General features: G+C 41.1%; 1 protein-coding gene and 1 long non-coding RNA gene across 2 annotated transcripts; both read left to right on the top strand.

Moving 5' to 3' along the window:
- Positions 1-41,370: 41,370 nt before the first annotated feature.
- On the top strand, positions 41,371-115,684 carry LOC140718532 (uncharacterized). Its single transcript, XM_073032495.1, has 13 exons — positions 41,371-41,672; positions 44,908-45,039; positions 49,364-49,503; positions 50,288-50,372; positions 55,206-55,348; positions 61,868-61,893; positions 69,912-70,014; positions 77,865-77,990; positions 91,060-91,185; positions 102,476-102,619; positions 104,253-104,346; positions 114,780-114,958; positions 115,494-115,684. The coding sequence occupies exons 3-13, from the start codon at positions 49,374-49,376 to the stop codon at positions 115,682-115,684; spliced, it is 1,347 nt and encodes a 448-aa protein (XP_072888596.1). The 5' UTR covers positions 41,371-41,672; positions 44,908-45,039; positions 49,364-49,373.
- A 1,184-nt stretch (positions 115,685-116,868) lies between these two features.
- On the top strand, positions 116,869-125,325 carry LOC140718410 (uncharacterized). Its single transcript, XR_012096681.1, has 3 exons — positions 116,869-117,796; positions 119,286-119,355; positions 123,521-125,325. It is a non-coding gene; the product is annotated as an uncharacterized lncRNA (long non-coding RNA).
- Positions 125,326-144,179: the final 18,854 nt, after the last annotated feature.

Genomic DNA, 144,179 nt, shown 5'->3' with positions numbered 1-144,179 from the left:
GTAGCTCTGTGTTATGTTTCGCTATTCCCCAGTTCGCATACTCAGTTCCTTCTGCTCTAAAATCAATGAGAACACAGAACCTTATTCACTGAGACGATTACAATCCAGCAGCAGCTGATGGTACTGGAAAAAAGCCACAGTACATTGAAACCTTCATTCCCAGTTGCAGGCCAGATTGCCTACATTATGGGAGCACACTATAATTGCCAAGCTTGCCCTTTGAATCGATTCCAATATGAAAGTGAGAGAAATTAGATTCAGAAGATTTGGTTGAAGTCAATCACTTGAGTTGAGTATGATATTTACTTGAAGAGTTGTCTATTGGTGGATCCTTAGGTGGCTGTAGAGACTGAACCGGGATCCAAATACATAATAGATAGATAGATAGATAGATACTTTATTCACCCCCATGGAAATTCAACTTTTTTTCCAATGTCCCATACACTTGTTGTAGCAAAACTAATTACATGCAATACTTAACTCATTAAAAATATGATATGCATCTAAATCACTCTCTCAAAAAGCATTAATAATAGCTTTTGGGGGGACATCACGTGATGACGTAGGATCGAGACGCAGGGACCCAGCTCTCCCGTAAAAAGTTAATAAATTAATGTTTAAATGAAGAAAAGTTAGTCAATACTTTCTAAAAGTTACTTATAAATTACTCCAGACTGTGTCAAGCTATGCCTCAAGGAAGGAAGATGAAGAAAACTAATACCGGGAAGACTACGCAAGTTGGAACAAGAACAAGGCCCATGTCTACCGAGGAACCGCGGTCTCAGGTACATTATATCACCGGCGATACGGAACAGGAGACTGTGGCAACATTGGCCACAGGAAAAGACCATCGTGAGCTGCGCAAACGCGAAGGATGGAGCATGCGCAAACGGGAGCAACAAGAACTACAAAGCCCAGCTACCACTGCAACTGAAAGTGATAGCGAATCGGAGGGAGAGTCAAATCTCTCGGAAGGATCAGCTGAAGAAGGAGATAAAAGTCCTTCTAGAAATATAGAAAAGACTTTGAGGCAAATAATGCGTAAATTAGACACACTAAAAGTAATTAAAAATAATCAAAAAATACTAGGAAAAAAATGACCAAAATGGAGACTATGCTTGATAAAATGGCAAAGAGACAGGAAAAAATGGAAAAAAGAATTACGGACTTGAAAACTACAACGGAAGATATGGTTGAAAGAATGGACAAAATGGAAAAGGAAAATACTGCTTGGACATCAGAAAGAAAACAATTTATGGAAAAAATTGATAAGCTTGAAAATCTCAGTAGACGAAATAATATTAAAATTGTTGGACTTAAAGAAGATATAGAAGGAGAAGATCCAATAAATTTTTTTCAAAAATGGATCCCTAAAAAATTGAAAATGGAAAGAGAAACTCCAATTGAGATTGAAAGGGCGCATAGATCCTTAAGGTCAAGACCTCGAGCTGATCAAAACCCACGATCAATTTTGATAAAATGCTTACGATACCAAGACAAAGAAAAGATCCTGAAGGCCGCTGCCCAAAGTGCCAAAAATAGAAACGGGCCACTGATGATAGCAGGGAAACCAGTTCTTTTTTATCCGGATATAAGTTACAACCTGTTGAAGAGAAAGAAGGAATTTAACCCAGTGAAAAAAGCCTTATGGGAAAAGGGTTATAAATTTACAATGCGTCATCCAGCAACACTGATAATTTTTTTGGAGGAGGGAAAAATTTTTTTTTCCGATTATCGAAAAGCGGAGGAGTTTGTACAAGAACTTCCATCTATTCGCTAATTACACATAGAGGCTTCCAAACGTAATGGATTAAAGATGAAGATAGACCCAAGGAACAGAAGTGATGGACATTTATGGATATTATAGAAGAGAAAAGCAAAATTTTAGAAATACTAAATGAGAATAGTATTTTTTTTCTCTTCTTATACATATACTTTTTTATGTTGCGGGGGGGGGCTGGGGAGCTTTGGATCGATTACTGTGGGATTCACGTGTGTAATCATGGCGGTTGCCATGACCCGTACAGCAGAGGGGGGTAATGTTGTGTTTTTTTTCCACAACATTAGTAGGGGGGTATTTTGTTTTTTTTTCTTTATATTTTAATTTTTTTCTATCTTTTTGCCTGGATGATTGGTGGGGACACACATGGCAACATGGAGATTTTTATAAAGATTCCCCAGGATACCACGAAAGTGGAAAGATTAGGTATTATTATAGATTGGAGTAATATAATAAAAAAATAATGACTAATCTACTAAATTTTTTAAGTTTTAATGTTAATGGGCTTAATGGGCCAGTAAAAAGAAAAAGAATTTTAACATATATTAAAAAAAAAATGAGAACTCCGTGGAGCATGTGGAGATCTTCCAACATCCAGGCATTCCCTTTTTTTTCTTTCTTATTTTTTTAATAGGGATGTTAGGGGGGAGGGGTTAAGGGGAGGGGGGGCTGGGTAACACTTTTTTTTCATACACATTTATTCTGTAACTATTTGAAAACAATAAAAAAAGTTTTAAAAAAAATAATAGCTTTTAAAAAGTTCTTATGTAGTTTACTTAAATACATTAAATACAATCAACCCCGGCACTTTAACATATCTTACTCCTGGCGGTTGAATTGTAAAGCCGAATGGCATTGGGGAGTATTGACCTCTTCATCCTGTCTGAGGAGCATTGCATCGATAGCAACCTGTCGCTGAAACTGCTTCTCTGTCTCTGGATGGTTGTCTGGATGTGAGGACTTGGTTGGACCGCTGTTTGTCTGGAACATCCCCCTTGACCTTACCGCCATGGGGGACCCTATCAGGAGCTAAGTGCCAGACGGCATCACTTTTGGGATCTCAGGAACTCACAAACCTCTCCACCTCGGAGAAGAATTACAGAGAAAGGCATGCACAGGTGCCTGAGCAATTAAACTGGTGTGTAAAACATCGTGAATTGGTCTGTAAAAGGTTGCCAGTGTACAGTACTGAGCAGTCAGGTTGCATTTTCAGGCGAAAGCAGTGGCTTTTCCACATGTTCACAGATTACCTGGGCCTTATGGTCTCTGCCTCCACTTCAGGGAGGTTCCCGTGCATACGAGAACTAAAAAGCCAAACATAAAAGTGTTTGAGTTGGTCACCTTATCTACCCCCTAGTTTGTGCCACTTGCTCTCCCTCTGCCTGGATCCACAGTTTGAGTGTGTGTCTCAGTTTCTATAACAACCCATCATACCATGGGACACGTTAACTTAGTTTTGATCACAAAACGATGGAGAACAAGGAACTCAGAAATGAGAAACGTTGAAACTGCTGTTTCAGACTGATTCAGAAACACTACCACAAACCACAGGAAATCTGCAGATGCTGGAAATCTGAGCAACACACCCAAAATGTGGGAAGAGCTCAAGAGGCCAGGCAGCATCTGTGGAAAAGATACAGTCGGCGTTTTGGGCGGAGACCCTTCGGCAGGACTGGAGAGAAAAAGATGAGTAGATTTAAAAGGTGTGGGAGGAGTGGAGAGAGAAAAACACAAAGTGATTTTAGTGAAACCTAGAGGGGGAGGGATGAAGTAAAGAGCTGGGAAGTTGATTGGTGAAAGAGATACAGGGCTGGAGAAGGGGGAGTCTGATAGGAGAGGACAGAAGGCCATGCAAGAAAGAAAAGTGGGAGGAGCACCAGAGGGAAGTGAAGGGCAGGCAAGGAGATAAAGTGAGAGAGGGAAAAGGGGATGGGGAATGGAGAAGGAGGTGGGGGAAGGGGGTGGGAGGTATTACCGGAAGTTTGGGAAATCGATGTTCGTGTCATCAGGTCAGAAGCTATCCAGACGGAATAGCTGTCTGGATAGCTATTCCTCATAACAACATTTTGCTGTTCCTCCAACTTGAGTATGGCCTTATTGCAACAGTAGAGGAGGCCATGGATGATCATATCGGAATGCGAATGGCCACTGGGAGATCACGCTTGACAGACAGAGCGTAGACGCTCAGCGAAGCGGTCTCACTGATATACAAGAGGTCACACCAGACACGGTACATGAAACCAACAGACTCAGCAGTTTCTCCAGCATTTTGTGTATGTTGCTCAGAATCACTATTTCCACTGAATCGACAAAAAAATTAGTTCTAACCAATGCTTTATACAGTCTTAGATCTTTATAAAATACGGAGCTCGACATTTTATGAGGAGATAGTCTCGCCCTGTGTAGTTTCTTACAATGTTATTTGCAGATTAAATCTATCCTTAATCTCTTTTAATCTAAAGATAATAACTCAACCTGAAAAATATTTTGTCTTAATTATATTTCCTTTGGCCTAGCAATGTCATCATGAATTTCCCCAGCACCTGTTCATACAGAGCCACATTCTACCCATATTGGCCTTGATTCTTCCTCTGAGAATAATATTTAAGACCAGAAGTCATAGCAGTAGAATTAGGCCATTCAGCCCATTGAGTCTGCTCCTCCATTCCATTATGGCTGATCCCGGATCCCATTCAATCCCATACACTTGCCTTGCTATATCCTTTGATGCCCTGACTGATCAAGAAACGATCGACTTCCACCTTAAATGTACCCACAACTTGGCCTCCACCGCAGTCTGTGGCAGAGCATTCCACAGATTCACTACTCTCTGACTAGAAACATTCCTCCTTACTTCTGTTGTAAAAGTTTGTCCCTCAATTTTGAGGCTGTGCCCTCTAGTTCTGGATACCCACAGCATAGGAAACATCCTCTTCACTTCCACCCTATCTAATCCTTTCAACTTCCTGTAGGTTTCAATGAGATCCCTCTGGATTCTTCTAAATTCCAGCGAGTCCAAGCCCAAAGCTGCCAAAAGCTCCTCATATGTTAACCCCTTCATTCCCGGAAACATCCTCGTGAACCTCCTCTCCAATGCCACAAGTTTACTTGGTCATTGTGAAGAGATTTGAGATACTGATATTTCTGTTTGAAAACACAACTTGCATACTTATTTACCAGCAGTAACCATTCACTCACCTACTTTTCTGGAATCTGAACCATATGAGACTGATTACGAGAATACGACAAGTGAGCAAGTGGCCGATTGATCGCGTGGTGAATCGATTGGGTCCTATGCGCAGAGGGCTCTGTCATCTGGCACGGGCTTTCATGTGCATGTGTTTTACATCCTGAGCTTGGTTCAGCACTCCCAACTTACACCTTTACTAACGTGACTCAGAGAAAACATTTCATCATATTACTCCGTTGTCATTCTTGCTCTGCGTTTACGTAATAGAATCTATCTTAATATTCAAAGATTCCACCATCCTTTGATAATGGGCTTCCATAGACTCATGACCCACGAGAATCAGTTTTCAATGATTTATCTTAAATGGGTGACCATTTATTTTTAAATTCTGACTCCTTGTTCTAAATTCATTCACAGGAGGAAACATCTGCCCTGCCAAGACACTGATAAATTTCAATTAAGTGTCCCCTCTCACTCTTCAAAACCCCGAAAGCTACAAGCCCAGCCTGTCCAACCTTTCCTCTTAACCTGCAATTTTCCAATTGTAGTACCTTTATATTCATCATTTGCAAATCCTGTACAAAGTCACACATCTCCCTCTGCATCTCAGATTTGGGCAATCTCTTACCATTCAGATTGAAGGCATTTTTATTCAATGGGCAAATTCATATTTTCCCAAATTATATTCTGTTTTAATCTTTGCCTGATCACCTCCTGTATCTCATAAAGTGACCACTGAGTTTGTATGTTCGTGATCTTCTGCTGCTGTAGCCCACCCACTTCAGGGTTCAATGTGTTGTACATCCAGAGATGCTTTTCTGCACACCACTGTTGTAACGCATGGTTTTTTGAGTTACTGTCGCTGGTCTGTCGGCTTGAACTAATTTGCCCATTTTCCTCCAACCTCTTTCATTGATAAGGCATTTTAACCACAGAACTAGTGCTCACTGCATATTTTGGGGTTTTTTTTAAACTGTTCTCTGATAGTTATTGAGACTTCATGAAAATCACAGGAGATCAGCAGGTTCTGAGATACTCAAACCACCCCATCTGGCACCAACAATCAGTCCACGGTCAAATTGGAACACTTTTCCTCCCTATTGTGATGTTTGTTCTGAACAAAAACGGAAACTCTTGACCTTGTCTGCACGCTTTTAAGCATTGGATTTCAGCCACATGAAGGGCCTCTTTACAACAAACCTTTACTGTCCTCTTTACAACTAACTTTTCCAATTCCCTTTGTGATTGATCTAAAGACAGTATAATAAGTCTAGTATGGCTTTGATGCACCATCAATAACTCTCTGAGACGTGAGGCGAGATATCGGCTTTTATTGACTGGAAGAAAGAACAAGCAGCAATTGACCACCATGCTACATCCTGGCGACTGAGCAGCTGAGCTCAGGCCCCAATCGCCTTTATACCGGGGTCTGTGGGAGGAGCCACGGTCAGTGGGAGGAGCCACAGAAGCAGACAGCGGGGGAGGGGGGGCGTGTCCAGACAGGTATATGTAGTTCACCACAGGCTTCAGCTGGGTTTCTATGAAATCAGGCAAAATTGAGAAGGTCCCAGGAGCAAGCATGAAGTGGGTCAAAGGCACAGCTGGATTAGGGAAGAGGATCAGTTCTAATGACCCAGCAAAATCTCCTGGATTGTGTTTTTTCTGAATGCAGGAACTGAAATCAGGAGGCTAGAGGGAAGAAGAATTGTCAAGGGAGATGTGGTGCATGGGGGAGAGAGAGACCATAAAGTTCTTATCTTTTACCCTTGTCCCAGAATGTCCAAAAAATTGATACAGCTTTCACTTTCACCTAAGCTCTTTCAAGCCTGACTTGATTTTGCACTTTAACCTTGTAAGTTGTTTACAACTTCACAGGAAAAAGCTGCACAGATACACTTCCTCATACCAAAGAGAAATACAGGCAATAATTGTTCTAAGCTCCCCTGTTAGTTGACTTTAGCACTGCCATATCAGCTCACATGTACTTTAACATGGCCTGGAGTCAGCAAAGCTGCAGAGTACTGCAAGATGACTTTAAAGTAATACAGCATCATTCTCTTTCTATTTAATTATTTTGAGCTGGTATTGGAGGCCAGAGGCAACCACAATAAGAGCAAGTCCATGCTCTTTGATAACCTGCCTGGCTAATCTGATGTGCTCTTTACCATTAGGTACTGGGGTTCTGGTTCGGCAGATCTGAGGTATGTAACAGGATTTGGCTGGAGCAAATCAAAAATTGGTCCGTGGAAACGGCATTCTCTGTCAATAACTGGATAGAACTAGGTTATGAGGTGTGAAATGCTCTGAGGCTGCTGTACTTGTTGAGGTGTGGCATTTCCTCCACTACCCTGCCTCAGTAATCATCAGAGATATCTTCCAGTTTACTTAGGAGTCCAAGTGGAGCTAGACCAACGGGTCATGCTGGACAAGTACCCGGAGAATCAGGGCCAAAGTGTCCCTGGTGTTGCAGAAGATAGGCCTGACTCAATTACTGTGCAACGTGCCAGTCAGCTGGGCGTTGTTGCTCTAGAGGTCCTTGGTGGAAGAGTTCTTCCAGTGAACATCTTTGACCACAAGTTCATCAGACAGTAGTCAGCACGGAATGTACTACAGACATTGTGGGAGAAGCTCACTGTGGGCTTGTTTACTAAGTACAAAATATCTGGCAGAATGCTGAATCACCGGATCTGGCCAACACAAACAAAGATTACTCCTGCAGATATCAATGTTTGCTGTCCTTGAGGTTGCTGTGGTTGGGAAAAAAATGTTTGTAGGCTGTGGATTTGTTGTTACGAACCCCGTAACTGGGTCACTTACCAGCAAAGATAGAGAGGTCCGCTGAAGTCTGATGGTACTATTTTTAAAAGTTTTTATTTATAAAGGGGCACAAAAGTAAGGTTAATACAAACATTCAGATAATATACGTCGTCAATACTCAATCTAAAGCGCGGGTATAGTAATAATCAACAATAAGAAGTAGCTCTATCGTTTGTCTAGGGGTAAAAATATTGTCCGATGGAAATATCAAAGTCTCTCGAGTTCATGCAGGCTTTTAGCCTTTTTGGGGACCGCTGGGTTTCATGTGTTGGAGAGAGAGGGATTTTTGGTGAGAAAATAAACTTGCCAGCCTTTTGGACTCAAATTGTTGAATCGGGAACGTGGGTTCCCTGTTGTCAGTTCGAAGTCCTTTTCGGGGTTATCAGCCACTCGTTCCCCAGGATAGGGGAACCGAATCACACGTGGCTCCTGAACGGCTTCTCGTCATCACGGGAGCGATGAGCGATGGTGTCTCCTTCTGGTGCGTCGCTGGGGTACTGCCTCCTGCAGTCCCCTTTTTATCTTGACTTGCAGAGTTGTAGATGTCAATCAAGGTGGGGTGATACAATCCCCACCCCACATTGCCCGAGGGTGTCCATGTAGCCCTGATAGCTGGCACGTAGTATAGAGTCGCAATCCACAAGGGTGTCTCCAAGAAACAATGGTCAAAATCCGTTGCATTGTCTCTCGTTTCCTGGGTCCAAGACCCGAATTAATAGCGATCTTGCGATTCTCAGGAAGGAGGGGGCTGGGATCATAACATTGTGAAGAGAGTGCGAGACAGTTTCAAGGGTCCATGTCCTAATTCATCTTCAGAGACTGCGAAACAAAGACACTCTGCTCGCTGGGATATTCCTGCGGACACACACCAACACAGACATCAAGTGTTGCTGGAAGGTCATCAACGCGGTGAAGGATGCCCAAAATGTGTTGTTCTTCCAGCACAGTAAGATGTCTGTAGAGGAATGCTGCAGGCTGGCATGTTCCAGGCTGTGCTGAGGGATGCACTGAAGTTTGGTGCAGCCAGTACGAAGGCTTTGTGGGAAAGGACCATGGTCTAGATCAGGGGTTCTCATCCTGGGGTCCACAGACCCCTTGCTTAATGGTATTGGTCCATGCTGTGAAAAAAGGTTGGCAAGCCCTAGTGTAGAATCTTTCCACTACTGCACATGGACATCATCTCAGGGAGCGGCAATAGTGCTATGTTTGTTTAGTGTTCCTTGTGAACCACACCACCAGGTTCAGGGACAGTAATTAACCATCAACAATCAGGCTCCAGAACCAGTGTGGATAACTTCACCCGCCTCAACATTGAAATGCTGACTGAAAAACAACCGATGGACTCACTTTTAGGGACTCAACAACTCATGTTCTCAATATCATCTATCTATCTATCTATTCATTATTAGTTTTTTTTTGTTTTTGTGTAGTTTGTCTTCTTTTGAACATTGATTGCTTGTCAGTCTGTGTGTGCTTTTTCATTGATCCTATTGTATTTCTTTGTTCTACTCTGAATGCCTGCAAGAAAATGAATCTCAAGGTTGTATATGGTGGCATAGAGGTACTTTGATAATAAATTTACTTTGAACTTTATTTTATTCTTTAAAAGTTTATCCTACTGAATGAAATGACCATAAGAATGTAAAATGTTTTTGCAGCGTTTCAAAGTACATTTAATATCAGAGTATGTATACAGCCTGAAATTCCTCTTCTGCACAGACATCCATGAAACAAAGAAACCCCATAAAATGATAGAAACATTGATACCCCACTTCGTCTGCACAAGCAGTAGCAAAAGCATCAGCCACCCTTCCACCCCCATCTGCGCCAGCAGAAGCTCCCACCACCCACCATGCAAGCAGAACTAGGAGCACCGAAGTCTCCATTGATCCAGAGTCCATCACACTACAGTCCACAAACCACACCTCGGTATCTCAGACAGGTTCTCTCTCTGCAGCGACGGGGAGAGTGGTCACTGCTGAAACAATGAGAGCACACACCAACAACTTGCTGTTCCGATGTTACGATCTTCCACATCGCTCTCCAAGTCCCGCGTCTCGAGGACTGACAGAGTTTCTCTCGACTGAAAGAGAGAGGGATCGATCGAGTACAGGGGCCTCCCTTCGACAGCAGATGGCATTTAGCAAACACACCGCCTGCTGACTCGATGTTTCAGCTTCCACCATGCTTCAGATGTCGAAATCGGCAAGGAAACAGGTCACTTCCCAACTTCTGACCTCCCAGCCCTGAGGGCGCACATCAAGTCAAGCCAAGTCACTTTTATTGTCATTTCGACTATAACTGCTGGTACAGTACATAGTAAAAATGAGACAATGTTTTTTCAGGACCATGGTGTTACATGACACAGTACAAAAACTAGACTGAACTACGTAAAAAACAACACAGAGAAAGCTACACTAGACTACAGACCTACCCAGGACTGCATAAAGTGCACAAAACACTGCAGGCATTACAATAATTAGGGCAGTAAGGTGTCAGTCCAGGCTCTGGGTATTGAGGAGTCTGATGGCTTGGGGGAAGAAACTGTTACATAGTCTGGTCATGAGAGCCTGAATGCTTTGGTGCCTTTTTCCAGACGGCAGGAGGGAGAAGAGTTTGTATGAGGGGTGCGTGGGGTCCTTCATAATGCTGTTTGCTTTACGGACGCAGCGTGTAGTGTAAATGTCCACAATGGGGTGAAGAGAGACTCCGATGATCTTCTCAGTTGACTTCACTCTCCGCTGCAGTGTCTTGCGATCCGAGATGGTGCAATTTCCGAACCAGGCAGTGATGTAGCTGCTCAGGATGCTCTCAATACAACCCCTGTAGAATGTGGTGAGGATGGAGGGTGGGAGATGGACTTTCCTCAGCCTTCGCAGAGAGTAGAGACATCTTCAGCAAGTGAAGCAGTGGGCCTCACAGTTGCTCAGAAAACCCACAGCTTGCAAAGACTGGTAGTTTGAACTGTAGATCAGAGATTCTGACAGAACCACAACCACCTTGTGTGTGTGTGTGTGTGTATATATATATAGATATATAGATATATATATATGTGTGTGTGTGTGTGTGTGTGTGTGTGTGTTCCTTTATATATGTATGTATTTATTTATTTATTATGAATAACATCTTTTTTATCACTAATTTTTATTGCAACACCAACAAATTACATTCAATACAACCAGTTGCCAATTACATTTTGACTGTTTTACCCAGCCACCCCCAACCCTCATCGCCATACCCCCTCTATCCCTCATCCTTACCCCTCTCTCCATCCCTCCACCCCTCTCCCCTCCACCAACCAACTGAATAGTGGTACATACACAGGCAGAGCATTCCTATTTTAACAGAAGATCTTTTATGTTCGATATCAAATAAAAAGTCAGAATCAGAATCAGGTTTATTATCACCGGCATGTGACGTAAAGTATGTTCACTTCGCAGCAGCAGTTCAATGCAATACATAATATTAAGGAAAGAAATCAAAATAAAATAATACTTAAAAAATAACTAAATCAATTACAGTATATGTATATTGAATAGAATTGTGCAGAAAAAAATAAATACAAGTGTTCCCCGTTTTTCAAACATTTGTTTTACGACACCTCGCTGTTACGAAAGACCTACATTAGTTACCTGCTTTCGCTAACAGAAGGTGTTTTCACTGTTAGGAAAAAAGGCAGTGCGCGCGCCGAGCAGCTGTGCTCCTCCCCTGGAACTGCATTCTAGCCGGCATTGCTTAAACACGTGCCTGTGAGCATCTGTGCTTTATGTCGATTTATTTTGTGCATCAATTAGCAAGATGAGTTCTAAGATATCGGAAAAGCCTAAAAGAGCGCGTAAGGGTGTTACACTTAGCGTAAAATTAGACATAATAAAGCGTTTTGATCGTGGTGAACAAAGTAAGGATATAGTGAGTTTGGCTTGTGGAAGTTGACGAAGATGATGTTGAAGAGGTTTTGGCATCCCATGACCAAGAACTGACAGATGAAGAGGAAAGGATAACAATTGAAGCCGAACACAGTAGCGAACGGACCGAAAGTGAAGTCGTCCAGGAATTGCGTGAGATTTTCGTTGCGATTGACAATGCTGCAAAGGTTGCAGAAAAGTATGACTTTAATTTTGAAAGGGTACGTAGGTTTTGGGCATATTTGCAGGATGGTTTGAGTGCTTACAAAGAACTGTATGATAGAAAAATGCACGAGGCTAAGCAGTCAAGCATACTGTCGTTTTTCAAGCCTTCCACATCAGCCACTCGACCTTCAACATCGAGGCAGGCAGACATAGAAGAGGGTGACCTGCCTGCCCTGATGGAAACAGACGACGATGAGATGACACCCCAGTGTCCCACCACCCCAACCTCCGACGACTCAGCCTAACACACCATCATCAGTGTGCTCACTATCTACCCGATTCCAGGAAGTGAAACTACACTGGACGTACATTATTTCTACTTTATATAGGCTGGGTATTTTTATGTGTTATTTGAAATGATTTGGCAGCTTCATAGCTTAAAGGTTACTGGAAAGAGTGTTTCTGCCAACAGCACTTGCGTGAAATTTTCGCTATAGTGGACAGTGCTGCAATAGTTGCAGAAAAGTATTCCTGTGTATTTATCAGATCATTCCTACTTTTACTATACGTTACTGTTATTTTAGGTTTTAAGCGTTATTTGGTATGATGTGGTAGGTTATTTTTTGAGTCCATGAACACTCACAAATTTTTCCCATATAAATAAATGGTAATTGCTTCTTCACTTTACGACATTCCGGCTCACAAATCATTTCATAGGAATGCTCTACCTTTGAATAGCGGGGGAGACCAGTATATTAAAAGAGTGAGGTAGTGTCCAAAGCTTCAATGCCCATTTAGGAATCGGCAGAGGGGAAGAAGCTGTTCCTGAATCGCTGAGTGTGTGCCTTCAGGCTTCTGTACCTCCTACCCAATGACAACAGCAAGAAAAGGACATGCCCTGGGTGCTGGAGGTCCTTAATAATGAACGCTGCTTTTCTGAGACACCGCTCCTTGAAGATGTCCTGGGTACTTTGTAGGTTAGTACTTAAGATGGAGCCGACTCAGCTTACAACCCTCGGCAGCTTCTTTCGGTCCTGTGCAGTAGGCCCCCTCCCCCGCCATACCAGACAGTGATGCAGCCTGTCAGAAGGCTCTCCATGGTGCATCTATAGAAGTTCTACAGTGTATTTGTTGACATACCAAATTTCTTCAAACTCCTAATGAAGTATAGCCACTGTCCTGCCTTCTTTATGACTGCATCAATATGTTGGGACCAGGTTAGATCCTCAGAGATCTTGACATCCAGGAACTTGAAACTGCTCACTCTCCCCACTCGTGATCCCTCTATGAGGACTGGTATGTGTTCCTTCATCTTACCCTTCTGGATTGCACAATCAGCTGTTTCATCTTACTGACTTTGAGTGCCAGGTTGTTGCTGTGATACCACTCCATTAGTTGGGATATCTCGCTCCTGTAGTCCTTCTTGTCACCATCTGAGATTCTACCAACAATGGTTGTATCGTCAGCAAATTTATTGATGGCATTTGAGCTATGCCTAGCCACACAGTCATGGGTATAGAGAGAGTAGAGCAGTGGGCTAAGCACACACCCCTGAGGTGCACCCGTGTTGATCATCAGCGAGGAGGAGATGTTATCACTAATCCGCACAGATTGTGGTCTTCCGGTTAGGGAGTCAAGGATCCAACTGCAGAGGAAGGTACAAAGGCCCAGATTCTGCAACTTCTCAATCAGGATTGTGGGAATGATGATATTAAATGCTGAGCTGTAGTTAATGAACAGCATCCTGACGTAGGTGTTCGTGTTGTCCAGGTGGTCTAAAGCCGTGTGAAGAGCCATTGAGATTGCATCTGCTGCTGATCTATTGTGGCGATAGGAAATTGCAATTGGTCCTGATCCTTGCTGAGGCAGGAGTTCAGTCTAGTCGTGACTAACCTCTCACAGCATTTCATCGCTGTTGATGTGAGTGCTACCGGATGATAGTCATTCAGGCAGCTCATATTATTCTTCTTAATTGTTATAATTGTTAAACTGGTATAATTGTTACCTTTTTGAAGAAAGTGGGAACTTCCACCCATAGCAGTAAGAGGTTGAAAATGTCCTTGAATACTCCCACTAGTTGGTTGCCACAGGTTTTCAGAGCCTTACCAGGTATTCCATTGGGACTTCCCACCTTGTTAGGGTTCACTCTCTTTATCGACAGAGATCACAGAGTCATCAGGTGCAGCAGGGATCTTCAATTTGTTCTCCCTTTCAAAGCAGGCATAGAAGGCATTGAGTTCATCTGGTAGTGAAGTATTGCTGCCATTCATGCTATTGGGTTTTGCTTTGTAGGAAGTAATGTTTTGCTACCCTGCCAGAGTTGCCGTGCATCTGATGTCACCTCCAACCTTGTTCGAAATTGTCTCTTCACCCTTGAAAAAGCCCACTGCAAATGATACCTTTTTTTCTGATACAGGCCTTGGTCGCCAGACTTGAATGCCACAGATCTAGCCTTCAGCAGACAACATACCTCCAGGTTCATCCACGGCTTTTGGTTTGCAAATTTACAGTAAGTCTTTGTACAGTGAAAAAGTTTTTTTTCTGGTGTTATCTATTTTTCTCAGCTCAATTATGCTTTTAAAATGTGATCAGACTCTTGATTAACAAGGTCTTGGCTGGACGTTCTTGAGGTTTGAACGTTCTTTTATATTTAGCAGCCCAGGAACAGCTACTTTCGTTCAGCCATCATGTTCTTGAACCTAGCAACACAACACTAACGATCCGCAGCAATGTAACACCATGGACTCTTGCACGATCGTGGATGTGCCTTCAATCGCTGCAAGCAAGTTTTTCATTATACTGTACCTCACAGTACTTGGGAACATGGCAATAAATTCATTTTGAATAGGTCTTGCTGATCACATGCATATATTGTAAGGCAACTGTATGTGATCTGACTCTTGATTAATAAAGTCTTGACCGGACATTCTTGAGGTTTGAATGTTCTTTTATACTTAGCAGCCCACAGCTCGGTGTTATTTTGGGTCATGATCTGTGTAGTGTGGACAACTTTATTGCTTGAGGACTTACAGACAGGCTTAATCTTTGTGCATTTGTCAGTTAAAATTAACCCCTCCACTCTCTTCACCACCATTTTGACTTTAATGTTGGCCTAAGATCTGAATTTTTGTCTCACGTTTTAGGACTTCAACAACCTTAATCAGCTGCTATGGCAATTGCTGTCCTCCGGACTGTTGGGACCTACAGAGAGCGGGAAACTCTGATTGTGGCATCCAGGCCTTGCATCAGGAACACCAACAGCTTGTCAACGATTCAAGATTGTTCAATGTCATTTCATCTACATGAGTGCAAAGGAGAACAAAATAATTGTCATTCCAGATCTGATGCTGCACCAAAAAACCTACGTAAGGTTATGAATGCAATAATAATAAAATCTCAATAAATATAAATACATACATAGCTTATATACATAGATTGCAGGTTCAGAAAATCATGTTAGGCTGTACAAAAGGTGACTAACAGGAAATACATAATAAAGTAGTGATGGAGTTAATGGATGTTAGCGTTGATCAAAGTTCAAAGTACATTTATTATCAAAGTGTCTTCGCAGTATACAGCTCTGAAATTTCTCTTCCCCTCAGACAGTCACAAAACAATGAAGAACTATGGAACCAGTCCACCCACCCAAAGAAAATCATCAAACACCAAACCTCCCTCCCCCAACGCAAAGAAAAAGTTGCGCAATCGGCTACAGAAAAATTGAGTGGAAACACGGAATATAAAAAACACAAAATCAGAAGGCATAATTCAGCAAGTATCAGCCTTACTGCTTGGGGAAAGTAACTGACTATGAGTCTGGAGTTCCTGGTGTGGATACCGCATAGCCACCTCCCAGATGGGAGTGGGACAAACAGTCCATGAGCAGGGTGTGTCGGATCCTTCACAATGTTACTGGCCCTTTTCTGGCACCTTTCTGCCTATATGATGCCAGGTAGGTTCATGCCAGTGATGCACTTGGCAGTTTGGACTACCCATTGCAGGGCCTTCCTGTCCACTGCAATGCAGTCTCTGTACCATGCAGTAATGCAGCTTGTCAAGGTGCTCCCGACTGCACATCTAGAGAATGCTGTGAGTAGTCCAGCTCTCCTTGGCCTCCTCGGAAAGTAGAGGCATTGCTGAGCTTCCTTGACTGTGCAGGATGTGGCTGCCATTCTGGCCATTCCCTTTTCCTCCTCCTACCTTTGAGGAAAAGAGAAAGGAGAAAAGGAAGCCCAGACAACCTGGCTCAAGAATAGCTTCTTCTCCATTGATATCAAACTGCTAAACCAATCACCTCTTTCCAGTGTTTTTGCCATGTTCTCGAACCTTTATTCTTCCTTGTGTGAAGTCTGACTTTAGTTATTAGCATGGATCAAGGGTCGTGACAAGGTCAGGGACCAAGTGGTCCAAGCAAAGTCTAAATTGGGAATTGGACCAGTTTATCAATCAGTAAGTACCATTTGGTGGCACAGTCGATGACAACATCAAATTTTTTGGTTCCTTCGTACCTAGTTTAAAGAAACCATTGGTTGTGTGCTGTTTTTTTGTGCCAGGCTCCAGAAACAATGGCTCAGTGTCTTAAGTACCAATTATGTTTCACTTTGAAAAGATTTCCCAATCCTTTTCCCAATAACCTATCAATTTTATATGTCTTCTCCAAAGTTTTTAGAACATACAACACTATGAAAAAGTATATAGAGCCAGAGTACTTACCTAAGATTTTTGCATATACTGCCACAAAATAAAACAAATTTCATGACATATGTGAGAGATGATGAACCTGATTCTGATATGGGTCTATATTGTGGATTGAGAGTGGGAAGGGGACAGGGTAAGGGAAATCATGGTTGGGAGAAGGGGAGATAAGGGGGACGTGGCATTGCTAATCAGGGATAGAACCACAGCTGGAGAAAGAGTGGACTTTGTGGAGGGATCGTCTACTGAGTCAGTGTGGGTGGAAGTCAGAAACAGGAAGGGAGCTATCACTCTATTGGGAGTATTCTATAGACCGTCCAATAGCAACAGAGACACTGAGGATCAAGAGGCAGATTTTGGAAAAGTGCAAAAGTAACAGGATTGTTGTCATGGGTGTCTTCAGCTTCCCTAATGTTAATTGGCATCTCCTTAGTGCAAAACATTTAGATAGGGCAGAATTTCTTATGTATGTCCAGGAAAGATTCCTGACACAATATGGAGACAGGTGGTCTAAAGAAGAGGCCATACTGGGTCTGATGTTCGGCAATGAAACATGACAGGTGTCAGATATTTTGGTAGGTGAGTATTTTGGTGACAGTGATCACAACTCCCTGAATTTACCATTACCTTGGACATGGATAGGAGCAGACAGTACTTAATTAGGGAGGGGAAATTGTGATGCTATAACTGTGAGCATAAATCGGGAAATGCATAATGGAAATGGGAAGGTTTTTAGGGAGCACTTGCATGGGATTCTGGATATGTTTGTCCCATGAGGTAGTGAAAGGATGGTAGGGTAAAGGAACCATGGTTGGCAAGAGATGGAAAACATCTAGTCAAGCGAAAGAAAGAAGCTTGCTTAAATTTTGGGAAGCAAGGGTCAGACAGGGCTCGAGAGAGTTACAGGATAGTCAAGAAGGAGCTGAAGAATGGACTTTGGAAAGCTAGAAGCGGGGAAGAGAAGGTGAGTAAGATTAAAGAAAAGCCCCGGAGGCATTTGATATGAATGTGAAGAACAGGAGGATAACTAGAGTGAGGATAGGACCATTCAGGGATGAAAGAGGAAACAGGTTCCTGGTGTCAGAGGAGGTAAGGACCAGATGGGATATATCCAAGGCTACTATGGGAAGCAAGGAAGAGATTGCTGTGCCCTTGGCATTGACCTTTGCTTCCTCACTGGCCACAGGAGTAGTACCAGATGTTTGGAGGAAAGGATAACCCAGGAATTATCGATGGTGAGCCTAACCTCAGTGATAGGCAAATCATTGGAGGAAATTCTTAGAGACAGGATCTAGAGCACTTGAAGCATAGTTTGATTGGCAGTAATCAGCAATGGTTTGTGAGAGGCAGGTCATGCCTCACCTCACAAGCCTGATCAGATTCTTGGGGATGTGACAAAGCACATTGATGAGGGTAAATCAGTGGATATCTTCTGAGGTTAGCTTTGAGCGAGCTAGGTCTTTTCTCTTTGGAGCAAAGGAGGATGAGAGGTAACTTAATAGGCGTGTACAAGATGATAAGAGGCATAGATCAAGTGAATAGTCAGAGACATTTTCCAAGGGCGGGAAAGGCTAACAGCAAGGGCATAATTTTAAGGTGATTGGAAGAAGGTATAGGAGACATGTTTTTTTTAAATACAAAGTGGTGGGTGAGTGGAACATTTTGCTGGGGGTGGTGGTAGAAGTAGATACATTAGGGGTGCTAAGTAACTCTTAGATAGGCACACGGATGACAGAGAAATTGAGAGTTATGTAGGAGGGAAGGGTTGCATTGATACTAGGGTAGGTTAAAAGGGTAGCCCAACAGCATGGGCCAAAGGGCCTACACTGAGCGTTAGTGTTCTATATTCTGTTTTCTCTGTACAATTTTAACGTTATTGCTTTCCTTCCTGTAGATAGGTGACCAGAACTGCACACAATACTCCAAATTTTGCCTCTACAACATCTCATCCAACTTCAACATAATATCCCAACTGCTATGCTCAATGCTCCGATTTATGAAGGCCAATGTGCTAAAATGGCCCATTTTTTTGCCACAATGAGGATACTCTCAGGATGGAGGAGCAACACCTCATATTCCATCTAGGCAGCCTCCATCCTGATGGGCCGAACATGGATTCCTCCTTCCGGTAATATTTTTCCCTCCCCCTTCCCTCTTCTTCTATTTCCACATTCTTGCCTCTTCCCTCTCCTCACTTACCTATCACCTCCCTCTGGTGCCCCTCCTTCTTTCTTTTCACCCACAGTCTACTCTCCTCTCCTATCAGATTCCTTCTTTTCTAGCCCTTTACCTTTCCTACCCAACTGACTTTGCCTAGTGTCGTCCTCCTCCCTCTCCCCCCACATTTTAAATTCTGGTGTCTTCCCCCATTCTTTCCAGTCCTGAAGAAGGGTCTTGGCCTGAGACGTTGGCTGTTCATCCATTTCCTAGATGCTGAGTTCCTCCAGCATTTTGTGTGTGTTGCTCTGGATTTCCAGCACCTGCAGAATCTCATTATGCTAACAGCTCTCTTTACAGCCCTATCTATCTGTGATGCACTTTGAAGGAATAATGGATCAGTATTGCCAGATCCCTTTGTTTAATCACAGTCACTACTGCCCTACCATTCCCTGTGTAAGTCCTACAAACACAAGAGGAGGGGTTCTGATGAAGGATCTGATAGAGGTTCTGATGATGTTAAAATTATACAAGGCATTGGAAGGCCAAATTTGGAGTATTGTGTACAGTTCTGGTCACTGAATTATAAGAAAGATATGAACAAAATAGAGAGAGTACAGAGAAGATTTACTAGAATGTTACCTGGGTTTCAGCACCTAAGTTACAGGGAAAGGTTGAACAAGTTAGGTCTTTATTCTCTGGTGCGTAGAAGGTTGAGGGGGGACTTGATAGAGGTATTTAAAATAATGAGGGGATAGATAGAGTTGATGTGGATAGGCTTTGTCCATTGAGAGTAGGGGAGATTCAAACAAGAGGACATGAATTGAGAGTTAAGGGGCAAAAGTTTAGGGGTAACACGAGAGGGAACTTCTTTACTCGGAGAACGGTAGCTGTGTGAAACGAGCTTCTAGCAGAAGTGGTAGAGGCAGGTTTGATATTGTCATTTAAAAAATAAATTGGATAGGTATATGGACAGGAAAGGAATGGAGGGTTATGGGCTGAGCGCAGGTCGGTGGGACTAGGTGAGAGTAAGCATTCGGCATGAACTAGATGGCCTGTTTCCGTGCTGTAATTGTTATGTGGTTATATCTCGGCCCAAAATATCAACTATTTACTCTTTTCCACAGATGCTGCCTGACCTGCTCAGTTTCTCCAGCATTTTTTGTGTGTTCTGTGAAAATCCTCTCAAAGAGCAAAGCCTTACACTTGTCTGCATTAAATTCTGTATGCCAATCTTCTGCCCATTTTCCAGCTGGTTTCTTCTTTGATTTTCAAAGCCAATTTCTCATTATTCTGTAAAAGCCCACCTGACTGGGTCTTGTTTTAGTCACTCTAATGTTACTAGCATTAATTGTTGGGTTTGATGTGGAGTGTGTGGGTGAAATAGAGATACAGATGTTTTAACAAGGGCAGGAAAATCAAGTCTAGAATTTGGTGCTTTTGGTAATATAGCTTAATACAAAAGGTTGATTTCAGATCTGCCTTGCACATGACACGTTAACACCTTGGAAGGGTTTCAATGCACCCACTTGCATCCTGCAATAATAATAATGAAGGTCGTATCTGATTCAATTTAAAATTGTACATCATTACCATTTGACAAAGGAGAGACTTTCTAAAATATTTCCCAATGTTGACAAGTATTGTGATGGATGTAAAGCTGAGATAGTTACACTGACACACATGTTCTGGTCATGTTCTATATTAAAACAGTTTTGGAAGTCAGTCTTTTCAACAATTTCTAAAGCACACAGAATCAACTTACAACCTAATAAATTGACTGTGCTTTTTGCAATAATTCCTCAAAATATCCATGGTATTTCTGTGTCTGACCAACACGTTATTACGTTTGTTACATTGATAGCTAGGAGGGCCATCTTGTTGAAATGGAAGGATATATCAGCTCCTACTTTGTCACAATGGTTCTCTCAAGTGATGCTGTGTCTTAGCTTGGAGAAAATTAGAAGTCGAACCTTTGAACCTTTATTTGATTTTGAGAAGAGATGGGGCTCATTTGCTCTTTATTATCATTTCAGTTAACTGATAGATTTCCTCTACGATCTAGGTGTAATTTTTTTTTCTTGATATATCTTTCTTTTTTGTTGGCGGCTTGATGTTTATTTTTAGAAGCGTTTTGTATGACGCGTGGCTCCGGGGTTGTACCCCCAATGGGTTTCTTTTTTCCCCTCACTTTTCTTGCTTAGTAGGGTTTATTTTTATTTACAAAAATTTTCAATCTTTAAGATAATTTCTTTTTTTTTGAGGCATTGTAAGTGTTGTTACTTCAATGTACCTGTGTTATTTTTAAATAATAATTAAAAAAATTTGAAAGGAAAGGAACTTACTGCTACTTATTTCATCCTGTGCAGTGTCCCCACCACATATCAGAGAGTGATGCAGCCAGTCAGAATGCTATCCACAGTACATCTGTAAAAATTTGCAAGTGTCTTTGGTAACATACCAAATCTCCTCAAACTCCTAATGAAATTTCTAATGACCTGCTGGGTGTTTCCAGAATGTTCTGTTTTTATTTCAGATTACTAGAATCTGTTTTTTATGTGTTAGTACATGACTGATATGCTAAATTGCTGGTGTTGTTTGCTGAAAGTAGAAGGTATCAGAAGAAATTACATATCAGAAGAAATGCACAAAAAATAATTTGACCTTTCTTTAGTTCCTTCATTGGATGTGATAATGCCAATGTTGTGCATTTAATATTTCAGTAATGTTTGAGTAATATTTTAAATATATTGTTTAATTAAGCATTCTTGTTTAAATAATTCATTATGAGCTATATGTAAAAGTATGTAAATGGCATACGTCATCACGCCACCATGAAGTGAAAACAAATTGTGGACTATTCTCCAGGGCTCCCGTGTCCTTTTCCTTCCAATTAGTTTTATTTGTTAGTTACAAAACATACCAGCTACAAAGGCCAACAGTATTGACCATCATTTACTGCCCTTGAGTAGGTGGTAGCAAGACGGGTTTTCAAACCATTGAAATTGTATTGAAGAGAGATTGTGGCTCTAGGATTCTGACCCAGTGATAATGGAGAAGCAGTTCTACATGTCCTGCCTTAGTCAATAATGATCTGTGAAGACCAAAAGAATAAATTCAATAAAGATTCCATAGCCACCTACCTGAACTTTGGTGAAACCTTTGGGGACAATATCAGCTTAGTCATATATTCCTCTGTGGTTTCCTTTAAGGTCATGCCAATAGATTGGGCAATGTCTGAAGAAATACAGTCAGCAATCTATTAAATTGTACTGGGGAATAATAAATGGCAAAGAAATTAAAGAAATATTTTGTATCTGCTTCATGAAAGATGAAAATATTTCTTTAATTTCTTTACCACAGAAAACCCAGAAGAAATAAATATTTATAGGAATAGATTAAATGAGGAGATGCAATAAATTAGCAAATAATATATTAGCACTGGAGTTGTGTATGAGTGAAACCGCAAAGAGACAAATCCCCAGGACTCGATGACTTTCATGTTAGGGTTTTGAAGGAGCAGCAACAGAGATTGCCAAAGCACTTGTGTCACCTCCCAAAATTCGAGAGATTCTTTAACATCTCCCATAGTTTAGAAAATCAAATGTAATCTTGCCATTTAAGAGAGGATGAAGAGACATAGATCAACCAGATTGACATCAGTAGAAAAGAAAATGCTGGAGTCCTTAAATTTTAGGAGCTTTCGATAAGATTATTAAAAGTAGAATGGATCTTATTAGTGGAAGAGGATAATCCATGGTGTGGATAAACAGAAAGTGTATTACGTATAGATTGCCAGGCTCTGACAAATGTTGTGGCACAATGATTGGTGCTGGAGCTCCAACTGTACACAACGTCTATCAATGATCTGGATGAAGGATCTCAGTGTCAGAAACACTAATTTGCTAATGTGCAAATATAATCAGCAGATTGGGCTGTGAGCCAGATGTAGTGGTTTCAGGGAGATACAGGTGAGGCAAGTGAATATAATCTGGAAAAATATAAGGTCATCTCTTTAGTAGAAAAATATAAAAGAGTGCTTATTACACAGAGTAAGTTTAAAAATTGTTAGAGCAGGGGTTCCCAACCTTTTTCATGCCAGGGACCCCTATCATTAACCAAGGGGTCTGTGGATCCCAGTTAGGAACCCCTGTGTTATAGGAATCTGTACACATATGCCTTAAAGTCAATATGCGGATGCAGAAAGATTAGTAGTGACCTTATTTAGTTAGGTGCATACATGAGAGACCAATTGACCTACTCGTGCTTTTATTTCTTGTATCCTTAGGTACAGAATAATCTTCAATTTCAAAACAGAGAATCTTCAGCATTTCAGAGAAAATTAATTTCAAGTTACATCTGGGTTTATAATAAGGTATTTATTAGAACCTTTATCTATTAACAAGCATTTATTTCACAGTTACCACTTTGTTCATTATGACAGACAATATGTCAGAATTTTATTTGTCATTCATAAAGTATGAGTTAGAACTGAACTTTGTTGCTTTACAGCCACGATAGTGTATTCACCAAGGGGTCATTGAAAGAGCATTCTCCCTATTTATGTCTTATATTAACTCTGATATAACTGATTCCTTCAGAATTTCCTGTCTTCAATAAGACACCTATGCTCACACACTAGTTGCCTACCTTACTGTGCAGTGAGAGCTATTGTATTAAAGTCATCCTGGTCTTCACTGGTTTTATCCCAATGAAGAGGCCATAACTCTACTTCCAGAAATTTTGGCAGCAGGCAAAATCGGTTCCCTGACTTGGGCTGTCAAAGAGTTGTGAATATGAATGAATGCTTAATATTCAAAGCTAAACAGTTGATGAAGTATTAAAAGTAAAATCAATCAAAACATTTTTGTAAATGGATTTTCAAGTAGTAAAATGTTCAAATATTACTTTTCTCTGAGCCCCCTTTTTTGACAAGGGTTCTCCATCCCACACCAATGACCCCTTCTCCAGTTCAAACTCAAAGAGTTCCCTTACCCCGTTCTGCTTGCTTCTACCTCCTACCCAAGATCCACAGAGCTGACTGTCCAAGAAGGCCCATTGTCTATGCCAGCTGCTGCCCAATGAACCCATGTCCATATACCTCGACTCCATTCTATTATCCTTGGTTCACTCCCTTCCCAGCTACATCATGACACATGCATTTCAGCTCCTCAACAACCTCCAGTTCCCTGACCCTGACAGCCTCAAGTTCACCACAGATGTCCAGTCGGTGTACACCTCCATCCCTCATCAAGAAGGCCTTAAAGCTCTTTGCTTCTTTCTCAACAAAAGACCTAACCAGCTCCCCTCCACCATGTAGTAAGGATCATTGATGATGGATGCTGCTTTCTAACGACAGTGTTTCATGTAGATATGTCAATGATTGGGATGGCTTTACCCGTAATGTACTGAGCTGAATCCACTACCTCTTGTGGGATTTTTCCACTCAAAGGCATTGGTGTTGCCTTTCAGGCCATAATGCAGCCAGTCAACACACTTCCCATGACACATCTATCAAAGTTTGTCAAGGTTTTTGATGTCATGCCGAATATCCACAAACTCCTAAGAAAGTTGAGGTGCTGTCAAAAAAGCTCAAGGTACATTTATTATCAAAGTATGAGTACATTGTACAACCCTGAGATTTGCCTCCTAACAGGCAACCATGAAAAAAAGAGCTCAACAAACCCATAAAAGACTGTCGAACACCCAATGTGCAGAAAAAAAACTAATCATGCAAACACTAAACGCAAGCAAACAGCGTTCTGAACTGAAGTCTACAGAGACTTCAGGATAGAACCAAGTAAACATTGCAGAGCAATGAGTTGACCTGGCCTGTCCCTCGCCTAGGGTCTCAATACGCTGACCTTTCAATCTGGCCCAGTGCTTACGTCTTCGTCCAAACATCGAGTTCAGTGACTTCGCCTAGATTCGGTCTGTACCCAACCTAAAAGGGTCATAGCTGAGTCATTTCATTTTTGTTATTTATTTATGATTTCAACTTAAATTCAGAGGCAAGGAATTTGCAGGTGACTCAAAGTTGGCTCCCTGGTTGATGGGTGGAAAGAAATTATCTCGTCATTTTGGGAAGAAAGGTAGCAGAAGCAAGTTAGTTCAGATAAGTGTGAGGTGGTCAAACAAGGCAATGAAATACCCAATGAACTGCGGAAAACTGAGAAGTATGGAGAACAAAAAGGGAAATAAATGGCTCAGCAGGAACTAGATGGTCCAAAGGGTCTTTCCCTGTGCAGTACTTTTCTATGATTCCATGGCTATCGTGTATATGTCAACAGATTCTTAAAGCTGGCAAGATAGTTCTAAAGATGTTAAAACAGAAATAGAACATGGAGGTTATGCAAAGATTGTATGGAACTCTTGATGGACCATAGCTTCAGGATGCTGTATAGTTCAGGTCAACATATTGCAGAAAACATGTCATTATACTGGAGAAGACATTTATGAGAAAGTTGCTAAGGGCTGGAAATTTTCATTATGTGGAAAGATTGGGTAGGCTGGGGCAGTTCTCTTTGGAACAATGAATGTTGAGACTAGAGGCAGAAGGGGTCAAAACTGATAAGCACAAGTTAATGGTAATTCATAGAAAGATTAGAAGGGAGATGAAGACTATAACTTTCACCCACAGAGCGATGGGGGACTTCACTACCTGTGAAGGTGGTAGAGGCAGAAATCCTCATTGGCTGTGTACCTTTCTATAGCTGTGAAGCTGATGGCTTTTCAGGTGCTAGAAGGTAGAAGTAAACAAAATAGTTGTTTTCAGCTGGTACAGAAATGATGGGCCTAATGGCCTCCTCCCGTGTTCAAACTTTTCTATGTTTATACATAAAAATTCCAACAGAATATTGGTGGCTCAACCGAGTGACACCGAGAGATGAAACATTCTCAAAACTAGGACCCTGCGGTAGGTGCTAATCGGGAGTATACTTAAATAATCACAGAATACGGAAAACCCATGCCAGTCAAATTCAACTGAAAAAGATTAAACAGAAAACAGGATAGTGGCTCTTGTCAAGGCAAGAATGAAAAAATTCAGGTGCTCTAGAAACCTCGGAGCCCAACACTCTCCAGCTACCTGCACGGACCCAGAGAGCTCATTAGAGTGGGACTAGGATTGAGATGAGTACTCCCTTCACTCAGAGAAGATGGTGGACCTTTGGAATTCTCTACTTCAGAAGACCTTGGAGGCTCAATCATTGAGCTCAATCAAAACAGAGATTGATAGACGTCAAGATATTAAAGAAATCCAGAGTTGTGAGAATAGTCTGGAAAAATGGAATGAAGATTAAGGATTAGCCTTGATGATGAATGGAGCTAGGAGGAGGAGGAGGGAGGGAGGAAGATGATTAGTAATGTATAGAGAGACTCTTTATGGTCATCTTTCAATGCCTTGTGAATTCCCCAAGAAAAATCACTCTGATGAATGGTCTATAACATTCACAAGCACGAAGGCAGTAACAATTTTCCTTTGACATTCAATACTAATAATTTTAATGAACTGCATCTCACCTCCAACTAAAGTCTTGGAGATTACAACTGAACCTGAAGTAGTTACTGTGGCAGCAAGTGCTGATTGTGGTAACCATCTATTGCATTTGATAAATAAGGTCAGATCAACTCAGCTTCTAACCAAGGGGTTCCAAACCTTTTTATGCCATGGTCTCCTACCATTAACCAAGTGGTTTGCAGACTGATTCCAAGCTGGAAACCTTGTTCTAAACTATAATTTTAAACTGAATTGAGCAAAAAATATATAAAAAATCATTCCGTCTCTCTGTCCCTTTGCCTACCTACACAGTGAAATACTGTCTCTATACCCTTGTCCATCTACACACTGAAATACTGTCTCTGTACCCTTGTCCATCTACACACTGAAATACTGTCTCTGTACCCTTGTCCATCTACACACTGAAATACTGTCTCTGTACCCTTCTCCATCTACACACTGAAATACTGTCTCTGTACCCTTGTCCATCTACACACTGAAATACTGTCTCTGTACCCTTGTCAATCTACACACTGAAATACTGTCTCTGTACCCTTCTCCATCTACACACTGAAATACTGTCTTTGTACCCTTGTCAATCTACACACTGAAATACTGTCTCTGTACCCTTGTCCATCTACACACTGAAATACTGTCTCCGTACCCTTGGCCATCCACACACTGAAATACTGTCTCTGTCCCCTTGTCCATCCTCACACTGAAATACTGTCTCTGTCCCCTTGTCCATCTACACACTGAAATACTGTCTCTGTCCCCTTGTCCATCTACAGACTGAAATACTGTCTCTGTACCCTTGTCTATCTACACACTGAAATTCTGTCTCTGTACCCTTGTCCATCTACACACTGAAATACTGTCTCTGTACCCTTGTCCATCTACACACTGAAATACTGTCTCTGTACCCCTGTCCATCTACACACTGAAATTCTGTCTCTGTACCCCTGTCAATCTACACACTGAAATACTGTCTCTGTACCCTTGTCCATCTACACACTGAATACTGTCTCTGTACCCTTGTCCATCTACACACTGAAATGCTGTCTCTATACCCTTGTCCATCTACACACTGAAATACTGTCTCTGTACCCTTGTCCATCTACAGACTGAAATACTGTCTCTACCGTTGTACATCGACACACTGAAATACTGTCTCTGTACCCTTGTCCATCTACAGACTGAAATACTGTCTCTATACCCTTGTCCATCTACAGACTGAAATACTGTCTCTGTACCCTTGTCCATCTACAGACTGAAATACTGTCTCTGTACCCTTGTCAATCTACACACTGAAATTCTGTCTCTGTACCCCTGTCAATCTACACACTGAAATACTGTCTCTGTACCCTTGTCCATCTACACACTGAAATACTGTCTCTGTACCCTTGTCCATCTACACACTGAAATACTGTCTCTATACCCTTGTCCATCTACACACTGAAATACTGTCTCTGTACCCTTGTCCATCTACACACTGAAATACTGTCTCTACCGTTGTCCATCGACACACTGAAATACTGTCTCTGTACCCTTGTCCATCTACACACTGAAATACTGTCTCTATACCCTTCTCCATCTACACACTGAAATACTGTCTTTGTACCCTTGTCAATCTACACACTGAAATACTGTCTCTGTACCCTTGTCAATCTACATGCTGAAATACTGTCTCTGTACCCTTGTCCATCTACACACTGAAATACTGTCTCTACCGTTGTCCATCGACACACTGAAATACTGTCTCTGTGCCCTTGTCCATCTACACACTGAAATACTGTCTCTGTACTCTTGTCCATCTACAGACTGAAATACTGTCTCTGTACCCTTGTCCATCTACACACTGAAATACTGTCTCTGTACCCTTGTCCATCTACAGACTGAAATACTGTCTCTATACCCTTGTCCATCTACACACTGAAATACTGTCTCTGTACCCTTGTCCATCTACAGACTGAAATACTGTCTCTGTACCCTTGTCCATCTACACACTGAAATACTGTCTCTGTACCCTTCTCCATCTACACACTGAAATACTGTCTCTGTACCCTTCTCCATCTACACACTGAAATACTGTCTCTGTACCCTTGTCCATCTACACACTGAAATACTGTCTCTGTACCCTTCTCCATCTACACACTGAAATACTGTCTCTGTACCCTTGTCCATCTACACACTGAAATACTGTCTCTGTACCCTTGTCCATCTACACACTGAAATACTGTCTCTGTACCCTTCTCCATCTACACACTGAAATACTGTCTCTGTCCCCTTGTCCATCTACACACTGAAATACAGTCTCTGTACCCTTCTCCATCTACACACTGAAATACTGTCTCTGTACCCTTGTCCATCTACACACTGAAATACTGTCTCTGTACCCTTGTCCATCTACACACTGAAATACTGTCTCTGTACCCTTCTCCATCTACACACTGAAATACTGTCTCTGTACCCTTGTCCATCTACACACTGAAATACTGTCTCTGTACCCTTGTCCATCTACACACTGAAATACTGTCTCTGTACCCTTCTCCATCTACACACTGAAATACTGTCTCTGTACCCATGTCCATCTACACACTGAAATACTGTCTCTGTACCCTTCTCCATCTACACACTGAAATACTGTCTCTGTACCCTTGTCTATCTACACCCTGAAATACTGTCTCTGTACCCTTGTCCATCTACACATTGAAATACTGTCTCTGTACCCTTGTCCATCTACACACTGAAATACTGTCTCTGTACCCATGTCCATCTACACACTGAAATACTGTCTCTGTACCCTTGTCTATCTACACACTGAAATACTGTCTCTGTACCCTTGTCTATCTACACACTGAAATACTGTCTCTGTACCCTTGTCTATCTACACACTGAAATACTGTCTCTGTACCCTTGTCCATCTACACACTGAAATACTGTCTCTGTACCCATGTCCATCTACACACTGAAATACTGTCTCTGTACCCTTGTCTATCTACACACTGAAATACTGTCTCTGTACCCTTGTCTATCTACACACTGAAATACTGTCTCTGTACCCTTGTCTATCTACACACTGAAATACTGTCTCTGTACCCTTGTCTATCTACACCCTGAAATACTGTCTCTGTACACCTGTCCATCTACACACTGAAATACTGTCTCTGTACCCTTGTCCATCTACAGACTGAAATGCTGTCTCTGTACCCTTGTCCATCTACACACTGAAATACTGTCTCTGTACCCTTGTCAAACTACACACTGAAATACTGTCTCTGTACCCTTGTCTATCTACACACTGAAATACTGTCTCTGTACCCTTGTCTATCTACACACTGAAATACTGTCTCTGTACCCTTGTCTATCTACACACTGAAATACTGTCTCTGTACCCTTGTCTATCTACACCCTGAAATACTGTCTCTGTACACCTGTCCATCTACACACTGAAATACTGTCTCTGTACCCTTGTCCATCTACAGACTGAAATGCTGTCTCTGTACCCTTGTCCATCTACACACTGAAATACTGTCTCTGTACCCTTGTCCATCTACACACTGAAATACTGTCTCTGTACCCTTCTCCATCTACACACTGAAATTCTGTCTCTGTACCCCTGTCAATCTACACACTGAAATACTGTCTCTGTACCCTTGTCCATCTACACACTGAAATACTGTCTCTGTACCCTTGTCCGTCTACACACTGAAATACTGTCTCTATACCCTTGTCCATCTACACACTGAAATACTGTCTCTGTACCCTTCTCCATCTACACACTGAAATTCTGTCTCTGTACCCCTGTCAATCTACACACTGAAATACTGTCTCTGTACCCTTGTCCATCTACACACTGAAATACTGTCTCTATACCCTTGTCCATCTACACACTGAAATACTGTCTCTGTACCCTTGTCCATCTACACACTGAAATACTGTCTCTGTACCCTTGTCCGTCTACACACTGAAATACTGTCTCTATACCCTTGTCCATCTACACACTGAAATGCTGTCTCTGTCCCCTTGTCCATCTACACATTGAAATACTGTCTCTGTACACCTGTCCATCTACACACTGAAATACTGTCTCTGTACCCTTGTCCATCTACACACTGAAATACTGTCTCTGTACCCTTGTCCATCTACAGACAGAAATACTGTCTCTGTACCCATGTCCATCTACACACTGAAATACTGTCTCTGTACCCTTGTCCATCTACAGACAGAAATACTGTCTCTGTACACCTGTCCATCTACACACTGAAATACTGTCTCAGTACCCTCACCTATTTACACACTGAAAATAAAGAAAAAATGTGCAACATGAAATGAAAGGTGAGAAGTCTGAAAAAACTCTGCAGTGAGTTAATATCAGAATCAGGTTTAATATCACTGGCATACTGTATATTGTGAAATTTGTTAACGTTGTGGCAGCAGTTCAATGCAATACATAATAGTTAATTTAACTACTTGAACTAATAATTATTTAAATTAAGTAAGTAGTGCAAAAATAGCAATAAAGAAGTAGTGAGGTAGTGTTCATGGGTTCAATGTCCATTCAGAAATCGGATGGCTGAGGGGAAGAAGCTGTTCCTGAATTGTTGAGTGTGAGTCTTCAGGTTTCTGTATTTCCTTCCTGATGGTAGCAATGAGAAGAGGGCATGTCCTGGGTGATGGTGTCCTTAATGATGGACGCTGAGTTTTTATGGCACTGCTCCTTGAAGATGTCCTGGATGCTATGGAGGTTAGTAACCATGATGGAGCTGACTAATTTTACAACTCTCTGAAGCTTATTTTAATCCTGTGCAACACCACACCCCTCCTACCTCATACCAGGTTGTGTTGCAGCCGGTTTTAATGCTCTCCACAGTGCACCTGTAGAAATTTGCGACTGTTTTTGGTGACATACCTGTGGAAGAGGATAGAGAGTTAATGATTCGCATCTGAAAAATTTAACTCTGCTCCCCTTTCCACAGATACTGCTACATCTGTTGAGTGGTTCCAGCATTTTCTGCAGTCATATCCAACACAAGTAACTGCAGCATAGCCATTCGAAGTCTGCTCACTTGTGGCGGAAGAGGCTGCACAAGATCCCGAAGGGATTAACTCTTCTTGCTGAACTGTTAGCAGCTAAAATGTGAGCCCGCTGGTAAATTGATAACACCATTGGTAAACAGAATTCAGGAATGCTGTCTTCCAGGGAGAAGACAGCAACTCTGGGTTTCAGATTCAAGGTCACTTTCTGAAGCAAAACCTCCTAGAGATCTGTTGGAATATTATGATATGGTAACCAGAGACATCAGGGCAACAATCTGAGCTTGCATATGGTCATAGAAAGGTACAGCTCTTCATCCTATCTAGTCCACTTTGAACCATTTACTCTGCCCACTCCCATCAACCTGCACCCAGACCATGGCAGCACCCTCCCCCCCATACCGCTACCATCCATGTACCTATCCAAACTTCACTTAAACATTGAAATCAAGCTCACATGCACCACTTGAGCTGGCTGCTCATTGCACACTCGCACCACCTACCGAGTGAGAAAGTTTCCCCTTGTGTTTCCGTGAGCTTTTCACCTTTCACCCTTAGCCCATGATCTCTTGAGGTAGTCCCAACCAACCTCAGTGGAAAAAGGCAGATTGCATTTACCCTATCTGTACCCCTTATAACTGTGTATACCCCTATGAGATCTCCTCTCAATCTTCTACGTTCTAAAGAATAGTCCCAACCTATTTAACCTTTCCTTATAACTCAGGTCCTCCAGATCCAGCAACATCTTTGTAAATTTTCTTTGTGCTATTTAGACCTTGTTTACATCTTTCCTGTAGATAGGTTATCAAAACTGCATATAATACACCAAATCAGGCTTCACCAATGTCTTATACATCTTCAACATATCATTCCATCTCCTGTACTCAATATTTTAATGTATGAAGGCCAATGTGCCTAAAAGTTTCTTTATGACCCTGTCTACCTGTGACACCACTTTTAATGAATTATGGACCTGTATTCCCAGATCTCCTAAGTGCCCTACCATTCACTGGTTAAGACAATGAGTTTGTATTATATGTTTGAGTTTCCAATTCAGTGCTAGGTATTTAGCGGCTTTTGCCAATTTTGCATTGGAAAGTGAGATATTGGCCATCAGACACTGCATGATGATTAGTTCCACAAGTGTTAAAATGGAACAAATGAAAGGAGGTTATAGAACATCGAATAGTACAGCACAGTACAGGCCCTTCGGCCCACAATGTTGTGCTGAACCTTAAACACTCCATATACCTGTCTGGTAGTCTCTTAAATTTCACTAGTGTAATTACCTCCACCACAGACTCAGGCAGTGCATTCCACTCTCTGAGTACATAGAACATAGAATAGTACAGCACATTACAGGCCATTCGGCCCACACTCTGCCTCCCATATAACCCCCACCTTAAATTCCTCCATATACCTGTCTAGTAGTCTCTTAAACTTCACTAGTGTATCTGCCTCCACCACTGACTCAGGCAGTGCATTCCACGCACCAACCACTCTCTGAGTGAAAAACCTTCCTCTAATATCCCCCTTGAACTTCCCTCCCCTTACCTTAAAGCCATGGCCTCTTGTACTGGGCAGTGGTGCCCTGGGGAAGAGGTGCTGGCTGTCCACTCTATCTATTCCTCTTAATATCTTGTATAAAAAACCTTCCTCTAATATCCCCCTTGAACTTCCCACCATGTCCTCTTGTACTGAGCAGTGGTGCCCTGGGGATGAGGCACTGGCTGTCCACTCTATCTATTCCTCTTAATATCTTGTATACCTCTATCATATCTCCTCTCAACCTCCTTCTCTCCAAAGAGTAAAGCCCTAGCTCCCTTAATCTCTGATCATAATGCATACTCTCTAAACCAGGCAGCATCCTGGTAAATCTCCTCTGTACCCTTTCCAATGCTTCCACATCCTTCCTGTAGTGAGGCGACCAGAACTGGACACAATACTCCAAGTGTGGCTTAACCAGAGTTTTATAGAGCTGCATCATTACCTTGTGACTCTTAAACTCTATTCCTTGACTTATGAAAACTAACACCCCATAAGATTTCTTAACTACCCTATCTACCTGTCGGGCAACTTTCAGGAATCTGTGGACATGTAGCCCCAGATCCCTCTGCTCCTCCACACTACCAAGTATCCTGCCATTTACTTTGTACTCTGCCTTGGTGTTTTTCCTTCCAAAGTGTACAACCTCACACTTCTCCGAGTCGAACTCCATCTGCCATTCCTCAGCCCACTCCTGCATCCTATCAATGTCTCTCTGCAATCTTCGACAATCCTTTACACTATCCACAACACCACCAACTTTTGTGTCGTCTGCAAACTTGCCAACCCACCCTTCTACCTCCACATCCAGGTTGTTAATAAAAATCACAAAAAGTAGGAGTCCCAGAACCGATCCTTGTGGGACACCACCAGTCACAACTCTCCAATCCGAATGTACTCCCTCCACCAGGACCCTCTACTTTCTGCAGGCAAGCCAATTCTGAATCCACCTGGCCAAACATCCCTGGATCCCATGCCTTCTGACTTTCTGAATAAGCCTACCAAGTGGAACCTTGTCAAATGCCTTACTAAAATCCATGTAGATCACATCACTGCACTACCCTCATCTACATGCCTGGTCACCTCCTCAAAGAACTCTAACAGGGTTGTTAGACACAATCTGCCCTTCACAAAGCCATGCTGACTGTCCCTGATCAGACCATGATTTTCTAAATGCCCATAGATCCTATCTCTAAGAATCTTTTCCAACAGATTTCCCACCACAGACATAAGACTCACTGGTCTATAATTACCCGGACTATCTCTACTAACTTTTTTGAACAAGGGGACAACATTCGCCTCCCTCCAATCCACCGGTACCATTCCCGTGAACAACGAGGACATAAAGATCCTAGCCAGAGGCTCAGCAATCACTTCCCTTGCCTCATGGAGCAGCCTGGGGAATATTCCGTCAGGCCTCGGGGACTTAACCGTCCTAATGTATTTTAACAACTCCAACACCTCCTCTCCCTTAATATCAACATGCTCCAGAACTTCAACCTCACTCATATTGTCCACACTGTCATCAAGTTCCCTCTCATTGGTGAATACTGAAGAGAAGTATTCATTGAGGACCTCGCTCACTTCCACAGCCTCCAGACACATCTTCCCACCTTTATCTCTAATCGATCCTACCTTCACTCCTGTCATCCTTTTGTTCTTCACATAACTGAAGAATGCCTTGGGGTTCTCCTTTACTCTACTCACCAAGGCCTTCTCATGTCCCCTTCTTGCTCTCCTCAGCCCCTTCTTAAGCTCCTTTCTTGCTACCCCATATTCCTCAATAGCCCCATCTGATCCTTGCTTCCTAAACCTCACGTATGCTGCCTTCTTCCATCTGACTAGATTCTCCACCTCACTTGTCACCCATGGTTCCTTCACCCTACCATTCTTTATCTTCCTCACCGGGACAAATTTATCCCTAACATCCTGCAAGAGATCCCTAAACATCGACCACATGTCCATAGTTCGTTTCTCTGCAAAAAATCATCCCAATTCACACCCACAAGTTCTAGCCTTATCGTCTCATAATTTGCCCTTTCCCAATTAAAAATTTTCCTGTCCTCTCTGATTCTATCCTTTTCCATGATAATGCTAAAGGCCAGGGAGCGGTGGTCACTGTCCCCCAGATGCTCACCCACTGAAGGATCTGTGACCTGACCGGGTTCATTATCAATACTAGATCCAGTATGGCATTCCCCCTAGTCAGACAGGAATCTGTCCTGGACACACTTAAAAAACTCTGCCCCATCTAAACCATTGCAACTAATCAGGTTCCAGTCAATATTAGGGAAGTTAAAGTCACTCATGATAACAACCGTTATTTTGCACCTTTCCAAAATCTGCCTCCCAATCTGCTCCTCGGTATCTCTGCTGCTACCAGGGGGCCTATAGAATACTCCCAATAGAGTAACTGCTCCCCTCCTGTTCCTGACTTCTACTCATACTGACTCAAAAGAGGATCCCTGCTACATTACCCACCCTTTCTGTAGCTGTAATAGTATTCCTGACCAGTAATGCCCCTCCCCCATCCGTTTTAAAGCACTGAAATTCAGGAATATTGAGAATCCATTCCTGCCCTGGTGCCAGCCAAGTCTCTGTAATGGGCACTAACTACATCATTAGGTTATCAGGCTCCATATAAAGCCTGATACATACATACACACATATATGGATGTGTATAATTTGAAAAAGAGTTGTTGAAGTAATTAATTACGGGTTGCATGTAAAAATGTTAAAGACGTCATCAAGCTATCACGTGATCGGTTTCTCTCCTCGCTTAAAGTAAACAGGAAGTTACACCGTATTTCAGACTCCTGTGTCTTCTTTGAATTACAGTAATTTAATGTTTTAAAAAAGAGAACATTGTCAACGAACCCGAGATGTCCGAACTAAAATCAAACAGCCCAGCAGGCGCGGAGTCGTCGAGTTGGAAACAGAAGCGGTAAACGGAAGAGTTCACGGTTCATAGAGTCAGCAGCGAGTGGTAATAATTGTTAAAACATCAGCAATGGCTGGCTACATCGGGAAGAGTGACGAGTTTGATTAACCAACGGGTAATCACCTCCGTGTATACCGGGTCATTGAAACTATTCTGATGAAATTTCCCTCCCACATCACCATTGAGTTTCCCGATTGAAAAATATGTAAAGGCAGCGCCCACCAAACTCAGGTCAGGCGGCATCTTTGTGTAACACTTACCCAAAAGGCTGGTATATGTCTAGGGGAAAAGGAGATCCAGCCACTCACCAACCCACCTCCCGTACACGCAGGTGCTGTGAGAATCGAGTTTATGCCTCGCGCCCGCCAACAGTATCAAACCCACAACAAATACCGTTATGAAATACACTTTAAAGAGTTTACTAAAATTAAAAGAGTATTAGGCAATACAATATATATATACAAGGAAAAAAACAAAAGGCGCCAACTTATCAAAGTTCAGTCAGTTTAGTGCACTCATTGGAGCTCAACCAGCGAACCATTCGACCCCTCGTCGCTTGCCTCCGACTTCCACATCTTCCACCTCGGACTCCCCGGTGGTCTTCTGAGCGCACGTCCACCTCCCTCGGCGTCTTCCTCCCGACTCCCTTCACACCACAAGCCCGCGCAACCCCTCCCCCAAGTTCCCAGCCTCACAAAACACAATAACATTCCCCATTGATTAACAAATGAATACAATTACCATATCAGCCATTCTAAAGCGAAACAACGGCGAGAGAAACACTTATCAGACAAAGAAGCATTCCTACTCGTAACAAACCAAAGAAGCCATTTTGAGTAACATACACAGGATATTGTACATTCTCTCCCCACCAGCAAATGTCATGCCCTCATGGCATTACTAAAGTTCCCCAAAGCTTCTTGCAACACACAAAACCGAACCCAGGTGCAGAAAGCAGTGACATAACTACCCAGAGCAGTAGAAATCACACTTGGTTCTCCTGGTACCACATATGTCAACCGCTCCGGGGGGGCGCCTAATTCTCTGAGATCTCCATACCCCTTCTGCCCCACTGGGCTCCCTCTCCACCTGCGAACCCACTGTCTCGAACACCCCAGGTCTTCCTGACAGACCCTCACCCCCTTCCTCACAGGGGTCCTCCCTCACCTGAGATCTCTCCGGCTCACGCTCGGGTTCCACCCTCTCTCCCCCCAACACTGGCTGCCTCTCCATCTGACCATCAACACCTTCCCTCCTCTCACCCAATTCAGTATGGGAAGGGCCAGGAGCCTCCTCTTCTGGTACTGGAGCGCCAGCGAATGGGAACAGGGGCCACTCATCTGAGTCATCATCTTCCGAATCGGTATCCATTCCCGGGTGAGGGACCCGTCCCCGCTTTTCAGCAGCGGGCTCTTCCCTTTCTCCGCGCCCTCGCAGAGTCCTTGTACTAGGCACAACCTCCCACTCTGGCTCCTTGTCCACCCACACCGCTTGACCCAGGGGCAGCAGATGATTCCGATGGAGTACCTTGATAGGCCCTTTCCCATCCTCAGGTTTTACCCGGTAAACTGGCAGGTTTGGCATCTGGCTCTCTATTACATAGAGGCTGGCCGCCCATCGATCTGCCAACTTGTGCTTACCAGGGAGTCCCAAATTCAGTAAAAGGACCCGGTTGCCCGGCAATAATTGGACAAACTTCACCTTTTGATCATACCGCATCTTATTCCTCTGATTTTGTTTGGTGGCCGCCGCCTCGGCCAACTCGTACGCCCTCTGTAACTCCCTCTTCATGTTGGACACATACTTTAGATAGGACTTCCCCCACTTCACCCCCAAAACAAAGCAACCTCGCTTCCCGCCCGAACATCAGATAATAGCGCCCACTTTCTGGGGTCTCGGCCAGGTGGTCACGGCCTCTATCTTGGTTGGATCAGTAGCCACTCCCTCTCGCGAAATGATATGGCCAACGTAGCTAACCGACGACTTGCAGAACTGGCATTTGTCCAGGGAAAGCTTCAACCCTTCTTCATTAAGCCGGCCCAACACCTTCAACAGCCTCTCCTTATGTTCCTCCAAAGTCGATCCAAACACTATCAAATCGTCCAGGTACACCAGCACCTCTAACAGATTCATATCCCCCACAGTTCTCTCCATGAGCCTCTGGAAGGTGGCTGGGGCTCCCGATATGCCTTGGGGCATTCGTTCGAACTGAAAGAACCCCAGCGGGCAGATAAAAGCGGTCTTCTCTTTATCGCCCGCACTCATCGGGATCTGGTAATACCCACTTCTTAAATCCAGCACACTGAACCACTTCGCACTGCTCAGGCAGGCCAACGCATCCTCGACTCTTGAGACAGTATATTGATCAGGGACAGTTCGCCGATTCAACGTCCTGTAGTCAACACACATGCACACTCTCCCATTCTTCTTCCGTGCCACCACTATTGGGGACGCATAAGGACTTCGGGACTCAGCTATGATTCCGGCCTCCTTCAACTTGCACAAGTGCTGCCGCACGTCCTCAACATCTGCCGGAGCCAGCCGCCGGGATCTCTCTCGGAACGGGGTGTCCTCCGTCACCCGGATGGTGTGGCGAGTGCTTTTGGAGCAGCCAACATCAAACTCGCCCCGAGAAAAAACAGCTTCCATCTTCAGCATCTTCTCCACTAGCCTGTGTTTCCACTCCGGCGACACAGGGGAATCCCCGAAGTTAAAGACTTCAGCGGTCAGCTCCCTTCGATGCTCCGATCCCTCCCCGTTAGGGGTCCTCACTGGTGCGCTAGACATTACCGTCACCGGGAACAGATGTGCCAGTGGCATTCCTCTCTTAAAGGTGATTTCTCTTGCCGTGGTGTTCCTGACACTTATAGCTATACGCCTCGCATGTACCACCCCTGGTCTCTGCACTTCGGGCCTCACCAGCACCCCCGCCGGAAATCGTGTCTCCCCTTCAAGATCGTCCGGGGCGTCTACTAACAGGGCTTCACCCGTCGGCACTCCTGGGAATCTGGGGGTCCCCATCACTAGTGCTACCTCCCCGGGTCGGATCACCTTGGGCCTCGCCTGCGTACACCACACCGTCCCTCGTTTACACTCCGGGTCCAGCCCTAGGGAGGCAACCCCTTCTTCGAACACCGCTCGAAACACTGGATGCACTGAGAGGGTCTCCAGAAAGTCTTCCCCACTTTCTCCTCACTTCCCGCCTGAACGATGGAGGTGGGCCTTTCCTATAAGCCTGCCGGATAGTCCACACCACCTTGTCCTCCTCCAGAGAGCCACTGAATATCTGACTCATCCTCACGCTAGCCACGTCAGGCGCCTTCACTACCCCCCGGCGCCACAGCCCTGAGAGCATCCCCTCCATCCTAAATATGTACTCGGAGAGCTTTTCCCCTCTCCATTGTTCCAGGCGTTGGAACTCTGCTAAAAGCAGCCAGGGTTCCCCTGACAACCCAAACGCTCCCTCCAAAACTTCTATACATTCCTCCACTGAGGCCCCAGGCTTCTCAGTTTTCAACTCCCGGACTGTTTTGGCTGCTAAACCCCTCAAACTTCCCACCAATCGCTGCCTCTTCTCCACCTCCGAGCCTGGCCACTCCTCTAACATCAAGGACGTATGCTCGATCCAGGTCTCATAGTCCACCTCCCCGTCCGGAGTAGGCTTGGCTCCGGTCTAAAGTATGTGTCCGACATGAAGAGGGAGTTACAGAGGGCTTACGAGTTGGCCGAGGCGGCGGCCACCAAACAAAATCAGAGGAATAAGATGCGGTATGATCGAAAGGTGAAGTTTGTCCAATTATTGCCGGGCGACCGGGTCCTTTTATGGAATTTGGGACTCCCTGGTAAGCACAAGTTGGCAGATCGATGGGCGGCCAGCCTCTATGTAATAGAGAGCCAGATGCCAAACCTGCCAGTTTACCGGGTAAAACCTGAGGATGGGAAAGGGCCTATCAAGGTACTCCATCGGAATCACCTGCTGCCCCTGGGTCAAGTGGTGTGGGTGGACAAGGAGCCAGAGTGGGAAATGCCTGAGCATAGTGAGTGTAATGATCGGTGATGACTAAAACATTCGCGGTGTTGCTGGTGTCAGGCTCAATTGACAGAAAATCCATACATACCAGGTCCAGAGGTACCCACTCTCAGGGGCGACCAGTGCAGTGGGTTGGGAGCGGGAGTCGTCCTGGGAGAGGAGGGGCGGCAGGCAGCATGTGCTTTAACTGTGGGAAAGAGGGGCATTTCAGGCGGGACTGTGGGCGGCCGAGGGTGTGCTATAGCTGTGGAGAGGAGGGACACTTTAGGTGGGATTGTGAGAGACAAGGAGTTCCGCGGAGGACAAGCCCCCCCTGCGACTAAGAAGGGGGAGGTGTCGGGAAACTTAGGAGAGGCTCAGTGAGGGAACGGACTGGAGCCTCTGGAGGAACACGTTCCCAGAGATCAGCCAGGGGACCACCGGGTGCCCACGCCTCTATCCCGGATGAGCCCCCACAAATGTAACACTTACCCAAAAGGCTGGTATATGTCTAGGGGAAAAGGAGATCCAGCCACTCACCAACCCACCTCCCGTACATGCAGGTGCTGTGAGAATCGAGTTTATGCCTCGCGCCCACCAACAATATCAAACCCACAACAAATACCGTTATGAAATACACTTTAAAGAGTTTACTAAAATTAAAAGAGTATTAGGCAATACAATATATATATACAAGGAAAAAAACAAAAGGCGCCAACTTATCAAAGTTCAGTCAGTTTAGTGCACTCATTGGAGCTCAACCAGCGAACCATTCGACCCCTCGTCGCTTGCCTCCGACTTCCACATCTTCCACCTCGGACTCCCCGGTGGTCTTCCGAGCGCACGTCCACCTCCCTCGGTGTCTTCCTCCTGACTCCCTTCACACCACAAGCCCGCGCAACCCCTCCCCCAAGTTCCCAGCCTCACAAAACACAATAACATTCCCCATTGATTAACAAATGAATACAATTACCATATCAGCCATTCTAAAGCGAAACAACGGCGAGAGAAACACTTATCAGACAAAGAAGCATTCCTACTTGTAACAAACCAAAGAAGCCATTTTGAGTAACATACACAGGACATTGTACATTTGCAAAAGAGATCGGAGGGAGAGACTCTGCCATCAGCCGCCGGAGCGACACATTTTCCGCATTATTTCCAAGAAGACTGCCGTACATTTCTTTGAATTAGTTTCATGTTTTAAAGTAACAGATCATAACTTTTACACCATCTTCTGTGGCGACGTGTCATCAATCGCTTTGTTTTTCACTGAAACTTGGTACACGTGAAAATAAACCAATTTTTGTTTCCGGAATTTATATTTGCAGGGTTGTTGGAAAAAGTGACTAAAATCCACCACGCAACATTGAGGAGATCAAAGAAATATAATTCCCCTCGAACTGACTGGTTAGCAAAACGATACAAAAAAATACTGTCACAATTTCTTACACCTCCGATTAGCGAAGGAAGACAAATGTGGGTTTTTTTCATGCAGGTTTCATGCTAATCAGCCGGAACCAGGGGGAGTAAATGACTCGGTGATAGGCTCAGCCTCAGCATTATGTTCTGTTTCCTGTAGGTTTTATACTACTCCGGAACCACGGGGGGAGTAAATGACTGGGTGACAGGCTCAGCCTCAGCGTTATGTTCTGTTTCCTGTAGGTTTTGTGCTATTATGGAACCAGTGCCAGTAAATGTCTGGGTGACAGGCTCAGCCTCAGCGTTATGTTCTGTTACCTGTAGGTTTTGTGCTATTATGGAACCAGGGGGAGTAAATGACTCAGTGACAGGCTTAGCCTCAGCGTTATCCCCGCCCACAGCAACAGAAAGTAAAGTCGGGCTCTTCATGGTTTCTAGTTTGTGCAGCGTTCACGTCGCTCTTCCACTGGACCCGAATCCAGTGTTTGCCGCGGGGTGAAGCGCCTTTCCAGTAAGTACAGACATCGCTTAACCGTCTGGGACAAGTCCCTTCGTTCGGTCGGTTTGGAGCCGGTTTCTGATCGGGGTCGGTCTGAGGAGACACAGAGAGATGGGGCGAGGGGAGGCGGTTCCTGATCCGCCCAGCTCGCGTTTGTTTATTTCTCCCTTTTCGACTGGGCGGTGGGAATGTTCGCGGTGCGGGCCGTGTTTATGCGATATTGCGAGCGCCGTGAGGCTTCCACTTGGCGCCAAGAACCGATCTGCCGAGCGGTGGCCGGTTCACTGACAGACGAGGCCATTTTCCAACTGGCACCGTTGGGGGAGAAGGGGTGGGGAACTGAACAGAGCGCCCTCTGGTGGCGGGATTACTCACCGTTCGGCGAGTGTCCCCCTAACGGTGGGAAGGTGTCGCAGTTGTCCTATGGCAGCGGGATTACTCTCTGCCCGGCGAGTGTCCCCCTAGCGGTGGGAAGGTGTCGCGGTTGTCCTATGGCAGCAGGATTACTCACCGCCCGGCGTGTGGCCCCCTAGCGGTCGGGAGGAGTCGTCACGATTGCCGACCATTGCTCGAAGTTTTTTGTGTTCATTCTGACCTGAAACACCAGACAGTGATTTCTTCTGGAGACTCAGTATGTACAAACGTATCCAAAAATATTCCGTCAGTGAAGTTACACTTAGTTCTGAGCTTGTTCAGAGTTTCTCCTTGGGGTTTTCAGCTGCTGGTGTCATTCTGATGTGGTGCTTCGATTCCATTTTCCTGTCTGGACTCCATTCCCTCAGTCCAGTTTTAATGATCTTATAAACTCTTAGTACGTCGGAAATAGAAACTGGAGTTCAGCTTTTGCACATCCACTACCATTCAATAAGATCTTGACCAATTTTGTTTTTAACCTCTACACCATTTTCCTATGTTCCAAATATCTATCAATCTCAATTGACATCTGAGCTTCTACAAGCCTTTTGAGTAGGAAATTACAAAATGTGGTATAAAGATACTGGTTGAAGAAATCTCTTTTGTCTGTCGCTCAGGACTAAACCCCTTGTTTCGAGGCTGTAGCCATAGATTCTATACAGTTACGTCGGTTTAAAAATTACCCTGTCATCCACCCGTTTAAGATCTACCAAGGACATCCACCCTCTGAAGAAAACCAAGAAAGAAGAATAAATTAGCAATTTTCTTCTCATCCCTTATTTAAACAAACAATGTTTTATACTGTATATATGATCAGTAGTTCAAATCGAGGCTCCAGTTTGTCAGCAGAAATCTTATTGTTTATGACAATAAGTATTTCAGCTTGGCACAGGAACAGGCTCTTTGACCCACAATGTCATTTTGCTTCAGACAAGGCATGAATATTAGAATTTTTCAAGTCATTGTCCTTGGCCCAACTGTCTTCTGCTGCCTAAAAGCATTTTTCTTCATCATGCATGGTGATTTTTTTTATTGACAAACAAATTAATCTTCAACTTCTAAAAATTGGAGTAGTTGGGTGCATGAACTAACAAAATTACTGGGTACCCTGTAAGAATTGACTTTCCTCCTAAAGTTGGTGAGTGATGGAATATGTGTTCATCACTGGGTCGGTGCATTCTAGCAAGGAAAAGTTTTGTAAATCAAAGACAAGACAGTCTCATGGCAATGATTGGCTTTCCACCCTCCACACAAACCAAATATTCTCTCAGCAGAATGCACTTCACCTCCTGTATGTAGCATCCACAAAATACTTTGTGAACGTTATTACCACAGAAGAAAATGTAAGAAAAAGGAGCATTCTGATCCTCGAGCCCACAGATCATTGTACTAAAGAACCATTTTCCTAACCAAATTCCCTATTCCTTGATCCCTCTATTGTCCAGCAAACTGCCTTTGTCGATCAATAACTGGGCCTCCACAGTCTGTAAAGCAGAGAATCTCAAGAATTCAACACCCTCTGCATGAAGAAAATATGCTTCGCTGAAATCCTAAATGATCTACCCATTATTTTGGGATTATAACTCCTAATTCTAGACTCCTTAGCAAGGGATATCAGGCTGCCACATCTACCCTGTTGAGCCCTTAAAGAGATTTGTACATTTCAGTGAGGTCATGTTGTACTGTTCTGCGTTCTAAAGGTCCATCTCTTTATGGCACACCCAGGATCTCATATGGTGATGACTTGTTTTTGTTGATTATGAGAACATACACTTAGTTGCCACTTCATTACAGGAGTGGAACCAGGTGTGATCTGCAACTGAAGCTCACTCAGTTCAGGGTTTGACCATTCAGAGATGGTCTTCTGCACATCACTGTTGTCTTCTTCCTGCATGTTAAGCTGCTGGCGTTTAGAGCAGTAGAGAAGATCGTCCATCTGTAGTGGTGTTCAGGGCTTCCTTCATCATGTCAGTAGCTTCCCCTCGGTTTTCACTACCGTCAGTCATACAAGTCCTGGGTGGAGACTCAGGAATACCGTCGCACTCAGATGTAGAAGGATTCTTCATTGCTGTTTCTGTAACAGTTTTGTTTTACCAGTCAGGGTTGTTAGCCCTGAGCTGAACCCTCTACCCTGGAGGGCCAGTGGACCAGTCTTAGTCTGGCTTTTACCCTTTGACCTGTTTGGCATGGGCAACCCATAAAGCCCTGACTCCAGCCTGCATATCTCTCTGGGTCATTGAGGCACACAAACCTCCAAACCCTACGAGAAGATTGTGCTGCTCTTGGAGGACGTCACTATCGTAACGTGTAATTATTTCAGTTGTTGACACCTTCCTGTCGGTTTGGGCCAATCTGGCCATTCTCATCTGACCTCTCATTAACATGGCATTTTCGCCCACAGAACTGCCACTCTCGGGATTTCTCTGCCTCCTTCCTGATGGCAGTGGTGAGAAGAGGGCATGGTTGCTTCATGTGCTAACTAGTTTATGTTTCCCTCTCTTGAAAAGAACTTGAATGACGCCATATCCACTTCCCCAGTAATCATAGTCAGAGTCACATAACAGTCACTGACAGCAGCTTGTTTGATATAAAATTTATCAAACCATTTTAGCTTGCTGGTGTGGTCACTGTGTCATGCCATTTATCAATCCCTTCTCAATTGTATAAATTTTTATTTTGTCTCCCAGAGCAGGTTGAAGAGTTTATTACCTGATGTGTAAGCTTCACAGATTTGTGGGGAAAAACTGTTCGATCACCCATCCTTGTCCTACACTTTGGTACGTTTGTACTATTTTAGTTAAAGTTATAATGTATTTTCTTTCATTTATTGCAGTGGAAGGATTCTGCATTTGAAGAACTGGATATAATTTCCTACATATTTATTTTTTATAAAGTATTATTACTTTACGGGTAGCGAAAGGATCGTGAAGTCGATATTTAATCGCCATAAACAGCCAATCTGTGGGTAAGTTTAATTATAGCACACCAATAAGCATCGGCTGTTTTTGTTGGGAATTTGGGGTATCTGCAAATAAAGGAGGAACTGTACACATTTTCAAAGTCAAAATAAATATTATCAGAGTACATCTATGTCACCACATGAAGCCTGAGATTAATTCTTCTGTGGGCATTCTTTGCAAATCTATAAAACATTAGCTATAACACGATCAATGAAAGATCAAGTAGAGTGCAAAGGACAACAAACTGCAAACGTTAGATATAAATAAATAACAATAAATAACAAGAACATGAAATAACCAGATAAAGAGTACTAAAAGTGATATCATTGGATATGGGAACATCTCAATGGATGGGCAAGTAAGTGTAGTTACCCCCTTTTGTTCAAGAGCCTGTAGTTTGAGGGGTAGTGACTGTTCTTGAACCTGGTGGTGCGAGTACCTTCTACCTAATGGCAGCAGTGAGAAGAGAGCATGGCCTGGGTAGTGAGGATCTCTGATGATGGATGCTGCTTTCCTACAACAGCATTTTCATGTAGATGTGCTCAGTGGTTGTGAGGGCTTCACCTCTGATGAAACCTTTCAAAGATTTTTTTTTTAAAGTTATTAGACTTGTATAAAGAATAAGAATCACAATTCAACCAAAGAGAAGATTCACTGCTTGCATAAAGACATTGCTCCTTTTTATACCCTTCAAGATCTCTTCAAAAATATATCATAACAATTCCCCCAGTACCTTTCTGGACAAACGTGTATTTCACCGTTATCTACTCTCAAGGCTGTAGACTGGTACACACACTCAGTTCTGGACTGGTCCATGTGTACTTTCTCAAAAAATTCTCACACCCAAACACACAATTTTGTCTTACAAACTTCCATTTTGTGTTACACATTTTAGCATATAGTAAGGAGAAATCAAATTTAATTCTTTTCTTAGAACAACTAAATTATCTTTGCATTCTATTATGTGACTTCACTTATAGGTGTCTGGGCCATTCTGGACAATTTTAAATGGAATTCTTGTACACTGACATATCGACAAAATTACAGCTAATGCTTTTTTTTAATGCATGTTTAAAAACGGAGGTGGTGTTACTTTACTCACCCATTAACTTCTGCCAGAGCACTGCTGTAATATTTTTTGTTTATCAGAGAAAATATTACAGCGGTGCTCTGGCAGGATAGATTAGAGGGATCGTCTAGGGAGACTGTTTGGGTGGAATTGAGGAATGGGAAAGGTGTAGTAACACTTATAGGGGTGTATTATAGACCACCTAATGGGGAGCGAGATTTGGAGGAGCAAATTTGCAAGGAGATAGCAGATATTTGTAGTAAGCATGGGGTTGTGATTGTGGGAGATTTTAATTTTCCACACATAGATTGGAAAGCCCATACTGTAAAAGGGATGGATGGGTTGGAGTTTGTAAAATGTGTGCAGGATAGTTTTTTGCAGCAATACATAGAGGTACCGACTAGAGAAAGGGCAGTGTTGGATCTTCTGTTAGGGGATGAAATAGGTCAAGTGATGGAGATATGTGTTAGGGAGCACTTCGGGTCCAGTGATCACAATGCCATTAGTTTCAATATAATTATGGAGAAGGATAGGACTGGACCCAGGGTTGAGATTTTTGATTGGAGAAAGGCTAACTTTGAGGAGCTGTGAAAGGATTTAGAAGGAGTGGATTGGGACAATTTGTTTTATGGGAAGAATGTAATAGAAAAATGGAGGTCATTTAAAGGTGAAATTTTGAGGGTACAGAATCTTTATGTTCCTGTTAGGTTGAAAGGAAAGGTTAAAAGTTTGAGAGAGCCATGGTTTTCAAGGGATGTTGGAAACTTAGTTAGGAAAAAGAGAGATATCTACAATAAATATAGGCAGCATGGAGTAAATGAGGTGCTCGAGGAATATAAAGAATGTAAGAAGAATCTTAAGAAAGAAATGATAAAAACTAAAAGAAGATACGAGGTTGCTTTGGCAAGTAAGGTGAAAATATATCTGAAGGGTTTCTACAGTTGTATTAATAGCAAAAGGATAGTGAGGGATGAAATTGGTCCCTTAGAGAATCAGAGTGGACAGCTATGTGTGGAGCCAAAAGAGATGGGGGAGATTTTGAACAATTTCTTTTCTTCGGTATTCACTAAGGAGAAGGATATTGAATTGTGTAAGGTAAGGGAAACAAGTAGGGAAGTTATGGAAACTATGACGATTAAAGAGGAGGAAGTACTGGAGCTTTTAAGGAATATAAAAGTGGATAAATCTCTGGATCCTGACAGGATATTCCCTAGGACCTTTAGGGAAGTTAGTGTAGAAATAGCAAGGCTCTGACAGAAATATTTTAAATATCATTAGAAATGGGGATGGTGCCAGAGGATTGGCATGTTGCTCATGTGGTTCCATTGTTTAAAAAGGGTTCTAAGAGTAAAGCTAGCAATTAGCCTGTCAGTTTGACGTCAGTAGTGGGTAAATTAATGGAAATTATTCTTAGAGATGTTATATATAATTATCTGGATAGACAGGGTCTGATTAGGAACAGTCAACATGGATTTGTGTGTGGAAGTTCATGTTTGACAAATCTTACTGAATTCTTTAAAGAGGTTACGAGGAAAGTTGACGGGGGTAAAGCAGTGGATGTTGTCTGTATGGACTTCAGTAAGGCCTTTGACAAGGTTCCACATGGAAGGTTAGTTAGGTTCAATCGTTAGGTATTAATCTTGAAGTAATAAAATGGATTCAACAGTGACTGGATGGGAGATGCTAGAGAGTAGTGGTGGATAACTGTTTGTCAGGTTGGAGGCCGGTGACTAGTGGTGTGCCTCAGGAATCTGTACTGGGCCCAATGTTGTTTGTCATATACATTATTGATCTGGATGATGGGGTGGTAAATTGGATTAGTAAGTATGTGGATGATACTAAGGTGGGTGGCGTTGTGGATAATGAAGTGCGTTTTCAAAGCTTGCAGAGAGATTTAAGCCAGTTAGAAGAGTGGGCAGATGGAGTTTAATGCTGATAAATGTGAGGTGCTACATTTTGGTAGGACTAATCAAAATAGGAGATATATGGTAAATGGTAGGGCATTGAAGAATGCAGTAGAACAGAGTGATCTAAGAATAATGGTGCATAGTTCCCTGAAGGTGGAATCTCATGTGGATAGGGTGGTGAAGAAAGCTTTTGGTATGTTGGCCTTTATAAATCAGAGCATTGAGTGTAGGAGTTGGGATGTAATGTTAAAATTGTACAAGGCATTGGTGAGGCCGAATTTGGAGTATTGTGTACAGTTCTGGTCACCGAATTATAGGAAAGATGTCAACAAAATAGAGAGAGTACAGAGAAGATTTACTAGAATGTTACCTGGGTTTCAGCACCTAATTTACAGGGAAAGGTTGAACAAGTTAGGTCTTTATTCCTTGGAGCGTAGAAGGTTGAGGGGGCACTTGATAGAGGTATTTAAAATTATGAGGGGGATAGATAGAGTTGACATGAATAGGCTTTCTCCATTGAGAGTAGGGGAGATTCAAACAAGAGGACATGAGTTGCAAGTTAGGGGGCAAAGGTTTAAGGGTAACAGGAGGGGGATTTTCCTTACTCAGAGAGTGGTAGCTGTGTGGAATGAGCTTCCAGTAGAAGTGGTAGAGACAGGTTTGGTATTGTCATTTAAAGTAAAATTGGATAGGTATATGGACAGGAAAGGAATGGAGGATTATGGGCTGAATGCGTGTCAGTGGGACTAGGTGAAAGTAAGTGTTCGGCACGGACTAGAAGGGCCGAGATGGCCTGTTTCCGTGCTGTAATTGTTATATGGTGGGGTCTTTGTGAGTAGAAGACAGCAAATTTATGTTTTATTGTTTAACTCACCTCATAACCTATTATTTATTAGACCTGGAACCAAAAGTGGCAAAGTCTCCTTCTATTTCACATTTGGTTAAATGGACTTCCAATAATTATATACAGGAATGAAAAAACAAAGGACATGCTGGAAATCCAAAGCACCAGACACAAAATGCAGGAGGAGCTCAGTAGGTCAGGCAGCATCTACGGATAAGAATAAACAGTTGATGTTTTGGGCCGAGACCCTTGTGCAGGTCTGAGAGGGAAGATGGAGGGGGGGAGATGCCTGAATTAAAAGGTGGAGGGAGGGAAATGAAGCAAGCTGGAAGGTGATGGGTGAAGCCAGGTGGTTGGGGAAAGGTCAAGGGCTGGAGAAGAAAGAAACTGATAGGAGAGGAGAGTGAATGGCAGAAGAAAGAAGTGGGGGGATGAGAGGTATTTCAGAAGGCTTGCTTGACTGAGAACCATTTAGTAAATCCCCAGAGTTGTCTAATTGTGTTTTGCAGATACTAAAGGATGCATCCAGTTCCAATGAAGACTGAGAACTGGAAACCACTGCCTGTCATCCTAGATGTCTCACTGTTAACAGCGTTGCTCATCACTGTATGGACAGTCATTTGTAGTGATCTTGCACTGATTTTCACAGGTCTGCAGTTTATGCCATTTCAACATCATTTTCTAGACTTGCACATTGATATTTATATTTATAATTCAGAAATAACCCATTTGGATAAAGACATCATCTAGAGCAGGGGGTCCTTGCCCTTTTTCTGTAATGGCCCCCTACCATTAACCAAAGGGGTCCATGGACCTCAAGTTGGGAACCACTGGTCTAGAGATACCTATTGTATCTGGAGAATAGATAAAAATAGGCAAATGAGTTTTAAACAAAGCCTGTATTTTAATTACACTGAAGGTAAATAAGCAAATTAGTGAAATAAGATGCATGATGGAATGAGGCTCCCGTATTGTGGACACGGCACAGGATGAATTTCTAATCCTCTAGATTTCTGCATCTGGAGAAATATTGGAAAACTTTACACATCCTAGTGGCAAAGCATGTAGTTGAATGTGTGGAGAAGTTTATAAACCTTGATGGTAGAATAGTGTTGTGAATGTGGTATGAAAAAATTAGAATTGTTTCTGGAGCTAAAGTTAAATTAGACAGTTTAGCTTTGTTAAGAGTTGCTAGACCGGATATTGTGTGGATCTCAATGTTGAAACATGTCATTACTTAATAGCAAAAGGTACTGTTAGTTGGATTAACTGCTGGTGCAAGGTGTACCCAAGAATCAAGATTGAATTCAGCTTTGGCAAGAAACAGAAGATACACATAAAGTCAAGTCTGCTTGTTAAATATCAGAACAACACAATTCACTGGACTGACAAGCACTTCCAATTTTTTGTGTTTTTCTGTCACCTTTCTGCAGGAAACCACTGGGGTCACGTCAGTAGCAGGAGGTGGCACGGATTGGAATCCATCGATAAATCAATAATGCTCAGTAAAAGAAATGGGTAAGCAGTGAAGTGGATCTAGAACTATTGTTACTCTAATTGGGTGATAGTATTAGTCTGAAATGGCCTGTCTCTTATTTTGATCCTGAGACCCCTTGTTGTTCTAAACCAGAGCAAGCATCCTCCTTGTATCTATTCTGTTGAGCCTCCCAAGCATTTTGTCCTTTGCAATGAGGTCAGCCCTCATTTCTCTGAGCTGTAGAGAATAGATGCCCTCCTAACTCTAGCAAGTACAGTTATCCCTGTTTGATTCACTGAAATGCCACAGATTATTTAGGACAGCTGTCCATAATTAACAAAGCCTTTCTTGCTGTAACAAAATGGAGACTAATCACCATGAATAATACGTTTTTTGTTCCATATGAGTATTAACATAGGAGGAGAATTAGGCCTTTTGGCCCATTGTTTCTGCTCTGCCACTTTATCAGGGTTGATCTATTATCTCTACTGGCTTCTCCCCACCTTTGACTCTCTTACTAATCATGAACCTATCAACCTCCGCTTTAAATCTACACAATGACTTGGCCTCCATTGCCACCTGTGGCAAAGTATTCCACAGATTCACCACCCTCTGGCTAAAGAAATTCCTTCTCACCATTGTTCTGAGGGGACATTCGTCTATTATGAGGCTGTGCCCTCTGACCATAGACCTCCTCATTATAGGAAACATCTTCTCCACATTCAGTCTATTTCAGCCTTTCAATATTCGATAGATTACAATGAGATCCCCCTTTATTCTTCTAAACTCCAGCCCAGAGCAATTAAATGCTCCTCGCATATTCTCCATTTCGTTCCTGGGATCATTCTCGTAAACCTCCTCTGGACCCACTCCGTTTTTTAGGAAAGGGGCCCAAAATGCTCACAGTACTCCCAAGTGCAGTGTGACCATTCTTGCCTTTTTGTCTCTTGTCAATATCATTAATGCCAGGATGCTCCACTTGTTCATAACAATGTATTGTGTGTATTCTTGGTTTCAAATCACCCCAGCAGCTCTAAGGATTATATTTCTTCACAGGAAAAATGGCAAGCTACAGTATAAGCGGTAATACTGGTAACACAACACTGGGTGCAGTACAAAAGTGAAGAACGTGTTGGTTGTCCGATGATGACCAAGACCTGTGCGGGAGGAATCTTGTTGCTCTGGATCAGTTCCACTCTCTCACCCTTACAAACCTTGGTCCAATGGTATGAGAAATTGTCATGACTGGAGACTTCCTTGGCTGCAGTGGATAGCCATGACACTTTCTGTGCCTTGTCATGCTCTTTGCTCTCCATGAAGCATTGCAGCATTGCCTTCTTGACCGTTAGATCTTGTAGTTGATCTCATCTGCCCAGTCTGCTGGGGCATGCAAATCCCTGTCTCCCGGCTACCCTCACCTGGTTCATCTCTCCTGTCGAAGCGGTGTGGCCACTGTTGATTGCAAACAGTTTCTTGGCCAGAGGTGAGAGCTGGGTGACAGGTGGGGACCAAAGGTGGATGAGCTGCCCCTGAGTGGGCACGACAAGCCTGCCACCAGAGGTGCTACCCCTCTCTGGACACGCCATACACCGTACAGAGAATTAACTTCGAGACATTGGAGCATACAGTGAAGTGTGTTGATAGCAGCAAATGAAATCAGCGAGGATCGTATTGGGGTGTCTGCAAGTGCCACCACGTTTCCAGCACCAACATCGTATGTCTACAACTCACCAGCCCTAACTGTACCTCCGTGGAATATGGGAGGAAACCAAAGCACTCAAAGGAAACCCAAGCAATCACAGGGCATGCGTGCAACTCCTTACAGGCAGAAATGGGAATTATATCCCAATCTTACAGTTGGTGTTGTGCAAACCACTACTCGACCATGCTTGTATGTGTGTGTATGTATATATTGTATCTCCAGCAGTGTTCAGGGCTTCCTTCATCACGTTAGTAGCTTTCTCTTGAATCTTTGAGAAATATTGTCACATTGGTAAACAAAGATGAGGCAGATCAGAATGACAAGGAAATATTATCAAAATCTCAATGCCAAAGAGTTTACAATAAGGACTGAGTGGCCAGACATCAATAGGTTTCAATAGGTCCATTCAGGCTACATCCACACTACACCAGATAAATCCGTAACCGAAGCTTTTTCTCTTTGTTTTTACCCTCCATCCACACTAAAGCTGCGTTTTCGTCCCCCGAAACCGGAGATTTTCAGAAACACTCTCCAGGGTGTGTTATTTTGAAAACACCGCTTGGCCGGAGCAGTGTGGACGGGGTAACCAGAGAAATCTAAAAACACTGTCATGACGTGCCGGAACAGATGGTGATGGCAGCATCTTGAACGCAACCTAACAATTTCAGAACAGACAGCAGCGAGACTGAAGCCAGAAGAGTTAGAAATGTACTCACCAAATACTTTGACCCATAACTTACTGAGTAAACACGTATACTCACTTTGCCTTGTTTTCTGTTCTTGCTCGTATGAAGGTGGTTTACCTATTTATGCAAGTACTTCTCTGACAATAGATGTGTAACAGCCTAATGTAACATTATATGGAAATACAAGATAATACTGGTGCAGACATGTTTTATACATTTAACAAGGGGCTTTATTAATGCAATAGTCGTCCGTTTTTCAGTGTTCGTCGTCAGCCAGGCCATACTGTCTGGGAACTCCCTGTTAGTTGCCTCCATACGCTCTAGTATTTGTTTTCTTTCACTTTTAAGTCCTCCTGCGCGAGAGCCAACAGCTGTCCGTCGTTTAAGTTTTTCTAGTCTGTAACTGAACAAACGAGCACCAAGCCTTTCACGGCGAGATGCGACACCAAACACGTCACTTCTTTCAGTAGATGTGTCCTGCACATGTGCAATAGGAGGAGATTCACCGAAATATCAGTTTTAATGTGGACAGAGATATTTTTTAAAACACATAGCGTGGACACCTATAGTTTTTACATGAAACTGGCATTTTCAAAATTATCCGGTCTAGTGTGGGCGTGGCCTTAATATCAGAAAAATGTTTACAATATAAATCCTGAAATCTCCAACAGTGAGAAAGTGATAGCCATCTTCAAAGACGAGTGTTCTAATTTGGAGCAGGGTCTACATTGGCCACACAATACCAAATGCAACTTCATTGCAAGGATATTATTGGATAAAGTAGAAAAGAGCCATCTAGTGTTCTGACAACATCATCATTAAGCTTCATTCATTAGCCACCCCGGAATAATCACAGGAAGAACCGTCCCCATTAGTATGGCCAACTCCAGAAACCTCAGTGTTACTATCACCATAACTAAAACACCAGTAACTATTCTGTCTCCCATCTGCCCTGCTGTTACCTTTGCATGTAATGTGCCACTACTACTTGTGTACTTATATTAATTAGGAGCAGGAGTTAGATCCTTCAGCTCCTTAAAGTTATGCCATCATCAGTTAGGTGATCATAAGCAGATTCAATTTATTACTTCAAAGCTCCTTACTCACAATAATCATTCACCCTTTAGCTTATCAAAAGCCTGCCTTAAAGGAGAAGCTGTTTCCATTGGTATTTCAGGTATCAAAAGACTCTCAACCCTCCTAAAGAAAGCAATTTGCCTCCTCTTGTCTTGAGTAAATGTTCTGAGGCACTTAGTGATCACTTGATGAGGGACACCTGTACACCTGTTCATTAATGCAAATATTTAATCAGCCAATCAAGTGGCAGCGACTCACTGCATAAAAGTATGCAGACATGGTTAAGAGGTTCATTTGTTGTTTAGACCAAGCATCAGAATGGGGAAATACTGTGATCTAAGTGACTTACACTGTGGAATGATTGTTATGCCAGAAAGGGTGGTTTGAGTACCTCAAAAACTGCAAATCTCCTGGGATTTTCATGCACATCAGTCTTTATAGAGAATGGTGCGAGAAACAACATCCAGTGGTGTGGGTGAAAATGCCTTGTTAATGAGAGGCCAGAGGAGAACAGCCAGACTGGGTCAGGCTGACAGGAAGGTGACAGTAACACAAATGACCACACTTTACAGTAGTGATGTGCAGAGGAGCATCTCTGAACGGACAACAGGTTGAACTTTGAAGTGGATGGGCTACAGCCACAGAAGTATCTAATAAAGTGGCCACTGAGTGTATTTTTAATAATTACAATTTAAAATTTGGTATTCAAAGATGTTTAATGTACTTTTAAGAGCTCAGGGATTTATATTGACTATAATTCTTGTCCTCTGAAATGTAACTTGTGTTTTTGTGTCTGGTTGGAAAAGTCTGCTTGTTTTATGCATTTTCTTCTATAAATAAAAATAAAAACCTGTGTATCCTTTCTTGGGTAAGGAGAGCAAAAGTCTAGTCTCATCAAGGCCCTGTAGAATTATAATAAGATATATTTGCTTGATTGATGCATTATCAAGTTTTTTTTTGTCTCTCCTTAGATGCAACTGAACGATTTCTTTTTTCTCTTTTAAATTACCAGTCTGGTGAGCTGATGAATTTAAATTCCATGAAGAAGAGTCTGGAATTATTAAGAATCCCATTGTTAGCAATGCTAATGTTACCATGAAGTTATGACATGGGGAAAAACAATAATTCTTCTCTTTTCATGATGCTTATGTTCATAGGAAATGGAGTGGGAGGCAAGGATCTTAACATTATAGCAGGCAAAGGAACAAGTTGGAAAAAAGGAGAAATTGTAGTTTCAGAAAGCATACTGAATAAATAAAAGGGTATAAGTTCTAGGGATAAGGGGAAAAGAACAAGGTAGTGAAATTGACATATTTTTCTTTTGAAAGAAAAATTGTTGAACATTCTTGAGAGCTGAGCTGAGCATCTCAGTGATAATGATCTTTGACTCTGTTTTTCATTTTCCACAGGGATGAACAGATGGTCCAAATTCCAGCTGGGGTGGAAAAGCTCCATGTGATAGCCCCAACTCTACAGGATTTGCTTTTAACAATTTCTATTGTTGCCTATATTGCATACCAAGGAAACAGTAAAAATTACCGCTCATTTTCAGGTATGGGATTCCTTTCATATATTTCAGAAGGCCATTTGCTCGATTCGTATAATGATTTCAGTATGTTTGGTAAAATAAATCTATTTGTTAATGATGCTCCATGTCCATTTTGCTTCCACTTTGCTGGTATTCAGGTAGATTAAGTCCAAGTACTGTGTTTCAGCTTATAAGCTTTGTCCAATTTATTCAGATCCCAGAATTTGGGTTTGAGTCCAGTTCTAAGAACTTTTCCTCTCAATCATAGCAACATCGAAATTAATTCGCAATGAGAATCAATACTGGCCACAATGGAACTGCATTATGGTCGGCACAGTGACATTACAAGCACTGTAAATGTCTCACATCTCCAGGGTCCCTTGTTCCATTCTGACCACAAGGAAATGCTGTCTGTGGGAACTTTGCTTGTTCTCTCTGTGATCTCCTTTCCCTCTCATTGCTCCTGTTTCCTCCCACAACCATCATGAATATTACTCCTGGTGTAGAAGGTTGATGGGAGAAGCAGGGTGACAAAGAGAGGTTTAGTTTAGATATGAGTATAAGTTGTAGGGAAATTTAAAAAGTCTGTGGTGCAAAGGGTCTTGTGGGTCCTTCTGCAGGATTCTCCCAAGGGATAATTAGCAGGTTGAGCTCGTGCTGAGGAAGGCAAATGCAATGTTGGCATTCATTTCAGGACTAGAATATAAAAGCAAGGGTGTAACATTGTGCTTTGTAAAGCACTAGTGAGGCCTCACTTGGAGAATCGTGAGCAGTTTTGGGGCCCTTTATCGAAGAAAGGATGTGCTGACACTGGAGAGGGTTCAAAGGAGGTTCACAAAAATGATTCCGAATTGAAAGGCTTGTCATATGAAGAGTGTTTAGTGGCTCTGGGCCTGTACTCACTGGAATTCAGAAGAATGAGAGGTGACCTCATTGAAACCTATCGAACGTTGAAAGACCTTGATAGAGGGATGTGGAGAGGATGTTTTCTATGGTGGGGGAGTGTAAGACCAGAAGATATAGCCTCAGAAGAGAGGGGTGTCCTTTTAGAACGGAGATGAGGAAGATTTTATTTCTGGCTGAATGTGTGGTGGTGAATCTGGAATTTGTTGCCACAGACAGCTGTGGAGGTCGCGTCATTGGGTATATTTAAGGTAGAGGTTGATAGATTCTTGATTAGTCAGGGCATGAAGGAGTATGGTGAGAATGCAAGAGATTGGGGCTGAGAGGGAAAATGGATCAGCCATGATGAAATAATAGAGCAGACTCAATGGGCCAAATGGCCTAATTCTGCTCCTATATCTTATGGTCTTATGGAAGTGTGAAGTGCTTGAGGGAGTGATGTGGTTCAGAATGCTCTGAGCATTGGCAGAGATTCAATGGAGTGAGGTGACTACCTTCTGTAGAATGCTGGATTTCCATCTTTATTCATCCATTCTGATGGGACATACCAGGCAAATTCAGTATTTACTGCCCATCTAATTGTCCTTGAGGGAATGATAAGTAGGTTGTCAGAGCTCTTCAACCATCAGATGGTAATAAAGTCTGTTTTATTGTGACTGATGAAATTTGCTTGCTGCCACGAGATTATTGAATGAGGCAAAATGGAAGCAATCTTTTTCATTTGAAGTCCAAGTAAACTGTTTTCACAGTTGCATTTCATGCCTTTCCCTCAGATCTCAAGTAAAATTTTAACTTTTCTCCAAGAATCACAAGCTAGTCACAGGTCAGGAATAGAAAAGTTTTCTAGGATCACAAAGCAAATCCAATCATTATAATTATCTGAAATTATACAAAACTTGGGTACAGTTTGCTTTTAGTGGAACAGTGGACAGTGAAATGTTTCACTTTTGGACATGACCACCACAGTGACCTTTTTGGGTCCTGAGCTGATCAAGGTATTGTGTCAAGACAAGGCCAGCATGAAGGCCTCGTCTCAGAAAGTTGTCAAAAACCTGCCTGTTATTTTTACCACCTGAATGAGCTTAACTACCTGTTTTGGAGGATTGACAAATAGTCTCTGTCAGCTACTTCATAATGGCCTAATCAATAAACGGGTATGACCGTAAGACATGAGCAGAATTCCATTATGTTGATTTATTATCCCTCTCAACCCCATTCTCCTGCCTTCTCTCCATAACCTCTGACAGCTTTACTGATTAAGAACCCGTCAATCTCTGCTTTAAATATACCCAATGACATAGCTGCCTATGTCAATGAATTCCACAGATTCATCACCCTCAGGCTAAGGCAGAGATTCCCAACCTTTTCTGTGGACTAATACCGTTATCTGAGGGGCTATGGACTTTTTTTTTTATTAAGTGTGATTAATATTATTAATTTTATTAAGGTTGGGAACCCCTGGGCTAAAGAAATCCTTCCTCATCTCTGTTTTAAATGGACATCCTATTCTGAGGCTGTGCCCTCTAGTCTTAATTACTCCACTCAAGGAAACATCCTGTACATGTCCACTCTTTCTATAGGTTTCAATGAGATTTTCACCCCCCACCCCCCATTCTTTTAAATTCCAGCAATTTCAGGCCCAGAGCCACAAAATACCCCTTATGTGTTAACCCTGTCTTTCCCAGGATCATTGTGAACCTCCTCTGGACAAAGCAAATCCCAACCAATTTCTCCCTGATTAGGTAATGTAAATATCATTCTCTCCTTAGCACTGACCTTACTCAAGTGGTCACAATATGCTTTCAAGTGACTTTCTGTTACTTGGACCATGCAACAGTGGCCATATACTTGTCAGAGGAAGTGCAGTGGGGATTCACTGGACTGATTCCTGGGACAGGGAGAGTTTGCCATGAGAAGAGGTTGAGTAAACAAGATGCTGTCATTGAATTATACCAAATTCTTAAGAGGTTTTGACAGAGTCTTTGTGGGTGCAGGTACACTGCTTCAGCAGGAATCTCGAAGCAAGTGTGCCTCTATCTCATAATAAGGAATGGGCCATTTGAGATTGAAAGGAGGCAAAGTTCTTCACTCAAGGCATGGTGAACCTTTGGCATTCTCTACTCTGGAGGACTGTGGGAGCTCAGCCACAGAGTTATTCAAAAGAGAAAGCAGCAGATTTCTGGATTTTCCAGGAATCATGGGATGTGTTCTGGATGATGTCATCCCTGTCGATGGGCCAGAGAACCTACTCCTAGTCTCATGCTTATATTTTTTACCCAGATATTTAGGTAATGTTTTTGTGTAATGAATACCTTGATCTTTATGACCATATTTCTAAATAATCTTTAATTCAAAACCTAACTTCTGGCATTTAAATTAGCATAATAATTAAATAGTTTTGTCATGAAGCTGCTTTTATCATTTGATTCATTTTTTTGGTGGGGTTATCTAAATTTCCATTAGATACTGCTTTACTGTTACTAGAAAGAATACCACAAGTTAAAAGGAGAAATAAAGTTTAAAGTCCATTAAAGTTTAATGCACAACTTGTTTATGCCCCCTAAGTTTAAGTGTCCATAAAATAGAACTTGAAAGTTTGCATATCCTTAAATTTACAAACAGTTAATTAAGAATGGCATTTTGAATGTGGAGAAATTGTTTATTGAAATTACCTTGGCCAGAGTCTGACTGTGGCAAAGCAGGATCAGTGTTCTACTCAATTCTCTAACTTTAGTTCTCCATTGGGAGAAATAAAATAAAGTTTATTCACGAGCGTTAAGAACAGTCAGAAACACAATGCCAGAGCAGATAAGTAGATACCAACACAGACAATTGTACATTTCAGTGTTGTGTAAATAAATATCCACAGAACAAGAATCTGAGAAAAACCTAAGAAGTACTTACTCAGGTAATAAGGAGTGAATTGTGACAGTTGATGCTGTTGATAAACATCTGTATTGGTTCAGGACCAAGAACATGGAGCATTACAGATGTTGTTGCATGAATGAAGTCATCAGAGAAATGTACTGGTAGATACAAAGCAGCTTCGTTACTCGGCAAGACAAAGCACAGCAGGCATCGTACAGAGACGCTTTCAGTGGAAAGATCTGCTGGCCTAATGTGGGGCTCAATATTTTATGTGCTAAGCATCTAAGGACAGCTCCATATTATAATGTATGGATAATGCTTTCTTTGAAGCTCACATAAACTTCACACCTACTAATTCCCAAAATCGTTCTAACAATATGTATTCAGATAAATGTGACCCTGAACCGTCTCTGTTTATCAGACTTCAAACCGAAGTACAGCTGCAAAAGTTTGGTCATGTACTCAGCAGGTGGAGATAAAGCAGTTCTCACCTTTGCTTTGGAAATAATCATTGAGATCCTTGAGAGAACCAGCTTCTGTTATTGCAGACCTTACCGGACCCTTGAAGGCTGAGCTCTATGACCAGATCAAGAAAGGTCATGACACAGTGGGCTAAAGTTATGACGGTGATGCAAGAAATTCAGAATCCCACTGATAAACTGGAGAATCCGAGTATAGTTCTTCACTTCAGTAAACTGCATCCGATATAGAGAGCCACCAAAGAGCCTAAGTTGAGGGCTGCAAGTCAGCTGGCAAGAAAAATGTACAGGAATGTCTGTTTGAATAGCAGACTTGAGCCAATATGCTCAGGCACCATTCCGTTCTTTACTACACTGGCAAGCCATACTGACTAACTGATTCCTTTTACCAGTCAAGATGATGGGACAACCAGTGATGGCAGTATGATCAGTTGTGATCAAATGATAACATTTAAATTCTGTTGCATTTAAATGCATAGAAAAATGGACAGAATTCATGCACCATTTTTGCTGCTGATTGGCAGGTGAGAATTCAATAATGCTGACTCAATTTTAAATCCTGTTGGAAACAACGTTATTGTTATATGTTACCATTAATTTCCAGGGACCTAGAATATAAAAGCAAGGTTGTAAAGCTGAGGCCTTATAAGGCATTGGTCAGACGGCATTTGGAATATTGTGAGCAGTTTGGGATGTGCTGACGTTGGAGAGAATCCAGAGGAGGTTCATGAGAATAATTGTGGGAATGAGAGGGTTAACATGACCGTTGATGTCTCTAGGCCTGTACTCGCTGAGAGTTTAGAAGAATGGTAGAGCAGACTCCATGGGCCGAATGATCTAATTCTGCTCCTAGGTCTTATGGTCTTATTTAAGTAAAAAGAATAAAATTCTGGAATTATTGAACATCTGAGGAAAGGGAAACAAACCAATGTTCTCATCAGAACAATTTATGCAGAAAAATAAAAATGTGTAGTAAAAATTGAAGTTTTATTTAATATAAATAAATTGGAGCATCTTGTGTCTATAGAATCTAACGTGTGCACACACACTGATAACAGGGAAATTCCCCATTAACCACAACTAATTACCTATGATATTATGAATAGAATTGTAGTTGTAAATTTACTGTTGCCCCTGCATGTTTCAGTCACATTGATATAATCTGCAGTGTGAATTTAAGTTTACCCATATCATAAGAAAACTGAATACGTAGGTAGTTACAGGGGAAATTCACATGAGTGTTCTGTTCCCTACTGCTGTCCCAAGCAGATAAGAACACCCAGCAGAAGACTTTCTGATCTTGGGTACACATCTTGGATGTGGAATTACAACAGTTAGATCAGGAATATCTAAATGGGTGGGAAACTTGAGCAAAAATAATAACTCAACAAGTTGAGTAACAACTGTAGATGCAAAGGAAACTCGGGTTGCAACTGGGATCTCAACGTGACCATTTTAGAGAGTGTGCAGGTGGACTACTAAACAGTCAGCTGTCTACACTTGGTTTTGCCAGTGTGGAGGAGCCATGTTACAAGTTTTGAATGCAACAGACCAGGATGGAAGAATTGCACATGTATCCCTACTGCATTTGGATGACAGGAGAAGGGAAGTATAGGGACAAGTGTTGCACCTCCTATTGTTGCAGGGGATGGGAAAGGGTGGGCTTTAGAAGGGAAAGATGGATTGGGGCATCACAGGGAGAATGGTTCCTGCGGAGAACAGAAAGTTGGGGAAAGGTGATGATGTTTTTGGTTGTGGGATCCTGTGGAGCTGGTTGAAGTGCCAAAATTGATTTGCTGAATGTGGTGGGAAGCTCTTGTTTTGTCTGCAGAAAGCTTGGAAGATGGGTGGGGGAAGAGAATGGGAATGTGAGATCAGACATATAGGAAATGCATGCATGGGCTCCATCATCCACAGCAGGGTGAAGCTGTGCTTCCTAAGGGAGGGGGACTCTTCCAAAGACTTGCAGTGGAGACCCTCGGCTTGAGAGCAGATGTTGTGGAGACAGAGAAATTGAGGGAAGGATATAGTGTCCTTATAGGAGACAGGATGAGAAGGGGGTTTATTCAAAGGGAAGGAAACTTGCTGCTTGTATTTCCATGGTGGTGCACTTTATTTGAAGACATCAGAAATCAAAATGAAATTCAGTGGATTGGGGCTGGGAAGAGTTGGAAAGTAGCAAAGATAAACCCTGAGAGACTAATATTGTAGGCCTTCTGAGATTGTTCTTATTAGGATTTTAAATGTTTGATCTTTTTAAGTAATTGTAGAAATATATTTACATTTTTTTCAGCTATAAAATATGAAGAGTTCATAAAGGTAAGATTACATTATATTGCTTCATTTTATTATGAGAGAAAATGACATTTCAGGTAATCTAAGTTCAAAGTGTTTATTATCAAAGTACACATGTCGTCATATACAACCGTGAGATTTGTTTTCTTGCGGGCATCCACAGCAAATCCAGGAAGCAAAAGAGAATCCCTGAAAGATCGCACACAACAGGACTGTCAATTAACCAGTGTGCAAGAGACAACAAACTGCAAAATAATAATTAGTAAGCGATAAATACTGAGAACATGAGATGAAGAGTACTTGCTTGTCAAAATACTGCGGTCCTTGCCATTTACTTACTCTGTTGGTGTTTATGCCTTTCTTGTTAGTGAAAGGGTCAAGTTTGGCAAATATACAACTAACTGGTCATGAGAAGCATCTTTTGAGTTGATGATGGTCAGGATGTTCAGTGTAATGTTTTATGCACAGGTTAGACCAACGCTGTTCTCTTCACGGGTGAGATTCAGATTTATTTATCACATGTACATCGAAATATACAGTGAAATGCGTCATTTGCATTAACAACCAGCATTCTGGCACCAACATAGTATACCCACTATGCTGGGCAGAACAACACAGAACACGACAAGCAGCAAATCAACCAAACAACAAATAAGTCCCTTTCCACTCCTACCGACACATGACAGACCTCCGACTTCAGGACAGGCCTCTTGGCCTCCTGGCTTAGAATTACAATTATTGCCATATTTCACTGCAAATAATCCTGACAGCAATACTCCAGTGTCATCTCTATCTTCTGGCCTAGTACTTTGCAATTTTAAAATAATTATAGTTCTCTGGTAGATTTTGGCCCCAACCAATGTGCACATCAGTTAGACAAGATATATGGTTGCACTACAGTAAAAGGATTAACTTGGCAGTGTTGGTGCAGAAGCTACCTGCCTAGAAATTCCATGGTGCTGTGCTTGTATTATTTAAGTGATACGAGATCGAATTTTGTCATAAATTGAATCGTAAGAGGACCGCAACATAGCCAGAAGGAGGATGACATGCTGTATCTTGAGCTGGTGTTGGGCATCTTTGGAGAAATGTAGGAGGTTGCAAACTGGGAAGTTAATGTGGGAGTATTGCAAAGTGCAGGATCACCCTCGCAGACTGAATGGAGGTTTCTCAAGCTCAGATGATTCATGCTGAGAACAGGTTTTGAAGTCCACAAAACTGGAAACACTGCAGGTGAACGACCTCACCTGGAAAAATTGATATTCTTCTGGGATAAAGGGAAGGAAAGAGGTAAAAGGATGGTGGATAAGCAAAACGATAATGGTGTACGCCCTTTCGGTTGCATGGGATAGTATTGTCAGAAGTTGACTGGTGAGTGGAGATGGGAGAATCTTCCAGGGAGTCATGGAGTTCGTTCCAATTAAGTCAAACCGCTCAGTTTTGTTTTTGGTAATGCATTCAGTTTTTAATACTTTGTAAGTGGTAAATGTGTGCAGCCTTGTAATAGTTAGCAAAGAGTGAAGCTTTGGAGACGACTGTTCTCCAGAAGTTGACAATCTGGTGCAAGTCAACCCATCTTCTTAGCTTAATAGGGGCTGGTGCATCTTGTCTTTTATGCAACTTAGCAACCCCTGGCAAGCAAGCAACCAAGACATTTGACAAAATTGTAACAATTTTACAAAATCACTTGAGCCATAAACCCCTGGTAACAGCTGAGAAATTTAGATAGTTCAGAAGGAACCGGTCAAAGTAAGCAAGCATTTCTGAACACATTGCAGAACTACGCCAACTTTTATCAGTACAGTGATTTCAGAGATGGGATTTCTGATGCATTAAGGGACAGGCTTGTATGTGGCATGCATAGTCAAAACACCCAAAAGAGGCTACGGTCAGAAAAAGACCTAACCTTAGAACGGGCACTGACCATTGCAGTATCAATAGAGACTGCAGCAAAGGATGCAGCAGAACTACAGGAAAAGAGGTTTGAATGTGAAATGCACAAAATGTCCCTGAATAGTGCAAAAAGCTAAAAATGTTGTCAATGTGGCACACCCTCCCAAGATGCAAGTGACTGTTGGCTTAAAGAAAAAGTTTGCAGAAATGGTCAGGGACAAGGTCACATAGTGAGAGTGTGCAAGGCAGACAAAAAGCACAACAGAGTGAAAAGTCTCACACACAAAACTAAGGAAAAGCATAAAATGACTGAATGTAAAACAGTATCAGACAGCACAGGCTCTGACAAAGGTGAGCTTTCATGCCCGGAACTGCATAGTATTACTGAAGCAGATAACAAAATCATATGGATCACTATAGATATGTCTGGTGTAAAACTGAAAATGGAACTGGAGACAGGGTCAGCTTTGTCTGTAATTTAAAGGGCTGACAACAAAAGACTTGTGTTTTCTAAGCTACCATTAGAGAAGATTTAAATGATGCTAAAGACCTACACAGGCAAAAAAGTTTCCCCCAAAGGCAAACTGGAAGTGAATGTGATGTATGGAGGCCATACACGGCAGTTAGAGCTTTGTGTGTTGAAAAGTGGAGGGCCTACACACTTTAGAAATGAATGATTGAGAAAAATCCAACTAGACTGGCACTCAGTCAAAGTTCTCAATATCTCATCAACAGGCAACTACAGCCCAGACGATAACACTAACCAGAGACTGTCACAGCTGATTAATGCACCGGGGGGGGGGGGGGGGCTACTGCACAGGACTGAAAGAAGCTGCAGAGGATTATAAACTTAGTTGGCTCCATCTTGGGTACTAGCCTACAATGTACCCAGGACATCTTCAAGGAGTGGTGTCTCAGAAAGGCAACGTCCATTGTTAAGGACCTCCAGCGCCCAGGGCATGCCCATTTCTCACTGTTGCCATCGGGTAGGAGGTACAGAAGCCTGAAGGCACACACTCAGCGATTCAGGAACAGCTTCTTCCCCTCTCCTATCTGATTATTAAATGGACATTGAACCCATGGACACTACCTCACATTTTTTAATACATAGCATTTCTGTTTTTTACACAATTTTTAATCTATTCAATATACGTATATTGTAATTGATTTACTTATTATTTTATTTTGTTTTTTTCTTTTATATTATGTATTGCGTTGTATTGCTGCTGCTAAATTAACAAATTTCACGTCACACTGGTGATAATAAACCTGATGCTAATGAGAAAATGTTTGAGAAGGACATTGGTAAACTCAAAGGCACGAAGGCCAGAAATGAAATGGATGAAGCTGCAACACCAAGATTCCATAAAGCATGTCCAGTGCCTTGTACACTACGTCCTAAAGTGGATGCTGAACTTCAGAGCTTGGAGGCTTCTGGAATTTTCTCCATGTTTGAGTGGAGTGATTGGGCCCATTGTCCCAGTGATGAGGAAAGGGAAGGCTGGAGCAGTTCACATACATGGGGATTTCAAAGTGAGCATCAGCCCGGTGCTGTGTATTGCGCTGTCCTCTACCATGAATAGAAAACATTTTTGCATCTTTGGCAGACGGGGAGAGGTTTTCAAAGATTGACTTGTCATAAGCCTATCTGCAAATGGAGATTGCGGAGTCAAGCAAGAATTCCCTCGCGATCAACACTCAGAAGGGACTTTTCCAGTATAATCGTCTCGTCTTTGACGTCACATCAGCTCCAGCAATTTGGCAAAGTGCAATGGATCAAGTGCTCCACGATATCCCAGGAACACAGTGTTACCTTGATGACATTATTGTAACTGGCAGAAGTAATGAAGAGCACCTCCAGAAATTTGGTAAAGCACATACCAGACTGAGTGAGTATGGCCTGCACGCAAAAAGAGAGAAATGTGAGTTTATCCAAGAATGAAATCGCATATTGTGGACATGTCATTGACAAGCATGGCTTACATAAGTCACAAAACAAGACTGAGGCAGTGCTACAGGCCAAACCAGAATATGTGTTACACCTCAGGTCGTACTCTGACCTTGTAAACTACTATAACCAGTTTTTCCCAAACATTGCTACAGTGCTACATCCAATTGAACACACTTTTGCAAACAAGGCCAAAGTGGGAATGGTCAGACAGATGTGAAAGAGCGTTCAAAGAAACAAAGAGACTGCTTACATCAGATGAACTGCTCACCCATTATGACTCATCACTGCCCATCAGACTGGCGTGCAATGCATCCCCTTATGGCATTGGGGCATTTTGTCACACTCTATGAAAGATGGATCTGAACGTCTGATTGTGTTTGCTTCAAGATCACTGACAAGTGCAGAATGCAAATATGCACAGATCAAGCAAGAAGCCCTTAATCTAGTATGGGGAATAAGAAGTTCCATCACTACCTCTACAGTCAAAAGTTTACTCTAGTGACAGATCACCATGTTCTTGTGTCTGTTTTCAATCCCAGGAAGGGAATTCGAGTGATGTCTGCTACCTGGTTACAACGTTGGGCATTGTTCCTAGGAGCCCACTCTTATGACGTAGAGTTCAAGGTTACCAAACAACACAGCAACACTGTCGGCTTGTCGTGTCTTCCACTGTTGGCAGCTGAAGAAGGAAAGTCTTCATACTGTGATTCAGCAGAAGTGTTCCACACCGCATTGGTAACAAATATAAAGAAAAACAAGGAATGACCCAACATTGTCTATGACATCAGCATGCAAGGATGGCCAGCTCATGGTAACCCAATGTTTCCAGAGTTCTCAGTGAGACGAGACCAACTATCAGTACATCAAGGATGCTGATTTGTAGATCTTGTGCGGTTCCTTCCAAACTGCGTACCAGAGTGTTAGAGAATCTGCATGAAGAACACCTGGGTACAGTCAAGATGAAGACTGTGGCATGGAGCAATGTGTGGTGGCTGGGAATAGATTGAAGACTTGGTCCAAAGCTGTTCAGGATGCCAAAATGTTCAAAATGCACCCCCACAGGCACCGTTACACCCATGAGAATGACTGTCCTCACCGTGGCAAAGTGTACATACTGACTTTGCTGGGCCATTCATGGACTCCATGTCCGATTACTGTGGATGCTCATTTGAAGTGGCCGGAGCTCGTACCAATGAAGTTAATCAGCTAAGAAAGGACTACTTCCACTCTGAGGACTATCTTCACCAGAACTAGCTTACCTGAAAAAATTGTGAGTGACAACAGACCATGATACAGGTCAGAATTCAGATGATTCATGAAGAAAAAGAACATCAAACATTTCAAATCAGCTCCTCACCACCCAGCAATGAATGGGTTAGCTGAAAGATTTATCCAAACGTTCAAGAAGTCCATTAAAGCGATGGACAAGAAGGACATTTCTCTACAGCACAAGGTGGACAACTTCCTTTTTGTGTATTGGACCTCTGGCCTTGTAATGACAAATTAAACACCTGCAATACTGTTCATGAGCAGGAATCTGAGATCTCGCATAGACCTGAAACCAGACCTCTGGAGGGAAATGCAGAATAAACAGTTCAGTCAGTTGCTGAGAGAATCAGAAAGGAGCTTCGAGATTGGACAGGAAGTCCTCGCGTGTGATTACCAAGAGAACAGGTGGTCAACCAGTATGATAGCTACAGGAACTGGACCACTGATGTACACAGTGGATGTTGGAGATCAGACATGAAGATGTGGACCAGATAGTGGGTGCTCAACTGAAGAACACACCTGAGTCGATTGCATCCAGCAAGACGGACACATTACAGACACTGGACTTGCCTCTCAGTGATGATCATGACACTGACAGCAATGTGACACTGGCAACCGAGAATGTTGTCTTTGACAAAACACCTGCCAGACCTGATGTCACTCCACAGGTCCAGAGGAGCTATCCTGAAAGAAACAGCCTGAAGACACTCAATATTTTAGGGTGAACTTCCCCTTCACCAATAGATGAACTGACCTATGAACAGTACCTCACTATCTTTGCTCACTTTTTTGTACTATTTAATTTACTTTTCAAAATGAATTTTTAGTGTAAATTGTAGTTTTCTACGTACATGTAGTGCTGATGGAAAACAACAAATTTCAGGACATGTAGTACTGTGCAAAAGCCTTAGGCACATATGTACTGTATAGCTAGGTGCTTAAGACTTTTGCACAGTACTGAGTCATTTTATGTATTGCACTGTACAGCTGCTGCAAAAAAACAAATTTCACGACTCGTGATAAATCTGGTTCTGAAAGTGGGAAGTGGGCAGGGAGAAGGTAATCATGGTTGGGAAAGGGGGAAGGGAGAGGGGGCAGTGGAGAGCACCAGAGAGACATTCTGTAATGATTAATAAACCAAATTGAGAATCAGATAACCTCGCCTGGTATCTCAGGACTGAGTATGTCTGCACCCACACCGCCACCTGCCCCTGGCACTCCTTCTCTGTTACCTCTCTCGTGACGCTCCTCCCTCGCCATTCTGAACTTCCTTTGCTCCCACCAGATTTACAATCTTGCACTCCGCTTCATGGTGACAAATACAGCACTGAGCAAAAGTCTTAGGCACCCTGGCTATACGTGTGCTTAAGATTTTTGCACAGTATTGAATGTCATGATATTAAACTTGATACTAATTCTGATAAACTTTAATCAATGAACATGCAAATCAATCACTTAGTTTTTCTCATCAAAGCTACCAACAAGGAAACATCATCTGCCACAATGCAACTGGATAAACTGGTCAAACTTTTTGTTGTATTTCAGAAGTCATGATTTTTTTTAGTGGCTAGTGTTGGTATCAGGAAGTGATTTAAAATAAGTTTTTAAAAAGTCAGGTCACTTTGGTACTGGAAGTCTGTCAAATGGTGGAAGTTAACAAATGTAACAATAGATGCCGGTGATATTAAACCTGGTTCTGATTCTGAAATGCCCTTCATCTGCCAGCTCGTACTCTGTACCCATTCCACCCCCCACTTTATTAATACGGTTTCTTCCCTCTTTCTTTCAAGCCTTGATGGTGAAGGGTCTTGGTTAGAAACATCAACTATTTATTCCCCTTTCTAGAAACATGGAAAACGGACAGCACAATACAGGCCCTTTGGCCCACAAAGCTGTGCCGAACATGTCCTTACCTCAGAAATTACCTGGGGCCCTCTATTTTTCTGAGCTCCATATACCTGTCCAGGGGTCTCTTAAAAGACCCTATTGTATCCACCTCCACAACTATCGCCAGCAGCCCATTCCACACCCTCACCAATTGCTGCGTTTTTAAAAAAAAAACTTACCCCTGACATCTTCTCTGTACCTACTTCCAAGCACCTTAAAACTGTGTCCTCTCGTGCTAGCCATTTCAGCTCTGGGAAAGCCTCTGACTATCCACATGATCGATGCCTCTCATCAGCTTATACACCTCTATCAGGTCACCTCTCATCCCCCGTTGCTCCAAGGAAAAAAGGCCGAGTTCACTCAACTTATTCTCATAAGGCATGCTCCTCAATGCAGACAACATCCTTTATAGTTGCTCAGTTCCTCCAGCATTTTATGTGCTTTGTTCAAGATTTCCAGCATCTGCAGAATTTCTTATGTTTATGCTAGAAATAATAAGCTGGATGGGACACATTATTTAAACACTGATGAAACAGTAAAATTAGAGTAGTAAGGGAGCATTGGTGGCGAGTCAGCATCTCTCCACAGATGTCGCCTGACCAGCTGAGTATTCCCAGCCTCTTTTTAGTGAAGTTTCAAGTATCTTTTATGCTTTGCTTGTCAACCAGAAACATTTACCAAAAACACAGCCTGACTACCTGAGAATTTTTATCATTTTCGGTCTTTAATTCAAATAAAAATGACTTCCAAATCTCTTGGAGTAACTGTGCACTTACAATTTTATGCTTTGCATTAAACCGTAGTTTGCAATATAATTTCTATAATTGCCCCGGACCCTGTTGAAAACCTGACAGTAACGATGCTGATTAATCTATATAAAAGAGAACTATTTCTTTATTAATAGTCATGAAACAGTAGAGCTTTATAATTGCACTGTCGAGTGAAATGGAAGATTTTTATTAAATCTGCAGTGGTACTTCTGTTTTAAAAAAAATAATTTTTTTCAGTTGTAGTAATCCCTATATTTAATGTTTAATTACAGATTATTCTCCTTCTATTCCTGATTTCCCATATTCCAGTGACAACTGCTTGTGGCCCATGGGAGTATGAAAATAATGGTGTCTGTTGTTCATTGTGTTCTCCAGGTAAGTGATGGCCAGTACTTTATACAATAATTATCTCAATGCCAACAGAATGCTTTTCATTAGCTTTCAAAAGTGGTGCAGCTATATTTTTACTAAAAAAAAATGCCAGAAATTGATTTTAGTAAGGCTTTGACAAGTTCACTGAAGGGAGGTTCATCCAGAGATAACAATTCCACGGGATCTATGGTGAATTGGCTGTTTGGATTCAGAACTGGCCTGCCCATGGAGACAGGGTAGTAGTCAGTGGGACTTATTCTGGCTGGAGGTTTCTGATTAGTGGTGTTCTGCAGGGATCTGTACTTGGAACCCCTGCTGTTTGTGATACATATAAATGACCTACAGTGGCATGCAAAGGTTAGGCACCCCTGGTCAAAATTTCTGTTACTGTGAATAGCTAAGCGAGTAAAAGATGACCTGATTTCCAAAAGGCATGAAGTTAAAGATGACACATTTCTTTAATATTTTAAGCAAGATTTCTTTTTTATTTCCATCATTTACAGTTTCAAAATAACAAAAAAGGAAAAGGGCACGAAGCAAAAGTTTGGGCACCCTGCATGATCAGTACTTAGTAATACCCCCTTTGGCAAGTATCACAGCTTGTAAACGCTTTCTGTAGCCCGCTATGAGTCTTTCAATTCTTGTTTAGGGGATTGTCGCCCATTCTTCCTTGCAAAAGGTTTCTAGTTCTGTGAGATTCTTGGACCGTCTTCCATGCACTGCTCTTTTGAGATCTAAACACAGATTTTCGATGATGTTTAGGTCAGGGGACTGTGAGGGCTATGGCAAAACCTTCAGCATGCACCTCTTGAGGTAGTCCATTGTGGATTTTCAGGTGTGTTTAGGATCATTATCCTGTTGTAGAAGCCATCCATTTTTCATTTTCAGCTTTTTTTTTTACAGATGGTGTGATGTTTGCTTCCAGAATTTGCTGGTATTTACCGTAGATTCCGGACTACAGAGCGCACCTGATTAAAAGCCGCTGGCTCTAATTTTAGAAATAAAATCAATTTTTTAATTGTAAAGGCCGCATCGGATTTTAGGCCGCACCGGATTTTCGGCCGCAGGTGTCCCACGTTGTAATATGAGATATTTACACAGAAAGATATTACACGTGAGGATTTTTTTAACTTTTAATTAAATCCATATGGTAACAAAAACAAATACATATTGCAAATGCTTTTTTTCGAACCGTGCCCGTACGCGGCTACTTTTAAATATACGTTGCGTATACTTCTTTACTGAACAACATTCCAATATCTCCTAACGACTGGTAAAAAAATATATATATTGCAGCCTACCAGGAAAAGTTATTGATCACCTTTAACTTAAAAGCAGCGTTTTCGCTCAGATCCAAAGCCGCTCGCGTAATGCGCTCCCCCCCTCCTTTCCGTTTATCGCAAACCGGCATTTTCCCACAAGACACCGCGAAACCGGGTGTGACGTCATAGCATCCCGCGATGTAGTACAGAAAACAAATATAGTTTAAACTAAGTAGGCAGCACAATGCTTCGAGTGTTTTCCATGTTGATGAGGGTGAGTACAAATGACTGATTTACAATAATTTAATTGTGAAAGTGCACTTGATTTATCATACAATTTCATTGGACCTCTGTGAACTACTCATCAATTTTATTGGTCTACTGTTATGAGGCAAAATGTTTACGAGGTGGCATGAAAAAAATCATGCATTAGCCGCTTCGGATTATTGGCCGCAAAGTTCAAAGCTGTTCAAAATGTGGGGAAAAAGTAGCGGCTTAAAATCCGGAATCTACGGTAATTGAATTCATTCTTCCCTCTACCAGTAAAATGTTCCCTGTGCCACTGGCTGCAACACAAGCCCAAAGCATGATCGATCCACCCCCGTGCTTAACAGTGGGAGAGATGTTCTTTTCATGAAATTCTGCACCCTTTTTTCTCCGAACATACTTTTGCTCATTGTGGCCAGAAAGTTCTATTTTAACTTCATCAGTCCAAAATGCATCAGGCTTGTTTAGATGTTCCTTTGCAAACTTCTGACGCTGGATTTTGTGGTGAGGACGCAGGAAAGCTTTTCTTCTGATGACTGTAGAACAGTGCACCACCACTCCAGAGTCTGCTAAATCTCCCTGGAGGTCTTTTGCAGTCAAACAGGGGTTTTGATTTGCCTTTCTAGCAATCCTACGAGCAGTTCTCTTGGTCTTCCAGACCTCAACTTGACCTCCACCGTTCCTGTTAACTGCCATTTCTTAATTACCTTATGAACTGAGGAAACGGTTACCTGAAAATGCTTTGCTATCTACGTATAGCCTTCTCCTGGTTTGTGGGCATCATTTATTTTAATTTTCGGAGTGCTAGGCAGCTACTTAGAGGAGCCCATGGCTGCTGATTGTTGGGACAAGGTTTGAGGAGTCAGGGTATTTATAAAGCTTTGAAATTTGCATCACCTGACCTTTCCTAATGATGACTGTGAACAAGCCATAGCCCTAACAAGCTAATTAAGGTCTGAGACCTTGGTAAAAGTAATCTGAGAGCTCAAATCTGTTGGGGTGCCCAAAGTTTTGCATGGTACTCCTTTCCTTTTTTTCCACTCTAAAATTGTACAAAACAAAAATAATACATGAATCTTGCTTAAAATGTTGAAAAGAATGTTTCATCTTTAACTTTATGACTTTTGGAGATCAGTTCTGCTCACTTAAGTATTCACAGTAACAGAAATTTTGACCGGGGTGCCCAAACCTTTGCATGCCGCTGTATATGAAAACGTAGATGGGTGGTTGGTAAGTTTGCAAATGATGCAAAGACCAGTGTTCTTGTGGATAGTGTAGGTGTCTGGCAAAGGGTACAGCAATATATAAACAGGTTGTAGATATGGGCACAGAAATGATCCAATGTGAAGTGATGCACTTCCGGAAATACAAAGAGACAATCCACTGTTACTGGCAAGACCATTAACAGTGTTGGTGGGTAGAAGGATTTGGGGCTTAAGTTCATAGCTCCCTGAAAGTGATTACAGGTTGATAGTGTGGTAAAGAAATCATATGGTATGCTTGCCTTTAATGTTGACGAACTGAGTTGAAGAGTTGAGAAGTTATGTTGCAGCTGTATAAAATTCCAGTTAGGCCCCATCTAGAATATTGCATTGTTCTGGTTACCCTATTATGGGAAGGAGGGGGTGCAGAGAGGTTTACCAGGATGCTGTCTGGCTTAGAGTGCATCTGCTATAGGAATAGGCTGGACAAACTTGGGCTGTCTTCTCTGGAGCAGCAGAGGCTGAGGAAGATTTGAAAGAGGTTTCTAGGATTATAAGAGGAAATGTACACTTTAATACTACTACTGACTCGATTGGAAGATATTTAATTGTTACTGGTTTATTATGCGAGCAAAAGGTAGTTCTGGTGTGTGTATACGCACCTAATGTAGATAATTCTGATTTTTTTAAGAAACTTTTTTCAGAGTTACTGAATCTCAATGAATATAAGCTGATCATGGGTGGTGACTGTAATTGTTGCTTAAATCCGGCGTTTGACAGGTCATCAACCAATCCGTCGTTTCCTAATAAAGCGGCAACTTGTATTAACTCTTTTTTATTAGAATATGGCCTTGTCGATATTTGGAGATACAAACACCCCAATGGTAAAGATTTCTCTTTTTTCTCACACGTCCATCACAAGTATTCTTGAATTGATTACTTTTTTTCAGATACACGTCTGTTAAACTCCGTTGTTCAATGTGCGTATGACATCATTGCGCTCTCAGATCACGCGCCTTTATCGGATAGATTTTTGAAAATCTCGCAGTGGAGATTGAACCCCGTATTGTTACGGGATCCAGCTTCTGTTAATTTTATTAAGGAGCAAATTTCTATATTGTTTGAATTTAATACAACTGAAGGAATGTCAAATCTGGTTATATGGGACACCTTGAAATCTTTTCTTCTGGGACAAATAATCTTATATTCAGCAGCCTTGAGAAAGAAAACTAAAGCGGAATTGTCAGTGCTTATTAATAATATTAAACAGATAAAGCGTATTCAGTTAAACCTACTGAAGACCTATATAAAGAAAGGGTCGAACTTCAATCACAGTATGATTTGCTTATGACCTTTCCCATTGAACAGCAAATTTTTAAATCTAAAAGTTTATTTTATATACATGGGGAAAAATCTGCTAAACTTTTAGCGGGTCAGTTAAAGGCTGGGATGGTCAGAAGACAGATTTAAAAAATTCGCCGACCAGATAGAATAGAAACTTTAGATCCTTATGAAATTAATAAGATATTTATGGACTTTTATTCTAATCTTTATAAATCTGAATTCTCTGATAGTACTATTACTATGAATAGATTTTTGCAAAGGTTAAACATACCTCAAATTTCGATTCAAGATGTTGATATGTTAGATGTACCTATTAAACAAGAGGAGATAGCCAAGGCTATATCCTCTATGCATTTAGGTAAAGCTCTGGGACCTGATGGTTATATGGTAGAATTTTACAAGACTTTTCATGAAATGCTTATATCACATCTTCATCAAACGTTTACCGATTCTACATCCTCTGGGAACCTTCCTAAAACTTTTTATGAGACACTAATTTCATTGATTCCAAAAAAAGGAAAAGACCCACTGGAATGTGTATCCTATAGACCTATTTCTTTACTGAATGTAGATTTTAAAATCCTCTCTAAGATTCTAGCAAAAAGGCTTGAGAGTATCTTGCCTAATGTTATATCAAATGATCAAACAGGATTTATAAAAAATAGATACTCACATTTTAATATTCGAAGATTGTTAAATATCATTTATTCCCCCTTAGCCAAAGAATCTGAATGTATTGTATCTTTGGATGCAGAGAAAGCCATTGATAGGGTGGAATGGCTTTATCTATTTCAGGTTTTGAAGAGGTTTAATTTTGGTTCAGGATTTATTTCCTGGATTAAATTGATTTATCATGCCCCGGTAGCTGCGGTTTTAACTAATAATCAAAAGTCTTCTTACTTTAGATTATATAGAGGTACCCGTCAGTCCCCTTAGTCCTTTATTATTTAATTTGGCTTTAGAACCACTTGGGGATTCTAATTCTGTGCAGGGTATTAGGAGAGGGGATAAATTACATAAGGTTTCGTTATATGCGGATGATTTATTAGTTTACATTTCAAATCCTAGGAAATCTATTCTTTTTATGTTATCTATATTTATGGAATTTGGTATTTTTCTGGATATAAACTTAATTTACATAAAAATGAATTATTTCCTATTAATAATTATGTTGATTATTATGATTAAATACCTTTTAATATTGCCAAAAACCATTTTACTTACCTTGGTATCAAAATTACAAAAAGTTTTAAAGACCTATATAGGTATAATTTCTTCCCTTTAGTTGAATATACTCAGCAGGCGCTTTCCAAATGGTCACCTATGTCGATGTCATTGATAGGTCGAATAAATGCTATAAAAATGGTTATTCTACTGAAATTTTTATATATATTTCAAGCAGTTCCCTCTTTTGTTCCAAAAACATTTTTTGATAAAATAGATTCTCTGATTTTGTCTTATGTTTGGAATAATAAATGCTCTAGAGTGAATAAACTTTTATTGCAAAAATCAAAAAAAGATGGAGGACTGGCTTTACCAAACTTTAGATTTTATTATTGGGCAATTAATATTCATTATATTACTTTTTGGATTTATGATATAGACGACCAAGATCGCCCTTCATGGTTACAGCTGGAGGAAAATTCAGTAATGGGGGTTTTCGTTAGCTTCTTTATTAGGAGCTCCTCTTCCGTTTTCGCTCTCCAGATAGGTAGACAATCTCTGAACCCTATTGTTAAACATACTTTAAAAATTTGGTTTCAATTTTGTAGATTTTTTGAATTAAATGATTTTCTACTTTAGTAATATTTATTCTAATTTCTTTTTTAAACCATCAACTTTGGACAAGGCTTTTCTAACATGGAAAATTAATGGAATAAAAACTTTTTTAGATTTGTTTTTACAAGACTGTTTAATGTCTTTTTCACAGTTAATGGATAAATATGATATCTCTAATACACATTTTTTTCAGATATTTACAGGTTAGGAATTTTTTACGTGATTTTTTACCGAATTACCCCTTGGCCTGCTCTTTAAATTTGGCTAATGCTATTTTTCAGTTTAAACCTTTTCAAAAACAATTAATAGCTATTATTTATAAATAGTTAATGAATGCTCGCATGTCGCCTAATGATAGGGTTCAACGAACCTGGGAAGTAGAACTTCAACATTCACTTTCAGATAATCAATGGAGTAAAATTTATTATTTAGTCAATAATTCATCTATCTGCGCACGCCACATCTTAATTCAGTTTAAGTTATTACACAGGGCCCATATGTCCAAAGATAAATTGGCGTATATTTTTCCTAATATAAGCCCTATTTGTGACAGATGTAACACAGAAATGGCTACTCTAACTCATATGTTTTGGTCATGTGTAAATTTAAACAATTTTTGGAGGGATATGTTTGGAATATTATCTAAAGTTATAGATGTGGATGTTCAAACTAATCCACTTACAGCAATTTTTGGGATTATTCCAGAGGAAGCAAGCAAAGTGTCTGCTTCTGTTCAACATGTGATAGCTTTTTCAACTTTACTGGCTAGGAGAGCTATTTTGCTACACTGGAAAGGCTGTCCCAAATAAATGGCTGCCCTGGTTATCTGATGACCCAATTAACCAGAATCCACTTATCAGTAGTGATATTCACTATCTCCTCCAGTGTACCTGGGTAATCTGAGGAAGGGAGTGTTTGAAGATCAAGACCACACATCTGTCACAAAGCTCATGCTCCACAGGGTAGCAGTGGTTCACTGCACCCCTGTATGTTTCTGTGACATGGACGATATGCAGCAAGAAAATCATAGCAAGACAAGTCTCTGCATTCCCTCCAAATAAGCAAACCAACATCAGCTTCCTTTCCTAGGCCTGATGGACGGCCATATTATTTGCAGGACCTGAAACAAATTGTTTTGAGTTAAGTGACAGTAAGCATTTACCAGGTGGACAGATAAAAAAGTTCAAAGAAAATTTATTATCAAAGTACACATATGTCACCATATACGACCCTGAGATACATTTTCTTGCAGGCATTCACAGTACAAAGAAACCCAATAGAATCAATAAAAAATTACACACAGACAACCAATGTGCAAGAGACAACAAATTGTGCAAATACAACAAAAAAGAAAAAAATCTAAATAATAAATATTGAGAATGTGATTTACGGAGTCTTTGAAAGGGAAGTCATAAGTTGTGGAATCAATTTCGTATTGGAGTGAGTGTAGTTAGCCACTCTGGTTCAGGAGTCTGATGGCTGAGGGATAAAAGAAGCTTGTTATAAAATTGTGAAGACTTACTGATTAATGGGCATCCCAGATTTGAATTTGCTCGATATGGGGAAGGAATATTGAAGTGTGCATGCAGAGCCTCATGTTCATGAATTAAGAACACACTGTCATTGGAAGATTGAACACATCAACCGTCAAGCCGTGTACCCACCTGCCCAATTACAAACATCCTGCCAGAGTTGAGGCTGAGTCTCTGAGGTTTACATTAGCCTTCTCGTCCACCTCGGAACCACAGAGCTGGAGCTTAACCAAGTCATCCACAATTCCAAGGGGCTGCAAAAAATAGGGTGTATCCATGATAGTGCTTATGCATACAGCGTCTCTGAATACATGGCATCGCTGAAATACTATTTCTGCTCAGAAGTAATAATGGTTCTCAGGTAGCGTTTTTTTTGGCAAAAATGCATTCGAATTGATTCTTTGAGAGCAGAATAAGCATTCTGATTCCTTGTCACTTTTCCAATGCAAATTTTTGTTTTATTGCAGGCTCTAGAGTATCCAAACACTGCACCTTGATGACGGGCACAACATGTGATCCCTGTACAAGTGGAGAGTATATGGAGCATCCAAATGGACTAGAGAAATGTTTTAAGTGTAAAATATGCGATGCAGGTATTTATTATAATATTGATTGAAGTTATGCTGATTTTATCAACCCATCAGGGTTTTCTGAAATTCATTTACAAAGTATTACTGACACCACTTGCTGCTATTGTACCAAACAATGTCATGACTGCATCGTAGTGAAAACCTGAGCTTAACTTCAAACCTGACGTGCCATTTTCTGCCATCAGATTCTTGCTGTAGGACAAATTATGATGAGCTTAAATCTCAGTGAAAATATCGCGGGGTAGAAGTTGCTTCACTTTCTTTCCGGGATTTTAAAACAGCATCTCTTGTCACCCTGTTTTTGTGAAAGTTGACATGTTTTGATCTGTCATATTTTGGCCCAGCTGAGTTGAGCCATGAAACCAGTTCTCAAAAGGACATATTGCCTAATATAAGCAGCATTGATCAGGCTGCAGGTGAGCCTTCATCTAAAGAATGAATACACTAAGAATATGGAGTTGGGAGAGTGCTCACAAGAGTTAATAGGAGCTGGGCAAGGTGGTGGAAAACAGAACTAGCAGGAGGCATGATCTTTGTACAAGGGAGCCACTGCACCTTTTCTGGACTACAGACATACTCTTAGATAGATAGATAGATAGATACTTTATTCATCCCCATGGGGAAATTCAACATTTTTTCCAATGTCCCATACACTTGTTGTAGCAAAAACTAATTACATACAATACTTAACTCAGTAATAATATGATATGCATCTAAATCACTAACTCAAAAAGCATTAATAATAGCTTTAAAAAAAAGTTCTTAAGTCCTGGCAGTTGAATTGTAAAGCCTAATGGCATTGGGGAGTATTGACCTCTTCATCCTGTCTGAGGAGCATTGCATCGATAGTAACCTGTCGCTGAAACTGCTTCTCTGTCTCTGGATGGTGCTATGTAGAGGATGCCCAATACATCAGTGGTCCGCAACCACCAAGCTGCGGACCGGTTTCAGGCCACGAGGAAACGATATGATTTGGTGATATGAAACAATATGAGTCAGCTGCACCTTTCCTCATTCCATCACGCCCACTGTTGAACTTGAATGCACACGAGGTCATTACCCACACGAGGTCATCAGTCGGTCATTAACCTACAACTACTCGATGAGTAAAAAACAAATGTCGCTTGAGAGTTTCTTTGGAAGAGGTGGTAGGGGACATAAAAGGCCTAACGATAATAATAACTCAGACAGCTGAGGCCAAGACTACAAAAAAAAGAAAGCTTCCTTCAACAGGAAATACGATGAGTCGTACATAAAATATGGCTTTAATGTGACCGGTGACTCGCACGCTCCAAGCCCCTTGTGTGTGATATGTGGGGACAAGCTGTCTAATGAGGCAATGAAGCCCTCAAAACTGCTTCGGCACCTTGAGTCCAAGCACCCTGCACTTAAAGACAAACCCATTGAGTTTTTTAAGCAGAAGAAAACGTGAGCAAGCGGGACAGAGACAAGTGCTGAGAGCCACCCCCTCCACAAATGCTGCTGCTCTGAGAGCATCGTACTTTGTGGCTAGCCGTATCGCTAAGGCTAAGAAGCCTTTCACTGTTGGTGAAGAATTGAGTCTGCCTGCTGCCAAGGACATGTGCCGTGAACTGTTGGGAGAAGCTGCAGCTAACAAGATGGCACAGGTTTCTCTTTCAGCTACCACAGTTTCAAGGAGAATCGATAACATAGTGGAGGACATCGAAGCACAGTTATTGGAACGGCTTAATGAGTCACCATGGTATGCTATCCAGGTCGACGAGTCGACCGAAGTCAACAACAAGGCAGTACTGCTGGTTTATGTGCGATATATATCTCAAGACGATGTGCACGACGATACGTTGTGTGCACTGCCGCTGCCAACTAAGTTATCAATCACATCAAAGTAAAAGCCCTTAACTCATGTCTGTATGAGCAGCTGTGCGAGGAAATGGATGCAGAGCACAAACGCCTTCTCTTCTTCACTGAAAACAGGTGGCTATCAAGGGGGAGAGCCCTGGCCAGGGTTTTTGAGTTAAGAGAGCCGCTGCAGAGATTTCTTTCAGGAAAAAAATCACCACTGGCAGCACACTTCAGTGATGAGGAATGGATATAAAACTCACTTATCTGTGTGACATCTTCAACCTGCTCAATGAACTCAATTTGTCACTTCAGGGGAGAATGACAACTGTCTTCAAGTTGGCAGGTAAAGTGTCTGCTTTCAAAGCCAAACTGGAACTGTGGGGACGGCGAGAGGACAGGGGCATATTTGACATGTTCCCAACATTAGCTGGGATTTTGGGAGAGACTGAGGCTGCACCGTCCTTCTCACAGCTGGTGTGCGATCACCTATCTTTGCTGTCAACAGAATTCGAGTGTTACTTCCCAACCGCAAATGATCCAAGGTGTGCAAAGGAATGTGTCCGTGGCCCATTTGTGAATGTCCCTGGTGAATCATCCATGTCAGCGTGGGAAGAAGATCAACTCCTCGAGCTTGCAAATGACGGTGGGCTGAAAAGTATGTTTGACATAACATTTCTGCCAGCATTCTGGATCAAAGTCAAGGCTGAATATCCTGAGACAGCCACAAAAGCATTGAGAACGTTGCTTCCATTTCCAACATCATATCTCTGAGAAGTGGGGTTTTCTGCAATGAATGCAACAAAAACTAAATTGTGGAATAGACTGGACATAAGGAACCCTGTTCAAATATCGCTGTCTCCCATCACCCTTCGATGGGACCGTCTTGTTGCAGGGAAACAAGCCCAGGGCTCCCACTGATTCAGCGATATTGGTGTGTTGCAATGATTTTATATGTTTAAGTGAGGAAAATATGCGTTGTGTGTTTAATATCCAAACGTTACTTAAAACGTTATGATGCTATTGACTTATAAGTGACTTATAATTGACTTATCACTAAATTCATGCGAGGAAAATATGCGGTGTGTTTAATATTAAATTCATTAGATAAATCCTATTAGAAATGAAATTGAGTGTATTAGCTGTTTACAAGTGACTTATAATTGACTTATCACCTATATTCCAGTCGTGATTAACACTCTCCCCTCCCCCCCATCGGCCGGTCAGCAAGAGTATTGTCAATATTAAACCAGTCCATGTTGCAAGAAAGGCTGGTGGCCCTTGTATTAAACGGTATAATTTCAGAGAAATGATTAGTAAAACTTGGTTGTTCTCTCATTTTACACAACAATGAATTTCAACATCTCCAGTGGAATTACAACTGCTGTCATTTCGAATAGTTAACACTAGGAAAACAGTGGTACTAAGAAGTCAACATTCCAGTCCAAAGATTAGGAGTTAAACTTCTATATAGGAAAGAACGTTTCTCCTTTCCCAGGTGCCAAAACCTCTTTTTCATCAATAAAACAGGTCTTACGTCTTGCATGAAGCCATCTTGATATATTGACCAGTCACAGATGGCAGGAAGGCATAGCCTTGACATACATTTAGAGTCATAGAGTTGTACAGCACATGGTCTATGCTGGCCATCATGCCAATCAAGTCCCATTTACATGCATTAAATTCATATCCATACATACTTGTTCATTCAAATATATTCAGATTCCTCTTAAATGTTGTTACTGTTCCTGCCCCCACAACCACCTCCCTCATGCAAGTATACACATGCTCTTTAGTTTTAGATACTCTTACCAGAGAAAGGAGACACTGGCTATCTACCCTATCAACTATCGCTGATATGTATCATGGAATTTGTTGCTTTGCGGCAGAAGAATAGCGCATTGCATTAAAACAAATCCTATGCATTGAAATAAGAAATAAAAACAAAGTACTACAAAAAGAGAGCAAAAAAATAAGGTAGAGTTCATGAGTTCATAGACCACTCAGCAATTAAAGGTGAAGAAGCTGCTTCTAAAACATTGAGTGAAGCTCTTCAGGCTCCTGTACCTTCTTCCTGGTGGTAGTAATGAGAAGAGGGTATGTCCTGAGTGATAGGGATCCTTAAAGGTGGATACTGCCTTTTTTGAGGTACCGCCTTTTGAAGATATGTTTAATGCTGTGAAGGCTAGTGCCCATGATGGAATTGGCTGAGTTTACAACTCTCTGCAGCTTTTTTAAAATCTGTGCATTAGTGCCTCCATATATCTATATCATTCGGCTGTCAGCCTTCTTCGCTCCAAAGAAAACAGACCTAGCCTCTCCAATCTTACCTGATAACTTAAGCCTTCCCATCAAGGTCACACCCTTGTAAATGTTTCCTGTGCCATCTCCAGCATAATTATATTCTTCCTAGTGTCTGGTAACTAGAACTGCATTCAGTATTCCAAGTGCAGTCTGTCTACTATTTTGTACGACTGTAACACAGCATCTCAACTCTTGCACTTGAAGCCTCAGCTTTCTTCAGCACCCTGTTTATCTGTGTTCTCGTTTTCAAGAAACTGTGTACATGTATTCCCCCAGGTTTCTCTCTTCAACAGGATTCCTCAAAGCCCTACCATTCACTGTGTAAGCCTTGTTTCAACTTCACAAAGTCCACCACTTTCCAGTTGTCCAAGTTAAATTCCATCTGCTATCCCCTTCCCATCTTCCCAGTTGTTCTATGTCCTGTTGTAAACTTAGACGATCCCTCTTCAGTGTTCACCACCCGTCCCAATTTTGATATCGACTGCAAACTTACCAGAGGTGCAGCCTGCATTTTCATTCGTATCTTTAATATGCATGATACCCAGCAACAATCGCTTTCATGCCCCACTGCGCTCAGGCCTCTAATCTGGAAAACAATATTCCCCAGTCAGTTTTATATCTGTTTGGGTTCTTCACCCAAATCCTATATGTTCTGGCCTTCTGTACCGTCTTACCATACAGAACCTGATCAAAAGCTTTATTAAAGTCTTTGTAGGCGACATCTACCACTCTGTTCTTATCAATCCTCCTTGCTGCCTCTTCAAAGTACTCAATCTGATTCATGAGACATTTATAGAGAAACATAAACCCCATTCTGAAGCGTCTTTCAATGGAGTGCTCTTTTTAAAACTCAATTCCTACTTCACATGATCCATGTCCCTCCATTCATGAGCCTATTTAAGAACCTTTAAACACCTCTATGTTGACATGTAGGTCCTTTGAAGATAAAATTATAAAGTAATTGGGGAAAGTAAAAATAAATATTAAAATTATTTTGAACTCCATGGAGCATGTGGGGATCCTTCAATATCCAGGCAATCTTTCTCTTCTTTTTTTTCTTTCTTTAGATAAGGGTTAAGGGGGGGAGGGGGGAGGGTTAATATTATTTTTCTCACTATTTCATCATCACATTTATTCTTTGTAATTTTCTAAAATTTAATAAATAAATAAAAATATTTAAAAAATAATAAAAAAAACACCTCTATGTTCTTGCCTCCACCAGTACCCCGGTAGTACATTCCAGACACTCGCCACTTTCTGTGCTAAAAACCTACCCTGCACATCTCCTTTGAACTTTACTCCTCTCACCCTCTAACAGACATTTTGACCCTGGGAAAAGGATATTGGAAATTGTTTACTCAATCTATGCCTTTATTATTGTTTAAACTTATATTAGATTTCCCATCAATCTCTGTTACTCCAGAGAAAACATCTCAAGCTTGTCGCAGCTGTCTTTATAGCAGCTTCCCTCTAAGCCATGCAGCATCGGGTAAACAACTTCTTCACCTTCTCCAAATTCTTTGCATTCTTCCTATAATGGGGCAACCAGTATGGAATGCAATTGTCCAGATGCAATCTAACCACAGTATAGCATTGATGCCACAGCAGTGGAAATTGCAAACAGTTTCAAACTCCTGGGAGAGGCCATACTTCGCACAAACTATCGTGGTCTCTGAACACGTTCTCCACAATCAGGAAAGTCACCAACTCCTCTACTTTCTGAGGAGGCTGAAGACAGCTGGACTTTGCACAGCCATACTCATATCATTCTATATACAGGCAGTCCCCGGGTTACGTACGAGTTCCGTTCCTGAGTCCGTCTTTAAGTCGGATTTGTATGTAAGTCGGAACAAGTACATCAGGTATTATTTAGCGTCAGTTAGTCAAATGTTTGTCTTAGTATATAGTATATATTTTACCTTTCTATGCATATAAAATACTTAAGAAATGTATGTATTCCAATAATTAAACCACTACGTTGCTCAGTAATAATTGTAGCTTTCATCGGGGCAGAGCCTTTCACATGCTCCATTATTCTCACTTTATCCGTTATCCTTTAACATTGTTCCGATCGTTGACCAACTGTAGCTTAACGCTTTTCTAATGACCGATGGCGTTTCACCTCTTTCCAAACACTATTATTTCCATTTTATTTTCAATCGCAATCGCTTCCCGTCAATAGAGCAGAAACACTGCAGGTGGCAGGTCCCGACCTGCGCCAGCTCCCGAAGTCCGCTGGGTCCTAAGGACCATAGCACTGATTCACCGGGTGCTAAACTGCACCGCACTGAGACAGGTTAAATGGGACAAGTGGGGTCTGTGCTGGGTTTGGGTATTAGATCCTCCACAATATTCCGTGTGGGAATTTAAACTGGAGGTGGCAGTGGTTTCTTTTACGAGGTCGAGTTGCGAGCCCAACATCAACCCGGCACAGATGGTACGGGAGTCACTGGATCGATAACCCGGCACGGGAGCGGTCTGTCACTAAATCGAACTCGGGAACTTCCATTCTCTAGCCCGGTGCTGATCTGACTGCGCCCCCAGCCGACCGGAACGGTGGGGGGGGGGGGGGGCGGGGTCAGGGTGAATCTTACTGCACCACCAGCCGACCGGAACGGTGGGGGGGGGTGGGGTGGGGTCAGGGTGAATCTTACTGCGACACCAGCTGACCGGAATGGTTGGGGGGTGGGGTGGGGTCAGGGTGAATCTTACTAAGAAAAATTTAAGCTAAATACAAAGTTAAACACTCAACACTTTGTCAACGGAAACGACTTAAAATGGCGGACGACATCGCGATCTGGCTTAAAATGTCGGACGGTGTTCTCCTTCCTCGGTTCATAAGTATGAGTTGTCCGTAAGTCGGATGTTCGTAACTCGGGGACTACCTGTATGCGCAGTAGATAGATAGATAGATAGATACTTTATTCATCCCCATGGGGAAATTCAGTAGAGAGCATCGTGACAAACTGCATCACTGCATGGCATGGAAACAGCACTGTCGTGGACAGGAAGACTTTACAACAGGTAGTCAAAACTGCCCAATGCATCACTGGCACCAGTCTGTTCACCAACAAGGATATAAATACACAAAGGTGCAAGAAAAGGGCCAGTAACATGAAGGATCCCACCCACCCTACTCATGGACTGTTAGTCCCACTCCCATCAGGGAGGAGGCTACATAGCATCCACACCAGGACCAGCAGACTCAAAAAGCAGTAAGTTTGATCAACACCTCTACCCACTCACCTTCCCTCCACATCCCCAACTACCACTGCTTATCATTTTGTTATGTACAGACACTCCGGTTTAGACTATATGCCATATCTATGTGTCTCATAATTTGATAAACCTCTATCACATCTCCACTGAGTATTCAATATTCCAGGGAAAACAATCCCAAGTTTGTCCAACTTCTCCTTAAACAGTGCCTATAAAAAGTATTCAACTTCCCCCCCTCCCAGAAGTTTTCATATTTTATTATTTTTCAATACTGAATCTCAGTGGATTTAATTTGGCTTTTTTGACACTGATCAACAGAAAAAGACTGTTTACTGTCAAAATGAAAACCGATCTCTACAAAGTGATCTAAATTAATTACAAATATAAAACACAAAATAATTGATTGCATAAGTATTCACCCCCATTTAATATGACACACCAGATGGTCACTGGTGCTGCCAATTGGTTTTAGAAGTCACATAATTAGTTAAATAGAGACCTGTGTGCAGTCAAAGTGTTTCAATTGATTGTAGTAAAAACACACCTGTATCTGGAAGGTCCAGATGTTGGTGAGTCAGTATCCCGGCAAAAACTACACCATGAAGACACAAGAACACTCCATGCAACTTTGCAAAAAAGTTCTTGAAAAGCATAAGTCAGGGGATAGATACAAGAAAATTTCCAAGTCACCTAATATCCCTTGGAGTACAGTTAAGACAATCTATGGAATGGAAAGAATATGGCAGAGCTGTAAATCTGCCTAGAGCTGAGTGACTGTACAAGAAGGGGACTAGTGAGGGAGGCCACCAAGAGATGTGTGACTACCTTGGAGGAGTTACAAGCTTCAGTGGCTGAGATACGAGAGACTGCGCATTCAACAACTGTTGCCCAGGTTCTTCACCAATCGCAGCTTTATGGGAGAGTGGCAAAGAGAAAGCCATTGTTGGAAACAAAAGCTCACATGAAATCTCGGTTAGAGTTTGCCAGAAGACGTGGGAGACTTTGAAGTCAGCTAGAAGAAGGTTCTCTGGTCTGATGATACCAAAATTGAGCTTTTTGGCCATCAGACTAAATGCTATGTTTGGCGTAAGCCTAACACCGCACATAATCAAAAACAAACCCCCCTACTGTGAAGCATGGTGGTGGCTGCATCATGCAGTGGGAATGCTTCACTGCTGCAGCCCTGGAAGGCTTGTGAAAGTATAGGGTAAAATGAATGCAGCAAAATACAGGGAAATCCTGTAGGAAAAGCTGCTGCAGTCTGCAGGAGAACTGCAACTTAGGAGAAGAATTGTTTTCAGCAAGACAATGACCTGAAACATAAAGCCAAAGCTACACCGGAAAGGTGTAAAAAGAACAAATTTAATGTCCTGGAGTGGCCAAGTCAGAGTCCAGACCACAATCCAATTGAGAATTTGTGGCTGGTACTTCAAAAGAGCTGTTCACTCACAATCCTCATGCAATCTGACAGAGCTTGAGCAGTTTTGTAAAGAAGAATGGGGAAAAATGCAATGTCCAGATATGTAAAGCTGGAAGAGACCAATCCACACAGACTCAAGGCTGCAATTGCTGCCAAAGGAGTATCCACTAAATACTGACTTGAACGGGGTGAATACTTACGCAATTATTTTGTGCTTTATATTTGTAATTAATTTAGGTCACTTTGTAGAGATCTGTTTTCACTTTGACACAAAAGCGTCTTCTTCCATTGATCAGTGTAAAATAACCAAATTAAATCCACTGAGATTCAATGTTGTAAAAACATGAAAACTTCCAAGGGGGGTGAATACTTTTTATAGACACTGTAGATATGATTCTCCAATCCAGGCAGCATTGTGCTGAACCTCTTCTGGACCTTCTCCAAATCTTCCACATACTGCCTGTAATGTGGGATTCAGAATTCCACACTATATTCCAAATATGGCTTCACAAATGTTTTTTTATATGTGCAACATGACTTTATGACTGTTGTGCTCGATGCCTTAACTGATTAAGGCAAGCGTGCCATATGGCCTTCTTTACCATCCTATCTACCTGCGTGGTCATTTTCGGGGACCTGTGGACTTCCACCTCAATATCCATCTATTGGTAATTGCTCTTAAATATCCTGCCTTTTACTGCATACTTTCCCCCTTTCCATTGACGTACATTTTAGGGACAGCTTCTTCCCCTTGGCCATTAAATTTATGAATGGTTGATGAAGGCATGAATGCTACCTCACTGTTTTGTTTCTTGATATACTATTTATTTAGTTTTTGTATATTCTTATGGTAATTTATAGTATTTTTATGTATTGCACTGTACTATTGCCACAAGACAACATATTTCAAGACATGCCAATGTTACAAATATAATTCTGACCTCCCAAAGTGCAATGCCTGAGATTTACTTGGATTAAACTCCATCTGCCATTTTTGTCCAGCTGATCTATATCTTATTGTATCCTTTAACAACCTACTTCACCATCCACAATTCCCCCATTTTTATGTCAGCCATTTAAATTGATTATAATGTGAAAGGAATGGACTTATACTGTTGCCTGAAAGCTGTGAAGGTGAGGATTGGATTCTCTTTTCAGATTTAACGGAGAATGATTGAGAAATTGACAAGAAAAAGGCAAGCAGAATACTAGACCAATACAGTCAGAAGCAGAAAATAACATAAAATGGCAAATGATAACCTGGTTCATGTGCATGCCTTTTTCTTACATGTTGACCGAACACACCACAGCAGTGTAAATACAGATGGTGAATAACGTCAATCTTTGTGATCCTTGAGACACGATATATTGGTGAATATGGAAGTGTTAGAGAAATTGATATTCTGTACCTGCTTTCAGAGAGGAAAACACAGAAAACTCCCAGTAATAGTGATGAATGTTGGTCTGGGGTGAATAGGGAGCTGAAATAGATTAATGAAACATAGCAGTGGAGAAATTAATGACACTGATAACCAACAAATCATTAGGATCATTAGCATATATGCGGATGATTTATTAGTTTACATTTCAAATCCTAGGAAATCTATTCCTTTTATGTTATCTATATTTATGGAATTTGGTATTTTTCTGGATATAAACTTAATTTACATAAAAATGAATTATTTCCTATTAATAATTATGTTGATTATTATGATTAAATACCTTTTAATATTGCCAAAAACCATTTTACTTACCTTGGTATCAAAATTACAAAAAGTTTTAAAGACCTATATAGGTATAATTTCTTCCCTTTAGTTGAATATACTCAGCAGGCGCTTTCCAAATGGTCACCTATGTCGATGTCATTGATAGGTCGAATAAATGCTATAAAAATGGTTATTCTACTGAAATTTTTATATATATTTCAAGCAGTTCCCTCTTTTGTTCCAAAAACATTTTTTGATAAAATAGATTCTCTGATTTTGTCTTATGTTTGGAATAATAAATGCTCTAGAGTGAATAAACTTTTATTGCAAAAATCAAAAAAAGATGGAGGACTGGCTTTACCAAACTTTAGATTTTATTATTGGGCAATTAATATTCATTATATTACTTTTTGGATTTATGATATAGACGACCAAGATCGCCCTTCATGGTTACAGCTGGAGGAAAATTCAGTAATGGGGGTTTTCGTTAGCTTCTTTATTAGGAGCTCCTCTTCCGTTTTCGCTCTCCAGATAGGTAGACAATCTCTGAACCCTATTGTTAAACATACTTTAAAAATTTGGTTTCAATTTTGTAGATTTTTTGAATTAAATGATTTTCTACTTTAGTAATATTTATTCTAATTTCTTTTTTAAACCATCAACTTTGGACAAGGCTTTTCTAACATGGAAAATTAATGGAATAAAAACTTTTTTAGATTTGTTTTTACAAGACTGTTTAATGTCTTTTTCACAGTTAATGGATAAATATGATATCTCTAATACACATTTTTTTCAGATATTTACAGGTTAGGAATTTTTTACGTGATTTTTTACCGAATTACCCCTTGGCCTGCTCTTTAAATTTGGCTAATGCTATTTTTCAGTTTAAACCTTTTCAAAAACAATTAATAGCTATTATTTATAAATAGTTAATGAATGCTCGCATGTCGCCTAATGATAGGGTTCAACGAACCTGGGAAGTAGAACTTCAACATTCACTTTCAGATAATCAATGGAGTAAAATTTATTATTTAGTCAATAATTCATCTATCTGCGCACGCCACATCTTAATTCAGTTTAAGTTATTACACAGGGCCCATATGTCCAAAGATAAATTGGCGTATATTTTTCCTAATATAAGCCCTATTTGTGACAGATGTAACACAGAAATGGCTACTCTAACTCATATGTTTTGGTCATGTGTAAATTTAAACAATTTTTGGAGGGATATGTTTGGAATATTATCTAAAGTTATAGATGTGGATGTTCAAACTAATCCACTTACAGCAATTTTTGGGATTATTCCAGAGGAAGCAAGCAAAGTGTCTGCTTCTGTTCAACATGTGATAGCTTTTTCAACTTTACTGGCTAGGAGAGCTATTTTGCTACACTGGAAAGGCTGTCCCAAATAAATGGCTGCCCTGGTTATCTGATGACCCAATTAACCAGAATCCACTTATCAGTAGTGATATTCACTATCTCCTCCAGTGTACCTGGGTAATCTGAGGAAGGGAGTGTTTGAAGATCAAGACCACACATCTGTCACAAAGCTCATGCTCCACAGGGTAGCAGTGGTTCACTGCACCCCTGTATGTTTCTGTGACATGGACGATATGCAGCAAGAAAATCATAGCAAGACAAGTCTCTGCATTCCCTCCAAATAAGCAAGCCAACATCAGCTTCCTTTCCTAGGCCTGATGGACGGCCATATTATTTGCAGGACCTGAAACAAATTGTTTTGAGTTAAGTGACAGTAAGCATTTACCAGGTGGACAGATAAAAAAGTTCAAAGAAAATTTATTATCAAAGTACACATATGTCACCATATACGACCCTGAGATACATTTTCTTGCAGGCATTCACAGTACAAAGAAACCCAATAGAATCAATAAAAAATTACACACAGACAACCAATGTGCAAGAGACAACAAATTGTGCAAATACAACAAAAAAGAAAAAAATCTAAATAATAAATATTGAGAATGTGATTTACGGAGTCTTTGAAAGGGAAGTCATAAGTTGTGGAATCAATTTCGTATTGGAGTGAGTGTAGTTAGCCACTCTGGTTCAGGAGTCTGATGGCTGAGGGATAAAAGAAGCTTGTTATAAAATTGTGAAGACTTACTGATTAATGGGCATCCCAGATTTGAATTTGCTCGATATGGGGAAGGAATATTGAAGTGTGCATGCAGAGCCTCATGTTCATGAATTAAGAACACACTGTCATTGGAAGATTGAACACATCAACCGTCAAGCCGTGTACCCACCTGCCCAATTACAAACATCCTGCCAGAGTTGAGGCTGAGTCTCTGAGGTTTACATTAGCCTTCTCGTCCACCTCGGAACCACAGAGCTGGAGCTTAACCAAGTCATCCACAATTCCAAGGGGCTGCAAAAAATAGGGTGTATCCATGATAGTGCTTATGCATACAGCGTCTCTGAATACATGGCATCGCTGAAATACTATTTCTGCTCAGAAGTAATAATGGTTCTCAGGTAGCGTTTTTTTTGGCAAAAATGCATTCGAATTGATTCTTTGAGAGCAGAATAAGCATTCTGATTCCTTGTCACTTTTCCAATGCAAATTTTTGTTTTATTGCAGGCTTTAGAGTATCCAAACACTGCACCTTGATGACGGACACAACATGCGATCCCTGTACAAATGGAGAGTATATGGAGCATCCAAATGGACTAGAGAAATGTTTTAAGTGTAAAATATGCGATGCAGGTATTTATTATAATATTGATTGAAGTTATGCTGATTTTATCAACCCATCAGGGTTTTCTGAAATTCATTTACAAAGTATTACTGACACCACTTGCTGCTATTGTACCAAACAATGTCATGACTGCATCGTAGTGAAAACCTGAGCTTAACTTCAAACCTGACGTGCCATTTTCTGCCATCAGATTCTTGCTGTAGGACAAATTATGATGAGCTTAAATCTCAGTGAAAATATCGCGGGGTAGAAGTTGCTTCACTTTCTTTCCGGGATTTTAAAACAGCATCTCTTGTCACCCTGTTTTTGTGAAAGTTGACATGTTTTGATCTGTCATATTTTGGCCCAGCTGAGTTGAGCCATGAAACCAGTTCTCAAAAGGACATATTGCCTAATATAAGCAGCATTGATCAGGCTGCAGGTGAGCCTTCATCTAAAGAATGAATACACTAAGAATATGGAGTTGGGAGAGTGCTCACAAGAGTTAATAGGAGCTGGGCAAGGTGGTGGAAAACAGAACTAGCAGGAGGCATGATCTTTGTACAAGGGAGCCACTGCACCTTTTCTGGACTACAGACATACTCTTAGATAGATAGATAGATAGATACTTTATTCATCCCCATGGGGAAATTCAACATTTTTTCCAATGTCCCATACACTTGTTGTAGCAAAAACTAATTACATACAATACTTAACTCAGTAATAATATGATATGCATCTAAATCACTAACTCAAAAAGCATTAATAATAGCTTTAAAAAAAAGTTCTTAAGTCCTGGCAGTTGAATTGTAAAGCCTAATGGCATTGGGGAGTATTGACCTCTTCATCCTGTCTGAGGAGCATTGCATCGATAGTAACCTGTCGCTGAAACTGCTTCTCTGTCTCTGGATGGTGCTATGTAGAGGATGCCCAATACATCAGTGGTCCGCAACCACCAAGCTGCGGACCGGTTTCAGGCCACGAGGAAACGATATGATTTGGTGATATGAAACAATATGAGTCAGCTGCACCTTTCCTCATTCCATCACGCCCACTGTTGAACTTGAATGCACACGAGGTCATTACCCACACGAGGTCATCAGTCGGTCATTAACCTACAACTACTCGATGAGTAAAAAACAAATGTCGCTTGAGAGTTTCTTTGGAAGAGGTGGTAGGGGACATAAAAGGCCTAACGATAATAATAACTCAGACAGCTGAGGCCAAGACTACAAAAAAAAGAAAGCTTCCTTCAACAGGAAATACGATGAGTCGTACATAAAATATGGCTTTAATGTGACCGGTGACTCGCACGCTCCAAGCCCCTTGTGTGTGATATGTGGGGACAAGCTGTCTAATGAGGCAATGAAGCCCTCAAAACTGCTTCGGCACCTTGAGTCCAAGCACCCTGCACTTAAAGACAAACCCATTGAGTTTTTTAAGCAGAAGAAAACGTGAGCAAGCGGGACAGAGACAAGTGCTGAGAGCCACCCCCTCCACAAATGCTGCTGCTCTGAGAGCATCGTACTTTGTGGCTAGCCGTATCGCTAAGGCTAAGAAGCCTTTCACTGTTGGTGAAGAATTGAGTCTGCCTGCTGCCAAGGACATGTGCCGTGAACTGTTGGGAGAAGCTGCAGCTAACAAGATGGCACAGGTTTCTCTTTCAGCTACCACAGTTTCAAGGAGAATCGATAACATAGTGGAGGACATCGAAGCACAGTTATTGGAACGGCTTAATGAGTCACCATGGTATGCTATCCAGGTTGACGAGTCTACCGAAGTCAACAACAAGGCAGTACTGCTGGTTTATGTGCGATATATATCTCAAGACGATGTGCACGACGATACGTTGTGTGCACTGCCGCTGCCAACTAAGTTATCAATCACATCAAAGTAAAAGCCCTTAACTCATGTCTGTATGAGCAGCTGTGCGAGGAAATGGATGCAGAGCACAAACGCCTTCTCTTCTTCACTGAAAACAGGTGGCTATCAAGGGGGAGAGCCCTGGCCAGGGTTTTTGAGTTAAGAGAGCCGCTGCAGAGATTTCTTTCAGGAAAAAAATCACCACTGGCAGCACACTTCAGTGATGAGGAATGGATATAAAACTCACTTATCTGTGTGACATCTTCAACCTGCTCAATGAACTCAATTTGTCACTTCAGGGGAGAATGACAACTGTCTTCAAGTTGGCAGGTAAAGTGTCTGCTTTCAAAGCCAAACTGGAACTGTGGGGACGGCGAGAGGACAGGGGCATATTTGACATGTTCCCAACATTAGCTGGGATTTTGGGAGAGACTGAGGCTGCACCGTCCTTCTCACAGCTGGTGTGCGATCACCTATCTTTGCTGTCAACAGAATTCGAGTGTTACTTCCCAACCGCAAATGATCCAAGGTGTGCAAAGGAATGTGTCCGTGACCCATTTGTGAATGTCCCTGGTGAATCATCCATGTCAGCATGGGAAGAAGATCAACTCCTCGAGCTTGCAAATGACGGTGGGCTGAAAAGTATGTTTGACATAACATTTCTGCCAGCATTCTGGATCAAAGTCAAGGCTGAATATCCTGAGACAGCCACAAAAGCATTGAGAACGTTGCTTCCATTTCCAACATCATATCTCTGAGAAGTGGGGTTTTCTGCAATGAATGCAACAAAAACTAAATTGTGGAATAGACTGGACATAAGGAACCCTGTTCAAATATCGCTGTCTCCCATCACCCTTCGATGGGACCGTCTTGTTGCAGGGAAACAAGCCCAGGGCTCCCACTGATTCAGCGATATTGGTGTGTTGCAATGATTTTATATGTTTAAGTGAGGAAAATATGCGTTGTGTGTTTAATATCCAAACGTTACTTAAAACGTTATGATGCTATTGACTTATAAGTGACTTATAATTGACTTATCACTAAATTCATGCGAGGAAAATATGCGGTGTGTTTAATATTAAATTCATTAGATAAATCCTATTAGAAATGAAATTGAGTGTATTAGCTGTTTACAAGTGACTTATAATTGACTTATCACCTATATTCCAGTCGTGATTAACACTCTCCCCTCCCCCCCATCGGCCGGTCAGCAAGAGTATTGTCAATATTAAACCAGTCCATGTTGCAAGAAAGGCTGGTGGCCCTTGTATTAAACGGTATAATTTCAGAGAAATGATTAGTAAAACTTGGTTGTTCTCTCATTTTACACAACAATGAATTTCAACATCTCCAGTGGAATTACAACTGCTGTCATTTCGAATAGTTAACACTAGGAAAACAGTGGTACTAAGAAGTCAACATTCCAGTCCAAAGATTAGGAGTTAAACTTCTATATAGGAAAGAACGTTTCTCCTTTCCCAGGTGCCAAAACCTCTTTTTCATCAATAAAACAGGTCTTACGTCTTGCATGAAGCCATCTTGATATATTGACCAGTCACAGATGGCAGGAAGGCATAGCCTTGACATACATTTAGAGTCATAGAGTTGTACAGCACATGGTCTATGCTGGCCATCATGCCAATCAAGTCCCATTTACATGCATTAAATTCATATCCATACATACTTGTTCATTCAAATATATTCAGATTCCTCTTAAATGTTGTTACTGTTCCTGCCCCCACAACCACCTCCCTCATGCAAGTATACACATGCTCTTTAGTTTTAGATACTCTTACCAGAGAAAGGAGACACTGGCTATCTACCCTATCAACTATCGCTGATATGTATCATGGAATTTGTTGCTTTGCGGCAGAAGAATAGCGCATTGCATTAAAACAAATCCTATGCATTGAAATAAGAAATAAAAACAAAGTACTACAAAAAGAGAGCAAAAAAAGTAAGGTAGAGTTCATGAGTTCATAGACCACTCAGCAATTAGAGGTGAAGAAGCTGCTTCTAAAACATTGAGTGAAGCTCTTCAGGCTCCTGTACCTTCTTCCTGGTGGTAGTAATGAGAAGAGGGTATGTCCTGAGTGATAGGGATCCTTAAAGGTGGATACTGCCTTTTTTGAGGTACCGCCTTTTGAAGATATGTTTAATGCTGTGAAGGCTAGTGCCCATGATGGAATTGGCTGAGTTTACAACTCTCTGCAGCTTTTTTAAAATCTGTGCATTAGTGCCTCCATATATCTATATCATTCGGCTGTCAGCCTTCTTCGCTCCAAAGAAAACAGACCTAGCCTCTCCAATCTTACCTGATAACTTAAGCCTTCCCATCAAGGTCACACCCTTGTAAATGTTTCCTGTGCCATCTCCAGCATAATTATATTCTTCCTAGTGTCTGGTAACTAGAACTGCATTCAGTATTCCAAGTGCAGTCTGTCTACTATTTTGTACGACTGTAACACAGCATCTCAACTCTTGCACTTGAAGCCTCAGCTTTCTTCAGCACCCTGTTTATCTGTGTTCTCGTTTTCAAGAAACTGTGTACATGTATTCCCCCAGGTTTCTCTCTTCAACAGGATTCCTCAAAGCCCTACCATTCACTGTGTAAGCCTTGTTTCAACTTCACAAAGTCCACCACTTTCCAGTTGTCCAAGTTAAATTCCATCTGCTATCCCCTTCCCATCTTCCCAGTTGTTCTATGTCCTGTTGTAAACTTAGACGATCCCTCTTCAGTGTTCACCACCCGTCCCAATTTTGATATCGACTGCAAACTTACCAGAGGTGCAGCCTGCATTTTCATTCGTATCTTTAATATGCATGATACCCAGCAACAATCGCTTTCATGCCCCACTGCGCTCAGGCCTCTAATCTGGAAAACAATATTCCCCAGTCAGTTTTATATCTGTTTGGGTTCTTCACCCAAATCCTATATGTTCTGGCCTTCTGTACCGTCTTACCATACAGAACCTGATCAAAAGCTTTATTAAAGTCTTTGTAGGCGACATCTACCACTCTGTTCTTATCAATCCTCCTTGCTGCCTCTTCAAAGTACTCAATCTGATTCATGAGACATTTATAGAGAAACATAAACCCCATTCTGAAGCGTCTTTCAATGGAGTGCTCTTTTTAAAACTCAATTCCTACTTCACATGATCCATGTCCCTCCATTCATGAGCCTATTTAAGAACCTTTAAACACCTCTATGTTGACATGTAGGTCCTTTGAAGATAAAATTATAAAGTAATTGGGGAAAGTAAAAATAAATATTAAAATTATTTTGAACTCCATGGAGCATGTGGGGATCCTTCAATATCCAGGCAATCTTTCTCTTCTTTTTTTTCTTTCTTTAGATAAGGGTTAAGGGGGGGAGGGGGGAGGGTTAATATTATTTTTCTCACTATTTCATCATCACATTTATTCTTTGTAATTTTCTAAAATTTAATAAATAAATAAAAATATTTAAAAAATAATAAAAAAAACACCTCTATGTTCTTGCCTCCACCAGTACCCCGGTAGTACATTCCAGACACTCGCCACTTTCTGTGCTAAAAACCTACCCTGCACATCTCCTTTGAACTTTACTCCTCTCACCCTCTAACAGACATTTTGACCCTGGGAAAAGGATATCGGAAATTGTCTACTCAATCTATGCCTTTATTATTGTTTAAACTTATATTAGATTTCCCATCAATCTCTGTTACTCCAGAGAAAACATCTCAAGCTTGTCGCAGCTGTCTTTATAGCAGCTTCCCTCTAAGCCATGCAGCATCGGGTAAACAACTTCTTCACCTTCTCCAAATTCTTTGCATTCTTCCTATAATGGGGCAACCAGTATGGAATGCAATTGTCCAGATGCAATCTAACCACAGTATAGCATTGATGCCACAGCAGTGGAAATTGCAAACAGTTTCAAACTCCTGGGAGAGGCCATACTTCGCACAAACTATCGTGGTCTCTGAGCACGTTCTCCACAATCAGGAAAGTCACCAACTCCTCTACTTTCTGAGGAGGCTGAAGACAGCTGGACTTTGCACAGCCATACTGATATCATTCTATATACAGGTAGTCCCCGGGTTACGTACGAGTTCCGTTCCTGAGTCCGTCTTTAAGTCGGATTTGTACGGAAGTCGGACCAAGTACATCCGGTATTATTTAGCGTCAGTTAGTCAAATGTTTGTCTTAGTATATAGTATATATTTTACCTTTCTATGCATATAAAATACTTAAGAAATGTATGTATTCCAATAATTAAACCACTACGTTGCTCAGTAATAATTGTAGCTTTCATCGGGGCAGAGCCTTTCACATGCTCCATTATTCTCACTTTATCCGTTATCCTTTAACATTGTTCCGATCGTTGACCAACTGTAGCTTAACGCTTTTCTAATGACCGATGGCGTTTCACCTCTTTCCAAACACTATTATTTCCATTTTATTTTCAATCGCAATCGCTTCCCGTCAATAGAGCAGAAACACTGCAGGTGGCAGGTCCCGACCTGCGCCGGCTCCCAAAGTCCGCTGGGTCCTAATGACCACCGCACTGAGACAGGTTAAATAGGACAAGTGGGGTCTGTGCTGGGTTTGGGTATTTGATCCTCCACAATATTCCGTGTGGGAATTTAAACTGGAGGTGGCAGTGGTTTCTTTTACGAGGTCGAGTTGCGAGCCCAACATCAACCCGGCACAGATGGTACGGGAGTCACTGGATCGATAACCCGGCACGGGAGCGGTCTGTCACTAAATCGAACTCGGGAACTTCCATTCTCTAGCCCGGTGCTGATCTGACTGCGCCCCCAGCCGACCGGAACGGTGGGGGGGGGGGGGGGGCGGGGTCAGGGTGAATCTTACTGCACCACCAGCTGACCGGAATGGTTGGGGGGTGGGGTGGGGTCAGGGTGAATCTTACTAAGAAAAATTTAAGCTAAATACAAAGTTAAACACTCAACACTTTGTCAACGGAAACGACTTAAAATGGCGGACGACATCGCGATCTGGCTTAAAATGTCGGACGGTGTTCTCCTTCCTCGGTTCATAAGTATGAGTTGTCCGTAAGTCGGATGTTCGTAACTCGGGGACTACCTGTATGCGCAGTAGATAGATAGATAGATAGATACTTTATTCATCCCCATGGGGAAATTCAGTAGAGAGCATCGTGACAAACTGCATCACTGCATGGCATGGAAACAGCACTGTCGTGGACAGGAAGACTTTACAACAGGTAGTCAAAACTGCCCAATGCATCACTGGCACCAGTCTGTTCACCAACAAGGATATAAATACACAAAGGTGCAAGAAAAGGGCCAGTAACATGAAGGATCCCACCCACCCTACTCATGGACTGTTAGTCCCACTCCCATCAGGGAGGAGGCTACATAGCATCCACACCAGGACCAGCAGACTCAAAAAGCAGTAAGTTTGATCAACACCTCTACCCACTCACCTTCCCTCCACATCCCCAACTACCACTGCTTATCATTTTGTTATGTACAGACACTCCGGTTTAGACTATATGCCATATCTATGTGTCTCATAATTTGATAAACCTCTATCACATCTCCACTGAGTATTCAATATTCCAGGGAAAACAATCCCAAGTTTGTCCAACTTCTCCTTAAACAGTGCCTATAAAAAGTATTCAACTTCCCCCCCTCCCAGAAGTTTTCATATTTTATTATTTTTCAATACTGAATCTCAGTGGATTTAATTTGGCTTTTTTGACACTGATCAACAGAAAAAGACTGTTTACTGTCAAAATGAAAACCGATCTCTACAAAGTGATCTAAATTAATTACAAATATAAAACACAAAATAATTGATTGCATAAGTATTCACCCCCATTTAATATGACACACCAGATGGTCACTGGTGCTGCCAATTGGTTTTAGAAGTCACATAATTAGTTAAATAGAGACCTGTGTGCAGTCAAAGTGTTTCAATTGATTGTAGTAAAAACACACCTGTATCTGGAAGGTCCAGATGTTGGTGAGTCAGTATCCCGGCAAAAACTACACCATGAAGACACAAGAACACTCCATGCAACTTTGCAAAAAAGTTCTTGAAAAGCATAAGTCAGGGGATAGATACAAGAAAATTTCCAAGTCACCTAATATCCCTTGGAGTACAGTTAAGACAATCTATGGAATGGAAAGAATATGGCAGAGCTGTAAATCTGCCTAGAGCTGAGTGACTGTACAAGAAGGGGACTAGTGAGGGAGGCCACCAAGAGATGTGTGACTACCTTGGAGGAGTTACAAGCTTCAGTGGCTGAGATACGAGAGACTGCGCATTCAACAACTGTTGCCCAGGTTCTTCACCAATCGCAGCTTTATGGGAGAGTGGCAAAGAGAAAGCCATTGTTGGAAACAAAAGCTCACATGAAATCTCGGTTAGAGTTTGCCAGAAGACGTGGGAGACTTTGAAGTCAGCTAGAAGAAGGTTCTCTGGTCTGATGATACCAAAATTGAGCTTTTTGGCCATCAGACTAAATGCTATGTTTGGCGTAAGCCTAACACCGCACATAATCAAAAACAAACCCCCCTACTGTGAAGCATGGTGGTGGCTGCATCATGCAGTGGGAATGCTTCACTGCTGCGGCCCTGGAAGGCTTGTGAAAGTATAGGGTAAAATGAATGCAGCAAAATACAGGGAAATCCTGTAGGAAAAGCTGCTGCAGTCTGCAGGAGAACTGCAACTTAGGAGAAGAATTGTTTTCAGCAAGACAATGACCTGAAACATAAAGCCAAAGCTACACCGGAAAGGTGTAAAAAGAACAAATTTAATGTCCTGGAGTGGCCAAGTCAGAGTCCAGACCACAATCCAATTGAGAATTTGTGGCTGGTACTTCAAAAGAGCTGTTCACTCACAATCCTCATGCAATCTGACAGAGCTTGAGCAGTTTTGTAAAGAAGAATGGGGAAAAATGCAATGTCCAGATATGTAAAGCTGGAAGAGACCAATCCACACAGACTCAAGGCTGCAATTGCTGCCAAAGGAGTATCCACTAAATACTGACTTGAACGGGGTGAATACTTACGCAATTATTTTGTGCTTTATATTTGTAATTAATTTAGGTCACTTTGTAGAGATCTGTTTTCACTTTGACACAAAAGCGTCTTCTTCCATTGATCAGTGTAAAATAACCAAATTAAATCCACTGAGATTCAATGTTGTAAAAACATGAAAACTTCCAAGGGGGGTGAATACTTTTTATAGACACTGTAGATATGATTCTCCAATCCAGGCAGCATTGTGCTGAACCTCTTCTGGACCTTCTCCAAATCTTCCACATACTGCCTGTAATGTGGGATTCAGAATTCCACACTATATTCCAAATATGGCTTCACAAATGTTTTTTTATATGTGCAACATGACTTTATGACTGTTGTGCTCGATGCCTTAACTGATTAAGGCAAGCGTGCCATATGGCCTTCTTTACCATCCTATCTACCTGCGTGGTCATTTTCGGGGACCTGTGGACTTCCACCTCAATATCCATCTATTGGTAATTGCTCTTAAATATCCTGCCTTTTACTGCATACTTTCCCCCTTTCCATTGACGTACATTTTAGGGACAGCTTCTTCCCCTTGGCCATTAAATTTATGAATGGTTGATGAAGGCATGAATGCTACCTCACTGTTTTGTTTCTTGATATACTATTTATTTAGTTTTTGTATATTCTTATGGTAATTTATAGTATTTTTATGTATTGCACTGTACTATTGCCACAAGACAACATATTTCAAGACATGCCAATGTTACAAATATAATTCTGACCTCCCAAAGTGCAACGCCTGAGAATTGCTTGGATTAAACTCCATCTGCCATTTTTGTCCAGCTGATCTATATCTTATTGTATCCTTTAACAACCTACTTCACCATCCACAATTCCCCCATTTTTATGTCAGCCATTTAAATTGATTATAATGTGAAAGGAATGGACTTATACTGTTGCCTGAAAGCTGTGAAGGTGAGGATTGGATTCTCTTTTCAGATTTAACGGAGAATGATTGAGAAATTGACAAGAAAAAGGCAAGCAGAATACTAGACCAATACAGTCAGAAGCAGAAAATAACATAAAATGGCAAATGATAACCTGGTTCATGTGCATGCCTTTTTCTTACATGTTGACCGAACACACCACAGCAGTGTAAATACAGATGGTGAATAACGTCAATCTTTGTGATCCTTGAGACACGATATATTGGTGAATATGGAAGTGTTAGAGAAATTGATATTCTGTACCTGCTTTCAGAGAGGAAAACACAGAAAACTCCCAGTAATAGTGATGAATGTTGGTCTGGGGTGAATAGGGAGCTGAAATAGATTAATGAAACATAGCAGTGGAGAAATTAATGACACTGATAACCAACAAATCATTAGGATCTGATGACCTACATTCCACATTACTGTATTAAAGAGTTGTCTATAGATGTAGTGGGTGCACTGGTTGTCACAGAGACCAGGTAGCACAGAATGAGTCAATCAGGAAATGTTGGAACCTGTTAAAAGGAAATGGTAACAGGAAGGAGTAATAGGACGGGATTGACTCTCACGCAACAGATCAGCTCATTCTGAGGATCAGAATCAGGTTTATTATCACTGGCATACATCTTGAAATTTGTTGTTATGCGGCTGCTTAATATTTATAGCAATTCCTATTTCAATTTTCCAACATCTGCAATTTTTGCTTTTTGAGTGATTTGTTAAGTTTGCTACTGATACAAAGCAGGTTGCAGTGTGAGTTCATGGGAGAATATGGACAGGATAAGTGAATGGGTGACATATGGTAGATGGAATATTAAGTTCTTTATCCACTTTGACTAATAATGGCAGAATGGTGTGCTTGCAGAGCTCTAGTGGGATTGTACCTGGATGTTGTGTACACGTCTGGTGTCTTGGCCTAAAGATGGACATATTTTTGATAGAGGAGGACAAGAAGAATTCCTGGGATAAGGAATTGTCTCATAAGGAAAGATTAACCGGATCATATTATTGTAACGTCTACAACCCAACCTTTTTTATGCCATGGACCCCTATTATTAACTGAGGGGCCCATGGACGCTTGGTTGGGAAACCTTGTTCTGGAGTTTAGAAGAAGCATGAGAGATATCACACAACACTTTAAAAATTCTTAGTGGGATTAACAGGAATAACATTTTCCCTTGCTGGAATTATCTGGAACATGGGGTCAGAGTCTCAGAGTAAGAGCACAGCTACTTTGAGAGGCTCACCAGCTGTGTGTGTTTAAGACCAAGTGTGATATATTTTTAGATTTTCAGGGATATGAGCTAATTACAAGAGAGAGGTTTTGAGCTACAAGATCTTTTTGAATGGTGCACAGACACAAGGGATTTAGCAGCCAAATCCCGATTTAGTCTTCAGTCTAACTTCAGTCAGAAAGCAGTATACTTTAATTCATCGTGGATCTCATAAATGTTTCGTATTTACAGAGCTGGGACTTCAAACTAAAGAAAACTGTACTGCCACTCGCAATACGACATGTGAGCCCAGGGAAGGGTATTATTGCATTGACGGCTGTCAGATGGCCAGAAAGCACAAAGCATGCCCACCTGGTAAAGGAGTTAAAGAGAAAGGTAGGTTGATGGAGTGTCGTTACTAAGTGCTGTGCCCTGAGCAGGACAGGGGAAATTGAAATCACTGGCACCAACTGGAGTTTGCTCTGAGGATGGCTGCCTGAGGCCCCCTACTGGCAATGGCAGCTTGCTGTTAGTTCTTTGAGTGCAACTGGAATGGTCTTTGGATTTGTATTTTAAGAAGCTAGTTCATCCCACTTCCCATTTTACCCGCTATTGGCCAGTCTTGAGTTTTAGCCACCGAGCCTGAGGCCTCAGTCGATCAGAGTTGACCATGGATATTGTGTCCTAGCTGTCTAGGTATACAAGCCTGGGCAGTACAACATGGAGAGCAAGCTGTTGTCCATGTAGCAAGCTCCCCATCTCCATGCATCTGATGAATCTAAAGGAACGGCAGAGACTGATACAGTTTGGTACCAGCAGCATCACAGGAGTTGCCAGTCAGCATTGAACTTAATGTTGGACTGCCCTAAGTGCTCCAGCTCTGGATTTACTCCCGAGGCCTTCCCCATGAGTGGGTATGGTCACAAAGCAGTTGAAGCTTGAGATCAGAGTTTTCCTTCTTCTAGATGAGCTGCCAGTCTCGGCTGACTAGCCCCATCTGCTCTAAGCGACTGGATTTAAATTGCCTATAACCTGCCTTTGCACCTTCTGTTAGTAGAAACAGTTCTGCTAGTTTTAGTAACTAAATCACACATGAAGGCCAGGAGCTAGACTTGGTTTTCAGAGGCTTTTTGGTTCACACACCATTGGGAGCATTTAATAGGTAGTGGGAGTTTGTCCCCATTACCACCCCTGGCTATAACAACCTTAGGGAACCAACCTTCAGCCTCTATTGCCCATCTTATTGCATGACTGCGTGCTCCTGACCACAGAAAGTCTGAGGTTCTATTCCAGTTCTTCGTTAAACAGCTTGATGTAAGACCATAAGACATAAGAGGTAAGAGCAGAATTAGGCCATTTGGCCGAACGGGTCTGCTCCACTATTCCATCATGGTTGATTTATTATCCCATTCTCCTGCCTTCTCCCTGTAGCTTTCAATGCCCTTACTAAACAAAGACCTATTAAATATACCCAATGACTTGGCCTCCAGAGCCATCTGTGACAATGAATTCCATGGATTCTCCACCCTCTGGCTAAATAAATTCCTCCTCATCTCTGATATCATTAGTATTTTGGTAGTGCTTTATCTGATCTCTTCTCATGCTGCTATTCCAAAGTCTGAGCAAATTCTTCAGCTGACAGAGGCCCACACACTAATCCACCATGAGGAAAGGAATACACGATAATTTATTCCTCTCCTGTGCTGCTCGGAGTTGGGAGTATTATTTGTACAGTGGTGTGACCGAGAAGCATGGGTATTTTTCTAGACCTTAGTAATTGACTGACGGTATTTGTGGATGTTAAAACAGGTTCAAAAATTCTGTTCTTAAACACTGAGAACTACTGAGTGAAGTGGATTCTTTGATATTTTCAACATGCTGCAGGTGACAACTTCATAACAGTTGAAAGTGGAATTGCACATTTATTTAACTATTTGAAGAGAAGTGTGGAAAGAAGTAACAAGATCTCTCTGACACTGGTATTACAGCTTTATAAGTTACCCACAATAACATTGATTGTGTGTTTCAGGAACACCTTTCAAAGATACAGTGTGTGAGAAATGTCTTCACGGAACATTTTCAAGCGAAGCTTCAACAACTGAAGAATGTAAGAACTGGACAGTGTAAGTACCTCAGACTCCACGGTATCCATGTTCAGAAAGTACCACCTCTTGTTGATTTTTCTCAATACCTCCTTTCATTTTTGCCCCAAACCACCAGGGAAGAGGCGACACAGTGACCATGCCAGGACCACTAGACTCAAGAACAGTTACTTCCCCCAAGCTGTCAGTCTGATCAACACCTCTCCACATTAACCCAACCCACCACTCCCCACACTACTACATACACGTCACCCAGCATCACTTTATGTATATATAATCAGTCTGTGTGCTTTGTAGGATTGCTTTTATATTTATATTTATTGTGTTTTTATTTCTTTATTATGTTCTTTAAGAACGTAAGACGTAAGAGGAGAATTAGATAAATCGGTCCATCACGTCTGCTCTTCCAGTCAGTCATGGCTGATTTATTATTCCCTGCAACCCAATTCTCCCCAAGACATACCACATGACCATAAGGCATTGGGGCAGAATTTATGTCTTTTTTTTTCAAGCTACTTCGAATCTGGAGTAACAATCATTTTGTTCTCCTTTCACAAAAGAGAAAATCTACAGATGCTGGAACTCTAAGCAACACACAAAATGCTGGAGAAACTCAGCAGGCCAGGCAGCATCTATAGAAAAGAGTATACTCGATGTTTCAGGCCGAGACCCTTCAGCAGGACTGGAGAAACAAAGATCTCCTTCACATTTGTGCACTAAAGAGTGACAATAAGCCATTTTTATTTATTTACTGAAGTACAGCGTGGACTAGACCCTTCTGGCCCTTTGAGCTGCGCTGCCCAACAGTTTCCTATTTAATCCCAGCCTAATCACGGGACAACTTGTAATGACCAATGAACCTACCAACCGATACATCTTTGGACTGTGGGAAGAAACCAGAGCACTCGGAGGAAACCTCCGCAGTCACGGGAAGATTGTACAAACTCCTAACTGTTAGCTCAGGGATTGATCCCAAATTACCCCAACCCCAATCATGAATCTTTCACAATCTGCCTTTCAGAAACAATCAATCATTTGCACTAATGTACTGTTAACAAGTTAGAACCTGGTTGAAAACACTCTTCTATGTTTCTCACTTCTTTAATTAGAGGGAACTAAAGAAACTGCCTGGCCCATTGATGTACATTTGAAAAGTATTTCACTCCTTTTGCCTTGTCCTGGGTGGGAGACCTTTCAGTGAATTGTCTCATTGTCTGGATCTTCCTTTCTGTATCCCAAATGTAAGTCTCTCATTTCAAGAATAACTGGGAGCTTTTGCACTTAGGCAGCAACTCCCAGATGAAAAAAATTAGCAGACTCATTTGGAGAGTGTGGAGTTCCTTACAGGTCTGCAAAAGATGAGAAGTACTTTTCTTCATCCTTAAGTAGCCACACTACAGAAACAATGCTGATCTGTCTTTGTACTAATTGTGTTCTTTCCAGTAAAACCTGTGGGTAACGTGTTTAATTGATGTTTTAGAACATAGAATAGTACAGCACATTACAGGCCCTTCAGTTTTTTTATTGTGAATTTGGTGTCTCTGATGCTCCGTGCCTGTGATGCTATTGCGAGTAAGTTTTACATTGTACTTGTCATAGACACTCAGTGGCCACTTTATTCCAGTACCTCTTGTGCCTAATGACGACACCACTGAGTGTATGGTCGTGGTTTTCTGCGCCTCTATCCCATCTACTTCAAGGTTGGATGTGTTGATTATTCAGCGATGCTCCCCTGCACATCACTGTAGTAAAACATGGTTAATTGAGTTTCTGTCAGCGTGAACCAGTCTGGCCTTTCTCCTCTGATCTCTCTCACAAGATGTTTTTTACCCACAGAACTGCCACTCAGGTGATTTTTTTTTGTTTCTCACACTGTTCTCTGTAAACTCTAGAGACTGATTTGCCTAAAAATCCCAAGAGATTGACAATTTCTAAGATGCTCAAATCACCCCGCCTGATACCAACAATCACTCCATGGTGAAAGTCACTTGGGTGACATTTCTTCATCGTTCTTCCCCATTCTGAGGTTTGGTCTGAACGGCAACTGAACCTCTTGACTTTGCATGCTTTTAGGCGTTCAGTTGCTGCCATATGATTGTATATATAACAGCATAATATATTACCTATTTGATTTTGACATTATATACTTTGTTTTTACTATTGCTGTTTATATGTCTTTTATGTTATCTGTTTGTTAAACTCCTCTTTCGATTTGTATATTCTTTATTTGAAAATCAATAAAAAAGTTTGAAAATTGAAATGAAATGAAAGTGTGCTGACGGGCTGAATTCCAGCCTGGTATGAGAACACCAATGCCGTTGAGTGGAAAATCCTACAAAAGGTAGTGGATTCAGCCCAGTACATCACAAGTAAAACCATCCCAAGCGTTCAGCACATCCACATGAATCGTCGTCACAGGAAAGCAGCATCTATCATCAAAGATCCTCACCACCCAGGCCATTCTCTTTTCTCGCTGCTGTAGGTGTACAGATGTAGTTGAAAGTTCAAAGTAAAATTTATTATCAGGGTACATATATGTCACCACATACAACCCCAAAATTCTTTTGTGGACATACTGAGCAAATCTACAGACTGTAACTGTAACTAACTGTGAACATCAGGAACTGTAATCTGCCACTGTAGATATAAATAAATACCAATAAATAATGAGCATGACGTAACAAGATAAGAGTCCTTAACTGAGTGTAACTATCCTCTTCTGTCCAAGAGCCTGATGGTTGAGGGGTAGTAACTGTTCTTGAACCTGGTGGTGTGAGCCCTGAGGCTCTTGTACCTTCTACCTGATGGCAGCAGCGAGAAAAGAGAATGGCCTGGGTGGTGAGGATCTTTGATGATAGATGCTGCTTTCCTGTGACGACGATTCATGTGGATGTGCTGAATGGTTGGGATGGTTTTACTTGTGATGTACTGGGCTGAATCCACTACCTTTGGTAGGATTTTCCACTCAACGGCATTGGTGCTCTCATACCAGGCTGGAATTCAGCCAGTCAGCACACTTTCATTTCATTTCATTTTTCAATCTTTTTTATTGACTTTCAAATAAAGAATATACAAATCGAAAGAGGAGTTTAACAAGCAGATAACATAAAAGACATATAAACAGCAATAGTAAAAACAGAAAGTATATAATGTCCAAATCAAATAGGTAATATATTATGCTGTTATATACACAATGGTCAAAAAGAAACTACAACTCCTCATAGCAATCGTAAAAAAAGATTGGAAATTTTATTGATAAAGAAAGAAAAACCCCACTAACTAAACTGAAACAAAAAAAAGAGAAAGAAAAAGAAAGATTGGGCAGTCCAATTGAGGATAAACTTTAAAAAGAGAGAAAAAAAAACACATCCTTCCAGTCATCTCCGAACCTTCATGGATAAGGATTTTCTCCAGAGAATAAAGAAAAATAAATAAATAAATAAATATAAACTAAATCATTGAAAATATTGAATAAAGGGTCACCAGACTTGTTCAAAATCAAAGGATGTATCAAATTTCTTCTAACTTTCTCCAAACTTAGACATGACATAATGGAGGAGAGCCAATAAAAAACAGTAGGCAGATTAGATTCTTTCCAGTGTAGCAAAATAGCTCTCCTAGCCAGTAAAGTTGAAAAAGCTATCACATGTTGGGCGGAAGCAGACACTTTGCTTGCTTCCTCTGGAATAATCCCAAAAATTGCTGTAAGTGGATTAGGTTGAACATCCATATCTATAACTTTAGATAATATTCCGAACACATCCCTCCAAAAATTATTTAAACTTACACATGACCAAAACATATGGGTTAGAGTAGCCACTTCTGCGTTACATCTGTAACAAATAGGGCATATATTAGGAAAAATATGCACCAATTTATCTTTGGACATATGGGCCCTGTGGACTATCTTAAACTGAATTAAAATATGGCATGTGCAGATGAATTATTGACTAAATAATAAATTTTACTCCATTGGTTATCTGAGAGTGAATGTTGAAGTTCTACTTCCCAGGTGCGTTGAACCCTATCATTAGGCGACATACGAGCATTCATTAACTGTTTATAAATGATAGCTATTAATTGTTTTTGAAAAGGTTTAAACTGAAAAATAACATAAGCCAAATTTAAAGAGCAGGCCAAGGGGTAATTTGGTAAAAAATCACGTAAAAAATTCCTAACCTGTAAATACCTGAAAAAAATGTGTATTAGAGATATCATATTTATCCATTAACTGTGAAAAAGACATTAAAGAGTCTTGTAAAAACAAATCTAAAAAAGGTTTTATTCCCTTAATTTTCCATGTTAGAAAAGCCTTATCCAAAGTTGATGGCTTAAAAAAGAAATTAGAATAAATATTACTAAAAGTAAAAAATCATTTAATCAAAAAATCTACGAAATTGAAACCAATTTTTAAAGTATGTTTAACAATTGGGTTAAGAGCTTGTCTACCTATTCTGGAGAGCGAAAACGGAAGAGGAGCTCCTAATAAAGAAGCTAACGAAAACCCCACTACTGAATTTGGTCGTCTATATCATAAATCCAAACAGTAATATAACGAATATTAATTGCCCAATAATAAAATCTAAAGGTTGGTAAAGCCAGTCCTCCATCTTTTTTTGATTTTTGCAATAAAAGTTTATTCACTCTAGAACTTTTATTATTCCAAACATAAGACAAAATCAGAGAATCTATTTTATCAAAAAATGTTTTTGGGACAAAAGTGGGAACTGCTTGAAATATATATAAAAGTTCCGGTAGAATAACCATTTTTATAGCATTTATTCGACCTATCAATGACATTGACATAGGTGACCATTTGGAAAGCGCCTGTTGAGTATATTCAACTAAAGGGAAGAAATTATACCTATATAGGTCTTTAAAATTTTTTGTAATTTTGATACCAAGGTAAGTAAAATGGTTTTTGGCAATATTAAAAGGTATTTGATCATAATAATCAAAATAATTATTAATAGGAAATAATTCACTTTTATGTAAATTAGGTTTGTATCCAGAAAAAGTACCAAATTCCATAAATATAGATAACATAGAAGGAATAGATTTCTTAGGATTTGAAATGTAAACTAATAAATCATCCACGTATAACGAAACTTTATGTAATTTATCCCCTCTCCTAATACCCTGCACAGAATTAGAATCCCTAAGAGCAATAGCAAGTGGTTCTAAAGCCAAATTAAATAATAAAGGGCTAAGGGGACAACCCTGACGGGTACCTCTATATAATCTAAAGTAAGGAGACTTTTGGTTATTAGTTAGAACCGCAGCTACCGGGGCATGATAAATCAATTTAATCCAGGAAATAAATCCTGGACCAAAATTAAACCTCTTCAAAACCTGAAATAGATAAAGCCACTCCACCCTATCAAAGGCTTTCTCTGCATCCAAAGATACAATACATTCAGATTCTTTGGCTGAGGGGGAATAAATGATATTTAATAATCTTCGAATATTAAAATGTGAGTACCTATTTTTAATAAATCCTGATTGATCGTTTGAGATAACATTAGGCAAGGTACTCTCAAGCCTATTTGCTAGAATCTTAGAGAGGATTTTAAAATCTACATTCAGTAAAGAAATAGGTCTATAGGATACACATTCCAGTGGGTCTTTTCCTTTTTTTGGAATCAATGAAATTAGTGCCTCATAAAAAGTTTTAGGAAGGTTCCCAGAGGATGTAGAATCAGTGAACATTTGAAGAAGATGTGGTATAAGCATTTCATAAAAGGTCTTATAAAATTCTACCGTATAACCATCAGGTCCTGGAGCTTTACCTAAATGCATAGAGGATATAGCCTTGGCTATCTCCTCTTGTTTCATAGGTGCATCTAACATATCAGCATCTTGAATCGAAATTTGAGGTATGTTTAACCTTTGCAAAAATCTATTCATAGTGATATTACTATCAGAGAATTCAGATTTATAAAGATTAGAATAAAAGTCCATAAATATCTTATTAATTTCATAAGGATCTAAAGTTTCTGTTCTATCTGGTCAGCGAATTTTTAAAATCTGTCTTCTGACCATCCCAGCCTTTAACTGACCCGCTAAAAGTTTAGCAGATTTTTCCCCATTTATATAAAATAAACTTTTAGATTTAAAAATTTGCTGTTCAATGGGAAAGGTCAGAAGTAAATCATACTGTGATTGAAGTTCGACCCTTTCTTTATATAGGTCTTCAGTAGGTTTAACTGAATACGCTTTATCTATCTGTTTAAGTTTATTAGTAAGCACTGACAATTCCGCTTTAGTTTTCTTTCTCAAGGCTGCTGAATATGAGATTATCTGTCCCCTAAGAAAAGATTTCAAGGTGTCCCATATAACCAGATTTGACATTCCTTCAGTTGTATTAAATTCAAAAAATATAGAAATTTGCTCCTTAATAAAATTAACAAAAGCTGGATCCCGTAACAATACGGGGTTCAATCTCCACTGTGAGATTTTCAAAAATCTATCCGGAAGCTTAAGATTTAACTTTAAAGGCACGTGATCTGAAAGCGCAATGATGTCATACGCACATTCAACAACGGAATTTAACAGACGTGTATCTAAAAAAAAGTAATTCGAGAATATTTGTGATGGACGTGTGAGAAAAGAGAAATCTTTATCATTAGGGTGTTTACATCTCCAAATATCGACAAGGCCATATTCTAATAAAAAAGAGTTAATACAAGCTGCCGCTTTATTAGGAAGCGACGGATTGGTTGATGACCTGTCAATCGCCGGATTTAAGCAGCAATTAAAGTCACCACCCATGATCAGCTTATATTCATTGAGATTTGGTAACTCTGAAAAAAGTTTCTTAAAAAAAATCAGAATTATCTACATTAGGTGCGTATATACACACACCAGAGCCACCTTTTGCTCGCATAATAAACCAGTAACAATTAAATATCTTCCAATCAAATCAGTAGTAGTATTAAGGTGTACAAAAGGGATTTTGGGACTAAGAAATATAGAAACGCATCTTGTTTTACTATCCGACAGCAAGTGAAATAAAGGCTCTTCCAAATGCGGAAAAATCTATCCTCATCCTGTTTTCATATATGATTTTCTTGCGCAAAAATAATACCAGCATTAAGTGTTTTTAATTTCTTAAAAATCTTTTTACGCTCAATGAGGTGATTGGCACCATTCCAATTCCAAGATATTACATTAATTTTATTAACATCCATGTTTAAAATTGAGTTTAATATTATATAAAAGAAATGTTACGCAAGTACAGATTAAACCAAAAGGCGCGGGTACAACCAGAAGGAGTGACGCATTTATGAAAGAGAAATCCATCAAAAGAACTGCCCAATCAGAAAAGACCCTATTCTAATAGACCCTCCCCCCTCCCCCCACCCATCAGATAGAAATGAAGGAACTGATAGGCTGGTCCCATGCTAACTAATAACCTTTGACCCTGTTCTCCATCTTGCAGCTCCATATATAAAAAAAGCAAAAATCCCACAGAAAATAGCCATAATAAAAGGCACAAACAGAATTCAACTACTATAATGTTGTGTCTAACAGTAATAAAAACATAATCAACAATGGCCATCTTAGAATCAGCTAAAGTAGCTTAAACACATATTCAAAAGAAGGAATAAATCCAAGCAAATAATGTTACACAACAGGTCCTACACGGACCACTAAAGTACAATACTATAAAGGTTCCCTACAAAACAGTTATATATGTACTAATTATTAATAAGGTAAAAAAAATTAAATCAACCACGTCCCATACCAAAGAATGATAAGATATAGCATGTACTTAACGCAAAAGCTCCATAAGCGACTCATACAGCAGATACTTCAAAATTGTCTATTGAATAATCGGTGTAACCTTAATATTTTATTCAGTAGGCTTAACTTTAAGGTTTTTAATATACTCCTATCCCTCCTGAGGAGAGTAGATTCTCAATGATTGAGATTTTTCAGGAAAAATTATCAGCTTTGCTGGAAAGCGAAGGGAGGGATTTAAATCTAATTTATACATTTCACTCATAACTTCTCGATATTTCGTTCTTTCAGCAAAGATTTCAGGAGGATAATCTTCAACTATACGAATCTGTGTTGAATTAAAGAATAATTTCCATTTCTTTCTGACTTCTCGAAGAATAGCTTCTTTAGTTGTATAATAATGCAAAGAAAGTACAACTGCTCGAGGACGTAATTCGGCTGAACGCCGAGAGAATGGAATTCTGTGAGCTCTGTCGATTAAGGGGCTAGCTTTGAGGGTCTCATTGAAAAGTGAGTACAGCATATCTGAAAAGAATTTTAACAGATCGCCAGCTTCAGTATTTTCAGGCAGTCCCAGAATACGCAGATTCCTCCGACGCCCTCTACTATCTAAACCATTCTTTTCTTCGTTTTAGATAGTTCCGAGGTAATTTCATTGATTTTCTTTTCCATCAAAGATACCTTCATTCCTTGATCTTTAATAGTTTGCTTGAATAAATCATGCTCACTCTCGATTCGGTTTGTAGTCTGCTGAAGTGTTTGAAGTTGAGAGCAAGTTTTTCGGAGAGTCTTGAATCGTAGAAATAGCTTTTTCGAGCTTCCTGTTTGAACCGGTCAGCTTATCAATTTTAATATTAAGTGATCCGAATTCCGACTTCATGTCTTGTATTGAAGAAAATATTCCTGCTAGTGTAACAGATTCCTCCATTTTCTTGGTTTGTTCCATTTGTTCCATTTCAGGGAAAGTCTTGCCGCTTCTCAATTCAACACCAGAACGACTTTTTTCGGCCATTGTAATTAAGTCGTAAATCCTTCAGTAGAAATAATAAATCCTTCAGTAGAAGTAGTAAGTCATCAAAACTAAAAGGGATCTGTTAGTGGGATATAAAATATATTAAAAGAGAGAGAGCCACTAGGAATGTGACCTACTCCATATGCTGCAAAATGGAGAATCCCCAGCACACTTTCCACCACACATAAGTTCACCAAGGTTTTTGATGACACGCTGAAACTCTGCAGATTCCTGAGGAAGAAGAGGCTCTGTCATGCTTTCTTTGCAGTTGTATTTATATGAAGGTGTACCTAATAAAGTAGCCACTGAGTGTACGTATGTTTCAGTTCAGGTGATGCATTTCCACTTCCGGTATTTCAAAAAAAAACCTAAAAATGAAAACATAGTTAAATCGTACATTCTCTGCATAACTCAAGTATAATCATAGTTTATGTATAACTTTGTAAACTGAATTACAAAAAATCCTTAAGTATATTTTTGCAAACATAATCTACAGCAAAAAAATGTGTTGAATTGTTGAGCAACACACAAAATGTGGGAGGAACTCAGCAGATCAAGCAGCATCTATGAAGGGGAATAAACAGTCGATATTTCAGGAAGGAGATCCTTCATCTGGACTAGAAAGGACTGGGGCAGAAGTCAGAATACAAAGGTGAGAGGGGGGAGTATGATGAAAGAAGCTGGGGGATGATAGGTGGAAGAAGTAAAGGGCTGAAGGAGAAGGAATCTAATAGGAGAGGACAGTGGATCATTGAAGAAAGTGAAAGCGTAGGGAACCACCTTCCCCCTCGCCTGATCTCAACTATCATTTGCTAACATGTACTCCTGCCCTCCCCAACCTTCTTCTTTTGGCTTCTGCACACTTCACTTGCAGTCTGGATGAAGGGTCTGGGCCCAAAATATCAACTGTTTATTCCCTGCCTGACGCACTGAGTTCCTGCAGCATTTTGCTGAATATTTTCAACATCTGCAGATTCATGTGCATGTGCAGATTCATAGTATCTATCGGCCGACAAAAGTTTGTTTCAGTAGATCACAGCGAGGTAGCTGCTCTGCTACTTATGAAACGCTGAGCCCGAATGAGGCTGTCTGCAAATATTTTAGCACTGGGTTCCCCAGGAACATTCGGTGTGCTAAACAGGTTTAGAGGCAGTGCTCCAGGCCAGTAGCGACGGCACTTCCCGCCGGCCGCCCGAGGCCAACCAGTGATCCCCGGCATGAGTGTATCACTGTGTTTAGGCGACTGATGACCTTGAGTGCGGTCAAGTTCAACAGTGGGCTGACAGGGAATGAGGAAAGCTGCAGCTGACTCATATTGTTTCCTCCCGGCCCAGCGGTTGGGGATCACTGAATTACACAGTGTAGTGCTGGGGGTGGGGGGGGGGGGGAGAGGTTACACGCATACGCACTGGGCAGAAAGAATTGAACTAAACCCCTGCAACCTGGAAACAATCTCTCAACAGTATTTATATATTTATTTTTCTTTGTTTTCTCGGGATCTACTGGGAAAGTCTCAAAGATTGACTAGTCGATCGCGATCGATGGGTTGGTGACCACTACTGTAGATCATTGGCTGTTGAAATTTTTTCTGATTGACTGGGATTTCAATAACAGATAATCGTAACATTTATTGTAATTAAACTTAGAGCAACTATTGCAGGTGCTTGTATGGATACATGTTTTTTTATGTCTTACCCAGATGTGAAATGGCCAAATTGAAACAGGTTGAACCAGGGAGCGCTGAAGCTGACGTGAAATGTGAAAAAGTGTCCGCGTTCAACTGGAAAGTTTTTGTTTCCGTTGTGGTCGTTATTTTGCTTGTAATTCTTGGTGGTATCGTGGCATATGTTTTGTGGAACAAAAACAGACCTGAAACAGGTATGTGAATGAGCTACTGTGTGCATAGAACATAGAATATTACAGCACAGTACAGGCCCTTCAGCCCATGATGTGTCGACCTTTTAACCTACTCTAAGGTCAATCTAACTCTTCCCTTCTACATAGCTCTTGTTTTTTTTCAGATTCTGATTCCGATTTACTTCTCTATTTATCACGTGTACATTGAAACATACAATGAAATACATATTTGCGTTAACAACTGACACACCCAAGGGTGTGCTGGGGGCAGCTTGCAAGTGTCAGACACATTCCAAGGCCAGTACAGCTTGCCCACCACGATCAGCACAACAGCAACATAACACTCTACAGAGCAACACAAGCAGAAACAACTACCGAACAAAATAAGACAACAACAGCCAAACAAGCTGCTTTCCAAGCCTCCCACTCGTAATACAAACAGGCCTCCAACCCTGAGACAGGTCAGCTCCTGGACTGCAGATCTTGGTTTGGCTCTGGTCTCTCAAACACACAGATATCAGACTCCCAATCTCCAATCTCTGGCTCAAACTCCCAGACTTGCAGACATCAGGCCTCAACCTTCAGTCTCTGGCCAGGACTCACTGTCTGCTTGCTGACCTCTGGACTTCGATCTTCAGCTTCAGCCTCCAGACCACTGACCTCTTGATATCAACCCCAGGACTTGATAATCACAAGTTTGACCTTTGGGCCTCAACGGACCCAATTTCCGTGATTGTTGACTTTTGATCACAGACGTTCGGAGGTGGAGGTGGGGGGGGAGAATGGTGAAGGGTTCACTAGCCCTCATAACTCCCTGCCCATACATGCTTCCAACTTGAAATCTAGCAACTTGGGTATTAGTACCTGTCGAACCTGATCTGACCCAACCTCTGGATCACTGACTTTTGACCATAGAGCATTCCAACCTAAACTCGGAAAACCGGCTCATGCCCCTGACTCTTCATTCTCCCTCATCCCTACTGAACCTCTAAATCCTGACGCTATCTCCAAGCTATCTACAAACCCATCCTCTGCTGAAATCCTCAGTCACCTCTTTGCTACTTAAACAACTGTCTGTTCCACCGCCCTACTTGCTGATTACCAGTAGCTCCTGCTACAAGTGCTCTTCAGCTTTTAAATATTAGTACAGTATTCATTTTCCAAGTCCTTCCTTGGCCTTGGACAACTGCTATTCCTTCCCTTCAACCTTATACAATCTTGCAATCTCAAAATTCCTGATCATCTCTGAACTTAGCATCCACCAGTCCTCTAATCTCTGGAATTTCCCCCTGGAATCTTTCTTTCTTTGACGTTCTCCAACAAATTTACCTCTGTGATCCTGCTGATATATGTGATTTATTATTACAAATATCAGTGCCATAGTTTGTCACTGATTCTATTGTATTTCTTTGTTCCACTGTGAATGACTGCAAGAAAATGAATCTCAGGTTAGTATAGATGTACTATGATAATAAATTTACTTTGAACTCACTGTCTTAATTTGCCAGTATTTTTGTCAACACTCCTATTAAATTCTTCAGAATATCATTCCCAGTACATTCATTGGGATAGCATTCCTGCTCTGATTCATCAGCCTTTAATTTTGATTCATATGGAGAAAAGGAGTAGGATGAGATGGAAATGTTGTGCACAAGCCCCATACCAAGAAGAACATGGATAGAGTCCATGAAGGTGAACACCCATCAATCTTAACAGCACTGGCTGTTTAGGCCTGTTGGGCCCTGCTACTCTGGTTCTGCGTTCAGACTTCAAACATTGCAGACTGTAGAAACCTCACAAATATTTTGTATATCACAGTAGTAATGTGATCAGAACATAGCTGTCCATTTTTAAATGGGTCCCATTGGGCAGTGGTAGAATCATCCATCAAACTGATATGAGTCAAACATAACCGTTGTAATGGCAACCGTTGGTGAGGTCACTTTGGTAAAACAACCTCCCACACACCATTCTTGTAGATTGACACTAGAATATGATTTGCGACTTAAACTCCCATTAATTTCTTTTAAAAATATGGCAAAACAAAGTAGAAATATGATAAATCAATTTGAATTTACTTAAATCTTATATCCGTCCCACAATATGAGGGAGTAAAAATCATTGTGTAATGACTGTTGCAATGTACAGACATGAATTTATAAGTCTAATGGCTGGTAGAATGAAGCTGTCCCGTAACCTGTTGGCCCTGGCTTTAATGCTGCAGTAGTGTTTGTCAGATGGAAGCAGCTGAAACAGTCTATGGTTGGGGTGACTGGTGTCCCCAATGAGATTCCCAGCCTTCTTTACGTACCTGCTGCTGTAAATGTCCTCAGTGGAGGGAAGTTTGCACCCATAGATGCGCTGGGCTGTCCGTACCACTCTCTGCAGTGCCCAGCGATCGAGGTTGGTGCAGTTCCCATACCTGGTGGTGATACAGCCAGTCAGGATACTCTCAATGGTGCCCCTGTAGAAGGTCTTGAGGATTTGGTTACCCATGCCGAACGTCTTTGTTCATCTGAGGTGAAAGAGACGCTATTGTGTTTTTTTTTGCCACACAGCAGTGTGTACAGTCCAGGTGAGATCTTCAGTGATGTGTATCCCGAGGAGCTTGAAACTACTCACTCTCTCAACTATAGTCCCATTGATGTTGATCAGGGCGAGCCTGTTTCCGTTCCTCCTGTAATCCACGATCAGCTATTTTGTTCTTTGGACATTGAGGGACAGGTTGTTATCTTGGCACCATTGTGTCAGGGTGTTATCCTCTCCTCTGTTGGCTGTCTCATCACTACTAGAAATAATTTCACTGTACTTCTTGTGTTTTTGTTTTTGATAGGTAACCAGACCATTCAAAGCCCCAGGGTAAGTACATAATATCTCTCCAATATTTAAAAGGCACATGTATTAAATTATAATAACTGCAGAATTAAAATTGAAATCATAATATAAACAGACTGCAATTTAATTCAACTAATGTCCTGTTATGTTTTCCATGCACATTATTTTTATCTTGAAACAATGCATAATTTCACCAGTTGCAAAGCATGTTTAACGGTAATATCAGCTGATGGCATCTGAAGCGTTAAGTGTTTAAGTACCGAGGTTACTAATAAGGCCTTGAGACAAAGGGAAGAATTAGGCCTTTCAGCCCATTGAGTCTGCTTCACTATTCACCATGGTTGACTTATTTTCCATCTCATTGGATGATTGTGAGTAGTTTTGGTCCCCAAATCTCAGAAAACATCCAGGAATGTAAGGGTTAAAATGTGAGGCTAATTTGATGACTCTGGTCCTGTGCTTATTGGGGTTTAGAAGAATGAGGGGAGATCTCATTGAAGCCTACTAAATATTGAAAGGCCCAGGTATAGTGGATGTGGAGAGGATATTTCCTATACTGTAATTGGGGAGTCTAAGACCAGAGGGCATAGCCTCAGAACAGTGGGACATCCCTTTAACAGAGATGAGGAGAAATTTCTTTAGCCAGACGGTAATCTGTAGAGGCAAGTCATTGGGGATATTTAAAATGAAGGTTGATAGGTTCTTGATTAGTAAGGACGTCAAAGGTTATAGAGAGAAGGCAGGAGAAAGGGGCTAAGAGGGAAAATAAATAGCCATGATCAAAGGCTTGATGGATATAGGAAATTCTGTGCCTGTGTCCTATGGTGTTATAGAAACTAGTTGAGATGATGTGATGTGTCTGTTGTGGAGGGGAGGAGTAATAACGTGGTGTAATGTTGGGGAGTCAGTGCTGCACAGTGTGGTTGGCAGATCCAGGGCTGATGAGGAAAGTATGGATGATAAGACAGGATGCTTTCAGGTAAGATGTCACTGGTGATATTGATTGATAGATATTTCTATTTTGGTCTGGTGAAGTCCCAGATAAACATGATGAGAATATGGAATGTGGGACAACATTGGGAGTCTAATGTGAAGATGGAGAGTGACGTGGAAGGTGATTTGAGAAGATCATGAAATTTGTTTCGACTGTCAGTTGCTTCAGGATGGTTTGTCTCTACTAATGGAGCAATAATAAATATCACAGTAATTGAAGCTGATTTAATGATGATATCCATGAAGGAACATTTTTCATAGTTCAGCTGATGGAGGAAGGCAGAGATGTTACCAGCCAATGGGCCTGTAGTTAACTGAAGGTGAAATGATGAGAGTTCTGCCCATGTTGGGAACCACAGAGTCCTTGTGCCATTTATGATAATGATGAGAGTCGGTGTAGGACATCATAAGGGAAAGATCTTGTTACATTCATTCTCATAGACAGAGTGACAAAACAAATACCACTTACAAAATTTGATTTTCTAAACTAGTGATTATAATAACTTGTTTACCTCTGCAGTATCACAATGGAGAGGAGAAGGTGACGGAACCTCTCAGAGACCAGGAAAGGGCAGAGTAAAGTGGGAGAAGTGAGTACATTCAAGCAACCTCTCATATATTTCACACAACTAATCTTAACTGAAATTTTCACATACAGGCAGGTAACTTTTGACCAACCGGTCTACTGGAGAAGGAGATGCTCAGTTTAGAACATTAGTCAGCTCAAACCTTTTCTCTATGTCAGGTTCTCTCCTTGTTGAAAGCTAAATAATTCATCAATTCATCCCAATAGCAATGCGGTTTTGAGAGGACTAGAATGCAAGAGCAAGGACGTGATGCTGAGAATTTATAAGGCATTGGTCAGACTGCACTCTCACTCAATCTTAAAAATAGCCAAGAACTCTGCCTCCATAGAGTTCCATAGATCGGTGGTCCCCAACCACTGGGCCGCGAGGAAACAATATGATTTGGCGATATGAAACGATGAGTCAGCTGCACCTTTCCTCATTCCCTGACACGCCCACTGTTGAACTGGAACACACACAAGGTCATCAGTCACCTAAACGCAGTGATACCCCAGTGCCAGGGATCACTGGTTGGCCTCGGGTAACTGGCTACCTTGCGCAGCCGGCGAGAAGTTCTGTTGTTACTTTCCTGGGATGCGGACAGATGGGCGCCGCCTCTAAACCTGTTTAGCACACTGGATGTTCGTGGGGAACCCGGTGCTAAAATATTCGCAGACAACCTAATTCGGGCTCAGGGTTTCGTAAGTAGCAGAGCAGCTACCTGACTGCGATCTACTGTAAGTCATCCCTCGAGCCAAACTTTTGTCAGCTGATAGATGTTACCTACCTATAAGGGGGGGTGGGGGCGTGTGCCCTGTCGCACTCTCACTCGCTCGGTCACTCTCTCCAGACTGCGACCACCACGGCCCCGGCACGGGGACATCCGACCCTTACCTTGTCCTCTCACCCCACCCACGACCAGCCGCACCTGGCCAAGGCATCTGGTAGCAGGCGGGCGGGAATCTGGAGGTCGGGCCTGGAGGCTGTCTGATGAGGCATTGAAGCCCTCAAATCTACTTTGGTACCTTGAGTCCAAGCACCCTGCACTTAGAGACAAACCCGTTGAGTTTTTTTGAGCGGAGAAAACGTGAGTAAGCAGGACAGAAGCAAGTGCTGAGAGCAACGAAAACTAAATTGCAGAATAGACTGGACATAAGGAACATATTGCTGTCTCCCATCTTCCTTCAATGGGACCGTCTTGTTGCAGGGAAACAAGCCCAGGGCTCCCACTGATACAGCGATACAGTATTGGTGTGTTGCAATGTTTGTATATGTTCATACGAGGAAAATATGCGCTGTGTGTTTAATATCCAAACTTTACTTAAAATGTTATGAACCCTTTTTGGGACTCCTAAGGTCACAGGACTTATGACTAAACCATAACGCCTTGTGAAATGCCTCCTGCAAATTCCAACTACAACTTACCTTATGATTTTGTTCCACCCGTCTCTGGTTGAGAATTTTTCAATTTCCATGATGAATTCTTACGTCAGTGGTGGACGCTCTTTTGGAGAGGGTTCTTGGGGACAGGACTTAAGAGCATTTGGAAACAAATAGACTTATTAGGGATTGTCAGCGTGGCTTTCTGAGGGCCAGCTCATTCCTCACAAGCCTGATTGAGATTTTGAGGAAGTGACAAAACAAATTGATGAAGGTAGAGCACTGTTGTGGACTTTTAGTAATGCTTTAGACAAGATTCTCCATGTTAGGCTCATCCAGATAGCCATGAGACATGGAATTCATGGAAACTTGGCTGCAGGGATTCAGAATTGGCATGTCCACAGAAGGCAGAGAGTTGTAGTAGATGGAATGTATTCTGCCCAGTGGTTGGTGACCAGCATTGTTGTGCAGAGATTCCCTACAATTTGTGTTTTTATAAATGACTTGGGTAAGAAAGAGGAGAAGTGAATTAGTTAGTTTGCAGATGACATGAAGGCTGGAGGTGTTCTGGATGGTGTCAAAGGTTGATGTAGGTTATAAAGGGATGTGAAGTTGGGTGGAGAAGTGCCGGATGAAGTTCAATCAAGGGAAGTATGAAATGATACACTTTGGAAGATTGAACTTGAAGGCACACTTCGTCTTCTTGGGCCGTTAGTACCTAGTAGAGCATAGACCGTGAAAACCCTCCCTTGGAATTCATCAATGTTTCTGTAATCTATTGTATTCACTGTATAGGGGATTGGCCTATACAGCTTCACCCTGTTGGTCAGCCTTACCCATTTCCAACTCTCACAATGGGTTGGACTTTCAGAGGCTACTTGAAGACACAGTACAAGGTTATTGACAGGGTTCTTAGCAGTGTGGAGGAACAGAGGGATCTTGGGGTCCAGATCCATAGATCCCTCAAAGTTGTAGCTCAAGTTGATAGGTTGATTAAGAAGTCCTGTGGTATACTGGCTTTCTGTGGTAGGGAGATTGAGTTCAAGAGCCACAAGATAATGTTGCAGCTCTCTAAAACTGGTTCAAACACACTTGAAGTATTGTGCTCAGTTCTGATTGTCTCATTATAGGGAAGGTGTGGAAGCTTCAGAGAGGGTGCCAAGGAGGTTGACACTATTTCCCTTCAGGGAGCCTTGCTGAATTTGCTTGTTTAAATTATGATGTTTCTACTGTGCTGCTATTTCATCCTTAATTAAGTAATTTTGACCATTATTTGCAAAACCAGTTTGTCTCCCTTTCTGTTGACAGTCCTTTGGTTCTTCTTCAGAACTTAAGGATTTGTGGGAGATCTATAAACAACGCATCCACTATACAATAGCCACAACTTTTCGGACCGAGGATACAGGCCATCAGGGTATTTGTCTGTGTGCTCAAAATCTGTTTAATTCCTTTGCTGTTTCTTCACTGCCCATCGTTGTTTTTTTGGGTCTCATTTTCTAACTACTGTCTGTTCACTTGAACCACTGTCTTTCTTTTGTATACCTTTGCGATATACCTTTGAGGAATATGAAATATATTCCTCAATAATTTGCCCTCAGTTTATTTTTTATTGCCAATGTCATCATTCAGATTCAGTTTATTGTCATTTAGAAACCACAAATGCAATGCAGTTAAAAAATGAGACAACGTTCCCCCAGAATGATATCACAAAAGCATATGACTACACCAGAAAATCCACATAATGATTGACAATCCCCAATCCAGAGTCCGGAGAGGCTGCTGCGTATTAATATTGCGCTACTGTTTTAGCGCGTTCCTCGGAAAGGAGCTCCAAATCCACCGGACAAACAAGACCAAAAACTAAAGCTACAAGACCTGCACAAAACCACATAGTTACAACAGTGCAAACAATAGCATAATTGATTAAAAAAAACAGACCATGGGCACAGTAAAAATAGTCCAAAGATGTTAAGGGACTATAAGTTCAAAAGAAATCACCACACAGTTTCTTTGCTGGATTCTGCATTTATCCCAATCTTCAGGTCTACCTATAATTTTTGCTTCCTTGTGTGTTTCTTCCTCCAACTTAATATTCTCCTGAACATTGTTGGCCAGTCATATTCCAATTAGCTCTTCCTTAGAATCTGTCCTCCTTATTGGGAACAGCGTAATGTGTATGTTATGCATCAGCTCAATATTATCAAGATGCACAAAATTCATGGAACAACCGGAGAAAGGATTGTCCAAAGCTGTGCAGATTGAAGTCCATCAGAGTCAACATTGGTGAATGTAATTGGCCTTCACTAGACTAATAAAACAGAAAATGTTGGAAAACTCTGCTGGTGAACAATATCTGTGTAAAGAGAGACAGTTAATGTGTTAATGAGAAACTGTGAACACTTCATCAACATGTTAATACACTCAAAATGCTGGGAACTCAGCAGGTCCGACAGCATATATGGAAATGAATAAACCCAGGATACAATCGCCACTCAAAATGTTGACAGTTTATTCATTTACATAGATGCTCCCTGACCTGGTGAAATCCTCTAGTATTTTGTGTGTGTTTCTCTGGATTTCCAGCATCTGCAGAATCTCGTGTGTTACCAACATGTTAACCCTGTATCCATGGATGCTGCTATCTGCCAAGTGTTTCTCGCAATTTGTGCTTTTGTTTCTAGATATTCAGCATCTGCATTTTGTTTTATTTTGGACATTATGTTTATTTAAAGCTTCAGATATGAATCCACAGTTTGACATTACTTTTTCAGAATATTCGCAGTATCTGACATATGACATTTATTTGCAGATTATCAGAAATAACCTGAAATGGACTATAATTCCGATCCAACCTCCAAGACGGCTCAAATCTTTCATTCTTTGTGAAAAATCCTGAATTCACATAATAGACACAATCCATTGTGCACCAAACTTGGAATTGTAAATAATTAGCTTCACCAGTCACAAATGTCTAAGCATTCATGTGAACCAAGAACATTTATTTTAAGTGAGTGTCGGGAAAAATTTCAATGGACATGTAAAAAGGAAGGAGATGGTTTTGATGTTTCCTGGTACATGTGACAACTAAAGCTAATAACTGTCAGGGTCCTGAAGAAATACCGGTTTAATACCACCCAAAAACCCCCAGGGAAGCTCAAATCACAGTTTATGCACATCAAAGATGATCTGGGACTCAAGACAATTGCCGTTTGCAGGATTCCTTGTGAATGTGGAGCAACGTATATTGGCCAGACGGGACACATGATGGAAACCCACATCAACGAGCATAGAAGTTGTATCCGTTTGGGTTATCTGGAGAAATTGGCGGTAGCAGATCATTATATTCACTATGGCCAGAGTTAGACACAAAACTACTATGCCATGCCAATGGCTTTTGGGATGACCTGGTGAGAGAAGCCATTGAGATAAAGCTAGAGGAAAAGAATTTCAGCAAAGACAAATGTCTCCCTCAAAGTAAGAACTGGAATTTGATTGTAAGCCGGGTGGGACAGCAGAAAACTGATTGGATGAGGACTAACCAATCAGGGACGGAATACAGGTTGTTAGAAGCCTGCGGTCGTACTGTGAGTGTTACTTTAAGAGCAGCTGAGTGAGCTGGGACTATGACGTCAGTCACAGGCTGCTGCGGACGTGGAACCTGTGGAATACTCCGTATTTACCTTTTCTCTACATTACAGCGTGGATTACAAATACAGTCAGCCCTCCTTATCCGTGGGGGATTGGCTCCAGGACCCCCTGCGGATACCAAAATTTGCAGATGCTCAAGTCCTTTATTTAACATGGATTAGTGTGGTGGTCTTTAGGACCCAGCAGAACCCCGGACTTTATTTCACATTTCTCCGTGCAGTGAACATTAGGACCCGGCGGTGCAGCTCTGAATCCGCAGTGTTTCTGTTCACGAAAATAATCATTATCGCGATTGAAAATAAGATGAAAGTAATAAAGCGATCGGGAAGAGGCGATACGCCATCAGTCATTGGAAAAGCGTTAGGCTACAGTTGGTCAACAATCGGAGTAATTTTAATGGAGAATGTGAAAGGCCCTGCCCCGATGAAAGCTACAATTATTACTAAGCAACACAGTGGTTAAATTATTGAAATACGTATGTTTCTTAAGTGTTTTATATGCACAGAAAGGTAAAATATGTACTATATACTAAGAAAAAATGTTTGACTAACTGATGCTAAATAATACCAGATGTACCTGTTTTGATTTCAAATCCGACTTAAAGACTGACTCAGTAATGGAACTCATTCATAGCCCGGGGACTGCCTGTACTTTTAAGTCATTTCTAGATTATAATACCTAATACTATGTAAATAGTTGCTATACTGTATTTTTTTGGGAATAATGACAAGAAAAAAATAATCTGTATATGCTCAAGCAATGAGTGCTGGAGAGAGAACTTCAGGGTTTTCCCGATCCACGGTTGGTTGAATCCGCGCATACGGAATCTGTGGATAAGGAGGGCCGACTGTATCTCTCTCCCATCGTTTATTACGTGGATCACTGAACTTTTCTACTTTACCATTTTAAGACTTCCTGAGCTTGATGGTTATACATACGCTATTAAATTTTGTTTATCTCGTTTAAGTTTCTATATACTGTGTATATACTACTAAAGGTAGTGGTTTTAACATTAAAACCTGACTCAGTGTATAATCTATTGCTGCTGGTCTAGACATATTGCAAGGTCTAGACGTACACAGGCATCATTCCTGATGAAGATCGCAGAGTTTATCATCAAAACATCAGTTATAATTGAACCCCGTACCTGGCTAGAAGCCCGAGAAGAGTTTATTCGTGACATTGTAGTTATTGAAAGTGTATTGATTCACCAGCTGTCTATATTTGTATGTATGATTACAAAAACTCAATATGCTTTGAGTTCACCACAGAATGTCTCTCTGGTGTTTCCCACTCCATGTCCCTTCCCTTCCCCTTTTCCCAACCGTAACTCCCCTCTCCCCGCTCCCTTCCCACTCAGTCCACAGCAGAGACCCACATCAGAATCAGGTTTATCATATGTCAAGAATTTTTTTTTGCAGCAGTACAGTGCAATACATGAAATTATTACAGTGCCATGCAAAAGTCTTAGGCACTCTATATACATGTGCTTAAGAATTTTTTTATAGTACTGTACATTCACATTGCTTCATTGAAGGGAGTCCTCCCCTCCTGAATCTGAGATTAGCACTTGGAAAGAAAAAAGTTAAATTTGATTCCTCCTTGGTCAATTCTCAAATGTGCGATATAAAATGGGTGTCTGTAAGACAAAATGGTGTTAGTTTAGAATGTGGGAATGTTTTGAGAAAGTACAAGGAACCAGCCCACAGCAGTATTTGCAGAATTTAGTGTGAGCACTAGTCTGTAACACATTATCCCAGTAGATAATGGTGGAAAATATGTTTGTCTGGGAAGGGGGAGAAGATTCTGCAGGTGTAAATATGATCTGGCACTTCCCCATGCATTAGAGTAAGGGATCTTGAAGGATATAAAAAGGGACAATTTTGTTGTGCTAGTGGGAATCTTAAGATGGGTTGTGACTTATTCGAAGAGCTGGATATAGAGACAAGGACAACAAGAGGGAGACAAAAGTCATTGGACACTTGTAGTGCTTTCTATCACTACGTTGTGTGGTTTGGATCAGTGATTGATTTTGTCTTTTTTACTACTTTATTAATCATTAATCATTGCCAATAGGTAAACTTTTTAATACATTGTTCATGACATGACATAGAAGCTCTATTTTTACAAAATAACAAAGGCTGAAAATGTAGCACAAATTTATTTTATGATATAAACATAGATAATATGTAACATTGAGCATTGAACCATTGTGTAGAATAGATGCTATGAAATGGAAGATTAATGTAGGATGCCATCAACAGGAAGGAAAATTAAATTCAAATTACACTGGACAACGTAGATATTGCTTCCTCAGTACTTTATCATGTTTCTTTTGGATTTTGGGCTGCTGATAATGAAAATCACAAAGTTTCCCTATCATGCACCATTTTCTTAAAAATCGACTATATTTATCATTTCAATTCATAATTCATCAGAATAATTGATGCCAACAGTAAGGAAGGCATTATTTGTTGGTCCACAAATTAAACAGGTCACCAATGACAGGCAATTTGAAGAACGTCTAGTGGGACTGGAGAAAATCACCAGGAATGCATTCAAGCATGTTGAAAATTTCCTTGGCCACTACAGAGCACCAGACTGTGCAACTGGCTGACAACATGCTTCAAGCACACAAAACCATGAGTGTAACATGTCACTCAATTCGTTTTTGCATTTGCATTTAGACTTCTTCCTTGCAAATCTTGTTCCGGTCAGTGATGATCATGGGGGAAGGGTTTCACCGGGACATTGCAGTCATGGGGGATAAACAGTATCAGGGCAACTGGGATCCATCAATGCTGGCTGATTATTGTTGGACACTTCAGCAAGAAACCTCAGACACTGAGTACAAGTGCAAATAGTCAATAAAATGTTTTTAGCTGAATGGAACTATTGCAAAGTGTCAGCACCACTGTGCAATAAAACACATTATATTCAGTAAATGCTTGTTTCTTGTTTAGCCAAATTCCTACATGATACAAGTAATCTGAAATTATATTTGTTTTCAGCTTCAAGCGGTCAATCATAAACAAAATAACAATTCTGAAGAAGTAACACTTCCAAAAAGATTTGTTGTCCAAGTATAAACGGAGAGGGCCTCCAAGAAAACAATGTGCTTCAAGCATACAAAGAGTGCTTGGGGTTACACGAAGCAAATGCTTTGATAGCATCAGTTAACACTTAACGCCACATTTCACTTTCTGTTTCGATGTGAATTGCTCTGCAACTTTCTGCAGTTTTATTCCATTTAGATAATGCCCTTTTATTTTGTTCCACCTTCCAAAATGAACAAGTTCACTTTTCTTAATTATACTGCCTTTCACAATTTCTCTATAAACTCTTACTATCCTTATTACATGTGATTCCTTAATTAATCCAATCTAATGAATAACGACTTTTTAATATCAACCAGGTTCAGTCTCAGAGAGCCTCATTTCAGCCGTCACAGCACGTGATCGCAGGGGAAAGAACCAGGAGAAGAGGCACATTTGGTGGAGATTGAAGAGTGAATCAGGGAGTCAGAGAGTAAACAGCCCCTTTGGAATTCTGAAAGAGGAGATGAAGATGTATCTGATGGTTACAACATGTGGAAAGTGGTGGGATTACAGACCATTATCCATTGAATGTAAAGGGTAGGGATTTATCGGCAGTACTTCTGATGGGCCGGCCTTAAGCAGAAGTCACCCACAGACTGATCAGTGGACCTGAAACCCGGACTGAATGTTTTAATCTCTGGAAATAGGGTTAGTTGTGTTATTTCATTGTATGTTGACTGTACTTCTTCCTATTGACTGCTGGATATTGTTTCTACATTCACTCAGCTTAGTCTCTTCAAAACTTCAGTGACTGGATTCTAGTTCATTTGTTTTCATTTTTAAAATCTTTTTATTGATACATAATCTACAGCTATAAAATGATACAAAACTTCAGATTAATATATATACAATTAATAAAGCTGATTGTAATTAATAAAAATGGGGAAAAAATTTATATGTAGAAAAAAGAAGGAAAAAAAGAACCCCATCTAACTAGGAATAAAAAACCCACTGACTACAAAAAAAAGGGGGAAAAACCATTAGGAATCAACCCCCCAGAGCAATACGTTTGACCATCATCTAAATATATAAAGAAAAAGAGTCATCAACCGCCAATTCATATCTATAAAAAAATTGGAAGGAAAACATATAGCATCATTCAAATTAAATGATAATATTTGGCAAAAAAGCCCCATCTTCTCTCAAAATTTAATCGGGGATCAAAAGTTCTACTTCTAATTTTTTCCAAACTGAGACATAACATTACTTGAGAAAACCTTTCAATTAATGTAGGGGAAGAGATATCTTTCCATTTTAATAAAATAGCCCTTCTTGCCAATAGTGTAACAAATGCAATTACATGTTGATCTGAAGATGAAATACCCTGAATATGATGCGGAACTATTCCAAATAGAACAGTCAATCTATTAGGTTGTAAATTAATTTTCATAGCTTTAGAAATTGTAGAAAATAAAGATTTCCAAAACGATTTTAATGAAGACCATGACCAGAACATATGTGACAAAGTAGCTACTTCAGTTTTACATCTATCGCAGTAGTTGTCTATACTAGGAAACATTTTAGATCTCTCCTTTGTTAAATAATAACGGTGAACAATTTTAAATTGAATTAAACAGTGGTGGGCACATATAACTTAGATCAAAATTTTTCCCCATTCTGATGTTTGGTCTGAAGAACAATTAACTTCATGACTACGTCTTTAACGCACTGAGTCAAAGCCACGATTGTCTGATTAGATAGTTGCATCAATGAGCAGGTGTACAGTACCTAATAAAGTGGCTAAATGGATAGCTACATACAGTTGCAAGAAGATGTTTGTGAACACTGCAATTACCTGGCTTTCTGCATTAATTACTCATAAAATGTGATCTGATCTTAATTTAAATGACAATAAAATCTGCCTAAACTAATAATACTCAAACGATTCTACATCTTCTCGTCATACTGAGTACATCATTGAAACAATGACAGTCTAGGTTCAGAAAAGTATGTGATCTCTGGGGTAATGCCTTCTACAAAGCTATTTGGAGTCAGTTGTTCCAATCAATGAGATGAGATTGGAGGTGTGGGCTGTAGAGGTAACCTGCCCTTTAAAAAAAAAGACACACCAAGTCAGGTTACTGGCAGATGCTGGACTTCTCAAGAAAGATTCCTTTATGTGCACCATGCCTCACTCAAAACAACCTTCAGAGGACCTTAGAAGAAGTATTGTAGAGATGCATGAAGCTGGAAAAGGCTACAAAAGCATTTGTAAAAAAGACCTGACTGGTCATCAGTCCACAGTAAGAGAAATTGTCTCCAAATGGAGGAATTTCAGTACTGTTGCTACTCTCCCTAGGAGTGGACATCCTGCAAAGATCACAAGAGCACAATGTGCAATGGTGAAGGAAGTTAAACAGAATCCATGGGTAACAGCAAAAGATCTGCAGAAATCTCTACAACTTGCTAAACTCTCTGTTCATATGTCCACTATGAGAAAAACACTGAACAAGAACAGTGTTCATGGAAGGACATCATGGAGGAAACCACTGCTCTCCAAAAACAAAATTGCTGCACATCTCAAGTTTGCAAAGACCACCTAGATGCTCCACAATGCTTCTGGGTCAATATTCTGTGGACAGATGAGACAAAAGTTGAACTCTTTGGCAGAAATGCACACTGTTATGTTTGGTGGAAACTCATTTGCTGCTCCAGGTTGACAAATACAGTGTTGTGCAAAAGTCTCAGGCACCCGAGCTATATAGTATGCATGCCTAAAACAATTGCAGAGTACTGTAGATACTAGATGGATAGCTACTGATAGACGGTGAATGAGATGGTGTGAACAAGGTCCAGTCACTGAAGCTTTGATGAGACTAAGCTTAGTGAATGTGGAAACGATACCCAGCAGTCAATACTGTCCACAATGTTGGACAAAAAATATGACCTTAGTTAATGAAGATTGGCTTCGAGTTTTGAAAAACATAAATTCAGTGCGTTAAAGCATGCAGACGTAGTCATGAAGTTAATTGTTCTTCAGACCAAACATCAGAATGGGGAAAAATTTTGATCTGAGTGACTTTGACGATGGAATGAATGTTAGTACCAGATGTGATCTGAATATCTCAGAAACTGATCTCCTAGGGTTTCACACACAACAGTCTTTATGAGTTTACAGAGACTGGTGCAGAAGCAAAAATCACCCAGTGAGTGGCATTTCGGTGAGTGAAAACACCTTGTTAATGAGAGAAATGAGAGGAGAAACATCAGACTGGTCCAAGCTGACGGGAAGGTGGGAGTAACTCAAACAACCGCCTGTTATAACAGTGAATTGCAAAAGGGCATCTCTGAAAATATACCACGTCAAAGTAGTTGGGCGACAGCAGCAGAAGATCACAGACATACATTCAGTGCCCCCTTTATTGCCAGATACAGGAGGTATCTAATAAAATGACCACTGAGAGTCTGTTGCTTTCCATCCAGCTAGCTGTCTATGTAGCTATTTTTATAGTTACTTACACTAATATTTCATGTCTTCTACTTTTGCCACAAAACAAAGAATTTCACAACGGGTGTTAGTGGTAATGAGCCTGATTCCGATTCGGAAGTCTGGTCCCTCCATCGTTCCCTTGTCCATGTGTCCCATCCCACTATTCTTCCTCCTGCCACTTATCCCAGAAAGCGGCCAAAGTGTTCCTCCTGCTCATTCGCCTTCTCCCCCACCTCCATTCGAGCACCAAACAGTCATTCCAGGTGAAGCAACACTTCACCGATGAAACTGCTGGGATCATCTATTGTGTCTAGTGTTCCCAATGCGGCCTCCTCTACATTGGTGAGACCCGATTGGGGGCCCGTTTTGTTGAACACCTCTGCTCCATCCACCATAAGCAGAATTTCCCGGTGGCCAACCGGTTCAGTTCCTATTCCCATTCCTGTTCACTGACTCCTCATTTACTACAGTGAGGCCACTGTGATGATAGGGGAGCAACACCTCATATTCCATCCTTCTTGCCTCCAACCTGATGGAATGAACATCGATTTCTTTCTCTGGTAAAATGATTTTCTCCCCCCCCCCTTCTTCTATTCCCCACTCTGGCCTCTTATCAGCTGCCCATCACTTCTCCATGGTGTCCCTTTCTCACATGGTCCACTTTTTCCTTTCAGATTCTCTCTTTCTCAGTCATTTGCCTTTCCCACCTACCTGGCTTCACTCATCACTTTCTAGCTAGTCCTCCATCACCCTTTCCCACCATTTTATTCCAGCATCTTCCCCCTTCCTTTCAAGTCCTGCTGAAGGGTCTTGGTCCAAAAAAGTCGACTGTTTATTGATTTCCCTTTCAGATTATTTGTGAAGCAATACCACCGCCATCCAGGAGGGGGCGCAGGTGTCCATGGAAAAGATTCACATGTGAACTGTACTTTCATTACAATGCTAAACCCAGTCTGTGTTTTCTGCATTTAATGAAGTTTTGGTGTTGTTCATTTTTAATCTGTCACAGATGATGGATGCTGCGTGATGTGTTGCCCGGTTACAAATCTGCACTGCAAAATATCAGACAGTGCACCATATGCAATTAAATGACTTAACTTTATAAATCTCGATCTGGATAGAGGGTTAGTAAAGAAAATAAAAAGTAAAAGGGCCCATTTTAAGGAAGAAGTCAATTGCGCATCGTTGGAGCTCACTGTTCAGTCATTTTTTCCCGTCGACCTCCAAGCATAGCCGGCACTCGGACCCTCGCTCCTCAGTCCACTGTGTCCGGTGGTCTTCCGACTCTCTCCGTTCGCGTCCTCTCTCTCCATCACTCCCTGACGAAAGACAGCGGAAATCTCTCTTCCAGACTCACAAGAAAGAACAACATTTCTCCCATTGGATAACATACATTCCATAGCCCCGTTATCTCTAGTCATAACCCAAACATTGCTGCTACAGAGAAACCATCACATTAGCAGTGAAACATTACATAGAAGCCATTACGTTAGCCTTAAGCAGTGAAACCTTACAGTGTGTTATAATTCAATGAAAGAAAATTCACTGACTGGCTCTGTAAATATTGTGGCTTTCAGGGCATCACAGAGGCTGGGTATTCCATGACACCATCTCCAGGATACAGTCCAAGAGTGTGATGGAATACAATCCACCTGCCTAGTCGAGTGCTGTTCCAACAACACTCAACACTCAACACCAGTCGGGGAAATCGCCTCTGTTTCATTGGCATCTCACCACCAAATTATAAGTTTATTCACCCTATTTCTGATACATTACTCCTGCAATATGTTGCATCAATATGATGTATTTCAACAACTTGGTATGTCTTCTTTGACAAGGTCACGCTTATTTTTAACCATCGCAGAGCCAACTAATCAGCCGGTCATGCCGATGCCATCCGTGTTAAAAGCTCCTAATACCGACTTCTGAACTGTTGCATTGATCTCACATATCCCAGACGTCAGCTACCATGGTAGGATTTGATTACAGGGCTCTACAAATCTGTCAATCCAGTAATCTAATTATGACCTTAACAAGGATGAATGAGGCTGAAAGTAGTTAACTAGTCTCAGTGAAGGGTCATGATCCAAAACATCACCTGTTCACTTCCCTCCATAGATGCTGACCAACCTGCTGAGTCCCTCCAGTGCTTTGGATGGCACGGTAGTGTAGTGGTTAGCACAAGACTTCACAGTACATGCTTCACAGGTTCAATTCCCACTGCCGTCTGTAAGGAGTTTCTACGTTCTCCTCATGACCGTGTGAGTTTCCTCTGGGTGCTCCAGTTTCCAACTACAGTCCAAAGACGTACCAGTTGGTACATTAATTGGTCATTGTGAACTGTCCCATGATTAGGTTAGGGTTAAATCGGGGGGTTGCTGGCTGGCACGGGTCAAGGGGCCAGAAGGGCCTGTTCCATGCTGTATCCCAATAAATAAATAAATGTGCGTGTTGAATAGAGATTGTCTAGGGATGGTGGGTGAAATGGATGGGTGAACTAGGATCCAACAACATAAGTTTCGATGAGGCAATGTTTACTGAAAGTAGAAACAATCACAGTTAACTGTGAACACAATGAAATAGCATTGCAATTTACTTCCCATAAATCAGGGGTCCCCAACCCTTTTTACACCATGGAGCCCCTATCATTAACTGAGGGGTCCTCAGTAAACCCCTACCATAGATTAATTCAGCATCTGCAGAATCTTGTGTGTTTTTAATTTTACAGAACTTTGTTTAGGGTTTGAAGCCCACTTGATCAGTCTGTGGGTGTCTTCTGCTCAATGACAGCCCATCAGAAGCATGGCCAGCAAAATCCTTCAAATCTGTAAAAGACCCATTTATTCTGACTCTTTTCTATCTGATAAGATATGTCTAAATCAATGCTCACATTGTTTTTTCAAGATATTAAGTGGGACCTTATGAAGTGTTTTTCAAAAATCTAGATATACTACATCTGCAGATACCCCTCGATCTGCTCTCCATGTGACATCCTCAAAGAACTTCAGCAAGATGTCAGATGTGGTTTCTGGGAGTACAGTTAGACGAGAAGCTAGACTGGACTGCCAACACAGATGCCTTGTGCAGGAAGGCACAGAGTCGACTGTACTTCCTTAGAAGGTTGGCGTCATTCAATGTCTGTAGTGAGATGCTGAAGATGTTCTATAGGTCAGTTGTGGAGAGCGCCCTCTTCTTTGTGGTGGCGTGTTGGGGAGGCAGCATTAAGAAGAGGGACGCCTCACGTCTTAATAAGCTGGTAAGGAAGGCGGGCTCTGTCGTGGGCAAAGTACTGGAGAGTATAACATCGGTAGCAGAGCGAAGGGCGCTGAGTAGGCTACGGTCAATTATGGAAAACCCTGAACATCCTCTACATAGCACCATCCAGAGACAGAGAAGCAGTTTCAGCGACAGGTTGCTATCGATACAATGCTCCTCAGACAGGATGAAGAGATCAATACTCCCCAATGCCATTCGGCTTTACAATTCAACTGCCAGGAGTAAGATGTGTTAAAGTGCCGGGGTTAGGACTCAATGTATTTAAGTAAACTACTTAAGAACTTTTAAAAAGCTATTATTAATGCTTTTTGAGAGAGTGATTTAGATGCATATCATATTTTTATTGAGTTAAGTATTGTATGTAATTAGTTTTGCTACAACAAGTGTATGGGACATTGGAAAAAAATGTTGAATTTCCCCATGGGGATGAATAAAGTATCTATCTATCTATCTATCTTTCATAAAGCCACATCCTTCCCTTTCACGGTTTAGTCATAATAAGCTTTACAAAATGATTAACTTGTCTCCTCTGGCATATTGCCTGCAATAGATGTGAAACTCATTGGTCTAGAGTTCCCTGTCTTTTGACTTAAATTAAACACTTCAGCTAGCAGGGACACCTGATAATAGCAAATATGTTCTCTTCCAGGACCACAAACGTTCCTTAATCATAGCTTGAAGAAGATGTCAACTCAATGGAAAATCTTTTACACACATGATTTAAAATGATAGAAATAATTTCCTGTAACATAGCACTAAAGTAATTAGCTCTAACCAAGTGGTTTGCCCCATTTATAACACATTGTCCATTGTCACTCCAGGACGATACTAGGTGAACATGGCACGAGCAGCATGCGCAGCAGTATTGTAAATTGCTAGGAAGTCCTTGCTGTCTTCAACATCATTCAAAAGGGTCATGTTTGGTGTTTTCAATTCCTCTGGTACCCTCCTGAAACTGAATAGGTTTTTAAAAAAATAAATCAGCCAATGGGTCCATTAACTCTGCAGCGACTTCCTTTTGAGCTCTTGAATGGAGGCCACTGGGTGCTGCCAACCCGTCTTCCTTTGAGTTTGTCTAACACTTGTTCCACGGGATTGGGATTCTTCCATGTTATTTGAAATTAGTGTATCTTTAATCTGGGCGGTATATGCAGTTTCATTCATAAGGAATACTGATGCAAAAACTGATCTGACATATCTGTCATTTCTTTGTTTACTGAAATCAGTTCAAATTTATGAGGAGTACAGGGTGTTGAACTATCAAAGTTAGACAATTCACGGCACAACTCTTAATTAATCAATGCTTGTACTTTATTGTCTCTGCATAAACATCAATGTATCTATGCTGACCCCAGGCCAATAACTTGAAATATGAATTCTACTGTTCCCCCTGTACCAATACTCACTCAGACCATTTCTCCAATTTAAAACACTTATACAATTTATAACACTGAAATATGGGATCTCATATTTTGCTGAATTATTAATTCTTCTCACAGCCTCTTGCATGGGGGCTTCACTTCATTGTCATACAGTCATAGTCACAGAAAAAGGACAAATGGCCCAACTAGCCGTGCTGAACCTTTAATCTGCCCAGTCCCATCGACCTGCACATGGACCATAGCCCTCCATATCCCTCCTTTCCACTACTCCTCTCTCGGTGTCATCCGCAAATTTGCTGATCCAGTTTACATCATCCAGATTGTTGATATAGATGACAAACAACATTGGAGTCAGCACCACTCACTGCGGCAAAGGACAAGTCACAGGCCTCCAGTCAAAGACAGACAGACAGACATACTTTATTGATCCCGAGGGAAACTAGGTAGGCAACCATAAAGAGGCAACCATTTGCAACGCCGAGTCAGATTACAGAGAGGAGGTGCAGCGGCTAACGGACTGGTGCAGAGCCAACAACCTGTCTCTTAATGTGAACAAAACAAAAGAGATGGTTGTTGACTTCAGGAGGGCACAGAGCGACCACTCCCCGCTGAACATCGACGGCTCCTCGGTAGAGATCGTTAAGAGCACCAAATTTCTTGGTGTTCACCTGACGGAGAATCTCACCTGGTCCCTCAACACCAGCTCCGTAGCAAAGAAAGCCCAGCAGTGTCTCTACTTTTTGTGAAAGCTGCGGAAAGTCCATCTCCCACCTCCCCATCCTCATCACATTCTACAGGGGTTGTATTGAGAGCGTCCTGAGCAGCTGCATCACTGCCTGGTTCAGAAATTGCACCATCTTGGATCGCAAGACCCTGCAGGGGATAGTGCGGTCAGCTGAGAAGATCATCGGGGTCTCTCTTCCCCCCCATTACGGACATTTACACTACACGCTGCATCCGCAAAGGAAACATGTTACGTACCCGTGTCACGTGACTGGGGTTGAAGTTATACTGGACTTGAGGTAATGGTCTTGTGATGGTGGTGTTACGTATTCAGGCAACAATAAATATATATGAGTTAGGCAAGGGTTTTTATAACAAATAACACGTTTATTAAACACTGAAAACAAACCCGCTCAAAAGTAAACAAACTCAAACATGACCGGAACTCAGCTGCTGGGCAGCTGCTCAAACAGTTCTTAATAGCTTTGCAGTCCCAAACAGTCTTTAAAGCGGTATTGAAAAAAAAAAACAGTTCTTTAAAGCGGTATACCGAAAGAAAACAGTTCTTTAGAGCGATATGCCGGAAGTTCAAAAGCTCACAGTACTTTTAAAAGGAGAGAATTTTTAAAGCGATGTAAATTCTCTTCCACGTCGATGTCCTTCGATTCCCCGGCGTCGAACTTTCCCACGTCGAATTTTATTAAATATAACGGCTTAAAGGTACTGACCTTCCTTCCGCACTATTCTCAATCTCCCGCTATTCCCAGCGGAGACTAACACGAGAATAGTCAATGAAATCCTTCCGAATGAGGATCAAATAAGGTCGAGACCAATCCACCGTCGAAAATCGATTCTCCTCGATTTTTATCTTCCAAACTTTTCTTCACTCTCCACCAGCAAAAAAACCGCTGGCTATGACCTTTTAAACTTTAGGCATTATATAAAACTTCATTTTCCAACTAAACTGCGTCATCACATTAAATCACGCAGTGACATGAAGTCATCTTGGCAAATCTAGCCACGAACTGCCCCACCTGACAGGGTGGGTCTTCCTTTTATACCCTGTAAAAAAAAACCTGTCACATGACCTCTACAGTGCCAAGCTGACTTCATTGCCACTGCGTGATTTAATGTGATGACGCAGTTTAGTTGAAAAATGAAGTTTTATATAATGCCTAAAGTTTGAAAGGTCATTGCCAGCAGTTTCTTTGCTGGTGGAGAGTGAAGATAAGAACTTGGAAGATAAAGATCGAGGAGAATCGATTTTCGACGGTGGATTGGTTTCGACCTTATTTGATCCTCATTCGGAAGGATTTCGTTGACTGTTCTCGTGTTAATCTCCGCTGGGATAGCGGGAGATTGAGGACAGAGTGTGGAAGAAGAGGTTAGTGCCATTAAACCATTACGTTTCATAAAAAATTCGACGTGGGAAGAGTTCGACGCCGGGGATCGAAGGACAACGACGTGGAAGAGAATTTAAATCGCCTTAAAAAGTCTCTCCTTTTAAATGGACTGTGAGCTTTTGAACTTTCGGCATACCGCTTTAAAGAACTGTTTTTTTTTCAATACCACTTTAAGAACTGTTTGAACTGCAACGCTATTAAGAACTGTGAATCTGCCGCACAGCAGCTGATTTCCGGTTACGCTAGTGTTTGTTTACTTTTGGGGGGTTTGTTTTTCAGTGTTTAATAAACGTGTTATTTGTTTATAAAAACCCTTGCCTAACTCATATATATTTATTGTTGCCTGAATACGTAACATAAATATGGGAGCTCGTCCGGGATTGGATCGTTTGAGTTTAAATGCTTGTTAACTTTTAAGTCGGTGTTTTGGTAACGGGGAATACTCGATTCTTTTGTTTGATTGGCTTGTGAGTGGTAATCGGCAACGATGAATATTGATGAGTTTCTGGATTCGCCAGACGCGGACTTGTTAGCAAAGGCGAAAAAAACTGAGGTATCTGAGATAGCTCGTAGGTTGCAACTTAAAGGTATTTTGAAGACTACATCAAAAGCTGTAATACAGAGAAAAATCGCATCACATTTTGTGGATTCGGGTGATTTTGATGAATCGATTTTAGAATCGTTTCCAATATGTAATTTGGAGATGCAGTTGCAAATCGAACAAATGATGTTAGAGAGGTGTAAATTAGAAGCTGAACAGAAGCAGAGAGATTTTGAATATGCAATGGCAAAAATTGAGGTCTGGGAATCAGTCTTCTGATTCTAAAAAAACATTTATTGCTAGCCAAGAAATTAAATTGGTCCCTCCATTTAGTGAAACAGAAGTGGAAAGATATTTTCAACATTTTGAAACTATTGCTGGGATGTCAGAGTGGCCGAAAGATAAATGGTCAGTGTTGTTACAGAGTGTAATTAAAGGCAAAGCACAGCAAATTTACACAGCTTTAACTGCTGCGCAAGCATTAGATTATGATATTGTGAAAATGCATATTCTCAAAGCATATGGATTAGTCCAGAAGCATATAGAGAAAGATTCAGGAGTTTGAAAAAGTCTGTGGAAAAGACTTATGTGGAATTTGCCTATGATAAAGCTATGTGTTTTGAGAGATGGGTTTCTTCTAAAAATGTAAATGAGGACTATGATACATTGAAAGAGCTGATTTTGATGGAGGAATTTAAAAGAAGCATTCCTGTTGAAGTAAGGACCTACTTAAATGTGAGGGATACTGATAAATTGCAGGACTGTGCTAGATTAGCTGATGAGTTTGTTTTAATCCATAAGAATAAATTTCCTCAGGGTAGAATTTTTAAGAGGAAAAATAACATGGAGACTCAAGGTAAATCAGAAATTAAATCAGAGGTTAATGAGAAAGGTAAGGAGGAAGGAAAACCTGTGAAGGAAAGACAGTTTGGTCTTATTTGTAACTATTGTAAGAAGCCTGGCCATGTAATAGCTAACTGTTTCAAACTGAAAAAGAAAGAGAAGGAAGCAGTTCCAGATGCTTGTGTGCAACATACTGAAGCACCTGTAAAGTTACAGGGTTTGGTAAACACAAAGCCTCATTTGTTAGAGTCTGACCAAGTTAGAAAGGGATATGATCATTTTATAACTGAAGGGTTTGTATCCTTGAAAGAAGGATCTACTCTAGTGCCAATAAAAATCCTTAGGGATACTGGAGCTTCTCAATCACTGATGTTGGACAGTGTGTTGAAGTTTAATGAAGAGAGTGATACTGGTGAGGTAAATTACATAAGAGGTGTTGGAAGTGATTTTATGCCTGTACATTTACATAAAGTAAATTTAAAATCAGGGTTAGTTACAGGATTTGTTAAAGTAGGATTACAGCATAGCTTACCTGTGAAGGGTATTTCTTTATTGTTAGGTAATGACTTGGCAGGTGGACAAGTTTTTCCTGAAGTGCATTTGACAATGGAGTCAGAGGAACCAGAGATGAATTCTAACACAGATTCTTCCTGTGTTGTGACTAGAGCTATGGCTAAAAAGATTGTTGTGCAGAATGAGGTTGTTACTCATGACTGTTCAACTCAGGATTCGAGTTTTGAGGATGTGTCAGAGACTTTCTTACCTTTGTTGTTTGAACAAGATTCTGGGAGTATGTCTGACTATGAAGATTTATCTCTGTCTCGGAAGGAGATGATAGCAGAGCAGAATAGAGATCCTGAGATTATAAAGTTGAGAGAGCAAGCTTTACTAGGTAGTGAAATTGAGAAGGTGTCAGTAGGATATTACTTGGGAAAAGGAGTGTTGATGAGGAAGTGGAGGTCGCCTACAATTCCTGCAAGTGAGGAATGGAATGTTGTTTATCAGGTAGTTGTTCCTAAAGTTTATCGAAATGAGATTTTGACTTTAGCTCATAGTGTGCCTTTAGGTGGACATCAAGGGGTAAGGAAAACTGTGGACAAAATTTTAAAACATTTTTACTGGCCTGGTCTAAGAAAAGATGTGGCGATGTTTTGTAAAATGTGCCATACTTGTCAAATTGTGGGTAAACCAAATCAGGTTACACCAGTAGCTCCATTACAACCTATTCCAGCATTTGGTGAACCGTTTTCTAAAGTTATTGTAGATTGTGTTGGTCCATTACCAAAGACAAAAACTGGTTATCAGTATTTGTTGACTATCATGTGTACTTCGTCTAGGTTTCCAGAGGCAGTACCACTTAGGAATATAAAAGCTAAAACTGTGACAAAGGCTCTTATAAAATTCTTTACTTATTTCGGATTACCTAAGGAAATACAAACTGATCAAGGCAGTAATTTTATGTCTGGATTGTTTCAACAGATAGTTTATAAATTGGGAGCTAAGCAAATCACTTCGTCTGCATACCATCCAGAATCGCAAGGTGCCTTGGAGAGGTTTCATTCTACCCTCAAGAATATGATTAGGACATATTGTGTGGAAAATGAAAGTGACTGGTATGAGAGTATAAACTTACTTTTATTTGCAGTAAGGGAATCGGTACAGGAATCTTTAGGTTTTAGTCCATTTGAACTTGTGTTTGGGCATAGAGTTAGAGGACCTTTAGCTTTATTGAAAGAACAGTGGATTAGTAAGGAAGTACACACTAATTTGTTGGACTATGTTTTGAAATTTAAGGATAGGTTACATAAAGCTTGTAGCTTAGCCAAGGAAAATTTAAAGTTGGCTCAGGAGAAAATGAAAACTTGGTATGATAAGGAAGCTAGGTTGAGGATGTTTAAGCCTGGAGATAAGGTGTTGGTTCTTTTCCCAGTGCAGACAAATCCTTTACAAGCTAGATTTCATGGTCCTTATGAAATTGTGTCTAGAATCAATGATGTGGATTACGTAATAAAAACTCCAGATCGTAGAAGGTCAACACAACTTTGCCATATATGATTAAACCATATTTTGGGAAACAATCTGATACTGTGACTGTTGTGGTTAGTGAGAATGAGTTTGATTTAACTAGGAACATGATAGATGATTCATCTGACTTTCATTCTAAATCCAACATTGTTTCTGTTAGGTTACCTAATTCAACCATTCTGGAAAATATGGATGAGAAATTAGCACATTTACAGCTAGAGCAGAAACAACAGATGAAGGAATTAATTTTTAAATATAAGGATTTGTTTCCAGATGTTCCGAGAAGGACTACTATAGCTTCACATGATGTAGATGTTGGAGATGCCAAACCTATTAAACAACATCCATATAGGATGAACATGGAAAAATGTGAACTTGCTGAGAAAGAAATTGAATACATGTTAGAGAATGATATTATTAGGCATTCTAACTCGAATTGGAGTTCACCATGTGTTATGGTGCCAAAACCTGATGGTAGTATTAGGTTTTGTACGGACTATAGGAAGGTGAATGCTGTAACGAAAACAGATGCATATCCAATTCCTAGAGTAGATGATTGTGTAGATAAGGTTGGGAAAGCAAAGTTCCTTACAAAGATTGACTTATTGAAAGGGTATTGGTGTGTTCCATTAACGGACAGAGGTAGAGAGATTTCTGCATTTGTAACTCCATCTGGGTTATATGAGTATAATGTTCTTCCGTTTGGGATGAAGAATGCCCCAGATACTTTCCAGAGGATGATTAACTCTGTGATTCAGGGATTGAAAGATACTGATGCTTATATTGATGATTTAGTGACAGGAAATGATACTTGGGAAGCACACATTATTGCGGTGGAGAAATTGTTTGATAGGCTTTCAAAAGCTAACTTAACTATTAATTTAGCTAAGAGTGAATTTGGACATGCCACTGTGACTTACCTTGGTTATGTTGTAGGTCAAGGTAAGGTAGTTCCTGTTCAGGCAAAAGTTCAGGCAATTTTAGAGATTCCCACTCCAACAGGAAAAAAAACTCTTAGAAGATTCTTGGGAATGGTAGGATATTATCGGAAATTTTGTAAGAATTTTGCTAATGTTGCCCTTCCATTAACTAACCTTTTGCAGAAGAATGTGAAGTTTATGTGGACAGTGCCTTGTCAAGAAGCATTTGAAAAATTGAAAACAATGATATGTCAACAACCTGTGCTTAAGGCACCTGACTTTGGAAAAACTTTTTTATTAGCTGTAGATGCTAGTGATGAGGCTGTGGGAGCAGTATTGATGCAAAGGAATGAGGGTGATGAGGTTGATCATCCAGTAGCTTACTTTTCTAAGAAATTTAATAAGCATCAAAGAAACTATTCGACAATAGAGAAAGAATTGTTATCTCTTGTTTTAGCTTTAGAATATTTTGAGGTATATGTTGGTACAACTCAAAAACCACTTATTGTTTACACTGATCATAATCCGTTAGTTTTTCTGAGTAAGATGAAAAACAAAAACAGAAGATTATTAAATTGGAGTTTGATGTTACAAGAGTACAATATTGTGATAACATATTAAAGGTAAAGATAATGTGGTTGCTGATTGTCTATCTCGATGTTGAATGTACAATGTCATTTTTTTTATGGAGTGGTTTTTTTTCTGATTGTAACACTCCTGCTGTATTGTGAGTTGTAAGATGTTATATGATGGTATTGTATATTGTGTATGTTATATAATTTATACATTTGTTTTTCTTGTAAAAATTTTTGAAATTTTTGTTCTTGTCAGACCAAAAATATATTTTTTTGGAGGGAGGTGTTACGTACCCGTGTCACGTGACTGGGGTTGAAGTTATACTGGACTTGAGGTAAAGGTCTTGTGATGGTGGAGTGATGTCATTTTCCCGCCAGTAGAGGTCATGTGACAGGTTTTTTTTACAGGTTATAAAAGGAAGACCCACCCTGTGGGGAGGGGCAGTTCGTGGCTGGATTTGCCAAGCTGACTTCATTGCCACTGCGTGATTTAATGTGATGACGCAGTTTAGTTGAAAAATGAAGTTTTATATAATGCCTAAAGTTTGAAAGGTCATTGCCAGCAGTTTCTTTGCTGGTGGAGAGTGAAGATAAGAACTTGGAAGATAAAGATCGAGGAGAATCGATTTTCGACGGTGGATTGGTTTCGACCTTATTTGATCCTCATTCGGAAGGATTTTGTTGACTGTTCTCGTGTTAATCTCCGCTGGGATAGCGGGAGATTGAGGACAGAATGTGGAAGAAGAGGTTAGTGCCATTAAACCATTACGTTTCATAAAAAATTCGACGTGGGAAGAGTTCGACGCCGGGGATCGAAGTACAACGACGTGGAAGAGAATTTAAATCGCCTTAAAAAGTCTCTCCTTTTAAATGGACTGTGAGCTTTTGAACTTTCGGCATACCACTTTAAAGAACTGTTTTTTTTTCAATACCACTTTAAGAACTGTTTGAACTGCAACGCTATTAAGAACTGTGAATCTGCCGCACAGCAGCTGATTTCCGGTTACGCTAGTGTTTGTTTACTTTTGGGGGGGTTTGTTTTTCAGTGTTTAATAAAGGTGTTATTTGTTTGTAAAAACCCTTGCCTAACTCATATATATTTATTGTTGCCTGAATACGTAACAAACAGCATTATGAAGGACCCCATGCACCCCTCATACAACCTCTTCTCCCTCCTGCCGTCTGGGAAAAGGTTCCGAAGCATTCGGGCTCTCTCGACCAGACTATGTAACAGTTTCTTCCCCCAAGCTATCAGACTCCTCAATATCCAGAGCCTAGACTGACACCTTATTACGTAGTTCAGTCTAGTTTTTTGTAATCTGTCATGTAACACGATGGTCCTGAAAAACACTGTCTCATTTTTACTGTGTACTGTACCAGCAGTTATGGTCGAAATGACAATAAAAGTGACTTGACTTGACTTGAGTGTCTGTATACCCACAGAGAAAGATCCTACCTCTTGTGCCCTTTTTCAAAACAGAATCCAAAGTGGTCATCTATTCCAGTTGATTATTTAAACTTTGCATGAGCTGAATTGATTTCTCAGTGTTGTCCCCCTTTTCCCGAATCAGAAGGAAAATAAAGAAATGATACAATACAGAAGT

Source organism: Hemitrygon akajei, chromosome 29 (assembly GCF_048418815.1).
Source record: "Hemitrygon akajei chromosome 29, sHemAka1.3, whole genome shotgun sequence".
Classification (NCBI taxonomy): domain Eukaryota; kingdom Metazoa; phylum Chordata; class Chondrichthyes; order Myliobatiformes; family Dasyatidae; genus Hemitrygon; species Hemitrygon akajei.
Note: the sequence above shows the minus strand (reverse complement) of the source record. Positions and strands in the feature narration are given on the sequence as shown.

What these genes read in the sequence shown, in the direction of transcription:
- LOC140718532 (XM_073032495.1), top strand. Translation starts at nt 49,374, where the DNA reads ATGCATCCAGTTCCAATGAAGACTGAGAACTGGAAACCACTGCCTGTC. An exon ending in AAATTACCGCTCATTTTCAG is followed by an intron (nt 55,349 to 61,867) that starts GTATGGGATTCC and finishes CATTTTTTTCAG; the next exon opens with CTATAAAATATGAAGAGTTC. An exon ending in TAAAGGAGTTAAAGAGAAAG is followed by an intron (nt 102,620 to 104,252) that starts GTAGGTTGATGG and finishes TGTGTGTTTCAG; the next exon opens with GAACACCTTTCAAAGATACA.